A 144,179-nucleotide genomic window follows, 5' to 3' on the forward strand; every position below is an offset into this window, starting at 1 on the left:
CTTCCCATCTCCCTCATCATAAACACACTTTCCACAGCACCTCCCACCAAAACAGTGATCCCGCAATTCCCCTAGACTCATAAGGTATCGTACACCAAGAAGAGGGAAGAGGCTATAAACGTGACTCTTGTATAGTGTTATTTTTAATTCAATTCCAATTCTTTTTTTTTGTTAATTCCGTCTAAATTATGATAAAATGCGTAGCTCGATGACTTAAGGTGACCTAGGTTTCCATCACACGGTATCTCGCCAATCACTTCAGTACCGTGGAGAGCGATTGCACGGATGTCGGAGTGGGAAGTTCTCGCGAGGACTGAGCACGCTTGTCTGTTGGCCGTTGCAGCAGTGACAGTGGAGACGGGGAACGGGATAGGACGACTGGACAGCGGTTTTGATTTTTACACCCACGGTCTCAGGAAAAATACAATAAAAAAAAATCTATAAGGTTTCCCCAAATTGATTCAAATCCGACATTATTCAGTATAAGTTGGAGTTTCCGTATTTCATCCGAAAAAAATATAGAATGCAGTAAGAAACACTGCATTGTGTACTCTTGTTTGGACAGAGAAGAAGGTAAGGCGATTATTTTACGCATCCAATGGAAGCCTAAGTAAATCAAGGCCCTCGTTCTTCAGGTCATTCCGACACACTTGAGTCGCTGGTGAATTACAGAGAAACGTGTTCATTTACAGCGTAAATAAACGTCAGTTACATTCATGCATTTTATGGCATTTCGTCTGTCTTTTCCACCGTTGGATGTACTGTATACTATAATGTGTCAAGCATCATAGTAAGGAATTGATGTGTGTAATAGTGCAAGAAGATAACCTCTGTTGGCCGACTCATTTCGAACAAGACGAGTGATTCAACACTCCGATTTACAGTAGATTCTTCTAAATGGCTTGATGACAACATAGGATTTAAAAAAAAACATATAGGTACGGACGATTCTTATCTCCTGCTTAAAGACAGCTGATTTCAGTATATTGCCCTGAACTCTAGTCTATTTTTTCTAATCATTTATGTGTTGTTTTTGAAATATGTATATGCTTAATTAAGATCTCAGTTGCATTACGTGTCAAAACAATGCATTGCTTAATCTAGCACAATGTCAAAGTCGTATGATATAATATTAAAAATTACATTGTAAGAACGTAATGACATCCTACATTCAAGGCGTGTTATCAGATATAATATAATGCTGTAGTGAAGGGTGTTGCTGTAGTGTTACGTGGAGCTTTTATCTATATTCAGGAAAAAGGAAGTAAAATATGCAGAATTAATTCATGCTGACTATACATACTGTTCAGCAACTACAAACAGACAACGTTAGCAGATAGCAGTTCCATATTTTGCAACAGTGTTTGCCAGAACAGAGGTCACCAGTATATGAAAAGCTTTTATCTTGTATTTTGTATACTGTAACCTCCATTCCTGACAGTACTGTAAATCCAGTTACCATAGTGAAAACATGTCTTCTGTGGGTTGGTGCAATATTTGACAAAACATTTATTTTTTCTTGGAATTGTGATATGTTAGAAATAATACTATTACAGTTTTATAGCTGTGCTGTTAACCTCATCTTTTTTGTTAAAGTTATGACAGTAGACTCCAGTTGACCTTGAGCAATGAGCAAGATATCCAGATTTTAAAACACAGAACGTTTGTACACTCAATGTATCATAGATCCATATAAATTTCAGTAAGGGTAATTTAATTGATACAGCACATTACATTTCAAAGGATCCAAAACCATTTTACATACAGTATATTAAAGGATCCACTTCATCCACCACTTAAGTGTATCACTCACCTGGGTGATAGACAACAGCCAATATGTGAGATTAGTACATGCACAGCATTTGAAAACAAGTTTCTGCTGTGTACAAATGTCCTTGTACATTTACAGAAACTTTCAGTCACTTGGATTATGTTTAAAAGCAGTAGTTCAGTTGTAGTGTATGTAAGTGAAAAACGCAATACATTGGACTAAAAAAGTGAAAAAACAACATGTTAAGATTTATTGTGCAGCCTTCAAAATTTACTTTAGTCTTATCATTTGACAAGGGTATAAAATCTGCAGTAAACTATAGCCAACTTTATTTCTGTGGTTTGTACAAAGATCTTAATGAAAATAACCTGCCTTAGCTCTCTCACAGTTGTGATCAGTAATGGGGAAGACCCCAGTAGCATTGTTGTTCTTCAACAATATAGGTAATTGCTTATGGTTGTATCAGACAGGAATGGAAGCGCATGGAATTGTGAGCTCAGAGAGGGCTCCCTTGCTGCTGAATTTATCTATATAATAAAGCCTAACATTGTTGGACATGGAAGTATACACTATTAACTCCAACTTCAAAGTTAAGACATTGATTTAAGTTTCCGTTATCCAACAAATGTATTTAAATGTGAGTTTGCTGAGACCCATTTGTGAAACACGTATCTGGGATGTAGCCCAGTTGCTGATGATTGAGCCATAAACAAGCCTTGGTCATGTGAAAGTCTCAAAGTGTGCTTGTAAAATATGTAAGTACCCGGAGAAAGATGAGAGAATTGCTTAAACTGAGATATGAAATCCAAGGAAGCCTGAATCTCTGTGACTGTTAAACATAGCCCTAAGTGTTCTCTGAAATATTTTGAATAGCACCCTTTGCATATATGTGATTGCTTGTAGAAACCTGCCAGCTTTTAATGTTGCAAATAAACATAACTGCCTTAAGAAGATCTTTGACCTACTTTGGTGTTTGTGTAAATATCTAATGTTGTAGAATGTTTTTGTATAAACGGTTTATTGCAAAATATTTCAAATCCACATCCTAACAGTTTTTTAAGTGTTGTCCTCCAGAAGAGAGCTGAAAATGGAGCAGTGGATTATGAAAAAATAGCAATGTATCGTCTGAGTAGCAGAACGTGTTTTGACAAAAGTGTACACATGGAATATATATATCTGATGACATCAATATTATTCTAAGAAAAAATTAGTATAACTGTTTGCCCTTAACACAGAGAGGCATTAGAGAATTCCTGACAAACCTTCCTTTAAGAAGGCACTATATTTAGCAAACTTCATTTCTTCAAGCTATATGCGTCCTGCTGGTGACCTGGGTGACTTTGTTCCCATGGATTGGTATGACTACTGTGTAGATACTCTGCTCCTACTGTAGATATGTGTCTAAAGATATCTAACTGAATTTTTAACTCAGTTCAAGGTAGCAGAGTTATTACATGTCCCAGCTTTCAAGTAATTTTGTTACTTGCATTCTGTATTTGTTCTTCATGTGATCTGAATGCTGCCATAAATTACTTCTAGCATTTTATATTTTTGTAGTACTGTGCACATTTGAGCTGTAATAGGAGTTAAAGAGCTTTGCTAGTATAATATAGAGTGCTAGTGATTGTTATCCTCTGCTGGAGGATTTGTAGGATGTACTGTAGGAGTTTTTCAGATTTTGTAAATATTTTATGATAAGGAATGCATTTATATAGTTTTTCCATCACAAAGCACTCTAAATTGTGTTCTAGCAGTTCTCTTAGACCGATGCCTTCTATACTCCTAGTCTTTTACTGGAACATTGTCCCAGAATGTTTTTTTTCCAGTAAGGCAGTGTGTATCCAGAAGTAAATAAGTTCTACTTTTTGAAAATATGAGAAATGTGTACATGGATTACAGTAGGTCTCTGATTTTGTAATTTGTCAAGACTACTATTGTTTACTAAAGAGAATATTCATATTTTTATCTAACTTCAGAGAAAGAAGATTTTAGATTACCCTGATCAATAAACCAAGAAAACTCAATTTCCAGCATGGCAGGTAAGATGCCTCTTTTTCATTGAGATTTGAAAGCATTTCTTGAAAGTATTGAGCTGATCACTTTGGTTAACACTGCAAAATACATATGTTTGACTTCTGTTTTACATTGATGCACATGTATAGTTTGCTTAAGAAAATGTTGACAATCATAGACAGCGTATTTACTGGCTGGTGTTTTATGTTTTAATTTGCTAAAGCAGAACAGGTCAGAAAAATAAGACATAAAACTGAGGTCCTGACACTCCATGGTCATGGAAAATCCCAAGGTGCTCTTTAAAAAGAGTAGGGGTGTTAACCCCAGTGTCATGGCCAAATTTCCTTCCTGGTCCTTACCAATTGTCTTCATTACACTATTACCCTCTCCGCTGATAGCCGATGTGTGGTGAGCATACTGGTATACTTTGGCTGCTGTCACATCATCCAGGTGGGTGTAACACATTGGTGTTGGTGGAGGGGGTTCCTATTATCTGCAAAGCTCTTTGAGTGGAGTGTCCAGAAAAGAGCTACAGCATATCAGTGAAAGCAATTGTTATTATTTATTGGGGATATTCATTAAAGTTCTTTAATGAAGCTAAGTAGAAGTTTATGAAATAAACATCTTCAGGAAAGTGTAATGTGGAAAACAGTGCCAACATACAGTATGCACTGTATAACAGAACATTGGAGACCCAGTTTTCATTGTTGATGATCCATTATAACCTAGCAGATATTTTGGGCTCAATACTAAGCAGTTAACCATGGGTGCACCTTCCAGTGTTTGTAGTGTTTCCATTGTTTTCATCTTAACTGTTTTTGAATACTGTTTTTCTTTATATTTCGTCTAGAAAAAATCAACAATTTCCCCCCTTTACCTGGGTTTATTCCCTTGAAGCCTTGTTTCTACCAGGATTTCAATGAGATCCCAGAACTCCACCGCACAATGGCCAAGCGCCTGTATCACCTCTGGATGTGTAAGTGTTCCATCTGCAGAAACACACTTATAGCATTACTTAAAACCAAGGATTAAAAAAGTCCCTGGAAAATGAAAATATTCCCAAAAAATTTCATAGAAGTTACTTTCTGCTTATAAATAAATAGCAGGTTTCATAGTTTCTTCAAATTGTACCCTGTAGTCAATTCAGAAAACATTTAGGATATACATATATCATGGATTAAAATATCTGTATTAAAGGATTCTAAAGAAGCTAATTTTAATTGTAAGTTATCTTAAATTTATTTAGGAGAATTTATGTTCCTTTAGAAGTAGATATCATTTAAAATGTTTATTTTTATTAATATTATTTTTCTTCAAGAGATCTAGCAGTATCTTCTAGTATACACAGAAGCTTTGTAATATTCTTCAGTTCTTAATTATTAGTTATCAAATGTCTCTTTAATTTTCCTTAACCAAATCTGCATAGTAGATGTTCTTATAAGTATCTTGCCTCATGCCATTAAAAATAATTTTAATTACATTGACCTAAAATAATTAATACCAAAACAATAAAATTTGCCAGCAGCCATATCACCCTACAGCTCTCAACTGGCTATCCACTGAAGCTCAGCATGGTTGAGCCTGGTCAGTACCTGGATGGGAGACCTCCCGGGAAGCTATGGTTGCTGCTGGAAGTTGTGTTAATGGGACCTGCGGGAGGCACTCACCCTGCGGTCTGCGTGGGTCCTAATGCCCCGGTATAGAGGCAGGGACACTATACTGTAGTGGGCGCTCTCTTCCGGGTGAGACGTTAAACAGAGGTCCTGACTCTCAGTGGTCATTTAAGATCCCCAGGATAAGAGTTGGGAGTGATCCCGGTGTCCAGGCCAAATTTCCCCCCTCGGCCTTTACCGTGGCCTCCAAATTGTCCCCATGTATGACTGGCTTGCACTTGCCCTGCGATGGGCTTGCTCCCTGTCCAGGGTGAACCCTGCCTTGCGCTCATTGCTCGCCGGTTAGGCTCCGGCTTCCCGCCACACCATATGGTATAAAGCGGTTTGGTAAATGACATGACGTGATGACAATAAAATTTTAAACTGCTCTAAACAAGCAGAACATTTTCTTAACAATTGATTTAGCAGAAGATACCTGCAACTAAACCATAGACCATTCAAACAGTTAAGTGTTTTGTTTCTGACTAGAGACGTCTCATCCGGAAGACAGCACCCACTACAGTTCAGCAGCTCTTTTTAGTCAAAAGAGAGCTTGTGCTGTTCTTCATCTCTCATGCAAATGAAAGTAATTTTTTGAGGAGTAAGAGTTTTTCACATTTTTATTTTCTAGCATTTTAACATTCAAATTCAATTACAATGAACTATGGTAGTGGTATACACCAGATAAGTCTGCTATGATGTTTTTGTCAATATTCACAACTGTAGTTTCACACAAATTATTGCAACATTTTTTAAAACAAAGAGGGATCCTGGAAAAAAAAAACATTTGCAATTATACAATTTGACTTTTTAAGTAACTGCTTAAGCTGTTCCATGACATCTGTTGATAAGTAATTAGAAAAGTTTGACTTCTTGTCATATGTCTTCTAATAAGTGAATTCCATTCTTTTTGCAGATCCACTAAAATTAAAATGAAAGAAGGTATTATTTTTTGTTTGTGTTGAAACATCCAGGAACTGACTGGCAAACAGGATGTTTACACAGTAACATCACAGGTTATCAAGGACTTACTCTCCCTTTCATTCTTCACAACATTCAGGAAAAGCAGGTTTTTCTGGATAAAATACAACTATTTAAGCCACATTTTCCCTCTGGTCAAAGCTGATGTAATTTGTTGTGACTAACTGTACTAACCGACATTAGACCTGTGTTTCGGTGTGTGGCATCATTTTGCTTTACTTATTCAGGCAATTCCACCAGTCCAGAGAATACGGTAGATAGGTACGAGATCCATCAACACTTGAAAATAAGCTGTAAAATTCATTCAGGTCCAAAATGTTCCATTCTTTTTATAGTTCTATCTCTTTAGAATAGAGGAAATTAGCTTTGTTCCTCACATAAACCATGTGGAATTCAAGATTTTTTATGCTTTAAAAAAAGCATTAAAATATGCTTTAAAATTGTCCTCTAAAGATACAAGTTGGTTACACTTATGTAATGTTACAGGTCCAGAACTATATTCTTCCATGGGCGCACAAAGAAATCACTATTACCTGATTAATAAGTCATTGTTGAATTTTAGCTTAAAACTTTGAGTGTACTTTGAGGTTGACCTAAATAAGTAGTATGAAGTATTCTTCAGTTCAATAAATAATAATGAATTATTGCATTTTGTAGTACTATTCATCCCAAAGAATAAGAGTATTCACTTTAAATCCTCAGCTGAAGTGGAGTTCCCACCTTGGTTTTTGTTGGAAGTCTCCCATGCTAGTACTGACCAATATCAAACATTTTTCCCCTTAACCTTTTACTGAAAAAAAAACTTCACTTGTCAAAAAGATGATACCAGATTTCTGCTGTGGTTATGGCAGCTAGAATGCTTAACAAACACCACCTAAACAGTCTCGGGTTTTCTTCACTATTGACACTCAGTGCACTCACTACTCTTTGCTGAAAAGATTGCATCTTTGTGCTTGCTCTATGTGTGCAACTGTGTGTGATCTCTGTGTGTTTGCAGTGAACAGCATCACTCTAGCTGTAAATCTGATTGGTTGCCTAGCATGGTTGATTGGCGGAGGTGGAGCTGTTAACTTTGGACTGGCTTTTCTTTGGCTCATCCTCTTCACTCCCTGCTCCTATGTGTGTTGGTTCAGGCCAATATACAAAGCTTTCAAGTAAGTGGTTATTAATCCAGACAGGCATGTTGAAGAAAGAAGAAACAAATCTTACAATGTTTTACTTAAACAGTGTGATATTATTTTGCATCACATCATATAAAAAGGAGATGTATTGCAGCTCATGAAAATGATGAGGATGATAAGGTCATGAGCAAACAAAACTACCCCTGTAGCAAGTCACATGAAAGGATAACAGATTCATTAACATTGATTAATTTAATTAAAAAATGCTTTTTCATTTCCTGATGTCTAGTTCTTGAAAAATAATTTTAAAAAACCTTTTTGAAAAAAGCTACAATTTTTTATGTTGAAACCATGGTACTAGCCTAGTAAAGGAACAAGTAAAAGTTTATTCCATACTGAAAAGAGAAGAAAAGAAACACAATGTTTCGGCTATGGAACCCTCTTCACGTGTGAGAAAGACTTGGCAGTAAGCAAAGGTAATGTAGAGAATTTAGAAGAAAATTAGCCTGTCATTGAGAGAAGGGGTCTGTGTTCCCAAAGATGGTTTTCCTAACTCCTACATCAGATAGACTACAGAAACTTAAATTATCCTGCATCTAAGATCACGCCTTTCCCCTTCTCTCAATGACAGACTCATTTTCTTCTAAATTCTCTCTATTCATTGTAGGTTTCATTTCACACCTCTCTTCACCTATCCTGACTTCACACCTCCTGATTGGCCACTCTGTCTGTCCCCTGCTCCCGCCTCCTGCTCCTCCTCTCTCCCAGCTTTTGTTCTCCTGCTACATTACCTTTGCTTACTGCCCTGTCTTTCTCTCCCCTGAAGAATGCTCCAACGCCAAAACGTTGTGTTTTCTTTCTTCTCTTTTCAGCATGGAATACTCTTATTTTTATTTTAAATTCTTATTTTGAAAGAAAAGCTGTGAGGTGTTGTGCAGTTTGAGTTGGTTGACAGATACCGTCAATTGTTAAGCGATATATCAGCAAGTTAAATCTACACATTATTTCACTGTAAAATACATAACGTTTGACAAAATAACTAAACAATTTTACTAAAATAAAGTCATAGGTTTATTCCATGCTGAAAAAGAGAAGAAAGAAAACACAACGTTTCGGCCTTGGAAAACACGTGGAGCACCCAAAGAAGATTCCACGGACGAAACGTTGTGTTTTCTTTCTTCTTTTTTTCAGCATGGAATAAACCTATTGTTCCTTTGCAGCGTACACATGCTGACGCAGCTACCCACCTGAACTTTTAAAAAATATGAACATAAGAATGGTTATAAACAAGGGAAGGCCATCCAGCCCATCAAGCTCAATGAAAGATTGTTACTGATTGATCCAGGGATTTCATCCAGCTCTTTTTGGAAAGAAAATAATAAAACCTGATCTAGTTAAGTAGTAACCCACTAATATAAGTGCAACATTGACTTTTGTATTTACATGTATGCCTTAATGCTTAGTAAAGCATGGAGGGCTTCATTTACTAAATATATGGTCATGTGTTTTGCATGCAGCAAGCTCCCTTACCGCGAGCACAGCTCCACTACTCCCTGATAGCAGCACTGCTAGTTTGACACAGACAATTAGCATGATTGTCCATGTTTGACTCATTTAGCTATAATAAAAAATGGTATTGACCACTCATACAAGCAAATGACATCACCATACACCTCATGGGGAGTTGTGTAGGTTGCAAATCATATTATTGTCCACAGTGTGTTCTCACCAAAGTGATGTTTTGTAAAAAAAATAGAAAGATTTCTGTCTTTTAGACTTTAAAACTTCTGCTTAGGATCATTCACATCAGGGTGCGGCACATTAATTGTTTGGTCTTGCTTTTTTACAGCTCTTACTAGGTCCTACTCAATACATTTGGGAAGCCATCAAAATAAAAAAAGTCTTATCATTGAGAACAATATCTAATAAGATTTTTATACTGAAGACCTTCTAGCAAGGTTTCTAGTATTACAGACCTCATGTGGAAACCTTCTAAATCAGTGATTTGCTGTACTTTTAATTTAGGCCATTAAATTAAAAGTCACTTTCTAACCTTTTCTGCACTCATTCTTAATTTTGCCATATGACCATACTGTATGGTTAATTTCATTTAGGAGTTCTTTCTTGGTGTTTGTCTTTTAAAACAAAATATTTTTAACACCAATTGCACAGTTTTTTTCTGAGGCGTTTTCATGGGCAAATACAGGGATCCATTAAACACAGGGAAAAACACAAGCTGAAATATCCTCTGTCCTTATGGTAGGCCGGTATGGAATGCGTTAGCCAGTTCTTCCCCCTTCCAGGAAACAGCAGTGTACATTTCTTTTTTGTGGAGGAGACCCTAAACATTTCAATTTGTGCTTTACTTTGATCCATTTTTAAAACCACAAAGAAAGAAGAAAATAAATCTGAATATATCATGAATAAAATAACATAAAGGAAACTAAAAAAAAACAAGTGGGACATAGAGAAGGAAACAATGTATATATTTTTTTCTAACTTTAGGAATATGTGTGTTGACACAACTCACTATAATGTCTGTATAGCCCATCTATAAAACATGTTTCCTTAGTTAATGTGTCCTGATATTGTGATGAGTAATAGTATTTTGAATGTTTACCTTAGTGTTCCTAAGGTAAGGTTTATTGTTTCAGAAAAGCAAAATATACATAGTTATAGAATGTGTCTTTTTGGAGTGAAAAAATAATACTTCAATGCTCATAAATCAGTAAAAACGAACTTTACAACTTTTCTCCCTTTCTCTTTGGCAGGACAGACAGCTCCTTTAATTTCATGGCGTTTTTCTTCACATTCATGGCTCAGGTTGTGATCAGCATTATCCAGGCAGTGGGGATTCCAGGCTGGGGAGTGTGGTAAGATGACTCACCTGTTTAAACAAATAGCCACTCTTTTCAGGCAGGTACATTAGTATTTCTGTTTACACACATTGTGCACATTAAAAAATGTGATCAGAAACAGACACTATATTGTGCCTGACATTCTGCAAAGATGTAATTTCAGTTCACATTATAATATTTTGAGGATTATTACAGATTTCTGGAACAAAAGCATTTTATATTATTTTGAACACAAAACAATGAGATAATATGTGGTTATCCAGAGCAGTTTAATTCATATATATCATCTTATTTTGTGACAAATGTCAACCACCCAGTCTGAATGTTCTAATGTAATGAAAATATCTTGATTTTGTAACATGTTGTGCTGGTAAATATTGACTTGATTTTTATTTAGAATTAGTAATTATTATTCATGTAGCTGGGAAGGTTCAGCTTAATGTCCATCTGAACTGGTAGTGCAGCAATAACAACACATACTGTTATAAAAAAGACAGATGTCCAAGCATTTCTTCTGCCCCAACCCCTTCATCATGAGATGTTAAATGGGCCTTTAAAATGTATACAGTGCAGAGTAAACTAATTAAGATGCAGGAACTAAATAATAAATAGAAAAATAAAAGCTTTGTTGCAAAATGATGCTCTGCATTTTCTTAACCCTAACATTTGTTCTTGTGATGTGTTAGTTAATAGATCTAGCCCCATGGTGAGAACGTTGGAAGGTTTTATAATTTTCTTCCCATGTGTAACTTTGTTTTTTTATTCTACCAAACAGTGGTTGGATTGCTACAATTTCGTTCTTTGGCACTAACATTGGCTCTGCCGTGGTCATGCTGATCCCGACGATCATGTTCACAGGCATTGCAGTCCTCTCATTCATTGCTCTTACTAAGGTATGAATTCACAAGACTGTCAGTTTATAAAAAAAGGTTACCGTAAAACCAATAAGAACCTTAAAAGGGAACTGCAGTCCGAATTTCTCAGACCAGTTATTAAATATTGGCAAAAAAATAAATTAATTGATGTTGTAGAAAAATTAAACACATTTCAAATTAAGCAGAAAATGGTAAACTTTGTGAAAGCACTGTTGTTGCACACTTGCATTCGAGTTCCCATGAACTGTGACATGATGCTGCCCTTCCTTCTCACTAGTCACCATAATGACTAATGTAACGTGATGGACAAGCAAAAAAGTAGCAGATATTTCACTGCAGAAATGTTCCAACTCAATCTGCATGCAGAGTAAACAAGTAGTATTTGTCTGCAAAACCATCTCGAAATTGAATGCGATATTTGTATTGGATTAAAAGATATATTTACAACCCTGTTTCTTTGCAATGTAAAAAGGCCACAACAGGTCACCGGAACTTTTGTTGCCTTGTTCTGAATTGCAGAACAAGGTATGCTGCACATACCTGGAAATTTGGTCTATATTGTGATGTAGATTGTAGATTTTACATATTACTGTGTACATTTTACTTTTATTGCGGTTTGAAATGCACTCATCGATACTGATGCTTTCTAACTCCAAAATACAAAAACAGTGTTCCTGTTCCCATTTAAGTCTTTTCGAAAAAGTATCATAATTTTACAAAATATATATATATTATTTACTAGAAGCAGCATAACTACACAAAAAATCACAAAATGTAAATAAACAATCTGATTGAAACATAAATGATGTGGTTTAAAGTTTGTTTATTGCTGGATATGTCTAATAGCATTTTTAATTGAGTCTTTGGCTAAACAGTAAAGAATATTTAAAAAATACTTGTTTGCATCCTAAATTCAAAATACCTTAAGAATGGATGGTGAAAATTGCTAATTTAAATCTAGCATGTAGACCTGGCAAAATTTGATGAATGTGAAAATCACTGAACTGTTAGTCTCCTTTGCCTGTAATCTTTGAGTTTTTGTGGCCTTGTCTTACATCTGCTCCACCTTCTGAACTAGATGTCTCTCTGGGGGATGTCTTCACAGGTGCACAATTTCTACCGTGGCAGTGGAGGTAGCCTGAGCAAGGCCCAGGAGGAGTGGACCTCTGGAGCCTGGAAAAACCCCCACGTGCAGCAGGCAGCTCAAAATGCAGCCATGGGCGCTGCACAGGCAGCAGTTCACCAACAAGAGCCACAGTACTCGGCCACACCAAGCTACGCCTATGACAACCAGATGTAGACTCTAGTGATGAGAAGCAAACAGGTACAGCATGGGTGAACATGCAAACCACGAGTTGGCTTTGGTGTCCAAACCCTTCCAAGAACCTGGCTAAAACAGGCAAGCTTATATACCTGTTAGGCAGTTGGCTTTGTTTTGTTTTCCTTTTCAGCTACCAGACTTCTAAGTGGCAGTAGCTGGGAAGAGTGCTTTTTGAAGCACAATCTTTTTAATGAAGTTACTATCCCAGTGCTATGTTCCTATTGTGATACTCAGCACAGTGCTTTTTTTTCCTTGCTGCATACCAATAACACCTCATATCTTCCTTTGCTCTGCCTTGAGAGCTGCTTGTTGGGCTTGCGTTCTCCATTATTCAGCAGCAGTGGCCATCACTATTTTTATGGAAATCACCTTTTCACTTCGAGATAATTACGTATTACCCATATCAATGACAGTCCACATACATGTGCTTCAACTGAAACATTTTTTTTTCTTTATTTGGTGAAATCCCTACAGGGAGAGAAATTGGGTTAGGTGTAAAATGTTCTGTTTTTTATGGTTTGGAATGTCACAACATTATGTTCAAAGGGGTTTGTCTGCTGTATTAGATCTTTAAAAAGAAAGTTTTACTCGTCCCCTGCATAGAAACTGACTCCTAACTGTGCCGTTTTCTGCATACGGTACACGATATTTAATTCATCTGCTTTTTTATAGTATGCCCATTAAAGCCTGACCAGCAGCACAATACTTAATGTTCATATGAATGACAGAAACCATGGCACTTCTGATGTAACAAAAATATTTTTTGTCTGCCAGTTTCAAAGTATCTCCTATGTAAATCCATTGTTACCAGGTTTTTGGAAAGTTTTGTTATTGGGTCACTCTTCCGGCTCGTGGTTTGTCATAATGATTATTGTGTTTAATTTTTTTTCCTTTTTTTTAAAGTTTGTTACTTTTTTGTTACCTTTATAACCAAATCCTCTGCAGATTGTGATGTGCACGAGTGATTGCAAACATGTGCCGCTGTACTTGAGTGTTATTGTGTAAGGTGTTTGAAACAAGCAACAAAACATGAAAAACACAATTTCTTTTTCTAATCATGTAGCAGTGATGGAAATATCATATTACAGGAAAGAATATTATATGATATTAAATGAATACAAGTTTATTCCAGTCTTGGATGAGGGATTTTTTTTACCATAAAGCCAGTGTTTGTGTTTGTATTATGAATAGCACTATCTATAGTGCTTTTATAGTATCTATTCCGCCTAGGTTTGATAATTACCCACTCTATTTTTCACCCATTTTGAGCTTGGTAAAGAAGAAAAGCCCTTTTTTTCTGTGAAAGATACAATTTTAAATGTCGATGTACCTGTAGTGTTGTGTAACCTTAATCAATGGTGATGTCACAAACCTGTCAGGTTCACACTTTTTTGTAATGCATTTTAACTGCAGTGTCATGTTTAACAAGGGTTTGCTGAGCCCTTGCAGAAAGCAGGGTGTGTCCAACCTATGCCCTGATCACAGACAGAGCTTCGCAAAATTCTACATTGATTCTCATTTTTTATAGTCACGGCGTTTATTATTAAGTGACACTTATTGTTTTAGAAATGGTTTACCCGCTATTGCCTGTCAATGACCTGTATGCCTCTTTAATCCACAATGTTTTTTTCCCTCTATTTGGTTTTAGGTCATGGTGATGTCCTTGTCATTGTCACTTTCTTGATTTTTTGTTCAGTATTGTTTCCACTGTCAGCATTTTTTTTCAGAGCTGTAGAAGGTTCCTAAATTTAGGAAATTCTATGCTTTTTATGTTTAGAATCTCAAGACTAAGGAAAAGCAGAATACAGTATTTTTAAGTATTCTACTATTTTATATTATATAAAACAACAAGGAGTCATCCAATTAAATTAGAAGCACTATTATATAAAGTTTTGATTAAATTCCTACAAAATACTAATGAATATAATCAGCTCATATGGGGGAGTTTCTCAGAAAGCCTTATTTCTAGTCACGTAACTGTACTGTAGGTGGGCAGAGGTGTCGATCAAAGTGCTTGGAAAACTTTTGCTGAATAGAGTGCTAAAAATTGTTAATATATGGAATAGACTTGTATTCACTTTGGTAATGTCATGCAGAAATCTTTAGGTATCATTATGCTGAACATAACAGTCTCATGTTAAACTTATAAGAAATTAATAGTGTTTGATGTTTTGGGGTTTTGTAAATAACAGTGAACTAAATGTCAATGTAGATGTGAAAATAATGTCAAGGTTATTGCATTTGTTTTAAGCAGCTACTTAAGACTCCCAGACTCTGAAATATGCCTTTCAGAATCAAGAGAATCATGAACCTTACCTTTGGTTTTAGCAGGACATGGGATGAAACAGTTCAGGGCACCATGTGGTTTAGCAAACTCAAATTCTGCCCTCGTGTGGACAATGAAGAAACCACAGGCAGTTGTAATTCTAAACAGTAGCTCTTTGAAATATAAATTAAATCAGCAGTGTTGGGCTAGATAAGCGCTCAGTGTGCAACTATAAGTGACAAAAATCATTAGCATTTTTTAAATTGTTTGTGTATTTGCTAATGTAAACATCAGTGACAAACAAAAGCATCACTGTGATACTAAGAAAATAGCATTAAAACCTAATTATATGTATAACAAGTTGGAACAAAGTCTGCTTAATTAGGATGGACCATTTTCTTCTAAAAGTATCATACTTTGGTTTGTAAATATATATTATGCTAAGGAGAGGATCTAATCTTAATAATATGTTAATAATATGCATTAGCCATTTCTCTTCTTTCATTACCCTCTATAATGACAAGTGGACAACTTAATGCAGTAGAGTGAATGTGTTTTGCACTAATAAAATAATGCTCTCCTAAGGTGAATTGGCAGTTTGCAGAATCCTTATTTTAGCTATCGCAAGTACACAAGTTCATCATCATAAAATATATGCAGTCGAGCTCATGAAGAGAATTAAAGAGAACTGTAACAGCAGGGTCTTCATATGGTAAACACCCAAGTATGAACTGAATGTCTTGACTGATAGCTACTCTTGGAGTTGCTGAAAGCGATTTTTTGTTGGCTTTCTTCATAGACGCATTAGAAGCATTCCTTTATTGCACTAATCTACCAGTGTACCTCATTACAACATTCAAGAGACCTTTGATTACAGTGTTCAAAGTAGGTCAGTTTAATGACATATAATCTCTGATGTATCTGTTCATAGAATTTAAAATGTATGCAATAATAAAATTGTTTGTAATTTGTAACATGAGCTAAGACTGAATCCAGACATGCAAAGCCCAAATACTTAATACTGAATCTTTACCTAAAAGTAAATAAAAATGCCTAAAACTACACTAGATATGAAAACTTGCTAAAATATTAAACCCATATTTTTCCTTTAAAAAGTAATAAAAATTAGAACTTATGAGAGAGGCTTTAATATAACAAAGCACTATTATGTATTTATTAACTTTTGAATTGTCCACATGAAAATACTCTTTTACAAAAAATGCAATTACAAGAAAACTGTTTGGGGTTAGTGTCACTCAGTGAAATTCCCTGGAGTAATATATTTGGAAAAAAAACAGTATTTGGATTTCAATTCAATGTATTTGTATATAGCGCCTTTCACAACAAGGTTGCCCCAAGGCACTTAACAGAGCTGTGTGACACTACATGACGTTACAATACAGAAAGTGAAAAAGCCAGAAGACAACGGAGGAGAGGAACCAAAAACTCCTCAGTAAGGAGGAAAAAACCCTCTAGGGGTCCAAGGTCAACTGGCTGCCCAACCCCTCTGGGCATGCTAACATTATACAATTCAGAAAAAAGTACTTGTGGAATATTCAGCGGTCCATCATGTCTCTCTGTGTGCCAGTACTCCATGCAGATCTCTGTAGACCAGCAAATCCTCAGAAACGATAGCTGTATTCGGAATGTCCCTCTTGGACCCATTTAACAGTATGCTACACTGTACTAGTTGTAGTGAATTATATCAACTAGCTTTTGTGATTTATTGTATAGATAAATTAGATTACACTTTCAGCAGACATGAATTTTTGTTCCTATATATTTTTTGTAAATTAATACCAAACTCCTATTCAACTAAACTCAGTATTTTGTGTTATTTCAATGACTGTAAAATCAGCATTGTAGGCATAGCATAAGCCCTATAGTGGACAAAGTGTTTGACATTAATAATATTCTACACCCCAGTTTTCATTTATGTTTTTCATTCTTTCCTTTAAGCATAGTCATTTTAAAAATCATGGAAAATAAAAGGTTTGTCTTCTGAGCTGCTTAGACTATTGTCATTAACTTCTATAACAAGTGACTTATCAAACTGCTGCAGTGTCATGAGGTACTGTGATATTGTAAAGAAAGCCATATGCCATATAAGCATTAAAGGCGAACATAAGCTTAGCTGGTCATTCTTTTCTCCTTTTACAAACAATTCCATATCCAGTGCCCTCCAGCTTGAAAGACAATGGGATACTACAGTGTTATAGTCCATATTTTACAGAACAATATATTTCTATTGCTTTAAAATATGCAGTATAATTGCATTTCTAGTTAGCTGGATACTTTCTGTTTGGCTCAAAAGAAGTGCCACTGTTCCAAGACTGTTGCTTAATTAGCCATCATTCTTTAGTGATGTGCTCTGAATTACTTCTATCCAAGGTTTGCTTCCGAACTGTGATAAGTATTTTTGAAGTGAGGAGGAAGACGAAGGTGATTTATAGAAAGAACCAAAGAAAAACCTTGCAATATATACAGTACACAGAGCCATTTCCACAAAACATAAAATAAAGTTTATTTGGAACTTCTCTCACAGCAGTTGATGTTGAGAAACAGAAGAGTTTAAAGTGTAAATTGATAAGGACTTTATTAAATTTTAGCTGTCCTTCTTGATTGGATTTATAGGTACCAGAACACAGAATATGAGCAAACATTAAAGTAAGATTAAAATGCTTATTAAATGACAATAATGCTACATACAGTACAAGGTTTTAAATAAAACAAAGGCTAATAAAAATCTCTGCTTTAGTCTCCTTATTTCTTCTATCTTATGGATATATCATGCCTTCAAGAAAAAGGCAAAGGTAAAAGATTGCAATTAAAATTAAATTAATTGTACAGTAATTTAGCCCCATTTGGTCAGACTACAGAGTTAATAAAGAGAGAAATAAAGAAGAATCAAGGACTAAAAAGGAAACAGAAATCTGCATTGGCTACAAAGGACAAATAACACATTATTACAGTAGGTGCTGCATTTCTGTGTGACAGAAATAGCAGAGTGTTATTAGTCTATTACTCAGGGCACTGAAAAGTGAGCAACTAAATGGGGAAGGGTTGTCCTAGTCCATCTCTAAAGCATTTTTCTTTTCACTTCATTTGCCTAACTGTCCTAAATATTTGGTTAATAGGATAAATACAAGCTATTTCTAGGTCTGAAGGAGAGCTCCTGAAAGGTATGTGTATAACTTGTAGGTGTTAATTATTTGTGGATTGGATTTGGACTGGCCTGATCTAAGGACACAGAATATTCCTTCTATGTTCCGTGGGATTAGAAGAGACAGCTTTTAAACAGCTTGGGGTGTTCTCATCTTCTCAACCCCTTTAAAATGAAATCCTTATCTTCTAATGAGATACAAGAAAGATGACAGTCCTTTGTGTATACTGTAAGTTGTATGATGTCTAGATGGGCATGTAACACAGTGCCAGTAATTTCAATTTTGGAGTGAGTGATCTGTAGGTGCAATTGTATCTATGTATTTATTTTTTTTAATTAACATGTACATAGATGTGTGCTTTATTGTTTTTAATCAGTGTTACTGTTGTGTATGTAAAACAGTGCTTTGCTCTGCTTCTAGACATATGGTGACAATGCAATTTGGCAGCAATTTCTAATAAAATTCCCATGGCATCTAATAACAGCAAGAATGTTCATTGATCCCTATTGTAATAGATGTGAGATGAGTTTCCACTTTTCTAGCTTCTGATCCACAGACGTGCACATTATTGTTTCAATCTTACATCCCCTTTAAAACACGTTTTGGAACCCATGCCAGAATGAGAAGCTGAAGCCTGTTTCACACAGGAGATGCAAGTCATTCCACACGTTCCTGAAGTTGACCTTTGTTCATGTCACGGATATGAGTAGAATTTGCCATCTTCTTGGTCTGCCAAAAACAACCTGAACATCCTCGCAATGTTTCCCCATTTCCAAAACAGCTGCCAAATACTACAGAACAACAGTACCAAATAGGTGGAAGGTTATTAGGACAGTGCCCTTGTGCTACTTCTGCAAGACTTCCTGTGCTAATGGAAGACTTTTCTAGCAATCCTGCAGGGGATCCTAAAAGCCACCTGTCCTGCCTCTTCTTTGCCAGCAACAGAGCACAGCACTGTGACGTGTTCAAAGATTAAATGCAGAAGTTAAGCGCACATTTGTTAGAACTTAATAGATTCTACTCTGTGTAAAATACTTGATCTAAAAAGTGATGTTTCTGTAAAACCTGTGAATATACAGTATCTTCTTTCATGACAAAATACATGTATTCTCCAGCACATGCTGCACATATGGTATGTGTATATTCCATAGGGGTTTTGATCATGGCTGTTTCTTGTACTCCACTGTAGTTAATCAGTATATGTAAAGTGATCTGTGAATTTTAATATTATACAGGTATGTCACCACATTTGGAAAAGTACAGATGATTCATATTCATCAAGAAATCCATACAAAATGAGTTTGTATTAAAGCAATTTCATTGCCGGTTGTTTTGTTAAAAAATCTCAGTATTTACCAATTTAGTTGAAATCAGTAATTTACATGAAAATAATTAGCTTCTTTTTTTGCTTGGTTATGAAAGGTACTTAACAGAACTGTCAAGTTGTGTTAACCCACAATGGTAATAATAAGTGGTAATAGATCTCCATCTGATTAAAACCCCTTATTGTATACTTGCAAAATACAGTAATTCAAGAAATCACAAAAAAATGATTGCTCCTTTAAAAGTAAATTTCAGTTAATGTAGAAGCTGTGATGCAGTTTTATAAGGATCTTTTGTTTTTATTTTCCCATATTAAATAATTAAATATTAAACTGAACTTGTTGCATCTTCTGTCACTGTTTATTTATTTTACCATCCGATACTGCAATTATGTATGATATGGAAGGCAATTAAAGCATTTACTACTCCATGGTTCAATGACTGCAGGACAAACCACCTAAAACCTCTTAGTCTCTTTTACTTGGATTTGATTCCTTCTCTAAACGCCTTGAGGCAATGAAACTTCCCAATTGCACATTACTAAACACAAAGAGATCTGGGATTTAGTTTTTAGGCATATGAGGCATCAACGCCTTCTATAGAACTGGGCTCTGAGCTTGTTTGACATGGATTTCCATATGAGTCGTGAAGTAAATATCTCACATGCTTCTCATTCCACTAGGAGTATTTTGCAGATTATCAAAGAGTGGAGCCTCAGTCTATAGGGTGTTGGTGTTGTCAGGGTTGATGATACAGATATAGGGCATTCTAATCTTTGAATTCAGCAAAACAGTGTGTGCTACAGTATATCTGGTTTTCCTCTGGAGACGTTCAGAATCTTTTTACCCTCTGCATTGGAAGACTAAGTTTGTGATGGCCATGAAACACACATTTTTCATTTTGTTGTGCTTAAGGTGACAGCTACAACAATTTCATTATAACATTTTTAACTTTAATTACAGAGGTCTGTTAATGGAGATACATTGTTCTGTTAACAGTCTGTCGTGTCCTGTAATGATCTGTTCTTGTTTCACCCTTTGTAAGTAAGATCTGCTGCTATCCTTACTATAAACAAATCTGCTTCAACAATACTGTTAAAAGCACATACAACAGTTTTCAACAAGTGTTCTTTCCAGTTTTCTAAGTCTTTTATGAACAAATACATGTAGTGTTGTTTTTTCACGTTAATAGGATTGCACTTCATTGGCATTTGTTCAGTTATCCCAGCTGCAATCTGTAACTTTAGGGTTTGTGGCAGTAGAACAGAACTAGTTGAAAGGAAACATAGTGTTAATAGGCCCGAAAATAGCATGAATAAGTTGGCTTACCAACACACCAACACACCAACACACCAACAGGATATCATTAGTTGGACTGGAAAGTGTACAGTATGTATCACAGATCTTTGTATGCCTGTTAGGGTTAAAGGCTTGATACTTGATAGAGCTTGGTTATCAATGCAATTACAGTTGAAAGTAGGGTATTTGGTTCATATGGCTACAAGCTTTCTTGATAGGCAAATGGTTCAGTTTAACAAATATGAAATGAATGCTATGGAAACTTTATGGCAAGAAATGAGCTCATCTGTTCTTTTAACATACTGTATAACAGCTATCCAAATTATCTCTACTGTACCCAGAAAAATACTTAATTATGCATGATTGTTATTTATTGGCTTTTGTACCACTCATAAGAAGAATTATCAGCATTTTTTGTAGTCATTTGTATTAAACAAAAAAATATTTTATTTTCATTCTTATATTTGAAAAATATTAAATATGTTTAATTCCTTATTTTTTTCTTATAGGGGGGATAATTGGATTAACCTCCTTCACAAAATATTAATCTCATACAAAAATAATATATTTCCAGCAGGTGGCAGCACTGTCCTAATGTTATTTTTTTTTAAGGTTTGCCTTTACAGGTCATTTCTGTATCCATTGAGAGCATTTGCTTCCCACATGGCTGTTCACAAACAACAACTGAAGAAAAGAAGGACATAGAAGAGATATTGCTCATCTGTATTCAGTCGTTTCCCTTGTTGACTAACACCCTGATATCCCCAAAGAAGGGTTCTCATTCTCCGAAAATAGTTTGTGTACATTAAGCAGGCAACTGCTTAGTAATAACTTTCCGAGCACATTTAGTCATGTCTCATACCTTCTTCAGTAGGGAGATGTAGTAATCTGTAATTATTACTATATCTTATTTTAACAATCACCTGGTTACTTTTTAAGGCATACAACATACACTACAAATAAACCAGGGACTGAAGATGAATTACAGCTGAATGCATAAATATTATATGTAACTCTCTGCCTCACATGAAGATATTCTTTATTTTTGGTGTCTTCAAAATAAATATTATACCTTTAAACTAATTTGGAAATATTTATCAGTAATGATTCACAAATGCATTATGCCAAAACTTCAAATATAGCTTTCTAAATGATGTATAGTTTTCCTTAAAATGAGTTAAAGTGGTTACATGCAGTATATACTGTATATCTTTTAACACCATTGTGAGTTTAAGCTTTGGGTTTTACCAGCCTTATGAATCAATTAATTCATCTAAACAGCATGGTATTTGGGAATGAGAAAATATCACTTCCTGAATTTTTTATCTGCATCCTAATGTAAATAGTCATCTCTCACACGTATTAACATGAACTTTTGACCTGGCTGAGTTTCCCGTTGTGTTTTTTCTGTGGTTGTTACAGAAAACTTAGAAGCACTTGTAAACACATCTTTCCTCCATAAGCAAATCCTTCTGAAAGACTCTTTTAAAGGAAAACTGCTTTATAGAGGCATACTGTATATAGCATAGAAAAAAGCAAAACAGATGTGCATTTTTCTTTTTATGTCTTTGTACTGGAAGCCAGCAAGCAGCACTGAGCTTTGTTATGAACTACTAAATTAATACATAGATCTTAGCAGTTTATTCAGCTGCCTGTGACTTTCCCGACTAACTTTTTTGTTTTTGCTTAATAGGCTAGAACTCAAGATATCTTTTGTTAATCTTTAAAATGTCACTAAAATGTTGTGGCCTCATTTAGTGTGACTTCAACCATTAAGACTGAAAGTCTTTAAATATCCTCCTCATTTGCCTAAAAACATACTTATTGAAGTTTTGTGTGTCAGAATCATATTAGTCACACCCACACATGTATCTCTTATTTTCTATTTTTATTAATTTAGTAACTTGAAAGTCAAATGCTTCCAACTGGAACACTGGAAGTCAAAGCTAGTAAAGCCTGCTCACACTGTTGAAAACAGAGAGGGGCACTGAGTATTTTAACTATTCATTAACCTTTACACATCATCCCAGCCATATCTGCAAAGTCATTGTGGAATAATTATTTTTGTAAATTATACAATGCCATATAATTCTAAGATAAACATACAAAATATAACCAGAATATCTGTCTGCTTCCTTGTTCAGATCTTTCACAGGAGTTGATTGATCATGCAGGTGGGATGCTTTCTGTTTTCTTCTGCTCTTGCCCTTTCTTGTTGTATGTGGTTGTTAAAAGAAAGCAGCATGTAGCCATAATCCATATGCATCCATAACTATGATAAATACAAATGATAATTGAACCCTTTAAGTCTTCAATAGAGAAGATTGTGAGGGTATCTGATACAAATATTCACAATCCTCAAAGCCATCGATAATGTGAGTACAGTGCACTTCCTTACAAGAAATGGTGAACGATGATTCGGAGATTATGTGGAAATGATATTGAAGTGAATTATAAACATGAACAGGAGCCACTTCCTGTTTTAACAAGTTTTGTTGGGTACCTAGCTGTTGTTGAAGCTGATAGATACCCTGCTTTCTTTCAAGAAACTTTTAGATCAGATCCTTGACTCAATAGGTACTAATTACCAAAAAGTCTATATAATTCCTAATCCAGGGCTCAAGATGTGTGAGGCAACAATGCTAATCACTATTCAACTGAATTGTCCGAAAGTTACTTCTGTTCCTTTAAAGATTTTCAACAGACTATAACATATGCCTAAAACATATGTGATCAAGTATAACAGGGATAGTTAAGGCAACTTATTTATAGACAGTGATACAGACATACTGTATGGAATAATTCTGCTGTTCATTAAAATGAGGCTGAATATGATCTTTTCACTTCATTTCATTTTTTTTCAAAGGAAAAGAAGTCTAAATTAGAATTTAGTCCCACAAACAGAGATATGGAAGGCAATTTCTGGCTGGTATAAATAATAGTAATTTTAATACTAATATGATCAATGACTGTTACATACTGTATATAGTGTATTTTGTCTCAGACTTAAGCACAGTGAAATTGTCTTCTTCTTTGATGCTCAATCCATTTTAGAATGACTTACTTTATTATCTTTATATCTTTAAACATTATATGTTATGTTAAATATTTCTTGTCATTTTTGATAATGCAGTCTTGTAAATAAGTCCAGCTACATGGAATGTCAAAAATACTTATTAGATCTCCGGCAAAGGATTTCTATTTTATATTTCATGACTTGTTTTTTTCCCCCTGCAAATAACACTTGTGTCTTTATTAATCAATTTAATCAACTTGCGAGACTTGCCAGATGATTAATTATGTGTAGCCAATGTCCTGTACTGCAATATCTCATTATGTGAGACAGAACAGGGGATTGTAAAGTTTCTTTGGTAAAAGTAAATTAAATACAAATCCTTGACTGGACATTTTGGTTGTGTAATCTAACAGGACTATGTCAATTTAGACATCTATTTTTTTATATACAGTAAATTAATTTATAGAAGCTTCTTCCAGCATTAATAGCTAGTATTGAGGATTTCAGACTCCTTCCTTTCTGAGGTACGAGACCACGAAATTAAATGGACTTTTAAGGTCTGCATGATGTGAAAACTGGAGCTCATGTTGGTATACTTTAAGTTTAAAAATGATAATTCTACCCCATTGGATTTTACAATTTGCTGCTCTAAACTGTTCTATGCCCAAGAGCTAACAACCTTGAAGATTAGGCGAATATTAAGCTTTATCACTCAGCAAAGAAGTCAAACACAGTTCCTGGAGGGAAGTGTGATCTCCTGGCTTTTGTTCTGCCCCAAGCTTTCTTTTTAAATAATTCTTCTATGGTAATAATTTAAGCTATTGCATTAATTTAAACTTTTCTTCGGGCCTCAAAATGTTTTAGAGATATATGCAACAAGTGCTATTTGTTAAACTGCTATAAAAGACCTTCAAAAAAGTTTAAAGCATGAACACAGAGTTTAATGTTTGCTCATCTCATAAGTGGTTTGCAATTTGATGACCGCAAAATGAAACATTTTAGGACTAAATCTGATTTTTTTCTCTAAACAGTATATGCCATTAAAATAGCAAATATTCACAATTTTCTGTATTGAAACCTTAATTACTGATCCTGGCAATTTACTGAGGTTTAGGTCCCTCTGAAGACTCAGGATGCAGAGGCCTTTGCTTTAGTCCAGACCTGTCCCAGGGAAACAAGTCAATCCTGAAAGCTTGCAAACCAACAAACTGCTGTTAAGGTCAAATCAAAATCAAGTTTATTTATCAAATGCACAACAATACGGCGTGCAGCAGTAGTTGTTGGCAATGAAATGTCTTTTTCTGCGAGCTCACAAAATGCATTGACCTTGAAATGCATTGCTGTGAACTTGTTTTTTGTTTTAATCAAGCTCACTCTAGACCAGCACCCACCCTCCAAGCCAAACCAAACTGTATGTACTGTATGAAGCTATTAATGCTGGGTTTTCGTGTGTACTGTATGTTAAACACCCTCTTCATGTTGGCGCTGATGAAAGGTGGTTCAGGAACTGTCTCTATCCTGCCAAAGGAAAAAGAGAAAAAAAAAAGAGAAGAAGGAGGAAAGGGGAGGGGGTCTGGCTAGGGCATCGAGCAGGAGGAATGTTGGAAATGTGGCACCATTTCAGCAGGGGCCAGAGAAAGAATGCATCCTGGCTGTACCTAAGAGTAGTGTGAGCAAAGTGAGTGATTTATGAATCTATGAACATGCTGTAATGTATACTATTCTATAGTGTCATGAGGCATGTACTGTTTTCTTAAAGTCCCAAGGGCCAGGTGTGGCCCAAAGCTATCAAATCTGTTTTGAGAGTGAACAGACCTTCATTTATTGACTTCAGCCACACCTAAGAAGGGGGTTTCAGAAAAAAATTAAACCATAGCTCTCTGCTTCCCATTAAAATTTTAATGCCCTATCTCCACCCACAGAATGTGATCTAAAACCATTGGAATTTATTTAAAATCATCTTATATTTCAAATTTTCTATAGAGATGCCTACAGTTCACCTTGTAAATCTCTATTTCTGTATTCTAGGTCTAATAGATCTATCATTTTGCATGTTTCTTGGTTACATTTATTCATCTAAAGAGAATGCCTCAAACAAACATATATGATTATATTATAAAAGTGTGGGAAAATGTATAAATGTTCACACACTTACACATACTGTATAATACTCTATCTTTCAACGAAAGGAAGATTTTACTTACTCAAAAACGTTTGTTCATTATTTCACTATTATTCTCTGTTTGTTACATTAATATTGAACCAATTGAGAACAAGGATCCTAAAATGCAGAAAATCCTTTAAAATGTAGCTGCTGGTAACAAACTTACATTAACAGTTAAAAAGAAAGATTTCAAAGGTGAATTACAAGATCCAATTTCCTTGGTTTTCCTTTTAATAACCTTTGCGATGAGAAGAAATTCTACGGTAATGGGCCCATAGAAACCAAGATTTTATATTGAGATGTTCTTCAGCAATGTAATTGCCAAGAACCCCGAATGAAGTGAACAATTTCATAAAATATGTAGCACCAATTGGCTACACCAAAAGACAATTTTTCATTAAGTAATTAAAATATATATACTTATTCTAAAATATTGTTACATAGCCTGAGTCTGTTTTAATTATAATACAAAACAAGGAAAAACAAAATGCCTGAAATTAATATATGACAACACAGATTATCCTTTTTTGGAATCTATTCTCAACAAAGTCATTAGCTTAATTACTGATGAACTGTACACATTTCTAGTGTATTAATAAAGCATCCTGCAACTCAGAATGTAGGACTTAAAGGTTCTCTAATGTTATTTCTTATTCATTTTTGTTAGAAAGAAAGAAATATATTTTTTTATTTGGAGAACGGTCAAGTGACCTTGTCTATGAGTGTTTCTTATTTTGGTTATCCATCTTTTCACACAAGGAAGAAATTGCATTGTGTAGTGTTTTCTTTTAACTTGTAACACTAATCCTGCTATTTAAGGTCTAGACTTGCTAGCAGTCAGGAATTTCAATAAATGGAGCTTTACGTTTTCAGCCATCAGTGATCCTCCACACATGGACCTGCAGCAAACAGGCTTCCTAAAGGAAACACACAGCCATACTCTTTCAAGAACATTAAGAACAGCATGTTCATGTAGTACATCCAAAATTCTCAAGAACAATATAAGAATACTACAGCTGTACCCTATCAAAACGGCAATATCAAAGAATGAGACAGATGTGTGCGGAATTATTTATTCCCCCTGATTACCAAGATCTGCACATTACTTTGGATATATCTGTAATCTAAATTCAATTCTCATTCCAATAGATTCTCTAATTACCCCTTTTTTTCTGTAATTACTGTATAATTAGGAGCCCTGGCAGGGTTCCCAGACTTGAATCAGAGCAGTACTCACTTTGGAATTGGGCGGTGTTAGTGGGGGGGGTATCTTTATCTGAGTATAACTTCATAACTTTATTTCTACTACTCTTTTTGCATTAATACCTCCATCTCTCTACTGTGACAGTGATTATGATTTACCACTCACAGGAACAAACACTAATGATTATCTGATTGGATAACCACGACACCAAAGCTCTAAAGACCTTAATAGAAGAGGGTATATTTTACAGGAGAACTCTTATTATTTAAGAGGTTATCCTTTTCTTAGAAGCTTATTAAGAAAAAAAAAACGCTTTTGTGAGAAGCCAGTCTCTTTTTGTAGCTTTTTGGTAGCAGTCGGGCTCAGTCACTGTTTATAAACACTGCTTGCCTGACAACAAGAACAGCATTGCTATGCAAACAAAAGCACAGCATCCACAGCAACCAAAGCTATTGGTTGTTTTTTTTAGGTAACATACAGGTACATTTAAAAAAAAAAGAAAATTATTTTCTCTTAGGCTCAACTAATCTGTGATTGTCAGTTATGTGGTTTTCACATCTCGGGTCACAGCTACTGTACAAGCCTGCATCTGCACACAGGAAAGAATGAGCAAGTTTAGGCATACATCTCAGATCTGCTCTTATTTGAGTTAGTAGTCTTTAACTTTTCACAGAAAACACATTAATAGCATTTGTTATGTTTTTAAACATCTCGGTATATATGGTCGATTCCCTCTTTCTTAATTTCCTAACCTACTGTACACTGTACACAAAAAGCTCCATGTGTACCATCAAGCTTCTGTCTATTTCTGAAACTCAGAAAACCAATTCCAGCATGTTTTTGAAGTTATAATTCAAATGCTATTGCTGAGCACATTTTTGGTAAACATGATAAAATCATGCAATTTAAAACATCCTCAGAAGTAAAAATTACATTACTTTTGAATCTACAGTATTTCATAATTGCTGGACAACATCCTAAGCTGATAGAAAGGTTCAAACCTCTCTCATAACCATGGCTTTTGATAAGCTCAAACCCCAATGAGTAGCTACAGTAGCTGTTTGGCAGCTTAAAACATTATATAATAAACAACTACTGTACAAGACTGACCATTTATTTATTTTTTTTGTGGATAGAGGATAATTTAGAAGTTATTTTTAATGCTGAGAAACACCACCACCAATTATCTTATTTCTGATCTTATCACACCCCTGAAGAATGAAGAGAAACCTTGTGCAGTAGCCATTTCATCAGCCAGAAAATAAATTCAGTTTGGCACAAGGGTATTTAGAAAAAGACCCACAGATACAATGTCACAGATTCATTCCTTGCTTTATTTCACAGATGCTATAGTGATCCTGGATTTTCAGGCAGGCTCGTAATAATGACTGAAGAACAAACAGAAAACCTGGTAAACAAAAGCAGTCTGCTTTCAATAGCCTCCTAATTATTGAGACATGAATGTGAACCACATGAGAGTAAACACATCAGCAGGAGCCACAGATTTTTCCAAAAATAATTAAAATAATGTATTGATTGAGATGGGCGACAATAAGTTAACAGTTAAAATTTTCATTTTGTTTAACAGAATTCTTGGGTATATATTACTAAAATCTTTCATTTCCAGTATTTCTTTTATTTCAAACGGAGCACCGATGAGGGAGGTTATGTCCAAATAAATGCAAATCACAATGTTCAAAGTGTTTTCGAATTTAAATTATGATCTTTATTTTTGTATAATTGCCTCTACTCAGATAACTTATTTTGTGACTCACTTGCATTATTGATTTGGCAGCTTTTCTATCCTAGTACAGTATATGAAACAATCAAACCTTTAGTTGTTTATGTACAATACTGTTTCATAATTTTTTTTCTAAAAATAGAAACATTTAATTGCTCTGCTTCAACATTCTAAAGAAATCAATGGATTATGTATGGTATAGAATTGTGTTGGTAGTCATGAAAATATAATTTGACTTGGGATTTAAATTTTAATCTGTCACATTTTGTTTGAAATAATAGCTCCCTTTTATAGAGGTAGGTAGAGACAGTGTTATGATTCTCTGCATTTTAAGCCACAGCTACTGATTTATAAACATTACATGTTCTAGCAGCAGCTCAATTTATTGTCTGTCGTTCTTTGCCAAATTAATGGATATAGAGAAAATCCAAATTTCTGTAAAAATATTAATGTATAGATATACGTATACTTAAAAAAAATCTCAGGTAGGATACATTACTGAAACCTCTTCTTTAAAAAATACATACAAAGGAAAAACATACATGAAAAACATGCATCAGTGGGTTTATTACTATTTACATTCTTAAATGAATTTTCATTAACACTTTGATTGTTACTAGTGTTAAGAACTTTGTAGACACTAAGAAAATACAAAGATAAAGAGATAAGCACATTTATCAGCAGCCCTGTATAATATAGAATCAGAAAGGTAGACTGAAAGGAGATCCACAGATATTCAAACTTTACATTGACACCAAGAGGATAGTTTTCAAACGTTTTGACACTAGCGTGTTCATTACAGAGGTAATCAAACACATAATACAGTAACAAAATCAACAAAATAAAAAAAATACATCCTCTGAATGTAATAATTTTTCAGTGTCAGTGTTGCATTTAATAAAAATACAGTTAAGAAGGTTTTATAGAAAACTAAGATGACTCTTAACATTCCTGGGGCCCCTGTTTGATAACCAATAGATATCTGATGTTATTTATTAAAATGGATACGATTAAGGGTTACCAGACAGGAAATCTGGTGGTTTTAAAAATGTCCAAGATCTTTAGCTTTCACTCTCTTATGTTTCTTCCATAAGAAGATAGAGAAAGCAGAGACAGCCACAGAATTGATTTCAGATCCATTACGTATCTTGCTTGTGTATTTGAATGCTTTTGTACCACTGTCTGTGCCTCCTGGGTCCAAATATTTCTTTTAAAAAGAGGTTTCCTTTCACATTTCAGTGGAACCGCAATTCCCTGGAAACTCATCCCTCTTTAACAGAACTAGATGAATGATCAGGACCTTTGAGGGGGGAAATTAAAAGTTTTGATGATAAAAAATACATTTTTCATTTAAATTGAAATGAGACTGTTAGTTTCAAGGCTGGAGACAATAATCCCAGTCAAAATCCTCATTAGCACAAGTAAATTGAAGCAGGTACAGGAAAATGCTACAGTGCAAACGTAAATACAATACACAAGACAAGGAATGAAACTGAAACAAAATTACTGTAGTTACCAAACATTGGAAATAGGTTAGTAAATACATTTTCCTGCTAGACTACTTACATATTCATAAACCAGAGATGTTTATAGGCATTTTTGCCTAAGATTTTTGAAAAGATATTTACTGAAAAGAGATCCAGTTCTTAAGTTGGGTGCTCTTGTGAGCAGCAACCGGATCAGTCTTTGAGGTGGTAATAGGTAAATGTGGTAAAAACAACTTCTTTTTGTCTTCTCTTTGATTCCCATATTTCAGACAAGCAGCAATACTTACTGGGAAATTTTGCAGTTTGTTGTTGAGACAAAACGTCCAGTGTAATGGATATTGCATCTCACCACGTTGTTTGTGAAATCTGACTCCAGTATGGAATACTTGGGGTTCACCTGTAGCTGTGGGACAAACAGCACTGTTTAAATAAATAAGTATACTTTATGTATTTTGAAGCATATACCCAAGGAAAAGTTTAATATTTTTCTGTGTATCCTTCTCTTCAAGGTAAATAACAAAACAACCCCTGAATTTAATATCCTCCAAAAAGAATTTGAGTTTTCTCATTTTCTCTGTTACATATTTTATACATACATTGTATAAACACACTCAGAACACAATCAGAAATTACAATATTTATGTTCTGAATTTCAACAATTTAAAGTCTTCGTTAGTGTTTTCAACTACTGTAACAACTTTTTATTAATACAGCTGAGTATGAATAAGCTGAGATGGACAAGCTGAAACAAATCTTGTAATGTAGTAATCTAAAATCCTCATAATATCAGAATATTGTATAAACTATGCATGAGCTGGCAAAATAAGAACGTAGAAAAAATTTACAAACAAGAGGAGCCCATTTGACCCAATTAGTCTGTTTGGTAATTAGTATTAAATTGATCCAAGGACTATTTATCTATCTATGAAATTAATTTATCTATATGAAATATCAGTTCAAGTAGGTAGCTGTGTCAGCATGCGTAGGCTGCAAAGGAACAAGTAAAGGTTTATTCCATGCTGAAAATAGAAGAAAAGAAACACATTTAGGCTGTGGAGCCTTAGATAATCCAAACTAATTGAATTACGTTTAGCTGTTCCTTGTCATTAATGTAATTTGATTATCTTGACACATTCATAAATCTAAAAGGTTATTATTTGTACAGTAGATCTGTCAGGATTAACTCTCATAAAACTATTATTATATAAACAAAACCCCCCAAAAAAGGTAAACATTTCAATAGACAATAACCACAGAATTCTGTCTGTATAAATGACAAAAGGGGTTTTATTCTTACCTTGAGAATATAGTTTCCTGGTTGAACATCTGTGATGTCAATCCATTGGCAATCAATGTCAGCATTATATGTATCATAGCAACCAGGACTTAGACCCTACACAAGAGCAAGAGACAGCCTCTAATGTAGAAAACAATTTATATCTCAATAAATGAATACTTAATAATTATTAAGTATAATTTATGAATGCAGTCTTAATAAATTCTCTGCTTGTTTAAAAATATTTGCTTAGTATTCCAATAGGATGAGTTAGAATTTGTTTATTGAAATTCTTGATCACAGCAGGAGAAGAAAAATAAGATGAGAGTTTCATCTGTAAATGATACAGATACAATGATGCAATGACACCATGATTAAATTCTATACCATGATCATTTTTTATTTTACAAATGATTGCACAATTTTCTAAAATGTTCTAAAGTTTCTTATTTTACAATGTTATACAGCACCATTTATCTTAATCTTAAGGCAAGTGGAATTCTGAAAAATCAAACTGATTGATTTGCTTCAGATTGTATCTATTAATTGTGTAAAAGTACAGTATATAGATAAGAACTTAAATACTATTCTTTTTTATATTACACATTATATTTTCTGTAAACCACATCCTTATAATGTTTTAACCATCTTTTAACTTTCTTATTAAGCATTTTCACACAGATAAATTCATGGCAACAATGCACTTGTTTTACCTTCTCAATATTTTCAAATATATACATGGTACAATAGCTAAATGGGTGTAGTATTGAAATGGCTTCAGCTGAGCAACAGCCAAGAAGGATTATCTGTTCTAAAAATCCATAATTCAATAATAAAATCCATATTTTTTATATAAAAGTTTTGAATACAATTCAAAAGTCCATAATCAGTGATATACAAAAACAAGCTAATGTAGTTTTTATTGATTTTTTTTTCAAAACTCTACCACAATGATACTGTACCTGGGTGTGAGATGTACAGGCATAGCGTTTCAAGTGACCAAAGTCACATGTGGTGTCTTCGAGGCAGAAACTAGCCTTGTGGCCCTCTGCCACCTTGCGTCCAGTTGAGACATCCAATAGGTCGTAATGGCTAAACTCACCCATACTGTGGTAGTGCCTGTTGAAAGAACATAGCTCACAGGTCTCCAAAAAAACAAGAACTTTTGACCCATATTAGAATAACCTAAGAAGTGGCTGATTAAATTCTGTTATACCAAAACAAAAATGATTGAGTTGGGACAAGTGGAGGTGCACATCAGGCAGCAATTACAACTGGAACTCTTTTTAGGTAAGTCTCTACCAGATTTGCTCACTGGCCCTGTGCAAGTTTTACCCATTATTCTCGGTACATTTACTTATGCTCTCCCAATTTGCTCGGGAATTGCCAATTGGACGGAAGCTTTCAAGTCTTTCTACAATTTCTCAACAGGATTCAAGTCAGGACTCAATGTGCCACTGAAGGACAGTGGTTTTCTGAATTTTAAAACCACTCCATTGTAGTTTTTTGCTTTGTGAATTGAATCATTATGCTGCTGAAGGGCAAAATTTTGTCCCCGTTTTAAGTCTTTAGATTTGCTTGTATTTTGTTCCATCGGTTTCCAAAAGTTTCACAGTCCCGGCAGATTTAAATCAGAATGATAACATACTCTTTACAACAGGGTGAGTGTTGACTGAGTAATGCGCTATGTTGGGTTTGTGACAGGTGTAACACTTTGCACTTAGATCAAAATGTTTTAATTTTATTGCGTCAGACCACGTCCGTTTTGTGGAGTGACCAGGATATTGTTGATCAATGGACATTTTCTCCCATCCGAGCCACTGAACTTTGCAGTTCTTTCAAAATGTGAATGACTGTTGGTCATGTAGTGGCATCCTTAACCAGTTTCCTCTCTCCCTGACTGCTCAGTGTGGAGGGGCAGCCTGATGTAGGCAGTGTCTGACTTTTTACTATTTAGATGGTCGAATTCAAATAGATATTAAGGATCTTTGAAATGTTTTTATACCATTCTCCTGATCTGTGTCTTTATAAAATTCTATCCCTGAGTTGTTTTGAAAGTTCCTTGATCTGCATAGCTGAATACTTGCTTGAAATTAACTATCTGAGTGAAGGACCATACACAGGTAGGAGTATTTATTCTGTAGTCATGTGAACTACTGTAATTACACACAGACAGAGGCCACTCAACTGATTGTTTTGCTCATTAAGGTAATTTTGTAATCTAAATTAATTAGGTTTGACAGAGCAAAGTGTTTGAATACTTGTGCAATCATGACTTTTTAATTTTTCTTTCAAATTAATTATCTGTTTACCTCTTTTTGTTTTTTGCTTTGAATATGTGGAGAAGGCCATGTACATATTTTTTAATTGCTACAATAAAATGACAAGACTGCAATCTTAAAGCAACTAATGTGACACATTGCAAGGATCTGAAGACATTTTTAAAGGCACTGTATGCAAAACACGTGGATCCTTTAGAAGAAAAGCATTATTCAAATTTAAGCAATTATTTATTATAATGTTAAAGACGCACACACCTTATCATACAGTATGCAAGTAATATGTGACCATGGAGACTCACATTATTATTATTTTTTTATTATTATGACTAGAGGGGTTATGTACACAAATTACTTCTATATCCAGCAGGATCTCAATACCTGCAAAATTAACATTCACAAATTTCCTTATTCTCTATGTGGTCTGGCTGAGGAGGTCTTGCATGGAAGCAAAGCAGAGTGGGATGAAACTGAGCCAAAGGGTAAGCACAAAATATCTGCACAACAGACTTGGATCATGGAATGAATCCAGCTACTGAGTTAGCTTCTCCCTGCCCCCTACCTAGTTAGCCACTACCCAGCATCCTCATCTCAACGTGGTCATGTTTTTGTATTGTAGCGAACACTTCCGGTTGTGTCTGCAGTGTGGGGAATGATAATAATAATAATAAAAATAATAATTGCTTACACTTATATAGCGCTTTTCTGGACACTCCACTCAAAGTGCTTTACAGGTAATGGGGACCCACCAATGTGCAGCATCCACCTGGATGATGCAATGGCAGCCATAGTGCGCCAGAACGCTCACCACACATCAGCTGTCAGTGGGGAGGAGAGCAGAGTAATGTAGCCAATTCATAGATGGGGATTATTAGGAGGCCATGATTGGTAAGGGCCAATTGGAAATTTGGCCAGGACACCGGGGTTACACCCCTACTCTTTTCGAGAAGCACCCTGGGATTTTTAATGACCACAGAGAGTCAGGACCTCGGTTTTATGTCTCATCCGAAGGACGGCGCCTGTTTACAGTATAGTGTCCCCATCACTATACTGGGGCATTATGACCCACATGGACTGCAGGGTGAGCGCCCCCTGTTGGCCCCACTAACACCTCTTCCAGCAGCAACCTTAGTTTTTCCCAGGAGGTCTCCCATCCAGGTACTGACCAGGCTCACACCTGCTTAGCTTCAGTGGGTTGCCAGTTGGGAAAGAGTAGGGGTGTAACTCCGACGTCCTGGCCAAATGTCCCGTTGGCCCTTTCCAATCAAGGCCTCCTTATAATCCCTGTCTATCAATTGGCTTCATTACTATGTTCTCCTCAACACTGATAGCTGGTGTGTGGTGAGTGTTGTTGTGTACTATGGCTGCCGTCGCATCATCCAGGTGGGGCTGCATACTGGTAGTGGTGGAGGGGAATCCCCATTACCCTTAACGCGCTTTGAGTGGAGTGTCCAGAAAAGAGCTATAAAAGTCTAAGCAATTATTAATTATTATCATTATTACAGCGATTACTCTAAAATTGTGATTAGTGTTGTTTGTTTTAGTTGATCAGCAATATTTTAAATTAACTTAAAGCCAATGCATTAGTACTTTAATGATCATATAAGGAAGGATGACTTATGTTACCATACATACTGTAATACGTTATGCAGAAGAATAGGTGGATCATGTTGTGATATTTTGAAATATAAAAGTCAATTGATTGTCCATTATATCGCTATTCTATTTTTTCGAAGAAATGTTTGTTAAAAGAAAAGTCCAGCACCAGCTGGATTTGAACACACAACTCATGAGTTGGTAGTCAGGCACGTAGACCAGTAGGCTACAGGGGAAGTCACATGAAGAAGGAGGCGAAACAGCCCTACACAGCCCTGTCGCAGTCCACGAATATAATCATATCGTTATTAAATTCTTTAGATACGCGATTCCATATTATATTCCCTATTAATCAAATTCTAAAAGTATGCTTGTTGACTCCGGTATCTCTTTAGTTAAAGACTTTGATGCTTAAAATGTTTAGGGAGAAATGGAATACTGGTGTGTATTTTTTACTTAAAGTACCAAGACCAGCCATATACAGTACTGTATGTTTATGTTACAAAATTAATATCGTTTATGGCCTTCACACGCGTTACAGTATGCTCCTATTCTTTTTATGCTCAGCTACTAAGATTTCTCTTCAGTTGTAAAATTCAGGATCTACATTGGGCACAGTAAAGACGTTTACTGTACTGTAAATCTTTCTACGACAGACCAACGGACCACGAGTGCCCCTGTCGGTCAACCAATCACGTACTGGGGTACCCCGCGTCATCTTGCGTCATGATTCGCGACGCCGTCTGTACCGCTCACTTTGAATGGCTGCATCTGTATGTGACATTTGACTTCTAATGTTTCCTTTATTTTATATTCCATTATGAATTCATTATTAAAAGATTTTAATGCATTTGGCAGATCCCATTTGGGCATGATTAATTTATTGAAAAGGTATATTTTTTAAATCCTGATCTTATTGATGTGTGTCAATTAACGTCAGAGTAATTACCATTTGTTCGACAAATCTAAACCTTCAACATATTTTTATGAATTGATTCACACTGTGGGGCTCACTCTATCCTTGTTAATTCTAATATTGTTCCACTTAAACAATAGCTAAAGACAAGATGAATCGTGGAAAATTAGCAAATTAAATTGTTATGACCCATTTCACAATGTTAGAAAAATAATTGTGTTAAGAGACTTTTAAATCTGCTTCACTCTCAATGATAATTTTCACAAAGACATGACTGTGAACACATTACTAACACAAAACCACAGGCATTAAATAAAAAAGCAAACAACACTAAGAAAACAATTTGATATCAAAATCAATTTGATACTTTTGTTAAAGAGATGGTTTATTTGCTCAGCTAAATGATCACTAAACCAACTAAGCTATGACCTGTGAAACGACGTTGTTAACCTTGTCAATTTAAAGCAGACTGCATGAATAACTCTAAAGATGAAACTTAGAGTTTGTTTTTGACACATAAACAAACAAAATTAAACAAAATCAAACAAAAATGTAAAAACTATCAGTGCTTTATTGCTAATTACTCTAAATATTACAGATGCAAATCTGTTTTTAGTACAATGATTGTTCAGGTGACTTCTCAAAATACCTGTTGTATTGTTTTTGAACAAAATATAGATGCATATAGTATACTGTAGATTATATATTTTTACTGATCACCATCTCTTTCTTTCCTCCAGCAAACTAAACATGCAAACCACTAGTGAAGAGTACTTCTTAATTTATAGCAATAATAATAATAATACAAGGATGAAGCACCCATTGGTTTTTAATCCAAAATCAATGTTTAGAGAGGATGCCACACATTTCCCTCCATAAGTATATCTCAGCAGCACTTGAGTCCGTGCACGGAGCCAAAATTTTCACCAAATTGAATCTACTGAGGGCCTAAATTTTATCCGTATTCATGAAGGGGACAAGTGGAAAAGCACATTCATGACAACCCATGGACATTATGAGTACTTGGTCATGCCTTTTGTTTTAGTAAATGCCCCAGCGATTTTTCAAACCTTTATTAATGATATTTTTCGAGATTTAATACAAACATTTTTCTTGGTATACTTGGATGACATTTTAATTTTTTCCAATAATTTCCATGATCATGTACTCCATGTTAGAGAAGTACTCTCTCGGCTCATACAGAATAAACTATATGTCAAACTGGAAAAGTGTACGTACATTCCAAGCTTCCAAGATACATTTTTTAGGTTACATAATCTCTCCCGAAGGGATAGAAATGGACTCAAGTAAAGTCACTGCAATTACAGATTGGCCCACACCTAAGAACCTTAAGCACATACAACGGTTTCTTGGTTTTGCTCATTTACACAGGAGGTTTATGGTTTATTTGAAACTTCAGCTTTGTGGTTGCTCCTATAACACTTTTAACTCGCAAAGGACCAAGACAAGGTAAATGGACCCCTCAAGCGGATCATCTTGATCCCTCTTTCTCTTTTATTGTCGAGGTCAATGCATCCGGTCACGGTGTTGGTGCTGTTCTCTCACAACGCCATGGGGAAAGACAGCTTCTTCACCCCTGTGCCTTCTTTTCTAAAAGGTTATCTCGTGCAGAGATGAACTTTGATGTAGGTAACCGCCAACTTCCGGCAATCAAGTTGGCTTTTGAGGAATGGAGGCACTGGCTGGAGGGAGGTCATCATCAGTTCCTGATATACATGGATCACAAAAACCTGGCGTATTTGCAATCTGCCAAACGTCTATGTCCCCACCAAGCTAGATGGTCCCTATTCTTCACCATATTCCACTTCCTTATCAACTACACTCTAGGCTTCAAGAACGTCAAAGCTGATGCTCTTTCTCGCATCCACGACCCTCCTGAGACTGAACTGGTTCCCGAGCCCATCATTCCACCTGGTAAGTTCCTGGCAGCCTTAAGATGGGACATTGAAGGAATAGTTGGAAGCGTCTTGGTTGGTCAGATGGTACCTCCTCAGTGCCCCTGGATAAATTATTAGTTTCAACCCCGGTTAGATCTTTGGTTCTTCAATGGGGACATGACTCCCATTTTACCGCACACCCTGGAGTCCGCCGTAGATTGGATTTTATCTCCAGAGACTTCTGGTGGCCAACAATTGCTAAGGATGTAAGGGAGTATGTCCAGGCCTGTTCTATCTTTTCCCGAATTAAGTCTTCAGAGGTGTGGGGAAGAATTTTTTTAGGGACTGGTACAATACATAATATTTTCCAAAGCCTTGGAACATTGTGAAGTGTTAGTAATAGATTGAACTAGGACTGCAGAATAGAACACAGTTCGTTTGAAATAGGTTTTTAGTACTTATATAAGTTGATTTTCGTTCTTTTTTCTTCTTTAACTGGTTTAAAATAAAAAGATGTTATGTGATATTTTTACCTGCCAAGCCAAGTGTGACACCATCTAAACAAAAACCATTCCTTCTGCCCTTATATGACACAAAGCAACCGTTTGTTCTGTAATTGGTTTCTGTAATTGGTAATAATGTCTGTGATGACTGTATTTTTTGTTACTATAATCCAGATTTTCTGTGGAAAAAAATATTTAAACTTAATTCAATTTTGTACAATAGAGGCAGAATAAATTGCCCATGGAACATTTAAATGTTGTAGAGCAATAATCTAAAGCACACAGCCATTCATGGCCATTTGGTTGGCAGACATTTTATTTAATAAGAATAATTAGTAAAATGTCCAGAAAAGATTTATTGAAAGGCATCAGTAACATTAAAGAACTAAAACATGGACAGCTAAAATGACTTGTTCCAGATAACATTTATGTTGCAACATTTACTACAAAAATGTTTTCTTCTGTTTGTTGTTAAATTATTATAAATGACAGGAATTTAATCATGCTAGGAATTAGATAATATCATTTTGTAGTTCAGGTGGGTATATAATAATAATATATTATATATATAATTTTGTATTTTTTCAATTTTTCTTCTTGTATTTAAACAATTTCAGATTGTATGTATCTTTATTATTATATTGCATCTTTATTATATGTAAATGAAGATTATTATATAGAAAGCTACAGTAACAAATATACAGAATGTACAGTATGCCAATGAGCCCCATTTTTCCAGGTATCCTGAAACAGGAATCTCCAGGTTGAGTTTGTTAATATCAAGTTTATATTATGGACCAGGTAGGTCCTGAGTAAAAAAAGGAATAAATTGAACAACAGTATCATAGTGTCTGAATCAAAAATATGTATTTGACCTGGACATTTGACTGACCTGGAGTAGGTTCTTTTGGAGTCTGTGCTTTCCCTTAGTGACTGAGTGAACACACTGTGTAAAGCTGAGGTGAACTGGATTGCACAGACAGAGCAATTACAGAAGAGGCTAATTTAATGTCCTCAGGTGGCCAGTATAGCATCAACTACTAGCTTGGTAAGTTTATATTAAAAACTATGAATGTCTTGACATTTTTATTTGTCCTATAAAGTACAATGCAAGGTATGCATCTTACAGAGAGAAATGTCCATCTGAACCTGTACATTCAAGGCTGGAATGCACTGGTCCACTAATTCCAGGAAATCGGTTTTCTCATACCCAGGTGGCTCCAATTGAATTGCTGGAGCAAAAATCCACTGTGCAGCTGTTTCATAGACCAGTACATATAACATGAAGGGTAATTTAGCCTATGGGTTTTTGAACACTATTATCTTACTTATTTTAGAAAAGTACATATTCTCAATTCATAGAGAATGTACGGATCTGGTTTAAACGGCTAAGGAACTGTAGATTTTTTTCTTGAAGAGAACATTTGCTTAGAGACTGGATGCATGACTAGTTCTGTCTTGAGTACTATTCAGAAGTGCTTTATGCTCAGCCTTGGCTGGATACCACCCACGTTTCAGTAGGCGAGACTGGAAGTCTGAATGAGAGTTAAAAAATGGCTTCTTAGCCGGACATAGAAAGCATTCCAATGCCTCTATCTAATTTTTATGACTAATTTCTGCCAGTTAAAATTTGTTCTGAGCACGAGAGTTAGCTAATGGCATATTTACTGGGAATGTAACATCAGAGAATGCGGTCTTGACAAAAAAAATATTTAGCATGGCCCTGACATTTGCACTCCATAAACTGCCACCCAGTCATCAGGAAACTAAAAAACCCCACAAAGCACCTGCACAAATGGTGGCCTCTGACTTCTTAGGTCAAATGCCATTAAGTAGTTGGTGTACAAAACATTGGATTGTAATTGAATAACCAACATTACAAAGTAGAGGCATTTGTTCTGAAGATCTGTTTTTTTCCCGGGCAAAAAATCCTTAAATTGTGCTTAAAATACATTTTCATCTAAAAGATGAGAAAATGTGGTGAAAAGTACTTATCTTAGAAATAATCAAATACCTTTCGATTCCAGACATTCATGTACAGTGCATTGCAACGCTAAATTAAACCATAAACATGATTTATTTACACAAATACTTAAGTTTATTCTGTCATCCAGTAAGATGTAAGGAATGTCAGATTAATAATAAGATAAAATCTCTATTAATTCACTCTTCTGTGTCACTTATTGGAGTATATTTTGTGTATTTATTAACAAGGTAGTATTAATCATGATTTTAAGAATAAAAACATAAATTGTCTAAATATTTATACCCTAATCAAATTACAAACCAATTTATGGTGTTGTCAGTGAAAGCTGGACAATCAATGTTAATGCCCCTGTAGGTACCTTGAGATGTGCAGTGTGAAAAATTGCAGATGTTTTTTATGGAATGTGCTCTGTAGGAAAGTGTGCATGTTTTCTATCACTCCCATGCTGGTATCAAGGAACACAGCAATCAGCTGAATAGAATAACAGTTGCCACTTTCAAATTAAAACTGGGGCTAAAGATAACTAAAAGGTTATTCTAAATTTGAATGAAAATCAGAAATGGCTCTTCTGATTTGGTGGTTGTAAATTACAAATTGAAGCATGGCTCTCAGGAGTTTTCTACCTTTAGTCACAAGGTGTAGAAAATGTACATTGGCAAATGTCCATTGTACTTAGTCCTGCTTATACAGTGTGTTAGATATACATGCATTACGCATCTACTTTAGTAGTCTCATGAGTGTGCTTTCTGCTTAGATTACTGAAACATATGTCTGTTCCCCATTTCCACCACATTTCTGTTAAACATAATGTGTAATTTCCTGATAATATCTCTTATTATGTAATATAATGCAGCTACTTAGTTATTACTTTCACTAAATACATTGAGTTTTGGCTAACTTCTTATGTTAATTAGCACATCAGGATAGTCTGTATTCACAAAATGATGACACAATTGAATGTCTGTTATTCTTCACTAGTCAGTTAATCCAAATCTCTTTTATTCTCAAGTAATGCTAAGAGTTAGCATTAGGTAATTAAAAATGTATTATGCTGATCTTTTTTGTTTTATTCATTCATGGTCTTAAAACAAAACTTAGTACTGCTACTGGTATAAACACTGAATATACACTGATACAAATCTATGAGTACAGGCATAATTCAATGTGATGTAATGTGATGTACACATGTGCAAAGATGAGATTCTTATAAATGGCCAGTGGTCAGATTTACTGTGAGGCTACTAGAAGGTTTTTATTGAAGCTATCTTTTATAAGCATATAACATATGTATATAAAGACAAACTTAATAAAGTATGTGGAAGAAACACTGAAGATAATTTATGTAGTTTCACTCTTGATCAATTCCAGTCCTCATGCAAGCTAGCAAACTCCTAAGAGACCAAATGAAGCAATTCCTATTGACGTCATTCTGAAATTTTTCTAATCTGTTAATGGTCAGTTAACATACCACAGTGATTAGGAAAGCAAAATCCTCTGAGCTGCACTAGAAATCCAAGGCATTATATCCTAAACCTAATGATGCCATTGGGGATGCAAGTCCAGTCCAAATATAAAGAATTGAGTGAGGTTCACAAATGATATTACATCCCTAACAATACACAAGTTTGATGCAATATATGAGGTCCAAAGATTTTTAACTGGAAACTCATAAACATTCTCTAAAGTTTCCAACTTGATTGAATAGTATATACATGCTAAAATAAAGAAAATGTGTTAGGCTTTCATAATTGGACTAGAATCTCATAATAGAACAAGATTAAACTGCGTACCGAGTTTCCCTTTAAAAAATTACTTAATTTTCTCAGCCTTGAAATAATTTTCAGGAGAAAATAGTAATCTTTTCAGGTTAAGTGGTACTTAATGTTCCTTTTCTTTTGATCGCAGCTTGCAAATAGTAAGGAAGACAGAGCCCATTACACATAGTAATTTGAAGAATTAAGATGTTTGTAACAAGTCCCATTGTCAAGACAGTGGTAATCTGAGACTGATTTAAATGTGACCTGCCTGGGAAGTGAAATTGAATGAGTTTTAACTGGAATAATAATATGCTCCAATTTGTTTTCTTATAATTCCTTTTACAACACATGGCATAAAAAAGTGTGAAAATGACTTTTTAACATACAGATACTAAATTGTAGTCATTTCAGAATCAAATGATGTTTGTTTCAAATACTTTCAAGCACTACATTATTAAAATAGAGATTTTGAGTAAGTAAAGGAACAAGTAATAGGCTTATTCCAAGCTGAAAAAAAAACGTTTCGGCCATGGAGCTTTCTTCAGGTGTGAGCTCACCATCCAAAAAAGCGCAATAATGCTGATGTACTGAACAATACTCACTGGTGACAGCTGTGCCACTCCCAAGTGTGGCGTGGCCTGTTGGGCAGGAAGTCTGCCGTTCCCTGGTTTTTAACCCTTTGTGGGAATCGCAGAAGAACCCTGATGTCGTAGTCTGATGCGTCAGAACCATAGGCAGAGCTGCAAGGGGAGAGAACAGATAAACATCTGTATGGCAAAAATGAGTTGAATGAAAGGATTCTGTAAAATGCCTTTTAAAAAACCTTTTCTAGTTTGTTAGAAAGACAATTAAGGTGACAATGGAAATGTTTTAGGTGATAAAATGATGAGTTGATGAGTTACACATCAGGTGCACATAGGAAACAGTGGTATTTCTTGTTCAGTGTTATTGTTATCAGAGATCTTTAATATAACTCTGTAGTCACCTGCTTATAGGCATTTGTTCGCACAAAACAAGAGTGAAACAAAACCCATGTTACAAAAGACAGTTTTGGACATAGAAATCCTTGGTAAAAGAGGTTTGAAGCTGGATCAACAGGCTTACAACACAGTTTGCCAAGCTGTGTCTAGGACATTTCACCAGAGCAAAGCTTCCCATCCGGCTTAATCCGAATGGCTGTTGAAGTAAATTTTCTCAAATAACACTGTTTACTGATGTTTTTCCTTTTGGGCTGTAACTGTGTTGAGACTTTTTTAGTGACTCAGCCACAGTGATTCACACTCTTTATTTGTGGGATATTATTGTGGTGTGTTTACGATTTTTAAAATGTAATGTCAAATTCTAAAAACGAAAACAAATAATACATTTTTACATGTGAGTTAAAAAATTAATGGTTTCACAGTGCATGTTGTTAACAGGGCTGACTTTTATTTTACAATTAATGATGCATTTAACACCAACAGTAAAACCTCATGTGTACAGAGGCCAACTTGTTTAGTGAATTTTGAAATGTTGCCAACAGCAGCAAACACATTGTACTGGAAAAGAAAGAATAATATCACTTGTTATTGCTAATATAAAACAAAACAATTAGCACACACCAGAGGGGCACCTCGTGACTAGAACAACACTCATTTATCTTGTAACAGTTGTTGACTTTGCATAGAATTATAAATTATATCAAGCCATCTGTCCATGATTACCATGAAATACATCTGTCCATGATTATTATTTATAACAATTATGAAAAAAGCTGTATTAAGTTGTATCCACTGGTCAGCTGGCTGCAACAATAACATTTCAAATATGAATGACACTATACCTGACTGACCAAAAGAGAAGATACACTGTAGCACTCTTGTTAAATAGCTTGTGTTGACAAAGCAGAATAAGAACTGTACTGCTATGAAAGCACTCTTTACAGGGGCATAATGAAACTAAGGTAACCAATGGTGAAAATTAATATTGAAAATACAGAGCAATGTAAAGGTGCCCCTTGTGTCTCACTTTACTAAAATAGTACATATTTTGATAAGGAGGAAAATTTCCAAACCAGCCATGACTACATCAATGTCTTCCTATTAGCAAATGGAAAATATGTTGGAACTAACTTTGTTCATTGTACCACCATGACAGCTGTAAAACAGCACAGCATAGACAGTTAGATGAAGAAATCTTAAACTTAATCTCTTATTATGTCACACACAGTGTCAAGAGAATGAACCCAGTTATTAGGTTCATCAGAGTAAAATATCATTTCCTGCAGAGGAAATAACGATCTGTGGGCTACAGCAAGAAAGTGCTATTTGAATTATTATGTATTTATTTTTATTATTATGTAGGTATTATGAAATTTTATGAAATTGGGAGTTAAACAGAGATAAAAAGATGTTATGTTTTTACCTGGCAAGGCACTTTTCCTCAGCCGCACAGCGCAGGGAGTAGAGGTGGGCCCGCTGGATGTAAGTGGAAGCCTGCACATAGTTTGGGTCAGGAATCAGATCTGGTAACCCTAGAAAAAGATCATGGAAGAATATCAGTGAATACATTGCCATCTCTAACCTTTAATTATCTGATGAAAACAGAATTTAGACAGTTGCATACTCCTCAAGATGATCATATATGGAGCTAAACTAAGAAAATAAGGATTTAATCATTTTTGTTTCACATATTTCAGAGCCCACTAACTGCAAACACCACACCATACAGAGAATGAGAAATGTTATCTTTCTTGGTTTATATTTTAGTTTATTTTTTAACTGACGTATGCCAATACATCATATATACAGTACAGTTTATACAGAAACTACTGAAAACACTTAAATCTTGATATATTATAATACTAAGGTATACATTTATTTCCCTCTGAAAATGGAAAAATTGAATGCTGTTATTGAAACACTGCAATTCAAATATTATCCTTATAAAGCACACATCCATTTTAAGTTGGAAATTTCTTGGTGAATATCTGATGAACACACACCATCTGAATCATTCACAAAGCCTGAAAGTGAAAACAATCTCTTCTTTAATCAGTAGTGACTAATTGCATTGAATTCCAGATTGTCATCAACTGATTGTGACCCAAGATCACTGTGAAACGGAAGAAGCATTTCAATGTTAAGGTCTTCCTTGAAGCCTGAATTTAGGTGTTCAGATGTTTTCAGTTGAAGAAAATAGCACAGCTATCTTTGTCCTATCTTTGTCTCTCTTTCATAATAAAGCTGTCTTTTAGCATCTATGTTGGAATACCTAATTAGGTGAATTGTAATTTGAAACCTACAAAAAAAACAACAAGAAATGCCTTGATTTAGAAAAAAATATAATTAACAATAAGATTTAAGTCCAGAATACCAAACAATATTTGCAATAGTGTTTTAAAGTCTGGATGAAGTATTCCATGTTATTTTGAAAGTGTATCAATACGAATAAGAATTAACAATAGCAATAAACAAATCCTCTTTGAAGGCTTATGTTGATTCTATTTGTGTTTTAAATGGTTTCAATAAAAAATTAGCTTTTACAGTAGACAAATTAGCTTCAACCTCATTTTACAGAATCTTACAGAATTCAGATAAATTGTTCTAATTACTGGCCTTTAATTAAAGGAACGTCCAGTACTGTTATGTTTATTTAGTCAGCTAATGAAGGGATGATGTCATACAAGAGTATATTATTTCTACAGAAAGTCTGTTTTATAGAAAAAAGGGTAGGTGGAGGGATATTGTAATAACACAACAGAGAATTAACATTTATAACTGTTTCCTATCACTTTGGTAGCTTTATATTTTTATTCACAAAACTTCCAAATCCTGTATTGCAAAATATTGTCTTGTTTTTCCATTTTACAAACGATGCTCTGTTATTCTTAGGTGAAAAAAATAGTAAATAAATGTATATTATTGCAGTGTTTGAGTTTAATCCAATAATTAGGCAGCTAATGCAAATACAGACACTGTAATCAATCTGAAAGTTGTATACCCAAACCTTTATTTTGTAGTATTACATTCTGAATAAAAGGCCTCTTTGAAAATGAGTTTTTATATTTTAACATAAGCAGATTAAATCAAGTACCAAATGTTTCAGAGCACATTCATTTCAGCAAACACACTGAACACTGTTAACCATTAAAATAACTGCATTAAATCCTATAAATATAAATATAATACTATAGTTTCCACTACATTCATACCATTTTCAAATACTTGTGCTATTCAGCATCAAGTATGGCTTTACTATAGCAAGGAGAGGAAAAAGAAATAAGCTCAGGGGCACAATTAAAACTTAAAATGACCTCACTTCCTTTCTTATAAAGACTGGGCTGCAGACCAACATTCTTGAAAACAGCAGAAAGTGCAGTATGTTCTGATGAACTGCCCTTATGGAATCTTTAGGCTTAAAGTCTTGGACTTAATGATGAACACAAGATGAGGCAGTAACAGTAATGTAAATTGTTGGTCAAACAGCTTACGCTGAAGCAAGTAATATTCCGTTAAGAATAGAAAAAACATTAATAATTGCAACCAACTGGCAGGCAGACAGTAAAGCAGTGTAGCAGAAATGATGCATAATTTTTGAATTGCTCAAATTCTGTGATGTAGTTACGCTGAAACAGGATGGAGCTAGTGCAAGAATGAAATGGATCATTCTAATAGCAGAATAGCTATCCTATTTACAGTCACTGACCAACTACCCTTAGTCAAAGGCTAACAACAATCAGATGTTCCTTAATCTACAGGTTTCATTATATTAAAAATGGTAATTAATATCATGTTGTAATAAGTGGTTTTCTTTGTTTTCGATTCTACTATGGTACATATTCTAGGCTGGAATTACCTGTAGAATAAATTTACTTTGAATTAATAAAATATTTCACAGTAGGCCTACAGTATATAATTCCTATTATGTATATAACAGCTTTCTATGTGTTTGTAATATTTCTTCTTTTTAATCTTTTGATTTTATTTTTTAAGGTTTGAGCAGACATTTACAGTATTTACAGCTGTAATTAAAGTTTGTTGCCATTTGGTAAACTGTCCACTTATCCATTCATCAATTTTCTACCTACATTATCCAAAACAAGGTCACAGGTTAGCCAGAGCCTATCTTGGCAAGCAACAGGCGCAAGGCAGGATTCACTCTGGATGGGATGACAGTTCAATTTTCCTGGATGTCAATTAACCTACCAGTATGTCTTTTGACTGTGAGAGGTAACTGGAGCACCACATGAATATGGGGATACCATACTGTACATACTCCATACAGAGAGAACCCCAGGAATTAAACCCAAGGCTCCAGTGTTGTGAGACAGTAATGCTAACCACTGCACCACTGTCACACCATTTGGTAAACAGTGTGTAAATAAAATAGTTTTGTCAAGATGTATATAACCTTTTATCACCAGAACCACATTTTATGTTCTATTTTAAGAAGCTCAAACTATTAATTTAATGGTTTTATTTAAACCGATTTAGGTATTTAAAGCCTTGACTATAACACCAATTACTACATTTAAAATTTGGAAGAGGCTTTTTAAAAATAAATCTTTGCACATGTGCACAAATTTCTGCAGGATACTGCTTTTGAAAAAAAAACCTCCCAGTGAATCTCAAGATAAGCATAATATAAAACCCATTGCGTCTGACTAAGTTTCTGTTGACACTTTCTGGTTCCAAAAACCCTTTCCAATTTAAATTTCTTAACTGCTTTAAAACAACTTTTTTTTTTCATTTAACTTATCCCAGACTGCTTGAGAAAATTTATCAGGAGCTAAAAAAGGAATGGACCTCACATTGTACCAAAAACATATAGGGGAATTTAACCACAACAAAGTCTGCCTTTCTAGCTAGTGCAATCCTTGTGTATCTACAGCTAAGATCACCACCTCTAGTCTTTCAACATAGCAGAACAGCCTCACTTTGATCATATGACTCACCATAAGCACTGACAATGGAACAAGTTATGAAGACTTTTCTTAGTATTTTGTTGTGAGGGACGGAAGGGGTTGTCTTTCCTTATGGTGTATGATGTCTGTAAATGGCACATCCCTGGTACCATGTTTTAAGGTTCTTTAGCATGAAAACCCACTGGATGCAGAGGAATAAGAGAATTTCATGTCTTAATTCCATTACTTTTTTCTAAATTGTGCAATACAAATAGAAATTGTAAAAAGTATTAGACACTTTAAAATCTGTAATCTACTCTACATAGAAAGTACACTTTCTAGGAATTAAACTACTGCTTGTTAAGCACAGAGGGCAAAGCTGTGTTTATGTTCAAGTATAATGAAATAATTCTATGTAGTCATCTTGGTTCAGAAGGACAGCACGTCTAATACATTGTCCATTTCTCTTCCTGGAAAATAAGCTGAACTTTTCAGGATCTCTTGACTAAGTCATTATCTTTTCTGTCACCTTCTTTCAGGAGTGGTGAGCCAAGCAACATTTCATGTAAGCATTCGACATGACTGTAGGAAATGCTGTGGTTTTCTTGGCAACTTGTTTTTCCCATCCTGGTGAAACTTTGTTTTCTGCCCTCTTAATCTGGAGGAACTACAGACTTCCGTTTTAAGTGGTTGGGTAACACAAACAGAACAAAGAGCTATTTATCACATACAGAGGTTGCTCTTTTGCTTTCAACTTCCCATTTTCTGATTTATTTGATTTTTAACATGTCATAATTCTATTTTGCACATACATATTGGTAAGTGCACACAACTAAAAGGGAAAAAAATAATTTTTATTATTGTAATTAATTGTATTATTTGTTGTTGAAAATAACATAAAGATATAGGTGCAAGATAAGGCAGATTTAACTTATGGCAAAAATCATTGACCTGAGGCTACATAATTACAGTTGTGGTGGAAACTGTAAAATGACAGAAGTTACGACACTTGGTGGGGGCCTGCATTTGCATTGTACATAAAGTAGGCTTTTCTATGTAATGTTACTGGATCCTAAAATATTTGGTGTTTCTACAGGAAACATGAATATTACACAGTTTATCAATTATACAGGGATTTAAAAAAAATGTTTGTTCACATTAAATTGAAAGTTTCTATTTGTGACATGAATTCTAAACCTACATTTTCTCATGGATTGCACTTGTTCTCAAGTTAAAATATATTGATTTTATTCAAAAAGTCATTCAACTTGAGTCATTCAAGTCACAGAGACTATCCACTACAACATCCCTACTCATTGAAATCCACCCAGGTTTCATATACAAAAATGTGGTCACAATATATAGCAAATTGAAATTGTTAGGACTAATAAACTGTGTAAGGAAAACATATACAATACCTGATTTAATTTTTTTGCATAATCACGATTCTGGTTCTTTAAACTGTTGATTGTTTTACTTTTGTTACTTCAAAAAAAAAGAAATGCAACTATCCTATCTATTAAGACATGGTGGTGGGTACATGGGTAGCTCATTGTATCCCAGAGATGCTGTGGTATACTATGAGCTAAAATAACCTAACAGTTGCCATCAAAAGCATCCATTCCATGAGCCAATAAATGTATCATGTCAGTGCATGCATTGATAGTGATTTAAATGTCATTCATGGGATTTCTTCTTCTATTTCACTTAGTTGGTAAATTCTAAATTTGCATGTTCATTTCAGTTAAGTACTTAAAACAATGCTTTAACAAAGAGTTATTAGTGAAGAGCTATCCATAGCAGATTGCCAACTATATTTAACTGATTTTTGTGACATACTGTACTTCCTTTCAGGCACTGCCTGACCTTGTGTTGTACTGTATTGTACACAGGTGTACTGTTTCTACTGTTATTTTCTACTGCATTTCCCCACAGCTGCAAAATGCCTAAAGTTACAAAGATACTTCCACTGGTAACAATAATTCTAACATAGATGTGTAATCTAAAGAAAAGCTTGTGAGACAAACCTCAGAAGGGATTTTATATAAATCAGTATAAAATGTTAAATCAAAGCAAATTATTACACTTTTTAGTAACTTTTTAATTATTAAATGGGGGTAAATTTAAGGAGAAGAGAGCTTGCATCAGCCAAAATATTTTTTTTCTTCTCAGTTTGGAATTTATATATTAAAGAAACATGAATCAGTTGTTCCTTTAATAAAAAATGCAACCATATGAATAAATTAACTTATTTTTCTCCTCAAATGAACATGGTGATATTCATTTACAAACTTATTGTAGCAGTCAAGGCTTTGGTTGAAATTTTATTTATTGTGAGACTCACATGTATAATAAAATGAGTATGAAACTATTTAAAACAATGGCTATTGCAGTAAAAAAATCATCTTTCATTGTAAAGAAGCTTCCCTTTCCAGGAAATTGAATCTGACTGCAGTAACATAAATATTTTTTCCGCCCCTTTTTCTTCCTTTGGCTAACATGAGGTTAGATGTGACAAGACACATGCATTCACTTTACACAGCTTCCATTTACAACATGAATTAAATCAGCCACATTTACAGCACATGTGTGTTAATATATCTGAAAAAGAGACAATGAGATCAAACAATGGTCCCTTACTGCTTGCTGCTGTCTAGACCGAGTCACACAAATGACCATAGAAAATGAATAATTGTGCTTGCAATATGTCTATTGTCCACAATTTCCAAATGAAACTTTGTTTTATATTACAAAAAAAAACCTTTAGTTGTCCCATGTGTACATCTTTGTTTTTGGTAAGTTTGTTTTAAGGTGACATTTTCTCTGTGCTCTTACCTCTTTGCTCTGGTCGGTAAACACTCCCCAGACTCAAATTGGGGATCTGAGGGTTTTCCAGTCCTGTGTTTGGAGAATTTGGGCTTCTTACAGGAGGAATGGGATGGACGAGAGGCGGCTGTGGATTCACACTCCGGAAAGGTGGGAATTGTTCATACTGTGGACTGTGGACAGGAGAGTTAGCAGCTGGATTGGTTCTTTCTTGAGAAGGAGAAGAGTTGCTTGTACCCTGGCCTGTTTCTTGGGCTGCAGTATCTTCGTTGTAAAGGCTGTGTGTATAGCGACGGTCCAAACCATCAGAGATTGACTGCTGGGGCTGTTGTGGAGAGGCAGAGTTGGGCACATAGGGCCTCCCTTGAGATGGGTAATTTCCTTGAGATTGGAAACGTGTTTCCTCACCATAATCTTCATAGCGTGGACGTGGTGGAAAAGGATGTAATCCTCCACCTGTAAAACCACCTGTGCCACCATTGGTGTATCCATTTTCTCTGTAATATGAGGAGTCATAGCCTCGACCAGGGACAGGAATGTTCACAGGGTTTGGGTCATAAGGTACAGGGTAAGATGGCTGTTGTGCAAAAGGAAACTGAGGGTAAGATGGTATGTTGAAAGAAGAAGAAGATGATGATGATGATGAAGATCCAGTTTGCCTGAACCTACTACTAGAAGAATGGAATCGAGTGGAACTGCTGCTATCAGCCCCAGCTGCTGCCTGTCGCCAATTCTCAGGCACTTGCCCAAAACCAAAAGGATGCCTGGTTTGCCCTCGGACAGTTTCAGATGCGCCCCTGGAAGGTGCTTGTCTGCGCAAATTACCCTGTGTCCTCCGTGAACTGCGTGCTGAGTCTGCCAATAGGACTGTGGGGTTCCTGTCCTGTTCCTGGCCAGCTGGGAGGTATTCTGAGCCACTGTTTAGGAGGCTGAACACTCGTCCGTTATTCTCCCACTGAATCACCTGTCTCCAGGGATTGTTGTCCTCCTGACCCTGGACCCCTAACATCCAGCTTAGACCAAGCAGGGTTCTCAGAACCCAAAATGGGACAGCACTGATCATATTCTATGCTTTGCACAAACACCTCGAATAAGTAAGAAAAAAAACCTTATATTTATAAAAGACAAGCGTTTGAGTGAATTCAATGAAAAATATTAATTACAGTTCCTGTCCATTTGTAGTTCTAGAATTCTTTTGCGTAGCTCACTCCTGGATCCAAAGTACCCCTTCTAGGCATTTCTGTGCCGCAAAAAATATGTTTTGAAGAAGGGAGCTGGTTGAAGCTTTGGTTTTAAGAGAAAATCCCTTTGCTTCCTTGCTGCCTTGAAGTTCTGTTCGTTGTTCAAGCATTGCTCTGAGCCCTCTTCGTAGGAGTGCCTGCTCTTCTTGGCTGTGGGGTTCTATTTGCTTCTCTGATTGCTTGCAACAGGCTGTGAAAAAAACCCACACAGAAGTTTTTAGTTATACCACATGGCCCTAGTGCTAGAGTTGTTGCTGGGCAGAAACACAAGAGTCATTGTGAAAAGTAACATAACACTGGAGAATTAATACTGTTGCACAGGTTATTACATTTTGATCTTTCTTTTTATTATTCTGAATTCACCCCACATTAAAGGAGGAGTATAATGCCTGGATCAAATTCTTTATCTTCTCAGTGTGATGAAAAAGCCCTTTTTATTCAGAAAATACAGCACCACTTGTATGACATGTGATTAAATCCTCTCCAGAGAAAAAATGTGATGATGAGATTTCTAAAAATAATTATAACATCCCATTTTCGGGAGCAGAAATAATAAAGGTCTTCTCAAATAGTTCACAGGAAAGCCAGATCCAGTGTCATGCAATCAAGTACAGAAACAACTTGAATCATGAGAAATTCATTTCATACTATGCATCTGCACACATTTTCAGTCATTAAATTATGACAGAGAAACATAAACTGGTGCATTATTTCATAGGCGAACCTGCTTCATTCCATGCTCATTTGATAATTAATGGTGTTAGTTTCAACAAGAGAAACACTATGATAATACCAGAAGCTTCATCCACAGAGATAAAATATACATGAACCAAGTTCTAAATGTATTTAGAACCAAGCTAAAAATATATTTAAAAGTTTTAGATTGTAGTTCTTGTTCATACCAGACTTCAAATAAACCAATTCAACCCATCGCTCATACACAGAATACACCAGAAAAACAGGACTTTAGTGTAGTAAACAAAAATCTCCAGCACAAATGTTTTAAAATAAACAGATACGGAATCAATAAGTCTTTACCATTCTAGCACACAACCAAGACACATACTGTAAATAGTCAAAACTATTACAAAACTAAGTTGTTTCTCAGTTCTATCTAACAGCATTTCCTTAACTTGGCAGATGAAGTGAAATAGAGTGGCGGTGAAGAGGTAGTTCTGTATTCCAAGAATGGAATACAGAGGTTAGCTAATGCTGAAACTGGGTCAGAGGCTTTCTGAATGCCCACTGCAGAGAATAGATGTGGCACAATACAGTACATGAGTAATAAAAAAATACTAGGAGACGAATATTTGGACGAATATCTGTGCCAAGTAAAACAATCCATTGGACTAATGATGTTATGGTGCACAGAAAGCTTAGTGCACCATAACATCAAGCTCAAAACTTTCTACATTTTGGTAGAAAGTTTCTTATAAGAATTCTTATAAGAAGTCATGACAATTGTTTTAAAATTTTATATAGTGCTTTTTACAATGCTAAAACAAATGTCATGACCTCTTATGCACATTGTCATTTGCGCATGTCCCTATGAGGCATTTTGTGTGTGATTGTAATGTCTTGTGTAGAAGTCATGAAGGCATTATGAAGCCCTTATGTAGAAATTTTCAAATAAATTGGTACAAAATTCAAAGCCTCAGTGAAAAATACTATGGGCATAAAGGTGCAAAATAAAAAATATCCAATCAAATGGTCATTCTGTTTCAGATGCAATCAACTGATAATACAGTTGCCATGTATTACACACTTTGCATGTAAAAAGTGTCAAAGATAAAAGAAGAAAACGTATCTCTTCTCATACCCGTGTGCAACTATGGGGCCAAAATGAAAAATCAAGATGACTCACTTATGGTACTTACAAACTATATCTATTATAAGCTGAAGACGATGGAGATTGAAGGCTAGTGGGCCTATCTTCTTCTTTTATAAACAGTAAACTTGCATGAAATGTGGAATGTATTATATATGATCATCTGCAATAAAAGCCGACATTGTGCAAAGAACAACTATTTGAAGTTGTTTTTCTGTTGTATTGTTGTTTTCTATTCATTAAAAAAGTAATTAAGTGTACAAAAGGATTAAAAAAACCCTTTTTGTCTTTTTCTTAGCTGTTAATGTTTTGATGTTTTTCTGAATATTTCTACATGGTCTACCTCCTGTGAAATCTTAATTAAATATAATTAAACTGTCTGTCTATAAATTAGACCATAACTAATAAGGAAACAGGCTTCAGTGATTTCAATTATTAGCTCCCAAGCTGAATATAAGCACTCAATGGTAAGTAATTGCGGACTAACACTTCATAATGAAAATGTTAGTGATTTCAGTGCATCTGCTTGCTTCTTTATTAACCTTTGCATACACCTTGCCAGACAGATTTCTTGCATTTTGCAAGCAAATCAATATGACAGCTTGGTAGTTATTTGTAATTACATTTCCTTCAGCTTTCATGTGTTGGTGGCCTCCAAGGTTTCTAAAGAAAACATGGGGCACTGTCAACAAACAAAGCAGGAAGTAAGCAGTGAGAAAACAAACAGACATAAATAGAAAGCATGTAGATTACCTAACAATTACAATGTATAAAAAATGGGTTTCATGCCACCATGTTAACTTACAAAGAAGTAACTGCAATACTGCAATACTTATTATCTAATTGAAATATTTTATTTCAATATCTACATAATCCGAGTTGGCACATCTGTCACGCCAATGCAAAACGAGGAGTGGTCAGCAGTAATGAGAAGTAGAAACTGCAAGTTTTAACAATGCTCTTATACACCACAGCAAGTTTATTTATTTTTTGTAAAATAAAACTTTTACAAAAGCTCCTTTAGTAAAACAAACCCAATATACCTTTTAACTCTCAACAGTTATTAAGACATTCTGCACAGAGGTTGTTATTTGTGCAGGAGGCTTGTCAAATCTGCTGCATGAATCAATATGCTTTGGACCTGAGAACAATCTTACACTTTGTGTGCTATTTTTATGCAGTTGTGTCTGGAGCTGGCTGCTCTGGTGGACTTATGTCATATCCTTTCACTGCTAGAGGCTGTAATCTGCAATCAAGTTGAGCTCCCTTGTGAAACTGGAAAGTTCCCACAGACATCCTCCAATAGACTTGAAGTAATGCAAAATACAATTTTAGGATATATAACACCCTAGGATTAGATGTGTTTAAGAATGTTTAAAGTATTAAGGCATAATGAGATTTATCTTAACCCATTTAGCTGGGTCCCCTGGCCAAAGGATAAGGAGGTTGGGACCTCCATGCAGAACAAGAAGTTAACCAATGGAGATCTACACAGGTGCAGATGGGGAGGAGGAGGAATGCATCAAATGAAATGTGAAAAGAGAGAGATTTGCTCTTGTTACATACAGTATAAATCAGAGAAATTATGTCAGGAATGATTATGATTTAGATCAGCACGTATGAAAGATGCTTGGTTGTCATCATTCCTTATGAGCTTCAGTTAAGAACGTCCATTTAAAAATCATGCAAAACGAAGCAGTGAAGCATCGAAGGCATCTCTGTATGGGAAATTGGTTTTCTCAAAAGGTGCATTTCACAGAGTCATTATAATGTGACAGTTGAGAAAAGAGCATAATATTGTGAGCACATGATGTTTACTAATATTTGTACTGTATAAATGTATACTGTTTAGAATCACTTTTTATGAGAACTCTTAAGTGATATTATATAAAGTGTCCAATATTTTATTGGACTTTTGTTTATGACAGCAATGCCAGTCGTTAGGATTCAAAGAATGTCCAAGATTTTCCAGATATTTCTGTTCACATTTTTGTGTCTTAAAACAAAATATGTTTTGGTATTTCCTCAGTAACTTTATAGTGGAATGTTTGAAAAAGTCTTTATCTCTTGTAACTTATTATTGTCTGAGATGATAATTCTGTTTTTCTTCTGAAAAACTGCATTTCATTGTGCACAGCCAAATGTTCTGTTAGGCTTGGCTACAACCTCAGTTTTCTCCTTTGTCTTGTCTATCAAATTGGAAAACATGAAATATTACATAAAAAAATAAAGGGGAAAAAAATCCAAACCTACATGGCCCTGTGTGAAAAAGTGATTGCCCCCCCCCCCCTGTTTCACACCACTGTATTTATTTTGTATAATTTTTCATCTATTCTGATGTCTGTTTTTGCTTGTCTTGGGCTGGACTGCTGTAACACATCAATTTCCCTTCGGGATCTATCTATCTAATTCTTTGGAGAAAAAGAAAAAAGAGAGAAAGGCATGGGATTCCAAAGTATCTCCTGAATCTAACTGAACCTTCTTAAATGAAGACCTATTTATGCAGAGAAATCTGAGATAAAGTCTTGTTCACATATGAAGTATGCGGGGGTGATTTTGTCATTCCAGCCTTTTAATTCTTTCTGCTAAGGATTGTCATTAGCATTTGTCTTTGGAAGAGCCATCTTTCCTCCCTTGTTCCCCAGTGTCTTACTTCAATCTCTTACCCTTTATCTCCAAAGAACACAGAGATGAGAAAGGAGAACAAATTGTTATGCAAACGATACACTAAAGATAAATCAAAAACATCAAAGAATAAAGGGTAAATCACTGAAACATCACCAAACAGGGGAATGAGTTAATGGTGGCCTCTTGCATAACATTTCAAGAGCCTGCTATATTGTGTATTTTTTTCAATTTTAGAAGTTAGAAGTCTTCACTGAAAAACTTGTTGAGCTGCAGAAGGAAGAAGATTGCAATAATTTAGTCAAACAATATAATCAATTGTCACGGCAGATGTGTGGCTTGTATATTTCATGGATCTTTTATCGCAGACCATCATATTTAGTCAGGGAGGCACATACTTTTCAAATATCTGTCACGGATGTCGGAAGGGACGAACCGTGGAATGGCAGGAGAGCAGAAAAAGACCCTATGCGTAGCGGCGGGACAGGGGCTAGCCCAGGCTCAGCAGTCCAGGAGTCATATAGAAACCTATGCCCTCAGGCAGCGGATGTGGGGCAACCTGGTGCTAGACGGGCCTCAGGACATCCAAATGTCAATGCTGAGCGTAGAGGAATGAGTGACCCGGAAATATATAGCCCCAGACAGAAACTAGGGACATGACAGAATAGGAGAGCCCTCTGGCTGCAGAGGGAGTGACAATATCAATTACTTTTCAAGCAAAAAAGGAACTTATTAAAGGTTTTTGGCGTGTCCTTTATAACCTTATGTCCTTCAATGTCCTTTGACCTTTAATAAGAATCTAACAACAAACCATAAGACCTTTGTTGTAGATTCTTCATTGCTAATGTATTTAATACGTTTATAAAACAGTTCACTTTTTCATATTAAACTTACAATTCCGTAGTTTATAAGAACTTGTTTTGTGAGATCTTTTTCTCCTTCTGAATTCTCCAGGTTCATGCTGAATACATCTGGCATGTTGTTTTATCCAGTAACATTTCTCTTGTATGACATATGGTGCTATTTTTTAATGCTTAAGGTAATAAATGATTTTCTGCCATTCTAAGACTTTTTATTGGAATATCAAAGAAATCAAAATGAAAACTAACCTGTAAAACAATTTTCGAAATACTAAAATATTTGGAAGGTTTCTTACATATGCTGTAATGTATGTTCCACATGTATCTTTTAAAAATTAAAGGTTATGAATCATTTACGTATACTGAAAGGTATTAGAAATGCAGCAAGTACTAGAACCAAGAGCATTTGACATCTTTTTAAAGGGTGTCAGTTAATTTTTAAAATCAATTGGTCAAGTCTAATTCTTCTCAATGAAATTAATCATGGCAAAGGCCTCCCAAAACATTATCCCGTCCTTTTCAATTAACATTTTTAGAGAAAAAGAATACAACACACATTTTGTTATTGAGGATGCAGGGGGGGCTTTGGAAATAACACTCCAAAGATATTTCCTGGTTACCAATGAAGGAAGCCATTGATCTGAAAGACCAGTTGTTTTGCAGTAACTAGTTTCCCTGTTTACACTCTACTCACTGATTGAGTAAATGAATGTGATATGAAGGTGTATGCAGTATCCCTGTAAAGGCTGCTGTTACACCATCTGGGTTCAATTTCCACCTCCTTGTAAAATATGGCTTCTCCCTGGTACAGCAAAGCCATGCAGAGTTTGCTTTCCAGACGTAGACACAGAACATTTTTTAGACACACTCTCAATTATGTAAATCCTGTTCAGTATACATTTTCTGATAGCCAAAGATGACAATTTTTTCATTTATTCATTAATGTGGTGGAAGGAGAAAATATCCTTGTGATAACAGGATGTCAGGATTTTATTATACAAATTCCACATTTGTACTAGCGACGTGGAATTGTTTTGGACAAATTTTAAAGTAACATTCATAAGAAACACTGTCAGTTGGAGTGTCTGTACAGATCCCTTTATTAGTTATTGAGAATGAAATCCTTGGCCACAGCTACAATGTGAAACAACTTAAGTGGAACCTGGATATATGTATACATATCACTGAGCCATTTGAGACTCACAAGTCTCAAATAGAATTTGTTAATTTGGGGGTTTTGTGTAAAAATCTGACTGTATCTTGTAGTCATTACCTCTGACGTATATTTTAAACAGACAACTGCTGTATGTGACACGTCAGAAATAACGGACAGGTTGGGATAACAATTTCAGAAATAGCTATAGTGCTGAAACTGGAAGCATTTTCTATGGTTCCAATATATAGGAAATGGTCATTCATAAACACTTATTCATGGTAATAACATGTTGTACCCATTACTGTACTCTGACTATAAAACTCTCTGTAACACTGCTGGAACTCAGAACACTGTGGGGGATACACCTTTCGTGTCTTTGGTATTTTTTGGAAATGGCCTTTTTCATCACAAATTAAAATAAATATCCAATGTTCACTGAACTGCACTGTGACTTTTCACATCCTACAATGTCATTGTATTAAATTCCTTGGATGTCTTCTGTGAGATTACTCTGTTCTTTGGAATAATTAATTGCATTTGCACAGCGTTTTTCATCTCATTGCATCTAAATGCATTTTTCAGATATTTTTTCATGTTCCACTGAAGTGTAGCTCCATCCTGGGTGAATAGCCTCGCTACCAAAGATTAACACTCCTACTCCTATGAACAGTACCATAAGACATTTAAATGACCACAAGTTATTAGGGCCTCAGTTAAATCTCCTAATATCATAAAGAACAACACCCCCTACAGTGCAGTATTCCTGAACATCATACACAGGCATAGGTTTTGGAAGAGTGCCCTCTATGGGTCCACCTACAGTACACCACTTACAGTACAACATCAATCTGATTTTTCCTTGTGGTCTGCCATCCTGGTGATGGCCAAGCCCAGACTTGCTTAAGCTCTGAGTTTGAGGAGATCAGGCTGGGTGATTAGCCTGCTGTCTCATAAATGTTAAAGACAGTTACTTCTCTCAGTACTGATTTCAGGTTTTACCATCTATGTCAGTCTATTTTGTGGTACTCATGAAAAAGAACCAAAGCTTGTTCAGATAATTTTTAGTAAATCATTCTTGACTGTCAGAAGAAGGATCAAACAACATGAAATCTCCTGTTTTATTTATTGCTTTTGTTCATTAATATGTTTGTTCCCATACATCTTGTGATTTGGATCTAAGTGGAGAGGAGGAGAGGTAGTTGTACTGTATACGGTTGTTTCTTCAAAGTGGTGAAGTTTCAGATTTTTGTGATTATTACAAAAAAGTACAACACAGCTGTGTTATTGTAAACGCGTGCCAATAATGATTGAGTCTTAATATGTTATTTCCGTCAGCTTAGGACATTTTTAATTAGGAATAATAATAAATTCAGGAATGTGAGCATCTGTAAAAGAATCTGCCCTGCTGAACTGTGTGCTTTGATGTGTCATCCATCTAATGTTAATTTAATTTGATCTCATTTGTGTTGATGTGCTTTTTACTTCACAGACCTGACCTTTGCTGAGCTCCACTTAGTTTCCAAAACCAAGGTTTAAAAAACATTAAATGAAACAAAGAGTCTTACACCATAACATATTAATGAATCCATCTTGTTAAAGTATTAAGGCACTGCCACTTTTAAGACTATGTGGGTCACAAACACTGAAACAATCTAATTCTAGCTACAAGAAAACGTAAGTTATTAACATGTGTACAGCAGAAAATCTTATTATTTTGTATACTATCTGAAGTGTTTTCAAAGTGATCAAATACTTTTTTCAGTTCAAGTTAAGTTCAAACAGTGTTAAAGATGATTTTTCCATCCTTTTTTTGTTTTGGAGCAGTCAAGTACATATGGCACTAATTTATTGTCTGCATGCAAAAGATCTGTCAAATAACAATAATACTTAACTGCATTTATACGGTGCTTTTCATCTGAAAGGAATGCAAAGCTCTTTGCATATAGCAGGGGCCCCACTTCACTCAACACTGAAGTGCTGAAGAAAGTAAGCAAATAAATAAGTAAAGTGAGCAAGTAAAGCAAGTGAACAAGTAATAGGTTTATTCCATGCTGAAAAGAGAAGAAAGAAAACAACGTTTCGGTTGTGGAACGTTCTTCGGGTGTAAGCGAAGAAGGCTCCACAGCCAAAACGTTATGTTTTCATTCTTCTCTTTTCAGCATGGAATAAACCTATTACTTTTTTCTTTGCAGCCTACGCAAGCTTACGCAACCACCCACCTGAACTAAGTCAAGTAAGTAACTTGTTAAGTTAAATAAGATAAGTAATTAAAGTAAGTAAACTAAGTAAGAAAGCAAAGTAAGCAACAATGTAAAGGAAGTAAGTAAGCAAGTTAAGTAAGTAAAGTAAGTAGGTGTCACAGGTTGGAAAGTTTGGGTGTTGGACACCAGCTGTTGAAGGCTGTATGAACATGGATTGCCTTGATGGGCCAGTGACAGCTTGGTGTTCATTCAGTCTGGTGCCCTATTTTTGGAGTTCCTGTACTAATTAAAGTTCCTCTTGACATAGACACTAGGTTGCCAAACTGCTTTGACTGAACCTGTGATTGAGAGGAAGGCCTGTGAACAGGAACAGATCGAACAATGCACTTCCTGGGGGAAACACCAAAGCATCCTCCCCCTGGGGGAACAGTAAGGAGTCAAAAAGCCCCAGTCAGTACAGAAAGGGATTCTTTTTAGAAGAAGAGTTTTGTGGGACAGATTGTGCAGTTGGACTCAGGAGAGGATGCAGACACCATGGATTCCACAAGGAGCAGCTGAGAAAGACTTAGATAAATCTGGGTGCAGGGTGAGCAGAAAAGCACGCTTCCTGCTTCCTGTTCAGGAAGGCTAAGACTGGAGAAGTTCCTAAGAGCCACTGAAGGACTGCACAGAGTTTCATTCCTGAAGGTTGCTTGGTTCTGGACACCAGGTCGCAGACTGGGACTGATTTCAGAGAAAACTGCAGCTGGACTTTTTTGGGGGGCATATTTTGGTAACTGAGCTCCATGAGGTTTCTTTTTACTGTTCTGTTAGTAAGTGACTCTGGTGAAAGGATTGTATTATGTTTAATGGGTGGAAGACTGAAATGAATGGGATCTTATATATGATAATTATCTGGTCTATGGATGCACTGGTGAGTCTGGGAGATGAAAAGAGCCTGTGGCAAGTTAATAAGGGGCCTAGTTCCCATTATAATTGTTAGGTGGTGTAGCCATGCACAAAACTAGAATAAGTATGATTTTTAGGGGCCACCTATTTGTGACAAAAGCAAGTAAGTAAAGTAAAGTAAAATAAGAAAAGTAAGTATGTAAGTTACATAAGTAAAGTAAATAAGCAAAGTAAGATAGTAAGCAAGGAAGTAAATAAGTAAAGAAAATATGGCACGTAAGTAAATAAAGTAAGGAAGTAAGTAAGCAAGGAAAGTAAAATGAATGCTAAGAGTAAAATAAGTAATCAAGAAAGCAAGTAAGATAAGCAAATAAAGAAAGTAGAATAAGTAAGTGTAAAAGCGTTAGCAGAGGTTTTGTTGAAGCCTTTTCATTCTCTTCAGTAAATTGGACACACCTGTCTTGATTGACTGATTGGACTTCCATTCCACTGGCACAAAAAGGATAATCTGAGTGGCCCTATGCTTACAGTAATTGGGAAATTCCTCAGGAGTATCAGCAGTCATTACAACAGCAGTCAAGTGCGGAGGGCAAGGAGCTGTGTCTAAGCTCCTGCAGCTCATGGAGGGGAAGTATTAGTGGCCTGAATTGTACAGAGTTTATAGCACAGGAGTGTTTAACTGTGCTTTAACAAAAATAACAATATCAACGTTGTTGTTGCTGCTGCTGACACCATCCAGCCAGCAATGCCAACCAGTATTAGAAACAGACAATGAAGACTTGTGTTTTTGCTATGGATTGGCTTTAGAAAAGACAGATACTGTAGCTTCAAAGAGAATTTTGTCTCTAATGTACTTGTTTCCTGGATTAGTTTGTATTCTCTGTAGTGGGTGTCAGGAGGTCCCAGAGTAGGAATAGGACAGGAAGAGAAATGAAGAATTTGGGAGTTGGTCACGAATTTGTCTGTTCTGTTCCTCAGTGGAATAGAGGACTGAAGAGCTCTTCTGTGTTAGAAGAGGAACTGAAAATGCGACTAATCTCTTTGAAGGACTGCTTTTTGGTAATATAAAGTAAGTGGATAAAGAAAGTAAACAAAATAACTTAAGAAGTGTAGCTACAGTAAGTATGTTAGTTAAAGTAAACCAAGTAACACAAGAAAGGTAAGGAAAGAGAATGTATGCACGATTAGTGAGAAAGCAATTAAGTAAGGTAAGATGGTAAGTTACAAAAGTAACCAACCAAATAGGTAAATTAGTAAGGTAAGCAAAAAAGATAAAGAAGTAAATTAAGTAGAGCAAGTTAGTAAGGAAGTTACCAAGTAAGGTAAGTAAAGTGAGCAATTAAGTAAAGTATAATAAGTAAGGTAAGATGGTTACTTGTTAAAGTGGTAACTTCTTTACCTACTTAGCAAGTTGGATTGCTAAAGTATGTAAGTTAAGTAAGAAACATACATACAATAAGTAAATAAGTATAAGGGTAAGTTAGTGAAGTAATAACTAAGAAATTAAGGCAAGCAAATCAGAAATTAACCAATTAAGTAAAAACACGTGTATTCACAAAATAAGTAAGGTAATTAAGTATATGATGCAAGTTAAGTAAAGAAATTAAGGTAGTAATAGTAAGTAAAATACCTGTTGAAACTGGGAGAAATTACAACACCAGCCCAACTACAGGGTTGATAATTTTAGCCCAAATTGTTTGCCTTTAAGGTGGAATTCAGCTATTTGTATTAGAAGTATTTCTACTATTCAAATTGCTACTCTTAACTTTCACTTCTACTTCCATTACTGTCCATTACTTGCATACTAATAAATGTACAGCAACTCAGTTTTCTTAAAGTGGAACATGGAGTTTTTGTGATCAAAACTGCTTTTTGAAATTCTAATCAACCTATGATATCAGTTGTGATTTCCAGATGCTTTGAGTTGGCTTAGTCTACTCTACAACATAGTCCATTTAACCATCCATTTTCTAATCATTTTATCTAATACAGGTTTGCAGGGAAGCTGAAACCAAACTGGGCAAATGACAAAAGCAAGGCAGCTTTATAAATGCAGTATATCTAATTTCTGTCAATATTAATGTGATTTAAAATTGTTTGCACAGAAAAAATAGTAGTATAAAGTTGAGTTCAAATGTCACTGTCAGTATTGTCTGTCACTGTCACTGTCTGTCACTGTCAGTATTGATTATAAGATAGTTTAGGTGGGTAGCATATGTAGACTGCAAAGGAACAAGTAAAGGTTTATTCCATGCTGTAAAGAGAAGAAAGGAAACACAACGTGGGAGAAGATCTCACACCTGAAATGTTGTTTCCTTCTCTTTTCAGCATGGAATAAACCCATTACTTCCTTTAATTATAAGATGTATAGGTATCCAACTGTCAATCTGACGTTTTAAAACAATGTTTGCACCAGGTTCTCTCAAGTGCTATGAGACACTAGTCCCTAATTGACTTAAAACTTAAACAAACCCAGTTCTTGGCAGAGACTGCTTTCTCCTGTCTCATATAAAATCCATTCGCTACTGGATATGAAATTCACACTTGCAAGTGGATGAAACTTTGTTTAAATATGAGCATAGGTTAGAATATTTAAAATTAAATGATCTTGAAAATTATATATAATGACATACTATAGAGTTGTAATAGTACTATACAATGTGACCGGATGAACATAAATGTACACTGCCTCACACTGTCTACATGAATGTGGTACACTGAATCAAGGTGCTACTTTTAAGACTAAGAAGATAAATGATTCTTCACTTTTTTCCATTTTATTTTGCTATTACAATGAATGTTTAATTGCTGAATCCAGATCTCACACACTTAACTGAGAAATATATTTTGTTTACAATATAGATGGGTCTAAAACAATGTTGTATTCCCAAAGTACCTCACAATTACCTCTAAGCAAATGGTCTTGTCTTGGAGTGGAATAATAAAAGGCCCCATCTGCTTCACAAATGTTGTAGCTCCTTTGAGTATTAGACAGACAAAGCATAAAATTGCAAGCCTTCATTGTTCAGAGCAAATATTGTACATGTAAAACTTTCACATTTAAAAAAGGTGGGTGCACTGGATTTTATTACTTATCGATCAGGAGTTTTTTCAAATTGTAGCAGGTAGTTTTAACAATCTGCCACATAATACAGGAAATTGTGGGCAAATACAAAAGGACCTATAAGCACATTGGTATTTTAATTTGTAACATTAGCCTTTGTTTGACTAATATCTTCAATTTCAATTGCATTTCTTAACATCCATTTGTATTTTGAGCTTAAGGAAAAAGAAATCAGGAAGAATTTTAAGGAGCACTTCTCTTAAAAATTAAATCTGGTATACTTTCCGCCAAGGCATTGCAAGAAATCTACTGTGAAAACAACCCATCCTAAATGAACCAGCTACATTCATGCGGTGTGGATGCACGTGAGAGGAAAGAAGGCAGCTTAAAGCTGGAAGACTGAGTGACCTAATGTTGTTCAAGTGCCAGCTTCACAGCAGGGGAGAGCAGAGTTCGGAGGTGGACAAAGAAATGCCTCATACAAAGGGAGTTGCTTATAGACAAGGACACTCTTTCAGATATTAACGACGCACACAAAGCAATATTCGATTTTTCCCTTTGTCTGATTTTTAGGTAACGCTTTTCTTTAGGTGGCAGAAATCCTGCCTACTAATTAGTTTCAGATCCGAGCTGTGTGCCGCACTCACTTTCACCCCCTCCTTGGATTTGGATGGAAAAACTGAATCAGACTCATTTGCCGTACTGTGCAAAACAGAAACTGCTGAGTACGTGTTGGGTTATTTCAAGCAGGGATGTACTGTATGTCCATTTCCCTGGACTCAGCAGCCTCAATTGACTCTGTAATTGGCATTTTCTTGTAAAATAAGCGTGCCTTGTAAGATGTTGAGCTGCAGGGGACTTTTTTATTGGAAATAATGGTGGAATAACTATTTTCCAACCTTAAAAAAAAACTAATACTGTATTTAGTATTCATTAGTGTTTTTCAAGAGATTGAGTTCTTTGAACCTAATGAAATCACAAGGGCACAGCTGTTCCTCACTGATGTTACGTACACATATTCCGAATGGCATTCTGATCAAATTTTTTGGAATCCCAAAGGAAACGCTTTCACACACAAACAAACACTACCATGGAAACAGCAGACAAAGCAACACAATTTCTGAAGTCAGGTGGAAACAAACTTATGTATACACACAATAAATTCACAGTTGCGTCTAGCATAATGACAAAAATCACATAGCAATTCTTATGTTGGCAAATTTACATGGTTTGTTCTTTTTAAGAACACCTTTCTGATTTGCTTAAGGAAAAAAGGCAAAGTGATAATTCACAGTCTAGATCTAGACACCTGCTGGCTAATACTGAAATCACATACTGTATGAGGAAGCTAAAAACCCCTTTGTTTGCTTTTGTTGTCAAACAAAGTATATTTGACATAAAAAATATATTTGTGTACCACAGAGATGACAGCTTTTTTTAGTTTTTATTATCAATTCTACGTTTTTATAAAATGGTTTGTAAAGTCTAATAATAGTCAGTTGCTGTTGGAAAAGGAAGCTTTAACACCCTACATTCAATACTACTAAGTTGAAAAAGTTCCACTCTATATTTTCAAGTACATACATTGTACATCCTGGAGAAGTTATTGCAGTAATGGGATACTTTTAGGCTTTCAGAATATAGGTCCATATAGGAAGAGTCCTGCATTAGAAGCGAGACAATTTCAGGCTAAATAAAGAAAAAGGTTAAAAGCAAAAATGTGAAAATTTGAAGAAAACATTGATAATGAACAGTGAATCCTAAAAGGAATGTAATTACATGGATTGTAAACTAAAACCTAACACATTGATAATACAGTAGATAACCTATTTCATTCTTTATTTTTGATGTTTTCTTTGTGCTTACATTGTGCTCTACTGTGTTAAAAGTTATAAGGGTTTATAAGCTCTTGAGGACCGAGGTCTGCTGACTTGTGCATTGATTGATGTGCTTATGTCCTGGAGACAATCCTTCATTTTCAGAGTTAGCTCAGATGAAAGAGCACCCAAATATGCTTGGGGATTTTCCGCCTTGGAAAAGAACACTTTGTTCTGAAAAAAAGTTGTGAGCCCATTCTAAACACATGGCTTTCAACTTTTTGAACAAAGCATGCTTTAACCCCATACAGTGTCATGTGTCAGAAACACTAAGTGTATCTTTGTAAACTGCTAAGCAGATAGTCATGCATACTGTAAGTCAATGGGGACCAAAGGAATAACAAGCTTTTTTAATTTTAATTTTGAACAAGACAACAGATTACTTACAGAACAAACCTAATATTTTCCAAAGTGGAACATGTCGTGCAAGGACGCACATGTGTCTTTGGACAATGGCATAGACATGGAAATCACTCTAGAAGAAACATTATCTACAGGGCATTAATGATAATACATTTACTGTAGCTGAAATCATGCCTCACACCAAAGAATAAGGCATCCAGCTACATCACTACTTGGTCACTTGGAAATGGACCTCAGTGGGCTTGTGTGGGCTAACCATCAAATGTGTTATATATGGTACAGTAATGTGTCAATAAAACCAGCTTCAAGGGATCAACCATTCATATTGTGATGGGATTCAGCTGCAATCCTGCAGACCAAAACGTATGATCCCATGCATGCCAATGTATAACTGTGTTATTCTGCTTTATTGATACAAAGTACGAATACAATTTATATAGTTATTGTTCCTTCCAAAACATAATATTTACAGTATATATAAAAAGTTTTTAATCACCTAGGTCTGAGTTATTCTGATGTTGCTGATGCCAGTAGCGGTGTGCGTGTGCGGACACAAGCGATGGTTGAGTACCATGACAAACAAAATAACAAAGCGAATATTTTAGTACTTTTGCACAAATAAGACTTTTGTGTGTGTTCATATGCATGGCAGGTTGTGGCATTTACAAAGGCCCAGTACAATAAAGCAAGACATTATTCTGCAGAATTAGATAGTTTTATATAATGTACTTTTCTTCAATTTATAATGTACATCAAACTTTTAAAATAGCAGAACATTCCCCTAATAAAATTGGAATAAAAGTATCAGGGATGCCATACAGTTCAGGACAATTTCTACTATAAACACATATAGTATATTATATTATAGTAAAATTAGCCTATGTTTTAATACAGTTGCTGCGTCTTTAATTCTGCAATGAGGGACACAATAAAACATTATCATGATATTTTATTTTTTACTTGCAAAGCAAAATCCTTCCTTTGCCAAAATCATACAGGATGTTTTCTGAAGGAATGTTTTGAATTATGGTTGGATATGCTTAAGTTTTACTACAGGGTATCTGTAATAACAGGATTTTGTTTTGATTGTGCTTTTTAATGTAGTAAACCTCTAAAGGTTTCACCACCTAGAATACAGACTGTGGGTTAAATGCGATCATTTGAGGTTAAATGCATTTTAGGCATTCTAGGTCTACAGTATGTTGAATTTAGAATGTGGTTCTGAAATCCACACAAATGCTTTTAAAGGTCAGATGTCAAGAGTCTAAGCAAAGATCATTGAGCCTTGAAAAACCCTACTCTATGGGCCTTCAATAAATGGGAATTTAAACTAAAACAAAACAAAAGATACAGCAACTCAGAAGTGAATGAGAAAATGAAAAAAAAAGTTTTCTCTGCTTTAGCATTTGAACAGCTTCCATAAATTATGTCAATATATAATATATAAGCTCTGTTTAAATATATACAGTATAAGATTTAATATATATTAATATATAACCTCTTTTATTAACATTCTATATTAATATAGTTGATGAAGGAGAGTATGTTGATTTGTCCTCTTGTACAATAAACAGGAAAGAAAGATTTTTGTTTAAACTAATGACAAAGCCAAAAATGTGTTTGATATTTGTTATCTGATGTTTTATGTGGTTCCTTTGCTTGTTTGGTTAAGGCAGACAGGTTAAAAAAGTACCCAGGGATTTTGTATTGGTATGGAATCATTTTTTAAATGCTGTGCACAGATATCTTGGCTATATATCAATTTGTGTAGTATGTATCTTATATTTCTTCCATTCCACAGTCTAAGTATTCCTGTTTCTCCCATACAGTAATTTGCAAAAATCATATCTTCCAGATACAGCATTTATATAATTTTACTGCAATCTGCACAGTTTATCAGAGAGCACAATTTGAATTCAGAATATAAAATCCAATTACACTTCTAGTTTCAATATATTCTGTAAAACTCTCTTAAAATGTCATAAATCAATCAGCATTGTAATTAACTATCTTCCACTGTATACCCAGTTTCAATCAAAATAATTCCTTTAAGGACACACAACTTGCAATTCACACCCCTTCTGTTTTAAAAGCAAATTGTAAAAGGACTAATAAAACAGGAAAATAGCTTTAGCGCAAGACAATAAAACTGAATTTAAGTTGTAACGTAATGTTGAACTGATGTAAGTTCTAAATCCCGAGTTGTTATTTTGTTGAAAGCTGAACCACTATTTATCAAAACTAAGAAATTCTACACAGCTCTGCATTTCTCTGAAATGATGATACATAAATGTATATTTCTTACACTGCAGCAGAACATAAATCTTGTAAAATGTAGTTTTTCATGAAAGAATAAAACTGTGGTTAACGGTATTATACCTAGACTACAATATGGGGACTGATAGAGTAATGTCAGAGATATGTTACCCAGTCTGTGTTTACTAGTTATGTTGCATTTATATACAGAGATCAATTTTAAAAAATATCAGTGTAGGAGTTATTAAAAAACAATCTAGTGTTGGTGTCTAGCAGCTGTGAAGCTTTTACAAGAACCCTGTGAGTTCCGAGTGTAGAAGAATCACAAAGCTTCAAGTGCAATTCTTTTTTGCCTTTTATTTTGAAAAGTAGCCACAAAAGAGGGTATTTCCTGGGTGAATGCGTCAAAGGTGTAAGAGAGAAGTCAACTAGCATATAGCATGGAGTACATCTCACCTCTGAGAAAATCATGAAATTTCCCTCACCGTATTTTGCTTTCTTGCAGGTGTAGGATCTATATTTTGCATACTTTTATCTGTATACTTTCAGGTTCCTCTTCCACACTGTGTCTTCTGTGTGTACAGACACTGTGTGTCTGTGAGTTCTTTGTGCCTACTGTGTAATTAAGGCCACTAAGCCACCTGTGAATTCTGCGACTCTGTGCAAGAAGCAATTACCATTGCATGAAAGTCCCTTTTCACTTTTGATGGCAAACACATGGTCACTGTTCATCACTAGTAGCACTGGTGCCAGTTGGGTCTGTGATATGGTGCTGTGTGCGTACATTTTAAGCACCCCTTAACAACTGAAGAACCACTAGGCTGAATCAAACTTCATGCTGGAAAAGAAAATTGACCTAATGAGAAACCCATGCAAATATTTTCTAAATAAAAGCCAACAACAACAAAATATCATGTTATTGCTAAGCCTCCAGGCACATACCTTTTTAACTTTCTTAAAATCTGAAACATTAAAAAAACAAAAAAGGTCATTTTGTCTCTCATATCTAAAACAAAACAGGCTTTAGGTCACTGACATGCAAATAATGACTCACCTATCACTGGTTCATAAATACTGACAAGTCTTCATCATAACATCTGCTAGTAGATTAAAAAGTAAGCGGCTCACTGCATATTTATACAGATAACTCGCGTGCAGCACATGTTTTTTGATATTAATAAAAACAATACTGTAACAATATGTGACTGTTGAGCTACATCTGCACATAATTAGACTTCAGACCTTCTTGTTTGACTTGATTGAGTGATTAAACGCATAAGAGTGTGACTGCTTGCAATATTCTCATTGCTTGAAACACCATTCAATCAACTGACTGGGTCTTCAATCATCATCCCTGGCCTTTTTAGAAGGCAAAGTAAAATGTGTTTAGCTAAAATATTTTATAATGTGGAGCTTGAAGACAGGGGCTGTAATGCCTATGAAATACCACTAGAGGCCGGTCTCAGGGGCTTTTCTTATAAACACATTACAATTCTAATTATATAGAATGTCGTGGTCTTCACATGTGGCTTTATTTGTCTGTAAAATGTGTCACTGGTCCACATTATTTTTTACCATTACTCCAGGTCACTATTGCACAAAACAGTAAATTGTGTGTTAATGGCTAGTGTTTTTCTCTCAAGAAGAATGTACACTTTGTTTTCTAGGATTTCCAAATATTGCTTTCATGCTCTTGACATACAGTATGCACCACTTCGTACTTCCCTTTTCAAATAGGACTTCTCATTGAGTGATTGAGGCTTGATATGTTTTTTTATTTCACTATTAGTGAGAATTTCCAGTCTCCAGTCTCTCGGGGGTGTCTCGGGGGTGTCATCAATTTCCCTAGGGGATTTATAAAGTATTATCTATCTATATAATTTATCCCAAATGCTAATACATGTTAATACCATACTGAAATGTATAATATTTCTGTGTACATTAAACCATGTAAAAGACTGTCTTCATAGCACATATCAGAAATCTTTACATGATCTCACCATATAACCAATTAAAAATAAATGCTGCCAATGCCACACTAGCTTATGCTCTGTGGCTTAATTCTTTTCTTACACGTCTTATCTGTATATTAAAAAACTGTATATTACCAGTTTCCATCCTACATCCAGACATGATGTGAATTAATGTAATCAGCCCTTACAGCAACTGGCATAAAGAGTATCAATAAAACCCAGGTAGCATTTGTATGGAACAATAGATATACATGTGTGTGGTTATTTGTATTCTATAGTTAGTGACTTTTCATTCACTTCTTCAATGTGCCCATCAAGGAAACAAAATCAATAGCAAGAAGGACATATTGTTCTTCTAATGCAGATTTATCAAGTCTTTATCAGACCCCATTAACTATTACTACCCATTCTCACCCCTAAAGGCAGAGCTGTTGGTAGTTTTTCAAGCAGAAAGATAAGAGACCTGATCTTTAGTGACCTTTATTTATTAGTAGATCCAGAATATAAAAATGCTGCATGCATTCTTGTCATTAGAAACAAGATCATGTCTAAAAGATGTCATCTGAGCTTCACAATAAATCACACACCAGTTTTATCTTGTTATTAGAGCAGATCTCAGTGCTGTCATTTCTGTTCCACGCTACAGTGACGTTTTAAAGCAGTGGGAATGTGGATACAAGGGAATTTTCTTTTCTAAGTTAAAATAAAAATGTATGAAAATGTTTTAAAAGTACAAGGTCTTTGTGTGTTTTAGTTATGCTTATCTACTTTATATATTATAGGAGTCAGTCTCATAAAAAATGATACAATAACAAAAACACTCCCGTGCAGAAATACAGTGAGCAATTTACTCTTTTTATCACAGGAAAGGTAAATAATTATCATATCATCCATCCGTTTTATCCAATATAGGGTTGTGGGGGAGTCGCAGCCTGTTGTGGCAAGCAAAGGGCGCAAGGCAGGATACATCCTGGCTGGGATGCCAGTCCATGGCTGGGCACACACAGACAAAGATGAACTACAGGATCTGGGACAAAAAAACAGCATTGAAATGGATATTAAACAGCATTATTTTCTAAACTTTCTTAATTAATTGAAACAAAACCAAAAAAAAAACCTAACTATTACGGGACCAAAAGATCAGAGCAATAGGATTGGATCTGGCATCCAAACGGTCTGAGCTACAGCCACAAAGCAGTCTCTATAATGTCACCAACCCAGCTCTTTTATTGACACAGAAAACCTTTCTGAGATTGTTAATTTTCAACTAATTTGCACGGTGTATTAAAGTTTTAAAGAAACTGTGCTTGAAACCAGATGTTTTCCATAAACACAATTAATGAACTTTCTGGTTTCCAAGAAAACGCAGTGCAGTGTATACTGACCTTCAAGTCAGAGCAAATCTAATTGGAAATCATCACCACCCCCTTAAATAATAATGGCACATCTGTCATTGTAATTGTCCTTCATTACAGGCATACAATGTGCTTTTTCCCCATGGTTATTTAAACAAGAAATTATTATCAATGGAGGAATTCATCTTTATCTTAAAATATTCCTGAATGATTATTGGTAGCATAGAGGAATATATATATATATATCCTACTAAAAAACGTCGTGTAATTCTGAAATGTAATAGTCTTTACTGATCACATTGGGTGTGTTTTGGAGTAAATATTTACATTACAATGAATGAATGGAATGTCCAGAGTTATCTTTTCAAGATTGGGAGCATTCTTCTGTGCCAATGCCAGCCATGCGACTAATTCAAGTTATTTACACTGTCGGAATTTCATTGACAAAAGAATACCGCAACTCACCTTTCTACTTTTTGTTAACATTTTTGGTACAAGTAGTTTGGGATTCTATTAATTCAAAATACAAAATAACAAAAATAGATATACATGAAAATTAATTAATGTATAAAAATACAAACCTGTTTTTTTTTCTTCTATTTGCATAAGGTTTTCTCAAAACTGTGCCATAGTGTGATTAAAAATGAAAGGTGCGCAAGTCTTCAAAAAAGGTTGGTTGTTTTTCATGTTATGTTGCCAGTGGGACTTCACTTTACAAGTTAATAATCTCTTTGTTTATACATTGGCGATATGCCCACAATCTCTGAGCTAAATGATCTGCAGGTGTTCTTGGAAGCATATTACAAAGACTGATGTTACTCATACAAAAGGCTTCATTTGTTCAGGAGTACAGACATGCTTCATTAACTTTCGAAATTCACTGGCACACTTCAAATAAATTAGTTTTGGTGCTAACCATTTCATAGTGTAAAGAACAGAGCAAGTTACAGCTTAAATATACTGTATATTTAATATATTTGGAAATGGAAAGACTGTGCTCACCAAAATGTTACGCAAGAGTTCCTAGCTCCTCTTTATTTTAACATAAAATGTATGGAGTAGTGGCAGAAAGGGGACAGTGAATGACAGTGACAGGTGTTTGAGCCGTGGCAAGTCTAGGGTGACTGTGCCCACTTCCAGAGAAAAGACAGCTGCACTAAGGGAAGGACCCCTTCCTCTTTAAACAACAGAGCTATTATTTAATGCCAGCCTTCTCTGAGCTGGTCTTCAGATTTCCAGTGTCTTTTGATTTTCTTCCAGCAGAGATCTCAATTACTGCATTAAGCATAGTTTTAGTTCAGCTAAGGACCAGTTATTTTTGTAACTATATGCATCTAAAACTATTGGAGATTTGAAGTTACTTATCAAAATAACATATCAAAAGGAATTTTTGTTATAAGCTAAACAATTGTATAATTTAATAAACTATATTAATAATTATTTCAGTACAGGACATTACATTAATCATGTAAGAAATAGCTTGAAAAGAAGAGTTAGTGTATAATATTATTATTAATTAGGAAGCCAAAATCAGACTTTTGCAGATTTATGTAAAACATGAAGAATCATTCCATAAAATAATTTTCTATACTGTCTAAAAGTTTATAATTTTGACAATTTTATAATTGTGTGGTCACTACTATTATACAATATATCTATTTTGCATAGATTCATAGTTGCACAATGGCTTATAATGTACATTGTTTCTTAAGACTCTTGGTAGGGATGCCACTGACCTCAAACAAGATTAATATAATGTTATTTATAAAATATTAAAGGAGTACAGTGTTACTTAAGGTAATATGCAACTGTACTTTTTTGTAAATAAATTAATATAAGTTAAGATGTATATAAAGTCTTAATAGATATCCAAAACATTTATTTGCCTGGAACACCACAGCAGATACATTACTAGAAAGCAAATTCATAACAGAATAACTCAGCAGGCCACAAACTAATAAAAACAATATGTGCAGAGCACACCATATCTGTTTGTTAACTTTTGTTTCTGGAGTTATTCAAATGTTTTAAAAATGACTGTGAATAACATTCATATGTACTCCTGATTGTTATTATAGTGGCATGCCACTGTTCCAGTATCTGTTCAATCTGTTCTTTACTTTTGACATTACTTCGTCTTACTTTTGTGGAGCATTTTAAACGATTATCCCTATAACCGCTACAACAATGGGAAATTACATCCCAAAATATTTGATTGCTCCCCATGTTTAAACAATTCACTACTCCAATAGCAGTCTAATCATGTCTTAAATTTCTCCATCAACAGTTCTGTAGGTCATATTTTTTCACATTGCAGCTGACTCATTTAGGTAGCTACATTTTTGGTTTATTCAGCAAGATGTACCAATGTTTGTACCATTATTTCTTTGGAACAAGAAATGGTAGCTGTCATGGGAGCCGGTCCTAACTCCCGTGTAGTGCGTATTAAGGACCCTATGCAGACGGTATGATCGGGAAGTGACTGGAGAAGGGCTACAGGGACAGCACAATGAGGAGAAGGATGGGATGACAGACAGGGGGGCGTGACAACGGTGAACAGGTGCAAGGGGGGAGCACAGGCAAACAAGTCCAAAACAGTCCAAGGGGAAATCCGGGCGCAGTCCAAAATCCAAAGCTGGGTGATCCCCAATCCCCAACCAATTAAAATATGGAACCGAATCCGGAACAGGAACAGGGAGCTAAAAACAGAATGACGAAGCCAGGCTCTGATCGGAAGTCTATGCCTTCAAGCCGCGGACGTAGGACAACTTGATGCTTAGCGGGCCTCCGGGCGTCCGTCTTTCAATGCAGAGCCCCGAGCTTCCGGAGCACCAGGTTTAAATCATAATGGTGAATCCAGGGAAAGGTGTACATGATAATGAAACTAAAACACAAAAGGGTTGGAGCGCCCTCTAGAGGAAGGATGACGATCATGACAGGTAGCATTGTATCCATGAATCATTTTTGGTTCAGCAGTGAAGTTTCCATGAACTATTCAGATATTAGTAAATGTTTTTTTTTTACAAAGATACAGTACAGTACCTATAGAGTCTTTTTTCCATATAAAAAACAATCACATTTTAAATATTTTAAGCAGCGGTGGACTGTGAGTTTGTAAGACACGTTGAAATGACCTGTCCTTTATATTCCATGGTTTTTCCATGAGACCTTTTAAGGACAATTTCAATCTGGTCTCATTATACACAAAACATACACAATGTTGTCACAAATGGTTGTGCTCCAGAGAGATCAAACAATTTTCAAGCTACTGAAAGACCATTGTAGCACATTCAGATGTTTGTTTCCTCAATGTCAGGCATGACCCCATCATAACCACTAATGCTAATAAATTTACACACTGCATTCCCAATCATATCAAATGAGAGATAAAATTATAGTCTCAAGAGTCTATAGTATGACTGACCTCACGAATACTCCTAAAATGTTCTTGAAAATTGATATTAGTATATCTATGAATAATTGAAAGTGTATACTTTCAGATTTCACATTACTTTGACAAGAACTAATGTAATGAACAAAATTCATTATTTGAATTGCATTAATTCATACTTATGGAGGTAAGACATCCAAGATCATGTTTTCTGATCCTGTTATTAGCACTTGGTTGTGCTAATTTCTAAAATAAACACATTAAATATTCTAGATGATCTGAACTGATACTTTAGTCACTTGTCTGCCTTTAGAAAACCTTGTCATGATATACTATCAACACAACATGAACTATTTGGAATCCTGGTGTTCTGTACCACAGGCAGGGTATTTCAGGTAGTGCACCATTACTCTTACCTTGGGAACATTCTGAGAAAAACAAAAGGGCTTGCCAAATATTTATTGATGGCTGGAAGCCAACACTGCACATTGGTACAGTGTGAAACCATTGATTTAATTGCTCCATTTGTCAAAACAACAAAGGGAGATGCATCGTCCACCTGTTCCAAAAGATAATTATCAAATATATTCCGGTCGTGGGCATTAAAAAAATCAAACTTACAGAAGATGCAGGGACAACATAGTTGGTTATAATTAAAGTCAGACTTAAGTAATCCCTTGCCAACTGCGAGGTTTACATTCCTGAAATGTAAATGTGTGGTAGCTTATAAGAGGAAATATATAGTAAGTGGGTCCATTAATGTTACCGGGTACCAAATTCAACACAGATGGTCAACCTTTTCTGGAGCACTAATATTGTAGATGGGGTATAACTTACAGGGCCATTCCAATAATATGTTTTCTTCACATGAATCATAATGTTAGAAATTAAATTAACTACTGTATATACAGTATAATGTAACCAATTTTACAATGCTCAACACTTTATGCACCAGGCTTCATTTCAAAGTTTAGGACATACAAAAAAAACTCAGCAACTAATACTTTTGATTTATATGGCAAAGAATGCTGGAATAGCCTAAAATGTACACCACATTGAGCGGGTGATTGGTGGGAGCAGTGGGCAGTCTTTCTCTCAAACATGCATTATGAACCACATTAGCATTTTATTGTGAGTGTCTCAGATTCATTATTATTTTCATTTATCAACCTATTGTTGATGGATATCCTCCCCATGTTTTTAATTTTAAAGGTAATTTTTTGCAGTATTTTTCTAAAAAATTAAAAACACGTAATTTCTTTGCTTCTATTAAGGCTGTACGTGAGTGATAGGTTTCCAACATGTGTTAGAACTTTTCAGTTACTTTCTTTTTGTACATTTTTGTACTCATTGCATTTGACATGCTGCTGTTGCATCAGTTAAGGTACTGTATAATGGGAAGTGTTAATGTACTATTCCAGTACACATTTTTAAAAAGGAAAAATGTCATTACAACTAAGAATAGTACTCCATCTTGTAAATTTATCTGAGGGTGTACAATACTTACTTTATTACAGGGACAAAACAGAGACTGTCAGTCTGAATACTTTATGATTGAAACAGGAATTCTATAAAGAACAATAATTCAACAATTTAATAATAAATAAATACTGGTGAGTAAATTAAGACTTTTACAAAGCCTTTTAAAAATACAAAATGTCTTTATATTGTCCAGTAGATGGCATGGGTGTTGCACCTGTAGTGTGACTAAAGGCTACAAGTAACTGTTGCTATTGCAAGACATTTTTTAATTCATGGAGCTTGTTAAATATTTTTAGTGGCTTAGTAGATTTGCAAAATATTTGACGACGCTGCATTTCATATTCTTCACAGAATAATAAAATTACTGCTGAATGATTAATTAACAATGGTAACACTTCACAATAGGTTTAAAGGGATGCATTAGTAATGTATTACTGAAACATAACTTGATGAAAGCTATCAAATATCTGAGCTTTGCCTTTTTAACGATATATACAGTACTAGAATGCATTTTTCTAGATGTATTGTTTACTTAAAAACATATTTCTAAGATGGAAAGCAGAGTATTTCAATATTTCTTTTTTATGGGGTCTTCCTGAGCTCTCTCATGACAATCACTGGGAATCCAAAAAGTCTGGTGTTATTGGAGGATGTTTGGGTGTTGTAACAAATATTTACTCCCCCATAGAGTGATGCTAGTACTTTCTAAAATTCTATTATTTTCTATACTCACGTACCACACTTATACCTGGAAAAATATTTCTGCATTATCTGCACTAGAGGGAACATAGATTAAGCTGTTGCCCTCTGTAATGAAGCCAAGCTGGTTATAAACTCATTGGTGGCGCTAGATACAGACCTAGTGAGAGTGGGCACAGCAAAGCACAAAAATAATCCTGAAATGTGCAAACATTAAAAAATAGAAGAGTATTTGTCATCCAAATGGCAGAAGAGACAGATCTCAATTTTGCTTATTTTTCATATCATAAATTCAATAATTTTAGCATGTGTAGTTTAAATAACAAACGATTATGCAAAAACATAAAAAACATGGTACCATGCGAAAACACAATGGAATGAAAGTTAAAACAAAAGATTGTGGACACACCTTAACATAAATAGTGTTTTAATAATGTAGTAAATTGATATTTTTGGGAAACTACATTGTACAAATTGTCATAAAATAAAGGACTGCAAGATTATATTTGGCCAGAAATACAAATGAATGAAAGCCACGGCTTAGATAAGGCTATTGAATACTTTGTAGCACACCAACTTAATAATTAAAATATTTCCTGCTCTCAGTTTGGAAATTTAGCTACAACAGAATGCTGTTTGGTATCTGTTCCAGTTTTTCTTTACCTTGAATTATGACAATAGAATTGTTCTGGATTTTTATTGCGTCCACAGGCAGCATACAGTAAAATCTGTAAAATAGCAAAGAAAATACTATTTCTGTTTAATGAGTCCCCAAATATTCATTTTTTCTCTTTCTTAATCTGAAGCCAGCAAGTATTTGGCTGTCAAGCTGAAATAGTATTTGTGGGTTTCTAATGCATTTGGCTGTAGCTTATAATGACATTTTCTCCCAGATTTGCATTGCTAAGTGACAGCACTTCAGTTTAATAAATCTGCTCCAGAAGTCTGTTCTGGAGAGAAAGGCCACTGTGGAAGGCTAACGTCCGTCAATGGCAAACATAAGTATCTCTGAAAAATAGAAACCCCCCTGATTAAAAGCCTTTTAACTGTATCATCATTTATATGTATTTTGGATAATTCTTGAGGGAAGGGTTTCAGAAGCAATATATTCCTAAATAAACAACAAGGTTTTTCTTATTGCAAGGCAGATTAAACAAAATCTGTAGGAGTAAATGATAATTTATTACAGACCCTAATAATTTTATTGTATCAAGAGATTAACATTGAACTGCTACTAGCATTTAGGTAACAGTAACTTACACTAAAAAAACTGCCTAGTCATGTTGAGTTATAACATTCAAGAACTGTTTTGATGGGGATCTTCGAGCTACTGATAACAGTATAAAAATGAGGGAACAAATGGCATCCTAGCTCATAACCTTTCTTTTTTATCATAAACCCTCCCAATCAGGAATTACCAACTGTTCTTTAATATGTACTGTATCTCTCCAGCAAAGATTTCTGACTGGGGAGAGAATTAGAAACGGGACACATGACAATGACATGCATGCTCCTCCAACGTTCCTGCCTGCAACGTCATTCATCATTTGACATTTCAAGTTCCACAACTCTTGACAAGAGAGTTAGCTTTGATTGGAAAGCAATTAATGTCTTACCGATGTCACTATAGGCCGCTATAAAGGCACATGAGTAGATGCTTTCTGGAACTCCAAAAGAACTCTGGCTGATCAATAATAGTCCTACCTAGATGGCATTGTGTCAGTCACGTGCTGCCATTTGTGTAACCTCAGCCACAGTATGGCGATATGACTCACATTTGGGCTAGCACAATATTCTAATCACAGAGCTAAACTCATTATAGCAAACATACACATCTGTAGTCTTTTATATGTTCTTATGTAGGTGTAATAACAACATACTTATGTTTTTTACCTAGCCTCTGTCTTTGCTAGCTATTTTATGAAAGTCCTAACCAGCTCCACTACTTAACTCAATGGGCTATGTATACTGCTAAGCACTGTGAGCACTGTAAGTGGGATAAGCATAACTGATGGGACAGTCCGAATGTGCCTTAAATGTGCCATGCATGTAACCGGAACAATTCAAGTACTATATTTCAAATGTACAGTATAGAGTAACTAGCTTTGGATAATAACATCACCTACGTAAATAATGATGATGCAAAGCTGTAGCCTCCTTCATTACCTAACCTAGCATAACTGTCACGATTATAGTTCCCCCTCCTTAAGGGCGCTCCAGCCCTTTCACTTTAGACTTTATTCTGTGCACCTGATCCCTATTCCCAGCCCACCTTAAGAGCCAGGCGCTGACGCTCATCCGGGCTCTGCATCTGGTTTCCACACCGGGACCTGGAAGCGCCTGGTCCCGTTTAGGTTTTAACCTCTGTTCCTGTTCCTAGTCTGCCGGTTCCGACCCGGTTTGTGTTTTTAATTCCTTGTCTTGATGGATCTCCTGGCTTTGGACTTACTCGTGTGTTTTTGGATACCCTCTAAGGATTACTCTTTTGGATTGTTTGCCTTGGCCACACCTCCCCCGTGCACCAGCGCACTTTGGACACGCCCCCCTGTTTTCATCCCCGTATTCCTGCATGACGTTTTCCCAGTGTTTCCCCACTTCTTTGGATTGTGTTGTCCGCATAGGGTCCAGAAAGAACTGTTCGTTAAAATAACATATGAAACCAGTGGTATGGAGAAGCCTCTGTATAGTCTCTCTAGAAAAATAAAGACCAATCCAAGGGAAATCACAGTATAGACCAATAAAGCTTGGTCCTGAATTGTTGGAAAAAGTAAAGTAGTTTTGTAATTTCCTCTCAATCACATAATTGACTTTTACACACATTTAAAGGGATATAATTCAAGGGAAACTCTTCAATTAAAAAGCAAGAGTACACACACAATATACAAAAGGGTTTGGTAGACCCACCATTTCCTGTGTGCGCCAATGGAAAGCACTACAAATACTATATAACATTCTTTTCATCTTTCAAGTATAATTCCCTTCCAACTGGCGACTGTACCTAGAACTGGCAGGGTGAGATGCATTTGGAGCGGTCTACTTTATATGCACCAACACAGAAGATGCCTGCTTTATGATAGAACCTACTATACAAATTAATAAATTCAATCTTCTCTGCTGAGTACAGCAGATAGCATTTATGCTATTTTCAAGGAAAGCAGAGCATAGTGAACCAAGATCAATGCTGTTGAAATGAGAGACATGCTCCATCAGCATGTGACTATTCTGAACAATTTCCAAGTTATAAATTAATTTTTATTCTCTGTTTTCTTTATCATGATCAAGTAAGGCTCATTTGATAGACTGGCTATGGTGACGGGGTTGCTGATAACACAGAATGAGTTCATTTGCACAGATCAGTAACCCGTTCAGGCTGTATCAATTGTACTCACATTCAATGCCAGGAGATTGTTATCCCTTGTGTTCACAACAGGCTTAAAATCCAATTAAAGAACACTGAAACTCCATTTTCTGCTTTTGTTTTCCATTTCTCTGTTTATTTAGATGCTAAGTATAGCTGCTGAAGCCATTTTTTATTTGATTTTGCAGTGCTTGACTGCCAGCCAGCTTCCTGCTTGATTTTTGGATTTCACCCTGTTTATCTCCCTTCTCTTTTCTTCTGTCCCTGCTGATGACCAGCTACCATCCTCTGCTGCAGAACAAGCAGCCAAAAATCCACTTCAGTGCTTCCCACAGGGTTTGTGGTCCTGCTTGCTTTGGAAAGACACATTTTTGTACGAGCCTGGAAAACTTCCAAGCAAACTTTTACGTAATCTATTTTTTCTATTGTGGAAAATCTGTCCTATTTACAAGTAACAGCAGTACTACCTGTATCTTTGCATCCATATCATATTCATATTGTGTTTAGCACATATATCCAGCCACAGTACAAATCTTATTTTATGCCAGTATAAATTATTTGGAAAATGAAAAATTTGTAAATACACTTTTATAGAAATATCTAAAAATGTTTTAATAAATGCAGCATATCGGATACGTTGGAGAAAAACAGTTATCTCTCCACGGAAAGTGGTCTGAGCTTGAATTCCATTTGTCACCGTCTTACTTTCTCACATACAAAAAAGAACAATAATAACAGTTTTAATAAAACACTGAAAAAAACGAATTTAGATAAATTAGCAAAACAGACTGGCACAGGCTGGCACCTTTATCAACAATAATTCAGAATATAAACTGTTCTGCTGAACAGAGACATTGAACAAATGCAAGAGGAATGTCACATCAATTAAATTTCTGAAATCTCATAAATCTGCCAAAAGACACAAATATCCTGAACCAATTTCTAGATCCAGACCAGCCCTGTCAGACTACCGTGGATCCTGACCATCATGTCAAGAACACTATCTCATACTCTGGACAACCTCCATTGTAGTTAAATCTAAGAACTGATATTTTAATGCTGTTTTTGTCAAAAAGGGTGTGTTGAATTATTTATTTACATTTTCATTTACAAATGTAATTTATAAATTATGTTAGTGCTCACCATTGCACAATCTTTTGACTTTTTCTTAATGGTATTACACTTTGAGTCCTTCTTGATGGTATTACAGAGGCCGAACACTGAAGCAAAAGTACTCAATACTACACCATCATGAGAAAGTGAGATATTACCCAAAGATCTGAGGTGAAAGATTATCTTTCTCAACAACTCTAATGATGACTCTAGAAATCCATAAGACATTCCACAGTTTCAACTGTGACATCCATCATTTGTTGATGGTTGCTACTCCATTAAGGAGGGATGAAGAAAAAATTAGCTTGGAAGGGTAACTCACCAATTTGGAACTTTAAAAAAACTCAGGTATCAAAGATGGCCTCATGAATGTGGTGTCTGTGGCAAAGATCCTTGACAATACAAATATTTATTACAATTTTCCTAATAAATACTAACTGATTCTTAAATCAGATAGGACAGTGGCACACTGGTTCAATTCTGGACCTGGGGTGCCATCTATGTGGAGTTTGGTTTCCCTTTGTACTAGTGTGTGTTTCGTCTGGGTGCTATGGTTTCTTCCCTCATATGAAAGACATAGTATTAAGTTAATTGGTTTTCAGGAAAACTGGCCCTACTGTGAGCATTCTCTGAATCTGTGGTTGTACTGCACTGGACTGGTTTCCCTTCCAGAGAGTACCATTCCTTGCACCTTGTTGTTTCCTTGAGATCCATTTTCTGCTCCCCTATTACCCTGAACTGGATGAAGCACTTATAAAATGGACAGAGAAGACTTCGCCAAGGGGTATGATTAGACAAGAAAGGTGAAACTTCTGTTGATAAAGTCCTTCATCTCATAAGTGGATCTCTTATGATTCAAGGTTCTTTTGAATCCTTTGGTTCTTGTTAGATCTGATGGACAAATGGATTACAAACTTTAACCGGTTATTTTAGACAAACAGTGGTGGTGGTGTTTTTGTTAACTTCAAAATTACATTTGAAATTGGGCAAATACACATTGTAAAACATATGTGCGTTTATTTTACACAATTGTTTTCAGTTTTTCATTTCTTAAACACATACTGAATGTACATTTGCATTTTTTTCTTGAAGTCCACTTTCAGTTACATATCAGTAAAGATAGAGATTAATTTGGAGGCAACTGGTCTACTAGAATGTGTGCTACTGGTATATTAGAAAATCTAATGCAAAGCGCATCCAGAGAAAGATTTCTCTAAAGAATGCTTCACAGCAAAAACCTAGATAGAAAAATTACTGGAAAAAAGAAAAACAAAAGTGCAATCTAGATGATTTGTTTCTTACCATGCAGCTACCCCCCACTCAACTGTACACTACACATTTCAATGTTACTGTCAACAACACTTTTTTAAATACTGAACACAATTCAGTGGAGAAATGTTGTTCTCCCCTTTGCCTACCGGATCAAAGTTACAGTACAGAAGTTATCTCTTTCAAAAAAGTACTTACAGCTGTTCAAATTGGGGAAATTCACAGCCAGCAGGTTACGATGGGAAGATAGATCCTGGACCAAAGTTTGAATCTCAGGTGATAGAAATCTTTTACGAAAGGCACTAGTGACCTGATTGGGTATAATTCCCCTCACAAGCGACTCAAAAGGACCATGGAGAATCACTCATTAGTTTATCCTTTAGCTAAGAAAAAGACAGAAACCATTACTGACGAAGGAACATATTGAATTTGTTGTTTCAGCAACACAAACAAGCCTTGGTCTACCTTTCTATCAAGACCTCATCATTGTAAGGCAATTAAATGTCAAGAAAATTAAATCAGATTGTGATGTGAGTCCCATAAGATAACTCTGGCATGAAGGGAGTTCTCCTCTTCAGTCACGTATTAGGGCAGAAAAAGACAGAAAATAAACAGCTTTTGGCTTTTCACTTACATAGTTGAAGTGGGACATACAAATATAGCACATATCCAGCTCTTCGATATTACTACTTAACAACACTTGGAAGGTATTACTGTATAGTAGCAGCTGAAGCAAGTAATTTACTTCCCAGGAATAACACTCACATACCATAAAACAGGACAAACAAATCAACTCGTTTTGCATATCAAAGGACAGGGCAAACACCCACCTACATATCAGAAAACAGTGAAGCCATACCAAGCATTCCTTCTTTCGCTGCTACCTAGCAGGCCATATTTATCATATAGTAATACTGTATACTCATATCATCATGATGACCTGTTAGCCAATTGTTTTATTTTTACAGTAATGATCTTCCTATAATGGAATATTAAAAAAACAAGTAACATAATGCACTCATAATGACTTTTTCTATCTGGACTGGATTTACAGGAACTCTGCTGTAGTTACAAGAACTTGGAATAGTCAAAGATTCTAATATAATGAGTATACTGTTCTGGGTGGTACCAGGTGTGTTTAACAAGCCATGTTTAATTGTGGGAAACCAATGGACTACTGCTTTTCTCATGTTAACCAAGAGCATTAATTATGTGTTGTCAATATCAAGGTGATTATTTAATAGAAACATGAATAGTGAAAACCAAACATGAACCTTCCCATCAGTAAATACATTCTTTATGTTATAATATGTTTGTAAAAACATATCTTAGATTTGCTTATGATGCATATGTATTTCTAGAAAATTGCACCCAACATCTGGGGTAGATTAATGATTCTGTGCCTTAAACCAATCAGTGAAGAATGGTCCTGAAATGCATAGTTTCAAAAAGCAATGAAATGTAAATTAAGCCCACATCTTAAAAACAATTCCAGAAAAAAACATGTAATCCTGAAAGCATTCATCTTTTTTTCCCCAAATCACAAATGAGAATGCTTATTTATTGCATAATGTCTATTTCTATAGGCACACTGGGTATCAAATCATAAAGCAAATGATCTAATTGGTCAGCCATTAAATTAGACTTCTCTTTAAAAATATCACCCTAAATCTTCCAAAAAGGCATAAAAAAGAGCAGTCTAAAATGGATGAGTCTGTTACATTTAAATGTAATTTTTTTCATTTTCCCAATCCTGACAGTTTTAAAACTATTTTTTACTTAATCCTCCGTCTATGAGGACTGGTTTTGGTCCAAAACAAATGATATACAACTGCAGATGGAAGTACTAGTTTTCTTCAACAGAAAAAAAATATTTGTTCAATACATAGCTTATTAAAGTATACTGTACATATGTACCAATTATACCTTTTTAAGTTTATTCGTTGACGTTTACAATGATTCATCCAAGTTGATTAAGTAGTTAAAGATTCTGGTCTTTGCCATATGGATTAGCTGAGTAACTCCATAATATTCTATGCCTGTAGCTCCATATTATTTCTTGAAATTGCTAAGCAGTTTATATGTTTGTTTTTTTATACTTCAGGCTGCTCTGAGGCTGGATTATGTTTCAATGGTTTTGGTTAACAGCTTCTATAGCTCAACACACATGACTGGAAACACTTTTCTGGTTGCCACACATTTGAGGCTGGGGAGTTCAAAGGACTGAGTTTTAAGACAATTAAATCCTTTAGGAGCTTAATTAAAACTTCAACAGCTGGTCTGAAACAATTATATATTAAAGGTATTAAGTTAACTGTCTTTAAATTTTCTTTTGCAATATAGATTTTTAACAGATGATTTGCTAACAGCTGTTAGATTAAAATTGAACAAGTGTTTTTTAATTGTTGTACTGTAGGTTGAAGTGCAATACCTCTCTGCTCTTATTTTATCACCTATTTGAAGTTCACCCTATTAAACAATTACATTGTAGTAAACCAAGTTTAATTGACAATTTTAAAATTTAAGTTTGTTAAGTCGAATTACAGGTGATGAGAATTTTAAATAAAGATACATGCTAGTGAGGGCAGCACAGTGGTGCTGTTGTTAGAATTGTGGTCTCGCAGCACATGGGTTCAATTCCAATTGGAGTGCTATCTGCATGAAGTTTGTATGTTCTCACTATGTTCATGTGGGATTCCTCTGGGTGCTCCAGTTTCCTCCCACAGTCCAAAACCATACAGTTAGGTTAACTGGCTTCTGGGAAAATGGGACAATTGATGTCTGTGTCTGTACTTATGCCCGTTTGTCCTGCAATAGACTGGCGTCCCATCCAGGGCGTACCCTGCTTTGCAAACATTGCTTGCTGGGATAGGTGCTGGCTTCCCCATAAACCTGAAATTGGAAGAAGCAGTTAGAAAATGGATGGATGTATATGTTCTAGTTGTTATTTTTCATTTTTGGATTTTCTAATATATGATAGGCCAGGTAAGGCACTCCAAATTTATGTTTATTTCATTTTATTGAGAGGGGCAATGATATTATAATACAGAACAACAGCATAAAGAAAGCACATTCCATTTTCTTCCCTCCAACCATACCATCCAATACCCTCCCCAGGGACTGGACCTGAAGTTATAGGAGATCAGGACAAGGATGTTGAAAGGCACTCTCAGTGCAAGTCAGAAGGACTTGCTGCTGTGGCAGTTGCTGGGGAGACTACCTGTATAATGAATCAGCAGTGGTAACCACATCCATTCCTGCCAGCACAAGGCCACCAACAGAAACTCAGGCCTTCTCAGGCCAAATTTTTACCTAGCAATGCCAGGAGGGGAAATGTATATTGCACCCATATTGTCCATTCCAGGTCTAAAAATGCACTTTTCCTTTGCTCATGTTTGGGAGATTAGCATATAATTGGACATTCAATGTTATTTAACTGTTATGTCTTGTTCAAGACTCCATAGTCAATTTACAATATGTGTCTGCAGTTTAGGATTCAGTTGACTGTTTATTTTAACTATTAGTGGATCATACTGTACATACTACAACTGACATTTGACCTATAAAACAAAACACAACAAAAATCCACAAGCCAAGAACCTGCACTCTATTTAACTTCAGATTTTAACAGAAAGTGATCTTCTAATAAGCTTAATGATGGTGAGCTAGCCATCAGAAGCACCTGAGCAAAATTTAAGAAAAACCTGAGATTTCAAGGAAATGCTTTGCTAATGCGAATACTTTTTAAGATGAGCCCACACAAAGATTTTGAAGAGGTCATAGCTATGCAGACTGACACTAGACACTTTTCACATGGGCAGGTGAAGTCTTCTGGTGGTTCTGGTATTAAGTAGATCACTATGCTGCTGTCCATCTTAATCAAAATATGGTCCACCAAGAGAACTGAAATGCTCTCTTGTAAGGAGTTTCAGCATATTGATGCGATGAGATGGTTTGTGTCAAAGCTCAAGACTTTGCATCGAATCTGAAACCTCACGTCAGCCCTTGCTTCAGCCTGAGAGACACATTGATCAGCATCATGTGTTGAAACTTAAATCAACTTTTGTATCTATGCCTGAGGCTCTGAGTTGTATCTTGCGATCCTACTTTAAAGATCAAGACTCACTGTATCAATGATCAGGCTCATGCCAAAGATCAAAAACATTTGACAGTCAGCAGCCTGGGAATCCAAAAAATCTTATAAAAGAAGGCATGCAGCAAGTTCTACAGAGACACATGAAGACAAAAGCAGTTGGATCCTAAACTGTGTATGAAACTGTTTCAAAGACACAATGACCAGGAAATGGGAATCTATACAGCTGCTGGAGAGGAAAAGCCACATAGAAAAAGCAGTTGCAGGTATTGAAAGTCCCACAGAGAATCAAGAAAGAAGAAGTATGTTGGTCAAAATGCTCCTAGAAAATGACAACTGGGTCTTGGAAGAGGGATCTGTAAAGCCCTAGAGAGAAACCATAGAGAAAAAAAAACAGATACACATTCCACAAATCCAATAGAGAAGGCAGGATACTACAGAATTTTAAACCATCAAATGCTCTGATTTTGTCCTAAATAGTTAAATGAAACTGAATCTTAGAAGAAGAACCTGGCTTGAATCAAACTCAGCAGAATGAAGACATTTTATCAGAAGAATGTAAGTCTAAAAATGTGGCGATAAGCTACCTTTTCAAACCAGCCTATTAGGAGAAGTACAGGAAAGGTTGTGTATCAGGGACTATTTAGACATCTTTGATATGCATTCTCAGTTGGGCGGCACTGACATTGCAAGTGAGATGACATTATTCCACTTAAATACTATATTTTTACAGAATGAATGAGTTGAGATGAATGTTATATAAATGTGAAAGAAGAATCTGAATTATTATAGTGGACATTTGTCATGTAAGAGAACCAATAGGTTAATTTCATGTCTATCACATAATATTTATATTTAGTGATCAACACTTACATCACCCAAACCAGTATTCAGTATTTTCAGAAACAGAAGGTTTCAGAAGTACTGGTGAAACTTAAAAACAGTGTGTTGGAGGTGCAATATTAAAAAATGCTGCCTTACTCTGGTTTATTCTTTTTGTTTTTCTACCTGCACTGACGCACGTCATATTGTGCGAAATTCCCCTGATATCTGGGAGGAGGGGGGTGGGGTTGTGGGTTGACTGATTTCCATTAATTCTTCCTGTCAGCTTCACTCGTGAGATCAGTAGTGAAGCAGAACAGAAGAGAAAGGCACAACAGTTCCCTTAGTAACAAGCAAGCTGTCTGTCCGAATATTCTTGCAGTAGTCTTACTTCAGTGCCCTTGACTGGTTCTGTGAAACACATTTAACATGGAACATTGAAAATTACCATACCAACAAATTTACCAACAATCAAAATCACAATCATGTTAAATAAACTTTTCCTTTCCTAATATACTGTATAAATACCATATACATTATGTAAATATTTTTGTCTTAGTTTTATTTCTTTATAAAAGGGAAACTAATGCTGATACATTTTTTGTATCTTCTTATTCTTTTTAATATATGACTTTCTGCTATCATAAACACCATTGTACACTTCATAAGTGTCTCAGGTACAACATTCCTTTAATATACACACTTAACTTACTATTAACTTACTATTAGTTTCAAAATAAGTTTAGGAATTGTGAATTGTTCTGTAGACCCAAATCAAGTGCACCCACCACTTAATTTTTAAAACTTATTATCTTCGGTTAGCGATATAGTTGTTTGATTAGTATGTTTGACTAAGTTGACTATTTGGTATACTATAAAAAAACATTCCAATACATCGGTTAGTTGTTTGTAATCTGCCACTATGAATTTTAAAATTGTTGCTAATTGATAATAAGAGAAAGATTTTTCAATTTTCAGCAAGTATCCTGAAGAAATGCCAAGCTTCAGCTGTGTATTTGCACTGCAGAAATATCTTCATTTGTATAAAGGATTCATCATCTTAATATCACCATTAACAATGCAGACATCAATAAAACATTTCAAGTATTAATAAGAACAAAGGAAAAAGTGTATGGTATGAATACATGTTGCAATTTATGACTGCAGCAAGCACTGAAGCACAATTAAACTTCAATTGGCTGAGAAAATAAATCACACAAAGTCTGAGGAACTATAGCAATGTGTAGATTGATCATAACACTGGATTGGTAAACCCATGGCATGATGTTATTGCTAATTCCTGAATAACAACCTGAGTCTAAGAGATCCTGCCAATTGAAGCACTATCTTTGCTAAATGTGAACAGTATCAAACAGAAATTATTCACAAGAGAAGAACAACAAACACATTGCTTTAATAGGAAAAAGATAAGAGCGAGTCTGCCCATGATACAATAATATGGAGCAGGAGACATAAAATCAAGAGGAAAACACACCTAATGATTATAAATGACTAAAAACGTTAGTGAGCTATATGTGAGTATAAATCACATTGACATTAAGGGAAAGATTTAACAAAGGCAGTTAACTGTTAATCTCTTCTGTACTTCACTACATTGCTACAACCTCCCTCAAGTGAGAGGTTTTCAAAGAAGCAATCAATAGGTTTGTCTTACTTCATGAAGCTCGCCAAACAAACACAACTGTAATTAACCTCAGAGACTGGGCCCGAACAGTATCCAGCTTTTACTGGGAGATTTAATCGCAGACGAAACTGCTCCAGAAATTAACTGTCACCTTAATGGTGATCTCCTGTCATCATGCTAGTATGCTGACACTTTTGGAGAGCAAGGCAACTGCATATCAGTGGTAGTAAAGGAGAGCAGCTCCCTTACTGTTCAGCTAAAAGAAATTTGCAAATATCCACTCTTTCAAAATGCATTTTAAACAGTAAAATGGCACAGAGTAGAACCTGCCACCTAATGTGTTTATTGCCTGATATAATTACTTACTGTACCTCTATACTTAATCATTTATTGGTTTAAATTGGGTCATTTAAAAAATGTGATTAGGTTATATTACTCAGTTACATTTCAAACTTAAGTGGCAAGAAAGTACTTTATATACAGTATATTGATTTTTCCTGCATACCTCACTGTGTCAAAAGCATACTTACATTCAGCTGAGCTAATTTGACAGAGCCTGCGCTAATTCACTCTTCATTCTTTTCTCATCCCAGTGTAATTTCCATATTGTCAAATAGTGAGAATGTCAACTTTTACCATTGTGAGTTTTATTGAAATCTTTCTCCAGCCACAAGCATCCAACACCTATAGTAGAAACAAGATGACATCATCTTGCTTTACAAAAATGTGTTGCCAGGAAAAATTAAAGAGCCAAACATTTGTCAGATTCTACTGAAAAAATAGAAATTAAAAAGCAGTACTTCACATTTGAGCCTCTAAACTAAAAACTGATAACTTCCTTTTTAATCCAATTTGCTGCCTCTTCTCTGGACTCCAACATACTGTACATCTCCTGGCCCCAACATACATCTCTGAACTCATTTGCTCAATGTACCTCAGACAACATCTCAGACTTTAGGTAACCACACTTCTTCTGTCACTGTTCCATTGTTATGGAGTACCCTTCTTCTGACACTTCAGGAGACAAATTCTTTAACTCTTTTCAAATCTGAACATAAAACTTACCTCTTTAATAGGACTTACAGTATGTTTGATTGCCTAATGGCTTATTCTGTTTATTTTCTTACTTTTTGTTATATTTTTCACTTTTTAATTTTTTATCACTATGAACTATGGGCTTAAGACTGAGGAGGACCATTAAATATCAGAGATGTGAGCACCGTATGTTTGCATAATCCAGTGAATTCTTGTCACCTAGTCACTTCATCTTGAAAACCTCTCTCCCCCCTGTGGTTATCCCAGCATTGATCATGGCTGACTCATTATATCATTTGCCTGCTCTTTCCAGGGACCAAAAAAATGTTGTAAGGGAGGGAGCAGAGGAGATGACTTCTTTTGACTCATCTCACGTCTCCTGCTGGAGCTCTCTGCAATTAATTGAAAAGTAAAGCGTGATTTCTACAGTATTCTGCCAGGCTGGAAAGGGAAGGTCACATAGGAATAGCTTATCAATCCAACAAACCATGAAACAAACAACACTGACATAGCTAATAGAGTAAAAAGACAGATGAATACAGATCAGGTTAAGAGCAACTATAGAGTAAAATATTTCCAAATATTAAAAATATCTGTAATCCTCCAAGGTCCCTCCTATTTACAAAATCCATTATTCCTTGCAAACACACCAACCCCACAGGTAAATATGCAGTGCCATCCAGAAATAAGAACACGTATCCATCTTTTGTCAATACAATGAACATTTGGCTTCAGCAGCATTGATTTAATGCAAACAGATTGGCAATGTTTTACAAATTAAACCAAAACAAGCCACAGTTAAAATGCTTCCTAGCTCTTAATCAAATACCGTAGATTATTTGCAGTCTTTAGAGCACATTGCATAAAACAAATTTACAGTAAGAAATAGCTTAATATGACTGTATGTATGTCAGGAATTCAAAAAAACAATGATTAAAAACACAATCTCAAAATGTGTCTCATATTCTATGGTATAAATCTGTTATAATATAATATTTTGTCATTCGCGATAGAGGAAAAGTACGAACTTTGCTAGAAGGAAACCATCGATAACAAACAAGAGCAATCTGTTACAAACACCCAAGGTTAAGAACTTTATGCTGTAAGGCGCTTGAATTACTGTGTATTGAAGTCTATCAGAAAAATAACATATTAAAACACTGTATTAAATAATTGCATTTATTGAAAGTTCAAAAATTATTCCAGAATCAAGAATATGTAAAACAACATTAACATGAATTCATACATTCTCCTTTTAAGTTATTAAGTTTAATTAACTCTTCCAAATTAACTTGATTTGGCCTATTATTGTGATTCCCAAAACAGAATGAGGTGCAGGAAAATTAGATGTCTGATGATTATTTTGAATTGTGATGTTCTGAAAGTTTTCATGGTGTTCAACTTTGGCATTTAAGAATCCGTTCAATGCTGTCTAGGTTTCTAAACTAAATTCATAAACTTTACAGGGATCATATAAAATTAAAAAGGTAAGCAAAAAAATGAAGACCACAATTATGGAAGGTTACTTTACTTACATTGTCTCAGAGGACAGTCTATCTTTTGTTAGAATGTGCATTAATGAAAATTGGCCCTGGTGTTAGTGTGAGGTTTTCAACAGTACTCCTGACACTGGTATAATTGCTATTCTATCCAGCTCAGCTTCTGCAAACAAAATAAAATGTGAAGTCCCACAGGAAACATATTCACAGGATGGCACACAAACATTTTGTCTGTTTTTTATGCGTCTGAAAAATGTGCTTTAATAGTAATGGAACAATTAAATTTATAAAAACATAAAAGAGTCAAATAAGATTATTTTCATTGTACTATATAAATACAGACTAAATTAATAATTATGAGGAGGAAATAAGATGCAAAACTTTTTAAGATGTATATCCTGTGACACTGGTGTCATTCTGCTGTTTTAGAGCACTTGGTGCCTATTTGTGTAGGGCATCTAATGATACGGAGAACCTCTTTATGCTGGACGTTGGCGTTCTAAGAAAAACTTGCCTCAAAAGTTCTGTCCTACCTCGTTATTATACATCACCAAAACCACAAAACCTTTACAGAAAATCTTTTATCAATCGAAAAGTGTTCAACTAGGGCTTCACAAAACCGTTTTTAGAAATTATAGAAAAACGGTCATATGGTCACACATGTGCTATCCTTAGCGTGGTCGTAAACATCCACGGTGTAAATAAATATCTACCTTTGATTCCTTCGTAATTTTAATCGTTAAACAAAACCACAAAACCACGGTATCAATCGAAAAATACAACCGGAGCTTTAAAATAAATGTTGTTTTTTTAAAAAAAAACCAAGACGATCGATCAAAAAGTCACTTTTTATCTGATGATGCACTTCCAAACTTCCAAAATGCACCAATTAGGTAATTGAAAAGCAAAAACCAGCAAAAAATATATACATCCCATGTTTTTACCTTATTCTGAAGCACGATATATATCCACAGTAACCCAGACTAGCTAATCTCCAAACCTGGAGGCTACTGAACGTTATTGACTTTGTTGTAAATGTTTGAAGCAGGACCGCCAGAAATAAGGCGATCTGATTGGTAAAAAGCGCTTTCATTCATTGTATTTTCAGCCATTCAGAGCCCTTAGGGGGTAAGAGCTAATAGTGGACTTTCGGAGACACAGGCCACACACTCACAGCCAACTCAGTATTGATGGAATGGAAGTGGAAACAGTCACCAACTTTAGGTTTTTAGGAATTCACATCTCTAAAGATCTAACCTGGACTGTGAACACTGACTCTATCATGAAGAAGGCTCAGCAGCGCCTTTATTTCTTGAGGTGCCTCAAGCGATGGGGGATGCCAATACATGTGTTGGTGAACTTCTACCGCTGCACCATCGAGAGCGTCCTCACCAACGGGATCACCGTGTGGTATGGCAATACCTTTTCGCGAGAAAGAAAGGCACTGCAAAGAATGGTCAATATGGCCCAGAAGATCATCGGCTGCGGTCTCACTGAGATTAAACAGCTCCATGAGGACCGCTGCCGTGGTAGAATTCTGGCCATCACAGAGGACAGTCACCACCCCGGGCATGAGCTCTTCACCCCACTGCCCTCAGGCAAGAGATATAAGAGCATATGGACACTTACCACTAGATTCTTCAATAGCTTCTATCCACAAGCAGTGAGACTGGCGAACACATTTAGCCATCCCCCTCGGACCACACCTACACCATCACCATCTACCTCATTATGATTTCTTATCTATTGCACATCTCCAGTCATTGTTTACACGTCTGTATTGTTTACATTCAAACTGTCTACATGTTTACTTGCACATTGTCTATTGTTTGTTTGTACATTGTCTTGATGCACTGTTTGCACTTTGTCTTGTTTTTTACACTTGTTTTACAATCGACTTTCTGTAAGTATGAATTCCATTGTACCAGTACCGGTTACATATGGCAATAAAGTTCAAGTTCAAGTTCAAGACTTCCTCTATAAGCCTTAGGCTGCATTCCGCCTGCCTTTTAGCTGCCAATCATTTACTCAGAAGGGGTAATCCGTTTTTTTTTATCAGTTTCTTATCAGTGCTCCTTTTTTTCACAGCAGAAGGCAACTCTGAGGTTTTTTTCATTGCATAACAGCAGATAAAGACTCTCGCAATGGTTTTTAGTGTTATTATTTTCAATATTTTTATGATTTGTTATTATATACGTGAAATTTCATTCCAGGTCCAGTCTTCACAAAACATTCTAATTGATCAGTTTGTCCCAGATTTTTATCTAACCTAGTAGTCACCTAGAACAAGAATGTCATTCCCAGGACATTCACAGGCCTAGAATTGAAAATTCTGACCTCTGAAGACCAAAACAACATTTTCACCTGCTGTTTTTTTTTTAATTTGTTTGTCTCCTGAGTGGACACATTAAGAAATATAAGAAATTTGAGGTTAGCTTCATTTTAAGACCTGAACCAGGCTTCTGCTATGTTCTGCTGCAGAGATATAACAAAATGTTTAAGGGGTGAAAATTCCAGGCGGACATTGGCTAAATGGGTCTCTGCCACTAAGAGGTATGATATGTATTTGCATTCGAAACTGCCTTTTTGTTAAATAGAGACAAACAGAACAAAGAAAATGCAAAACACGCAAACTTCACAAGGTCTCACGCTTTCTAAAAACACTGAAAGAACAGATTTTAAACAAGTGATTTATAGATTTTTGAAAATCACCTTTGTATTATGTGATGCCGTGAAACAATGTTTTTCAGCCTATTTATTTTTGGAATGTTTAAAGTTGGTCATGTACGATGCTATTACCGTAGTATTGCATAATCAACAAGCATTTTTTTTCAAATGTAAGGCATTCTCAAAGTAAAAATGTCTTGGGTGTTCAGCCTGGTTCCCTTTTAACAGTGTCCAAGAAGGACCTCAGAACAGCCAGCAGAGATAAGTTTAAGAATCCTCCAGAATCATAAGCTCAGCTCTGTTTTTCATTAAAGAAAAGCTCCCTATTAAAATATAAATATTGTACATTGTTAAACTTCTGCATTCAAAATGAGTTTGTCTTTTTGTTGTCTACTGATGCACTGTGCATCAGCGGTAAATGCTGAGCAATTACAAGCTAGAGAGTTTTCAGGGAAATGGTCTGGATACACTTTCATGTCTGTGAAAATTCAGCAGAAATGAATTCTTGCACCAAAAAAACTATTTCTGAATTTTTGCATAGTTTCTGGGGTGCTACCTGTGTTGCTATTTCAAAGATAGATTGATTCAGAGTATAATATAGTATAATATAATTCAATATAATTTAATGTAATCATAAGTCAGGGTCAGGGCATATAGTAAAATAAATAAGACTGCCTATCTAGTAGCTTTAACAATGATCATTTCAAAGACACCCTATGATTGATTTGATTTTCTCCACAATTTTATAATTTATATGTATCTGTTTTTAAAAAAGTCACAGAAGACATTTTTATTTATAAAAATATCCTAGAGGTTTAACATTATAGAGAAGGACTTTTGGTCATAATAGAGTTTGTTCTAGACCTAAAAATGCTAAATGTTCTTCAAATGCTGCCTACTATAAAAACAACATTTATGTCAATTTTGCTTGTGCTGAAAGAAATTATGTGCTTTGTTATAGACATGTTTCTGCTTTTCTATTACTTTTGTGTATACCAATGAGCATCTCAAGCACTGTACATAATTCTAATGTATCATTTTGTACTTTTAGGAATTTCCCGTTTTAATCTACCAAAATATTTCAGTGCATTCAGTTTCCAAGTGTGCTGTGTTATGCCTTTAATATTCATGCAGTGCCTCATTTTTGAGTTCATCAACTTCAGTGTTAACCAAGATACAGATGGTGGAGATAACAGTCATATTTCTGTTGTTTTACTCATGATCACATGCCAGCTAGCTGGACAATACCATAAATCTTCCTTATCAGCACCTTAGTGATGCTATGTACCAAACATTATATACTTTGATTCACACTCTTGTCATTTGTACAGAGCTAGACCTAACCACTGTATTGTGAAGCAGTGATTTTTCTTAAAATTGAATATAGAATACCTGACATACATTTCTTAGAGTGGTATCACCAATGCATTTGTTTTTGTTTCTAGAGGAGATTTTTTTCCACATTATTTCCTATAAACTCCTACCATGTTCTTAAGCCTAAGGCTTGGTAAATCAGTTCTGTTTTACTGCATAATTTGCCGAAACCCTAATTAATTCATGGAAAAATCTGTTGTGTTTTATCTGCCTTCATTTCACTAATTGAAGGATGTCCTTAAAAAACAGGATCAGATGCAGTGCAAAAGGAAGAGTATGTGTTACGAAATGCCTGCTCTTTCATATTAAATAATGTATTCAGATCAAATAAAATCAAAGGTGATGAAAATGATCAGTTGTATAAAAAATGCATGTACTGTACATGTACTAGCTAGAACTCCAAACATGGAGACATTATGAAAAAAAAAACATGACTGGCTTTGAAAGGGATGAAGTAAATGAAAAAATAAAATGTCAGAGGAAAATTTGTTGAATTTGTCTATGTAACCTCAGATTACATAGAGGTCTTCAAATCTCCAAAATTGGATGAGCAACAGAGATCAGTGCACTTTTGTTCTTTCCAAGGGGTAGTGGGTTGGGGTTTCTGGAGAAGTTGAGTAATATGATGTATCCTACTGCAGTGTAGTACCAGTGTGCATACCAATAACAGAAAACCATGTGTGTCCTTCCTGAGCAGGAGGTTCACTGAAGTGTTGTCAAATTTAGATTTAAGAGATTGTTTGGGGCTTCTTATGCATTTACACATATCTTGCTTTAACAAACCAGTGCCTTCTGAAAAGTAATGACATTGCAGTGCCGATATTCCATCATGCACTGGTCTCTTCAAACAGGGAAGACGTCGGTTTAAGCTTTTAAATAGCCTTCATTGAGAATGTTTTGGGATTCAAACTGGAGTAACAAAATCTAATGGGCATGTATACCTCTTCTGCAAATAGTAAGCCTTCCTCTTCAACTGCTCCTTGTACAATAAGTAACAGGTTTACAGTAGGTTAATTCCACACTGAAAGACAAATAAAAGAAACACAACATTTTGTCTGTGGAGCCAAATCTGAAGAAGGCTTCACAGCTGAAACATTGTTTCTTTTCTTTGCCTTTCAGCATGGAATGAACCTATAGTTGTTCCTTCGCAGCCCACACATGCTGATGCAGCTACTCACTCGACCTTACTAAATGCATATATAAGCTGGATAAAGTATCCTTCTATTACAAAGAAGTAAAAGTGTACTTGAAAGTTAAATAACAATACCAAACTTTTGGCTTGCCCATTCACATACTGTAACTTCATCCAAAGAGATAAAGCTTGCCATTTGAAAAGTATAATTTTGTAGGAGCTGAACAGACTTTCTATATTGCGTTTGCCTACCGCTGCAATCATTTGAATACTGTGGCTTCATGAGCTAATTTACTGTTAAATGACCCAAGCATTATATCCCCTTAATTACTACTGTCGTATAAATAAAACAATCTCTGTCAGAAGCTAACATAAACCATTATTCAAACAGTAACATATTAGGTCAAAACACCAACACAAGCAGCATAAAAGCCTTGGGGTTACTAAAATGTGCCACTTCAAGAGCCAATATATTTTAAAAGTACTGTAGTTACTCTGAAAAGACAAAAGTCATTCCGCTGCAATTAGATTTATTTAACAAGATACACAGGGGCCTTCAAAAGATCTTCTGTTGAGGTGGGTTTTCAGATTTATTATTGTTAAAGCACAGTTTCAGAAGTATTGGAGATTATCAGGCCAAGTTTAATATAGCTTTCAGTATTTCTGCAGATAATAGCTTGAGACCAAACACTTAATCCAGCACTACTTGGTATTCAGAGAGTGGAATGAAGGCTTTGAATCTTTGCTTCACTATTCAGTGCCATGGACATGTTCTGACAGGATCCACCAACTGAACTCAGTGTAATTGCTTCACAAACTAATTACTTGTGCAGAGCTGGGCCTTTTTATCACAGGAAGGAGAGAGGGCTGAATTTTCTTTAGCAGCACTGCAGCCATGACAAATGGAGTGAAGGAAAATTGGTGTATGGGGCCACTGACCTAGTGTGACTAATGCTAAATAATAATTTATCTCCTGAAAATTGTGCATACGAAAATAAATCAGCTACAGTAGGTCCAAAGGTAAATGTAAACATAGATAAAGCTGTACTCATATGATAACTCAAAACAAATATATGAATACAAAATATATGTAATTACGGAGTTTGATTACTATTACATTAAATATTTTCTTGCAATGTAATTATATTTTTCTCATCTACACAATTTTAATAATATCAAAATACAATTTTTAATAATAATAAATCAGAAGAAGTCATTTATTTGGTCCTACCAAATTTCATGGCAACTATTATCTACTTTTACAGTAATCTAATCAATTTGACAAGAAATCTATATACAATGAATATAGTACGAATTCCATTAAATTACTAAATATATATTACTTTTGCGTATTCAATTACATATTTAGAGATTTCATAAAATATCTTCATAAAATAGTTTGGGACTGAAATCTAAGTTAAACTATAAATTTACAATAATGTTGTAGCAGTCTCAGGTTCACGTGAGTATGTGCCCTCACCGCTGACGCCTCAGGTCAGCCCCCCACTGCTGGGGACTCGAACCCGGGCCTCCGGCATCACTCAACAGGGACCCAGCCAGTTGAGCTAAAGGGAAATCTCCCTTTAACCCAACGGCTGCAGTCTCTGCTGGTCACTGTGCTGGTAAGCCGGCTCACACAACCTGCAATGGTGGCCGTATCTGCTACAATATTATTGTTAGTTAGTAAAAGGCAGAATATGAATATGAGACATTTCACAATTCTTTCCTTTATTGAATAAGTAGAAGGTGCATGAATGTCAAAGACTTGCTTTTGCAAATTGAGAACAATGATTAACTCTACCATACCAGTTACCTACCAATGAACAAAAATGAAGCTCCTGAGTTTAATGAACAACCTTTTTCCATATACGTATTGTATATCATTTCCATGAAAAGAGTTTCATACCTTTCAATAAAAAATACTTACTGTATGTATTTTGCTGTTTTAATAATGCAGGATGTTCAGTGTACAGTGAACTCTGAGTTCATATACTGTATACTTTGCTTTTTAAACCAGCTGATAATTCAAAATGAAAGGGAAATGTGTGTTATCTACCAATATTGCAAAAGGAAGAAATATAGTTAGGCATACGACTGTCACCTGGAATGTGTGTGGGTGTGATGACAGACTTTAATTTAATACCACTTGGGCTTCATCAATCTGCTGCTCAACCAATTTTATAAAAGAGTCCAAAGAACATTTGGCCACCACTACCAGTGGCCTAGACATTGCGATTAACAGTTAATCACAGTCTTGTTGGGCATCTTGACAGTACCTCTTTCTCAGCAAGGCTTATCTTTTCATTTTGTAGCACCGCAACATTGATAGGGACCTGACATTTTATAAATGGTAGTTTATCCTTGTCCCACACCGCATTATTACGACCTCAGTTTCTGTAAAGGATAGATAATTCCAGTAATATAAGTACCACAAATTATAGTTTTCGAATAGCAGGGGAATGCTAATAACAATGTATTACTACATCACTGCCAAGGACAACGCCTCCACAAGGAATGGCTAATCATAATGCATTGTAACTTCTTAGTCAAGGGCTCAGGCCAGGCTCTGTTAAGGGGCAAGTCTTTCCCATAGTCTACCTACATCATTGAGCCAGAGTCCATGTACTATATTGAGCAGTTAACTTTGGCATGTTATATTATAATGTTTGAGTAGACTGATTAGCGTAATATACAGAATAACCCTCACAGTACACATCATTTGGCAGATTACAAAATCTGTCAATCACCTCCAATCAATCACAAAAATGACTGTAATAATTTTCATTGCAATGAATAAAAGACAGTTTTTAAAATTGATGTTGAAGGCTCTGTTAAAATAATGCCGTACGAACTAGCTATATTAAAAAAAACAATATATGTGAATCCATGCCAGAGTCTCCAGTGACTCCTGCTGACTAGGAATTAACAAATATTTTTTAGAAAGTGTTTTGTGTTTGGAATATTTGCTGATGAACCGGGGACAGTGATGAAGACAAAAATAACATTTTCTTCAGTGAAATTGAAATTAGTTTGCAGTCCAAATATTAGATTATCTCAGTGCTACAGATTGCCAACTGAAACACTGTAGAATAAAAATACATAAATTAAGACACAATATGCCTTTCCTTTCTACATACACCACCTACCCCTGCTGCAATATAGTGGCAGAAAATAAGAGTTCATTATTAAAGGCCGCTATTGATTGAAATGTACTTCTGTACCAAATTCTATTGATAATTGGAAGCCGATGAGACATGATGAGACTCTAATTTCCCAGCTATAGATTTGCCACCACAACACATCTGCAGCACTTCCCTTGGTTCAGTCTGTAATCTTCCTTCTTGCCCCCTGAGGCTAATATCAATAGCCTTAACCCAAATTAACACCTAATCTTTTAAATATATATTATAAACGTACTTTAAGTGCAAACACACATCACATGACGGTCCTTTTTCAGCACTCTAAACAAAATTAGTAATTGGGATTTCAAAATAAAAGAGTACCGTTTGGAAGTATTGCACTTTGCCCCTGATTTTGATGGTATACTCACTTTATCACGATCTATAGTGGTTTATACATTTTGTATACCACTGTTGTGTGTTTTGCTGGGGGACAATCCTGATCCTGGAGGGCCTATGTCTCTACAACTTTTCATTCCGACTCAGAATTCCAATTTTAACAAGCTCCATCAGTTCATTATTAGCATAATGGGACCAATTGATCAACTTCTTCCAACTCATCTGGTGTTGGTACTGTACATTGCAGAGACACTTGCCTTTCAGGGCTAGACACCCCTGGTTTACAACAATGATTAGATAACAGTTTACAAGATAACTATTCACTGATGGTGTAATTAAAAATGGTAAACATGGATAAAGAAAATGGTACAAAGCCGAAAACACGGGGTACAGTACTAAAGAGATATACAGTAGGACAAGACAAATAATTTCAATAACTCCATTACCGAACCAAAGTGCCAAAGTGCCAACTGTGAAATAAACTACTGCTGATGAGTCACTTATACTGATAGAATAAGCGCTTAAAATGATTCAATATATGTGTGGTTCAGTTAAAACCCCGTATAAACATTCAAGCAGAACATGATTTAAAACACAATTATAACCAAACTGGGTTGTATTACATTACTTCCAATAGGTTTTTCAAAATGTTTCATTTACTTTGCTTGACAGAAAGGGACTCCAAAAGTCGCATAACATTATGTCACTAAATATGCATTGTTATAGACTCTTTTACACAAATTCCACTCATTCTAAAGCATTCTGCGCTTCATGCCTTTGCTTTGGTACAAGGTTCTGCTTAGCCTAAAATGCGCTACTGTTTAATCAGTATTTAATGCAAGCTCCTCCTTGAGAAATACTTTTTTCCCTAAAACTGCTGACTCATGGAATTTCTGCTTCAGAGAGTTTTGTTAATCTAATGCTGATATAAATTAATCATAAAACAATATAATGTGAAATTAAAAAGCTGGTTAATTTATATATTAAATACATACGCATCAAGCAAGATTAATAGTTGTACTCAATGCCTAATTTAATTTTACACATGGAGCAAATAATTTGACTAAGCAGTACCATAATTTATTATCACTGCTTTACCCTTATTTAAAAAATAACAAAAACATTTTTTCCCCTTTACCAACAGGAAAGCACTTTTGGTCAAGTCAAGCTACCTCAACTTGAAACTCAAAGCAACCTGGAATTACAAACTGGGAAAAATTTATTTAGTTTTCTCCATTTCTGTCGTATGGTGGCAGTACACTTTGGGTAGTCTTAATTTTCTTTCTGTGTTACGGAATGAGCTAAACTACAGTATGAGCTAAACATAAGTTAAACTTATGTTAAATTTGAATTTATGTCTTATTATATGATTTTTTAATTTTATCTCTTTCATCACATCCAAAAATAAATGGTGTCTACTAGCAGAAAATGTGTATGCCTACATAAACGGACTAATAAATACAATGCAAAACATTGAAACATATCTTGATTTACTGTCTAGCTGCTGCCTTATTTTTTTCCAGAGTTAGACAATGAGAAAAATAGGTATATTAAAAGATAAAGGAATCAGAACAAGAATTGAATACAAAGACAAACTGAATGCTGTTCCACAGATATGAACTATAATTCTTGGTGCCGCAAATGCTGACCTGAAATAATCTTTCCATTTGGCACTCAAAAAGGCTATGCAAGGCCTTTTTTTTCTTGACCGTTTTGGTTTTTGAAAATGTCTAAATATTAAAAAAGTTCAATTTTTAACCCATTGCAATTTTTCCACTTAAAATGTATTTTTGATCTTTTTGAAGGAAAATGTGGAAAGGCACTTTCCCGACAGAAAGATTATAGTTTTTTTTTTAATTTTTAACGTTAGGTTAAAATAAAGTTAGATTTAAATCCAAATTTAAATCTACAGAATAATTGTGATGGTATTCAAGGCCAAGAGCCAAGAGTAATCAATCAAATAACCCCCTCCAGCAAAGATAGCTTCCAATTGTACAGCAGAGTAGACTGACACAATTGGAACAAGAGACCTTGCTTTTATTGAACAAGGGGTTCTTGAAATTTCAAGTGCCCCATATGGCATCTTGAAACAACAACCTTTCAGTTATAGGCATAGATTATTGACCACTACCTTATGCTTCACCTCAGTATCCATCCATCCATCCATCCATTTTCTAACTGGTTCATCCAACTCAGGGTTGTGAGGAAGCTGGGGATCTATCTTGGCAAGCACTGGGCACAAGGTGGAGCACACCCTGGACAGGACACAAGTCTTTTGCAGGGCTCACACAGACCCACACACACTCACATCGTTGCCAGTTTTCCCAGAAGAGTTCATCTATCTAATCTGTCTTTGGACAGTGGGAGGAAACTGAAGTGTCAGGAGGAAAACCCTCATGAACACAGTGAGAACATACAAACTTAATACAGATTATACAGCACCCTAGGTCTGGAACTGAACCCAGGTCAAGGCAGAAATGCTAACAACATGCCTCTGTTTGCTATATTGAAAATATTGTAACGCTTACGGACACCAGTGAGTGTGTAAGAGCCGGCTTACCAGAGCGGTGACGTCACTGCCCTTCCCTGTGATAGCAGGGGCTACAGCCGCTGGGCTGAAGGGAGATCTCTCTTTAGGTCAACAGGCTTGGTCCCTGTTCAGTGATGCCAAAGGCCTTGGTTCGAGTCCCTGACAGTGGGGGGCCGACCTGATGCGGCAGCGGCAAGGGTGCCCACGTTAACCCCGAAGTGTTACAATATATTAAAGTTACAAAATAACAATAATTGTGTTTTCTGCAGTCTTGAGTTGTGGTAGTACTAGCGTTTGAAGCTTCAGTGCTATTTGCAGGTAGAAATAGTTTCAATAGCTCAGAGGTTTCAGTCAGCAGAGAAATTATATGAAATTTCTCTTCCACTTATCTGCCTATACAGTGCACATAAAATATGGTAATTGACTTTTGATTGCATGACTAAATGATTATTTATTTGGAAAAGTTTAGTTTTGTTGTTAAATAAAACAAAATGAAACTGAATAATAAAAGACATTTAATGAAAGCAAAGAGGAAAAATTTAGAAAATAGAAAATATTGATTTCGTTTGATTGAATCAATACGAAAACACAATTCTATTAGGAGAAAAACGCACTGTATACATTAGAAGTTCCATCTGACAACTTTCTTCCATAGAGCATACACCTACTTCTATTATGACCTTTCCAGTGACTAAAAAAATAATTAAGCCAAATAAATTAAAAATATGTGCAAAATAAACATATATTTACCACAATTATTCTTAGACCATTTTCACATTTTATAACGCATTTACTTAGCAAATCTGCAGCTCTGGTTCTCAAGTACAGTATTGAGATTTTAATACCAGGAATTAGCTCCAATATTAATTTTGCTTTCACCTTGAAATATACAGTAAGATGAAAATAATCATAAACATCACAGCCAATTTTTTTATACATTGATGATGCACACATTTTGTGCGTGTTCTACTTTTTTGTTGCATGCTTTTCATTTTTGGCAGCAACCTAAATTTAGAAATTCTCTAATCCAACACAGGCTTCAAGATGAGAGCTAAATTGGGGTGCACGTAGTTCTAAATGAAGCCAATTAAAATAATGCAACAACAGCATATGTGCACTGAAATATTAAGGGTTTTTGGTTCCCTGGTGTATTTCAAAATCTGTGTCTTCTGATTACAGAAGCACACCCCTTCCAATTTGGATTGTAAACCTTCTGTAGATGTACAATGTACATCAGCAATGACCTCCATTGGAAATAAATGCTCCAATGGAGCTAAATTAATAAATGAATGAAATTAATTAAAAAAAATGCAAGAGAATTTAGCTTAATTATAAATTAATTTTATTGTATCCAATTGTGATGTACACTGTGTTCTATTTGTGAATCACCTGAATCACTAGAAATAAATACAAGAAAAAAAAAATTCATCTTCTAGTCTCTGGTCATTGACGTATTTGAATTTGTACTATAGCCGCACTTTTGAAAAAGGTTTTTATATAAGGATGGATTTGCTTGAAACTGAGGTAAATAAAATTAGATAGACCACAGATGGGTACATTCCACACAACAATACGGTATAGACAAGCATTACAATACAGTACTGTAAATTATTATCTAACTAACTGCTACTAAATTAACCTCACCTGTCCATCCAGGGTGACTTGACTGACCCACATTTTGCTGTCAGTTTCAGAGTTTTAGAAAGCAGTATTATGTGTGCAGTAAATATCAATAACTAAATTTTATTTTAGACTTATCTCATCTCTCCTAAGTATTAACATTTACAGTTGCCACATATTACCACTAGCAGTTAAGAAAACAACAGGTAGAATTGATTGTGAGCTGTAAAAACAACAGTGATAACAATCTAGATTTTACAGCCTTCAGAATCAGATTCTCGATATTTAATTTCCACATCACCAATGAGTGCAAAAATAACAAACAGTAACATAATACCACTGCAAAAATCATAGTTGTTTCTTACACACACCATTAACCTTATACCACACAGTATATCGTGCAACTCTTCCATAGCTGAAGTTGTTTTCTGCTGTGTTTGCTTTGGTGCTGGAAAACTGATATTTACTGAGCAGTTCAAAGTTGCAGCATTCATTTGAGAGAGGTAAACAGTATAGATACATTTAACATGTTGGCTACAGGGCAGCTTTCTGTTTGTCAGAGATTTCCTGCACCCACCCAAAAGAAAGGCAATGGGATCTGAATTGCTAATTGGCAGACAGGTCGAAGTTCTGTGCCCAGGCCTTACCAGGATAGTTACTTTAACCACTGTGACAGGTGTAATTACTGCCCCACTGATTTCTTAATTGGTGAAGTAGTGTTTTCTTGGGCCTGCTAAATGGATTATTGACCTCCTTGGAAGTGTGTCTGCCTTCTTTGGGCAAGTACCATCACTACTGTATATATAAAGGCAACATTTTTTGTTCTTGGAATGCTAGTTAGAACAAAGAAACTAAGAACAAGAGTGAAGACAGACCAGACTGTGTAGACTATTATAGTTTTTTATGTTTGTATCTGTTGCACTGACCACTGAGTATAGTCTGATATGTACTTATAACTGCCCTTCCAAAGTTCCAGAGTTCAACAACCAGTGTGCTCCAAATTTAATCCCACCTGTTTCCACATTTCATATTTCCTTTAGAAGGTATTCTGCTTCTTGTTTAGAATAATATTGTTTTTTAAAAATTAAATATTATGATGTGAGACATAAGATTTACTTCATAAAACTGATTGTAGTCTAACATGGGTTCCTAATTGTTTCAACACTGTCTTAAATATAATATACTGTAAACAACCAAACACAATCTTGTGCTAGAAAGTTTTACTTTTTTATCTTTAATATTGCTTTTTTTATTTCTTTCAACTGGGGTGAACAACAATGTACAGAATTAATACTTCTGGCTAAAATAGGAATGTACAAAGTTTTTAAGATTGATACTTAGCTGATAGTGGGTCTCGAGATACCTAATTAAAAGATCTCTGTCCAGTTCTGTTAGTTTAGGGATATATCCATCCCCTGAAATCATGAGACTTGACTTGAAGTTGTATAGAAATTAATTACTTTTGGCTTTGATGACTACTTTTAATTACTCATTTGTATGGTCTGGGGATTAGTTTACTGACAATTACTTTTAGACTTTCATGTGTTTCATCATTTACTGTATATGAAGAAGCAGTGGATCATTCATTTCAAAGACACAGCCTGATCTTAGAATACCATTGTCTCATTTTGTTCTACTGCTTTTTCAAACACATTATACAGTGTGTGATCTACTTTGGCTCAGTTTATCACAAAGACCTAGGTTTCACCATGAATGAAGTTCACTTTCTCGGTTAAATAATCAGACATCAAAACATTAATTATTAATATATCTAAATTATTTAATCTAATTTATTTTAAATTACTATGTCAGGTTAGAATTAACAATCCTTGCTTCTCAGATCTCTGTAGCCAACATGTCAACTTACAGGCAAGCAGAAAAGATCTTTTAAGTGCATTAATTATTGGCCTAAAGGGGTAAGACAATCTATTGCCAGGAAGAAATTTTTGAGTAGAGCTCAGAATTAGGATTTGGAAATAGAGAGAAGAAGCAGAAGTAGCTATTGCGTTCTGAGCACTATAAAGAATACAGTGTATACTGTGATCAGCATTTAATTAAATCTGAATGTGTTTTCCACCACCATTTAATGTTTTTTAGAGAGTAAAGCTTGCTGCAAGTGCATTCAGCCAGAGAAAAAAATAAGTTGCTGTGATAAAGCAGATAGAAGAGTGTGCCACATCACATTGCGACCCTAAAAAGCTTCTCAATCTAATGCTATTCATGCTATGTACAGTATGCACAATGTTTGATATATGGATGGTAAAAGAGAAATGTGAATACATAATGCAAAATATACTAAGCAAATATGCACATACAAAATATTCTCAGTTCTCAGAAGCTAAGTAAAGATGGGACTAGCAAATACTGGGGCGGAAGACCTTTAAGAAAACCATGATTCTGCTTGAAGTCGACAAGTAGATGGCATTCTTGACCACTGTCATACTACCAATCACACTGTGCCATTGAGTGTGGTACTGTATAACATAGTGGTGAAGCTTTTGGTCTCAGGGTTCACAGGAGCAGTTTTAATCAAAGTCAAGAGGATCTAGGCCAGCTAATGCTCTCTCTATACAAACACCACTCTGTCTATTGTGGAGTCACAGTGAAAGTTGGCTGCGGACATGTTACACCTTTAACTAGCAATGTCTGAATAATAGAGCTCAGTCTGTACTTTGAGCGAATACCTCTAATGGTTGAACACTGCAAGTTTCTCCTTAATTAACGTTCTTCTACTGTACTAATACTCTATACATCTTTAAGAGTTAATGTCCAGATTGCAAAAGCCTGCATATTTCAACAACACAAGATATTTTAAGTGCTGAAACTGCAAAATTATTTGCATTTTGAGTCAAAGTTCTTGCTATCTAATATTCTGTTGCATATTTATTACCTCCACCATAAGAGTAGCTAATTCCATTCTCACTTTCATTAATATATACATTATGGCTGATGGACTGCATTTGCGGAACAAATGTACATTACATGGTTCCCAAGATACAATTAAAGCTTGCTAGACCATAGATAGTGCCCCAGTCAGCTATGTGACTGTGAAGCAGTATAATAGATTTCTCAGTCACTTATGAATTGCTGCTGGGGTTACACAAGGCACATTGATGATAAGCTTATGCATGCTCTGAGCTGATTCTTAAAGCTCAATGAGGCCTTAAACACACAAGCATGGGAAGTAACAAGAACAGTATTCTAAAAATTAAAAAAAGAAAACTATCCTGTGTGTTGATAATTAAGCAAAATGTAAGCATGTGAACAGTTTGTTCTAAATACCATCAAATAGGGCTGGTTTTATTTTATCATTTACATTTTGGTAGCATGTTTTTGTTGATTGAAACACACTACACACACATAGAAGGTAAGGTACTTGAATATGGAATCAGTATAATGTGCTGTTTTCCATTTTTCAGATGAAGACAGATTTCCATCAAGATTCGTATAAAGATTACAAGATAGACTGACAGCAACCATATTATAAGTACATCATCAGTATTCACGTTTTATTGCATATTGTAACGCAAATGGCCGACATTACAGGTTGTGCGAGCCGGCCTACCAGCGCGATGATGTCACCGCCCTTCCCTGTGACTGATGGGAGATTTCTCTTTATCTTAACTGGCTGGGTCCCTGTTGAGTGACGCCGGAGGCCCGGGTTCGAGTCCCCAGTGGTGGGGGCCAACGTGAGGCGGCACTGGCGAGAGCGCTACAATATTATTAAATGTAAGTTTCCATTTTTAGGGAAACATCTTACACCAAGTAGGCACAGACTCTTTTCCAGAGTTTTTATTCCATGTCTGCACAAGAACTAATGAGATGCATCTGATCAATATAGGTTTAGGGAACACAGCACAAAAATATATCCTCAGACTCAATGAATTTGATATATATTTTAAATATAAAGATCACTTTTCTCACACTGATCTCACAAATATAAATTTGCGTCTTCTGTTTCACTGACACTTGGCTGAAACCCAGCATTCCCGAAATGCTGGTCAACCCGTGGGATTCATGCTTTCTAGAATGGACCGCACAGCTGATTACACCGGCAAGGAGGAAGGAGGTGGAGCGTGTTTCATGATTAATAACCTTTGTTTCACTGACGCAGACATTTTCTACAGATCTTGCTCATCTAATCTGGAATACCTGAATACCTCACTATAAAATGTCCCCCTTTTTTACCTACTGAGGGAATTTACGACTGTTACTATGATCACTGTGTACATTCACCCGCATGCTAATGCTGAAGCAGGACTCAGCAAACATGAAAACACGCATCTGGAAGCTGTCTTTATCGTGGCGGGGGATTGTAACCACTGCAGCCTTAAAAAAGTATTACCAAAGTACTTTCAACACGTCTTTGTTTCCACTAGAGGCAATAACACACTGGATCACTCTTACACCAAAGAATTGGCAACAATATCTCCTCTACCGTGATCCTAAACACTGGAGCTCCACAAAACTACTGTCTCAGGCCTAGGCTGTACTCCTTGTTCACCTATGACTGTACAGCCACTTACAGCAGCAACCACATTATTAAGATTGCAAATGACACCACAGTTATCGGGCTGATCAGCAACAATGATGAGTTCCCATACAGGTGTGAGGTGGAGTTTCTTACAAGATGGTGCTTTGACAGCAATCTGGCCCTAAATGTCAACAAGGAGACCCAGAGTGAGTCAAGCCAAATTCAGCATTAATGACACAGCAGTGGAAACTGTCAATTGCTTTAGGTTTCTCAGTCTAACATGGCTTGGTCTTTCAATACTGTAGCCGGTCTGAAAAAGGCTCAACAGTGCCTGCACTTTCTATGGTGCTTAAAGAAATGCAGTATGGGGAAGCAGCTACTCATCAACTTTTACTGCAGCACCATAGAAAGTGTCCTCACTAGTAGTATCTCTGTGTGGTACAGCAATACCAGAGTGCAAGACAACGGCACTCTACTAAGGGTCTTTGTCAGTGGGACAGAGGATTATAGGATGTGATTTACCATCAATCGGTGAGGTTCACACCACCTGCTGTCACAATAAAACATAATCCATAATTCAGAGTTCCAAGCTGGTCACAAACTGTTCTCTCTCCTGTACTCTGGCAGACAGTACCGCACTATCAAAGCATGGAACACTAGACTTAAGAACATCTTCTATCCCACTGCAGTGCTCATCTTTAACATCTAACTGCAATGTTTCAGACTCAATGCATGTCTCACTATGCACTTTTTGCATGGTCTACCATGTTTTTTTTTCTTTCACCACTACATATTTAGTGCTCTGGTTGTATTATTATAATGTCATAACGTACTGTCTACATTGTGTGGTGTTGCCTGTTGTATTGTGTCATCTGCTGTACTGTGTATGTCCAGAGAGATCAGTGCAAATAAGTATTCCAATGTTCATTTACATATGGCAATAAACTCCTCTACTCTACTCTCTACTATACAAATAGAGAAGATACTGCTACATTTGAATATATCTTCCAACAAACTCTCATCACTTATTTAAATATACCATTCTGGTAGTTACTTCATAAGGACAAAGGCTTCAGAACATGACCTAGTTTTGCCAAGAAACAAATAGAATAGTTAATGTGTGATGTGATTAATCAAGTTAAGGAAATTTGCAAAGTTAAATGTTATAATATAAATAATTCCACTTTATAACCAAATGTATGACAATAGGAACTGTCTAGGGAAGGTATGCATTGCAAAAGAAAGAACAGATATTTTAAGCATTTTTGGAGCTCAAAATCGTGAGACAAAATACTGCACCACCTTTGCTTGGACAAAATCATTAATCTTTACACTTCCATTAGTGCTAGGATGTGTTTTCCAGATAGTGACATAGTCGTCTACATGTCTAAAACACAGATATTTATTAAATATAAGGCATTCAGGTCTCAGAGGGTAACTTGAAGGTGTAAATCTAAGATAATGTGAAAAGTTTTCAATGAAATACATTGCATCACAAAAACATTTGAGAAGTCACTAAAAAAATCCCAAATAAAAAAAAATGTTACTGTTCCAAACTTGAATGCTGAAATTTTCAACCTTGCCAAAAACGTTGTCACAAGAGAATTTTTTTTTTTCAGTTTTAGCATGGCTGTATGTGCTGCAGCAAGCTTTAAACTATTCTTAAAGTGAACCATCTGTTGTGGAATGAAAGTATTCTGTTTATTGTATCATGTTCGCTCGGATTTCTCTGTAGTTTATGTAGCATGAGGGTCTACTCAGGTCAATGCAATTAAAACAGAGATCCACTCTAAATTCTCCTCACAACTACAAAATCCTGGATAGATCTGAACTAACACCACCAGTATTCAAAACATTTTTACTGCCCCAAGCCAATGTGCTAGCAATGGTTTTACACTGTAAAGTGTCCTAAAATCTATGCATGTGTGCAGGTTGTTAGTTAGATAATTACAGTATTCGCTGCAGTGTCAGTCCATGGCTACTAAAAGTAGCTAGTAAATAATAAATGACTGAGTTTTAAGGTTGCAGTTAACATACCTTCAACAAGCCAATGGTGCTCCATTTCAGCATTTTTTTTTGCAGACAGTGCATATTTTGACAATTATTGACAACCCCAAAACCTTCCCTTGATTACACTATGCTGTCGATCATTTATTAAAATTAGTTGACCCCATAGTCCTTTCGTGTCAACATCACATACGGTTTCTTTAAACATAAAAAGTCTATAAATACAAAACCACTCTTACAAATTAGTGTAATAATAGAAACCTAAACAAATATGCTGGATATTTTGTTATGTTCAAAGGAAATTGTAGCTTCAATAAAGAAATTATATGAGAAATACTATATATACCCATATGTTATTATCTTTTTTTAGACAGTGAAAGGCTATATTCTTTTGGAAAAAAAATAAAAAATCAAGTGTTATTGAAAGTAAAGAAGCAAAAAGAAAAAATCACAATTTGTCATTCATTTATGATCCCTATTTATTTAAATTACAGTGCATTCATTTAGATGATTTTACAATCTTATTGTTATATTTATATTAGTTACCATTACCTTTAAATCTTCAAATGCATCATGTGTGTATTATCAATTAGATTAATAACTGGTAGAAGTAAAAATTTTTTTTTCAATGTGCTGAGCTGATGTTTTGCTAAGAGAAGCTTTTGAACTTTTACGATTAATGTTTAATACAGAGCTCATGAAAATTTAAACACTAAAGGACGACTTGAAATCTTCTATATTGCACGTGAAACAAAATACATGCATGCAATGAAAGGCCAGTGTGCACAAGATTCACTTTGGTGGATAAAGAGGAACTCCAGTTTTTGACTCAGAACCTACTCTATCTTACGAAGTCATAACTCATGGAAATCCAGTTAAGGATTCTAGCTGTCAGGTGAAAATGAAGAAAGATATTTTGAGGCATTGACATCACTGACGTCCCTCACTTACAGTTCTGCCTGAATCAAAAAGGTTTTAACACTTAGGCGAAGAGCAGGCATTTTTAGAACTTTCATCCCATAGCATTGCAATGCTTTATTCTATCTCTTAATTATCAAAGTCATCTTCAGCACCAGAGTTAAAAATCAATTAAATAATTTGCTATTGGAAGGGTCCTGTAATGGAATTGAATTATACAGGATCCTGCAAACATTATTACTGCTACTATTATTACTAGTAGCATTATTAATAGCATTATTACTGCTATTATTTATTTCCTTATTTAGAGCTGTTGCAGGTCAAGTTCATGGTGCATTAAACATTATTACTATGTCTCTTAAAAACTCTGAATTGGTGGATAATTCATATATACATAAGTACAGAAGCTGTACAGCTAGTGCCTTTATCTAAATTAATGTATATGTTTAAATCTTTTAAGTTCAGTAGATGTAAAAGCCTAGTTTGGAAAATTAATGTGAAAGAACACATTATATACAGTATGCCTTTACTTTAATAACTCAGATTAGAATGTACACTATGTATTCAGCCTACAATACATAACATTTAACTTCTGCCACAGCAGTCTTCATATATTTATATATTACACTAATGGTTTAGCATTAACAGAGTTAATGTTTCTCAATGTCATAAGGCTGACAAAGAGACAGAACTAGCTTTATGAACAGCTATATTTGAGCCATCTTTTTTCTAATTACAACACTTCCTTTTAGATATGATATTTCCTTATATTTTAAATGTCTCTGTACAAAGGATAACAGGGTAAGAATTCTTTGTCCGACCTCCATTTCAAGGAAAAAAGGTTAATGGATGTAAAAAGTAGCTCTTTCAAATGGCGAAATGAGAAATGCTAGGTAGGAAAAATGAAGAGTGGCTTGCAAAGTTTCACGCAGTATGTATTTCATTTGATGTTCTTAGATGACCTTTTAATACACTGCAAGTGCTTTTTCAGCATTTTTAATTAATTCATAATAACTGAGAGTACCTATTAACATAGAATCTTTAACACATTAAAGATTCATTGCTGGTTATAAATGTTGATTATCTGTATGGGTTTTTTTTCACTCTAGCTATGCATTTGTTTTTAAATTAGCCATATAGGATATGTCAATCTAGGCTTTATGGTAAGCAAAGCACTCAGTAATCATAAATTAATCATTGCTTTACTTAATTTTTACAACTTGGAGAAAAGATTATCTAATTATTACACGTTGAAAGGAGTAGAACATTTTTGAAGACTGCAATTTATTTGACCCTTGTATCCCCTGTATTGTAACACCCTGAGGGGAAGAGTTACCGTATAGAACAGGCACATTCTCAATATAAAATTAAAGGAGGTTCAGATTCAGAAGGCTATGAAACTACAAATTCCAGAAGCCCCTGTGAGGCTTGGAAAGATTTAACAATTAAGGGGATCTGATACACCTAGAAGAAAACTCAGGTTCAGGTTTTTAAGGAGGAGGTTTAAGGTACACCAGAATTTGACTTTGGACAAAGATGGATAAGGACAGTGACAGAAAGCATTTGGAAATGGCTTAAATTTTCACTGGCTGAGGAACATGGTTTTGTTGAAGAGAAAACCTTGATTAGACGTAGGACATGGGAACAGAATTATTATTGGGAATTGAGAACATGGGAATATAATCATATCTCTATGGACATACTTGTGCTTTGTTGGTGAAAAACACCTTTATAAATACAGTATGTCCAAAAAATCCAAGCCCCTAGTTTATTGCAATATAATTAATCTCAAATGATGTATAGATTTAGAGATCTTTGTTCACTATTTATACTGTATACTGAGCATCAAAAGAAGATCAACACTTAAAACCACATCAAATCTGCAAGATTAACAGGAAAATTACAAAAACCATTGTAATAGATGCAATTACATTTTATTGAACAGACATGACAAATGTAAATTCTGTAAATGTGTTATACTGATTAACATTTGTCATCATCAAGGTTGATTAACAGGAAATCTGATGAAAGTCACAGGCTAGTGGCATGTGTGTGGGGGGGCACCATTGGAAGCTGTACAAGCTGTACTGTACATCTGTGAGGCATGCTCACACCAGATTGGAGATGCAGAATGTGTACACGTGTTGTCCTTCTAGAATGCTGTCATGTCACGTTGACTGGACAACCATGACTGGATCATAGTAGCACAGTGCAGTCAGATTGCCGTCAAACACACATTTGTATCCTGTAACAACAAAACAAATATGCCAGCCCATTACACTTGTTTCTCCCAATCAATTGATCTTTTGTACTCAACAATCAGTATATTGTTCTATACTGTACATCAGCCTCAGACTCACCGACATGAGTGTCAGGATACTCTACACAAAACCTTGATTTCAGTAGCTCAGTTAGATCCTAATAAATGCGAGAGAGAGACAACATGTCTGTGTGCAGAGTATATTTGATGTAGCTTGCCTGGATGACGAAGTTGGCAGCCACACTGTAAGGATGAATTTGACAACTCCTGGACACAATGCAGAAGAACATCCGTGAAAGCATTGCTATTGCAACTCTCGCTGTGAAACTGAAAAGGACATACACAAATGAGCACACACTTACACCAGGGCCAGTTAACCTACCAACATGTCTTTGGACTGTGAGACGAACTTGGGGGTCTCAGAGGAAACTCACATGAACACGAGGAGAACACACAAAATCCACATAGATAGCACCACAGGAAATTAACCCAGGGTCCAGCACTGAAAGGCAGCAATGTTAACCATTACTCCACCATGCTGCTACTCTGAAAAAATAACTAAGTTTTTTTTTCTCAATGTATGCTAGTAGATACTGAATCTGCTACTGACATGAGATATTTTTTAACATTCTGAAGTCTCTCCTTTTATAGCAAAGTACTTCCATTTCATGTAATTTGTTCAAGAAATTGCTTGTAATTTGCTGTAAGGGATGCAGGAATTTCTGGAATGTAGTTTAACCTTTGGGCGATGTAGTTTTTCCTAGGAGAAGCTAAGTGCCAAATAAATGCCTGTAACATTGGAATTAACTATAGTCCAGATAAGAGTGGGAAACTATGTCAGTATATGAGTTGCAAAGGAACAAGTAAAGGCTAATTTCAACAGCTACTTAAAACTAAAAAGAAAAGATGACTCACTACAGGAAGGCTGCAGAAAATGTTTTTTTTTATTTCTTTTTAATTTTAAAGTAGAAATTGGAATGAACCTCTACCTGTTCCTTCATTCCAGCTATATTGGCTGTAGCTTTTTATGTGAGTGGTCCAAATATAAATAGTTGTACCAAATTAATTATTCCTATCAGTGTGCAAAACAGCAGATGGGTACTGCTGTGTGCAATCTGTGAAGTAAAGTGCTGTAGTTTTGTAGGTTCATCCACTTCTTAAAACAGTAAGTTTTCAGTTACACTTATCCTTTATAAGAATCAGTTGTATAACCACTGTAACTGTTCTTCATTGTGGAACACATTTTTGATTAGTCAGTGGTTGATGTGTTCATTATGTTGTTATTTCTTATGTAAATTTAGTTGGAAGGGTTAAACAAATATCTCTTTACAGAACTTCAGGCTAGTCGGATCAGTTAGTAACTAATTCATTAGTTATACTTACCAGGGCTCATTATTTCAATGTTTTATAAGACAGATTTAAAATAATAAAACAAATTCTAATAAATGTGTTGGAACCATAGAAAAGCAGATTTTGGTCATACCTTTTTTTAATGTGATCTTATGTACCCAGCATAACACCTTAAGTTACAGTACCATAGGTTACATATGATATTTATGCATTTAGTTTAAAAAAAATAGATACTATATAATTAATAATTAAAATATATAGTTATAATACATTAATAAAATATTATTATAATGTTATTATATAATCTTATATAGCCTCTGTGAAGGATGTATGCTTACTACGTAAGACCACACTTAAAAATGTTATAAACAGTTTGAATTAATACTTTTGTTTTAGCTTTGCTCTCCCTTCATTTTAGTATACTGGTGAATATTTGGATCACTTCACAAGAAATCACAAAAAATGCTATGTAATAAATGAATAAGTAATAATAATGTGTTATTCCTTCAATTATCCCAACACCAGAAAGAAAATAAGCAAGAGTACATGAAACAGATGAGTAGATGAAAGGCAAAGGGAAATATATTGCCTCTTCAAGACTCCTTCTTTGATTTTCATTCACTTAGAAAAAAGCTAATCCCAGACAGAATAAAGCTAAGTTTCAGCACGTTATAGCACCAGTAATGTCTAATTGTCATCTTTCTATGACCCCTGAAAGGGCAAGATTTTGCTTGAGCAGCTAAATTGCTCTCACAAACAAGCCCTAAGGGGCTTGCCTCTGCACTCTTTCCCTTGCATTTTACATAATTTAAAAACCTGGACGACTCATTATAAGAGCTGGGTATTTATTTCCTCTCGCTGTTGTCTTTTGCGTCTGATGATGATTCAGTGTCTCTGGCTAGAGATTCAGTGCCTTAATCTTAGTGAACACCATCCTGAGGGGAAGCAGTAGTTTAATCTTCCCTCTGACGTACAGGACCTGGCAGCTGATTGTACAAAAGCCCTTGGATATGAAGGGTGCTGGGTTCTGAATTTTTGTAAAAAGCACTTTTTTCCTCTTGTTCTAAGCATGACAAACTGTTTGGAAAGCAAGGTATTTTTTATTCATGTTTATTTGATATTGATTTAGGATAGATCTCACAGAGTGTCCCCACACTAAGCATTAAATTCATTTAGAAAGCTTCATCCGCATTTTGATCTACATTGGTTGAGTTATGTAAAGCTATGAAATCTAGTCTATGTTTATTTATTTGTTTATGCATACATTTTTATAACGAAAGTAGCTGCTATTTATAAAGCTGTGCAATAATGTATATATTTAAAACAAATACATGATTCTCATGTGTTGTGCTTCCTAATATTCTGTGACTTCAGAGACTGGTGGTGGTTTTGTTGTAAGAAGTATTGTATGATACTTGTCTAGACACTTTTGTCTCTTGTCTATGTATCATGACTTTGAAAAAGGAGAATAGTCATGACTCCTCCTGCAGACTCAAAAGCCTCCAGCATGGATTTTATCTGCACCAGGTATTGCTATAGCACAGTGAGATGATGATTCTAAATGTAGCCTTCCAGCCCATCTCTGACAACATATCATTTGAACATAACCAAAGAATTGTAGCCATAATGAATGTACCAAATACATTAGTCTGGCTTCAGATTTGCAACAACCAAGCGTACCTAAAAAGTGTACCTCTCTCATTGGAATTCAAAGTCTTGTGTTACATCTTTGTAAGTGATCAATGAAGTAACTCACCAAACATCGGATGTACACAACTGCATTTAATACAAGAGTGAAATAATAGTGCAGTATGTGAAGGATGCCATTGATGATGAAGCAATTGGATTAATAGGGTTAAATTGCAATTCCACTTCCCTTTGTATAAAAGTTCACTACGCTGATCACATCTTTCTATCATCCCTCCCTCCACCCCAGCAGAATTTTCTCCCTTTCTCATTTCTCAGAAGCGAGAAGGGATGTGACAGCACTGATTTCCGAACTGCATTGTCATTTGTTAAGCCAGGCAAGTTAAAGATGGATAACCTTCAACTTGTTTCATTACGAGAATTTGACCAAACAAAAATATGCATTAAATTCATTGTGGTATGTATGGAAACTTATTAGTGCCACAGAGAAAAAAAAAATTAGCTGTGTCATAGAAACAACGAAAACAATACGTGTTTAACCGGGGAATGCTTGCTGTCACGTGTTGTACTTAATGTATACAAAAACAGAAAATATTTTCAATTAGATTTGTTATTTTTCACAAAAGGGGAGTGTGACGATATTCTACTGTTGTTAAAGTCAATGTTACTTTGCATGGGACAATATTATTGCATATACAGTACAATGCAAAATACAGTTTTAATATAATAGGCAACACTGTTCACAAATTAACCATTGTGTTTAAACTGAATAATTTTATTATATAAATGAACTACTTTTCTTGTATTAACGAGCTACTTTTCTCGTGCAAACAAGATGCTATCTTGTATAAAAGAGTTATTTATTTATTCTCCATGGCGTTAATAGGCGTCTGTAGGTATGATCACAGGGGATGGAGGGAGGAAACAAAAAATAACAAGCAGAGTTATACATTTTCATTTTCATAAAAATGTATGGACATAAAGCCCTCAGAGATATATCTATATTTCATTTTTTTCTGTTAGGGAACTTCGAGGTAGAATGAATGCCTATGTTTGATGTAGTATGCATTGTATTATAATGACTTCATTACCCGTCTGCTTTGAACTTGCAGGGTATGTCTAAGGAGTTTAAAATTGCCTCATTGGAAATATTTTTGTCTTATGATTGAGAATAAAGTAATAATTAAGTAATAATTCCTCAGAAGTAGGTCAATTCTTGCTACTGCAGTTAATGACCACATTGTCCGCTAATGCCATGAGACAAAGTCATATGACATTAATGTCAAACCAAAAGGTCATTAACTGCCAGGAATGGATGTATTTTGAATGGGTTATTGCTGCTGTAAATCATGTTATCATTAGAATATTGTGCTGCCATTGTATTAAAGTTTTAAAACAGATGCTGTTTAACAGTTGAAAACTATGGATTAAGGTAACATTGCCCATTCAAATCTTTTGAAGCACAAGTACAGCTTTCAGTTAAAGATTTTAACATTTGAAAAGTAGAAATGTGTTAATACCAATCCCCAGAGCAAGATGAACTGCTGATTTTCTGATTAACCCCGAAGATGAAGTAGAGAAATAACATGCTCTGAAGAATTATAAGAAAGATTATATCAGAGAGGAGGCCATTCATCTCATCTAGCTTGTTTGACTGCTCGCCATTAAATGATCAAAGGATTTCATTCTGCTGTTTCTTGAAAGAAGCCAGAGCATCAGCTTTGACAACATAAATGCGTAGTGTATTTCAGCTTGATATTTACTCTTACAACCCCTTGAGTAAAAAAGTGTCATATGTTCTATGTTATAAATGTATTTTTCATAGTTTCTACTTGTCCCCTGTGCTTCTTATTTCACTGTTGATTTTGAATTTGTCAATAGGGTTGATTTTGACAATGTCTTAGAGGTTTTCAAATATTAGAATCTAGTCACCTCAGTGTTCTCTGATGAAGATTATTCTAAAGATTCAGTTTCGAATCAGTCTAGGAAGATCTTTTAATCCTAGGGATGTACCCATCTGATCTCTTGAATTATTTCCAGAGAGCAATATCTTTTTATATTTGGTGATTACAATTGAACATAATATTGCAAATATTTTAACATCCTTGTTTCTAAAAGCCATTAAATCCTAGATGTAATAAGCATGCATGATGTAATATACTGTACACATTGAATCATAGAAAAGAATGAGTTCTGCTGACTCATTAATAAACACACCTAAGCAGTACAGGGAGTGGATAAAAAAAAACATTGTTTATCAAAAGGGAGATGATCACATCTTATGTACCATTTTGGTAACTAAAATAACCTTAATATATAAATCTAACCTTACATAACAATAACAAACACAGATTTTACTTTGTTATTACTTATTAAACGACTGGGAGGAGTAGTGACCCGCTCCTCCTTACAAAACAGCTTCAGCGCTGTAATGTTCAAAGGCATTCCTCCTTTATGCACAGCTCTCTTTAAGTCCTGCCATAGCATCTCAATGGGGTTGGGGTCTAGACTTGGCCATTACAAAATCCTGATTCTTTTCTATTCAGCCATTCAGTTCTAGATTTGTTGGTGTATTTTGGATCATTGTGCTGTTGTTTTATGTACTTTCGCATTGCTTTAGCTGTTAGACAGTTGGTCAAACATTTTCCTCTAGAATGTGCTGGTATTGAAAGGAATTTATGGTGAGGTGTCCAGGTCCTGTGACTGCAAAGCAGGCTTAAATCATCACCACTCCAACACCATGCTTGATGGCTGGAATGAGGTTCTTGTGGTGATGTGCAGCATTTGGTTTTCGCCAAACATGTTGTTTTTCATTACGGCCAAAAACAACTCTTTGGTCTCATCTGTCCAGTGGTCATAGTTCCAGAAGTCTTGTGGCTCATTCTGGTGATATTTTGTAAACCTACTGTAAGCTGTGCAGCAATGTTCTTTTTGGATAGTAGGGGTTTTGTCTTAATGTCTTAATTTATAAAACAAAATAATAAGAGGGGCTACTTTCTTTTTCACATCACTGCACATAATGCAATAAATGAAATAAACAAAAGAACGCCCAACAATATAAATGTTTACCAGATTTGAAAGCTATTCCATGTACAGACATATTACAAGAATTGGCCCTCCCTACCTGGAACAAAGGAGACACTGGGGCAGGGTAAATCAAGGTGTTCACAATTCTTAAAAGGGTCAGCAGTGTCAGCTCAGACCTTTGTTTTAAAATCAGTGAATAGCCCTGGAAACAATTTATCTGGAATTAATTTAACTGTTACTGACATGAAATGCAAAACATAAAAAAGTTTAGTACTATAGTAACAAATACTCTTAGAACATTTTACCAGGAACCTTTATAAGATCTGTTTTAGTCATCATCATTAACAGACAATGTAGTTCCTTATATGATTTTGTATTTAAATATGCCACAAGGGTGTAAAGGATACCTATAGGGATTATTGTATTGTATCTTCTGAACATTCTTTCCAACAATCACATCTACTGTATACAGATGAGTTTTAGTCAGGCTTAGACAAAGGAGAACTGGAGGCGAAGGTACAGCTAGCTGTATAAACTCAACCCCCCTTTGAAGGGTAGAATAAAAAGGTGGAGACCTGTGAGAAAGATCTTTGCTGTATCTTTACACTGATGATTCTACCATCAGGAAAAGACTGAACAAGAATGGTTTTCACTGCCACTGCAAGTGCGAAAGACATCCAGCTCATTTCTCCCCAAAAGAGAGAAAGTTCCTGTATTTAAGATCTGAAATTTATATTTAGAACTATTTGAACCATTTTCTTATAGCTGTGGAAATATGTATTTCCTTTTTGTGGTGTCCACCATGTAAGAGAAAACTTTCTGTGTTGTATCTTTATACATTATTTGATATAGAGAGAAATGTTCCTTCTGAGTTTTGTCCTCAGTAGGGCCTCTCATGTCATAAGCATGGTTTCACATTTCTGTTACTTAATTTGTGTGCTGACTCTGTTACCGAGAGACTCAGATGAATACGTTTTGGTTTTGTAAAAGTCTGGATCCAGGTACTCATGCTTTTGTAAATAATTTGATTATTTAGACTTCTCGGTTAATGCCTGTTCATTTATGCTGAAACCATGCTGTGCCAAGGAACTAAGAAACCATGTGACAATGCTATTTCCTGACTGTAGGGAAAAGTGTTATTATCTTTCATAAATTTGCTTTCTAGACAAGCAGGTGTTGGAATGGACCTTCTCCTTTAAACAATTCCTTATATATTTACATAAAACATAATCTTTCCTCATTTATTACAATATTTTGAAAATGTTTAAATGATGCATTGATGCATTGAAGTAATAATACATCTGTACAGTTTTCATTTTCTTTTTTATTAAAAACATAAGCTTACAGCATTTGCATTTTGCTTCTTTTACACCTGGTGACTAATCGTCAAAGCATTAGAATAGATACTAAGTGGCATTAAAAGGCCAAAGACTAAAGTATTTGTTATTTTTATGTTTTGATACATCTCTGCACTAAGTATTCCAGAAATGGTCCAATTCATAGTCAGGTTCCAAATGTCCTAAGTTAGTGTTGGCCCATGACAAAAGCTTCTGCTTGTGCTCCTATGATGTCTGTTTTATCCAGCAGCTCAATGAGCTAAAACTGATGCATTTGGTTAATTTATGCCTCTGAATTTCTTTTTAAGTGTCTGTCTAAACTGGCATATTTTATTCATCAGTTCTTTTGTCTATTACTCTCTCTACATTTGCAGCAGTTACCCATTTGTAGCATGCCCTGAAGCCTTTCTTTCATCTAAAGTTCAAAATCTCTCTACAGGATTTTGTTGCCTGTGGAAGTAGAGACTACTGCCATCTGTACCATCACAAATTGAACCATAACCATTTGAAGAGGTTAGATGAGGTGCTGGGTCTACTCTAATGTCAGCAGAGACAACATCTGAAAGATATTGTGTTTTCTTGGTTCATCACCGTAATCTGTGGTTTACCTACAAAACTAAATAACTAAGTGTTCCAGTACCTGTTAATCAATTACATGTTTGCCAAACCAAAAAGATTTTAAAAAATAAGCAGAAGTTCTCTGAGGTAGTCATTGATTTTATTTTTCATTTTCAGTGACCTTCACAGATCTTTATTAAAACTAAACAGTATGCTATTGTTTTAGTTATTCAGTATGTTACCGTCATGGACAAAATGTGGACACTGCCAATCAGACTTAAACAATAATATTTAAAGTAATCTTTAAAGTAAAATAATCTTATTTACAACAGGATATAAATGAAGAACCTACTGATATAAGCCTCCTGCATTTTTTCCCATACGCCAACAGAAAACAGCAATATAGTACAGGTAAAAATGTTCTGTCAGTCGCTTGTTGACCATCAAGAATTTTCCTTTTACTTAATATGATGATAATGAATACAAATACTAATTTTATCTAATCAAGCGAAGTTGCAAGATATATTCCAGCATTGCTTTATGCTTGTACTGCATCTTCAACATCTCACTTCCAAGCTATAATGTGTCCATAGGCTTTTAAAAAAAGTCAAGATATCAATACATTATGTAGTATAGAGACACTATGAGCCAATCAAAACCCTAAACTTTCTTTAAAAAGACCTAATCTTGAAAACTACATATAAATTAAAGTTATTTACACCAGACTGTCAGTAAATTACATGTATTTTCAGATACAAAAGGACAAATTACATTTTATTCAATCAATCTGATGATCTAAAAAGCAACTCAAACATATGTTTGAGTAGGTAAATATGCAAAACATAATGGATCAGAATTTTATTCATTTATTTGAATTTGAATTTGTAATGCTCATCATCATCACTAAATATTTTCAATCCACTGATGGATGAAGGCTGGCCCAGAGTCCCTCTACAGATCTCAATGTTGGAATCCTTGCAGTTATGTTACTCCAGCAAATGTCTTATTTTAATCCTCCCATCTTTGCCAAAGCCTTCCTGTTAGTCTTCTCTGGTCTCTTGGGATCCTGCACAGAATTTCTTTGGCATCAGCACTGATCTCTTCTTCTCGCCATTTGCCCAGACAAAAGCTATTTTACCTTCATGGCTGTTATAATAAAACCACTCATTCTTGTTTGCTATCTTATGCATTCCAAGTTATGTACATATGACTTGGACTTCAGTTATATTAAAATAACTGTTGGCTTCTTTTTATGGAAGGAGCAAGCTTTTTTCATTTTATATACAGTATTTACATTTTAAGAGGACAGTTTCTCCAGTAATGAACTCTATAATTATGGTTTAAATTTAACTGATAAGCTGTGAGTGAACTACAAATCGCTATTATTTACTAATTCCATTGTCAATACTGGCCATTTTGTTGAGACTTAATGTATTCTATACACAGTTTTATTGTATTCAATGTATTTAAGGTTCATACCTTCCAAACACTACATCATCAGTTATAGTGTATTATGTCACCCTGAAGTAGTAGTGTGGCATTCTGGGTAATGAACAGTTATTATTTTTAAACCTTTCAAATATTATTTAAAATAAAGTGATTTAAATAATATAAGTCACCTGAAATACCTTATATAAATGTAAATATACAAGCAGACTACATGTACTATATGAAGAAATTAAACAAGTGTGTGCAAGTGAATTACTTGAAGTGAAAATAATGGAAATAGATGTCTTCCTTGAATAATTTGATAATTTAACAGAAAGGGCTGATTAGAAGGAAGATTAGAAGCAGTACTATTGTCTTTAAAGTTTTAAAGTTAACCTGTTCTCCAGGTAAATACCTGGTAAATTAACTTTGGTCTTTGTTCAAGATGCCCTGTAAGGACTTTGCACTCATTGATGGAATTACATACAGATTAAATACATTGCATAGAGAAACAGAAGAAAGGGAATGCACTATTAGGAAAGTAGAGATTAAATACATTTTTAGGCTGAGGGTGAGGCTCCATAAAATGTTAACAAGTTAACAGAAACACTATGCCTGCCCCTCTGAAATAAAACAGAAATGCACAGCATGGTCTTTGCAGGTCTGTTATATCCGGAAACAAATTTAAAAGTCAAGGTTGAAGTTGAAGTTCCTGTCGTAGTAACTGATGGATCAGAAAAGGATGCAGCTCTGGATCACTGTTCTGATATAAATTACAGGGAATACATAACTACTTAATTAACCAGGTTCAATCAATTATACCGCATCATCAATGTTGGAAAACTGGTGTACAGATAGATACAGAAACTTCTAGACAGAATTGTAATTACTGCACAGTTACACATCTGACTACATACACCTACTGTATGGCTTAACTGGAACTATGTAATTGCTTAAAAATGTCAGAGAATCCCATCTGTTATTTAATGAAGGACTGGTTATTTACCGAGTGTAAGGGGTTCAGTTTAATAAGCAAATTACAGCCTAATGGATGTATTAGACAGGATGTAGGATGTATTCAAAATACATTGCCTACATTACATAAGAGTGTGTTTTAAAGTATGCTGTGTTCAAGTAATAAAGCATTAATCTATATTTTAATTTCCCATGTTAGATTGGTACAGTCATTGTTAATACAGTTTGTCACACTATCATGATTAAAATAACATTTCTTAGAATGTAAGAGTATTAATAAAAATAATAAACTTTAAATTCTGTTTTAAATTTTAAAACTATGGACTAAATTTTATTTCTGTGCAATACGACAATTATCTACCTATTTTATGCAGTTATGAATTGGTATAATGTTTCTTTTATTCATACATACAAAATTCAAATGTAAGCATTTGTATATCCATGTCAAAGACATCATTTCAGCCAACAGAAAATTTTCAAGAGTCAAATTTATTGCTACTGTATCTCTATGTCTTTATCTCTGGCCACTGTGTGGAGTAGTTGAATGAATACACAAATTGAATAAAGACAAATGGACTGAAAAACAACATGATGAAAACAGACAAGTAACACTAGATAGAAAAATAAATCAACAGACAAGCTGGCTAGCTGAAATGAAGGTACCAATGCACGCTAATGTATCTATGTTATTTTTTATTTGATAAAGAGTGGCTCCAAGGGAGCATCTAAGTGCTGTGTAACATCATTCAAAGTCATTGCACAGACTTATCTGATGCACATCTACTATAGTTCCCAGTTTAGGGGAATAATGTTGGGAACTTCACCTTATCTGTCTCACCAATAAAAACTTTTCCATATTATATGACAGATATGGACATTCCATTTAAACAAGGAAAAATTAAATGTGTCTAATAGTGTTTAACTGTGTGCTTAAATACAAATATAAAAAACCTTCTAATATGGCTTTGTCAATAATGAGTTTTCATAGGGTTTTCATAAATCTGACATCTTTTTTATTGCACAATATATTTCAACAGTTACCAGGAAAATCACTTTATAAATAAAATTAGAAACGTAAATGTTATGACAGAGAACATGACAGTTGCATGTTAGAAAGTAGAACCAGACATTTCATACAAAACACCATAACCGTAATAATGAGAACCCCAAATTCATATTTAAACCTATTTCACTGGACAAAGTTGGGCTATACCGTGCTGATAAGGGTGAAACAGTTTTTGGTCAGTTTTCTTTGCAAATGTTGCAGTCCTACAAATCAGAATTAGAAGTTTCTTCAGGTGGTTGGGAAACAGAGCTTGTTATGTTAACTTATCACATAATAGATAGAGTGATGTGCATGGTGGCACTGAGATTGCTGCCTCATGGCCCTGGGGCCCTGCATTCAATTCCTGTGTTTGCGTGGGTTTTCTCGAGGTGCTCTGGTTTCCTCTACAGTCCAAAGACATACTGGTGGGTTAAATGGCTTCTGGGAAAAATTGCCCCTGGTGTGAGTGTTTGCATCCTCGCGTCTGTGTGTGCAATCCAAGGTATATCCTGCCTTGTGCCTGCTGTTGGATAAAGTGATTAGAATATGGATGGATGGATTTGCTAGAAATGACCTAATTTTCAAAGAGAAGCACCGAAATATTCTATTTATTGCACCATTCTTGCAAGGAAAAAGTGAGCCGCATATACAAGAAGTCAAGCACATTTACAGTATACTCTCTTTTTCATTTCCATACTTTTCAGTGAGTAGATTAAAAATGGATTTGTGAAGCCTATCAGGGTTGGTGTAATACACACAGGAGTAACTGCAGTGTTGAGGGGGAGGGATAACAATGGTCTGTAAAGGAACAGAAACTGATTTGAAATGAAATCACGAATCTGCTGACTGTGTATACAGGCCCCAGGTGGATTTTCAAACAAACTGGGCTAATTACTTTAAAACATGTTTTCTATCTTATTCTGCACATTACAGAGATCAAACCCTAGGGACATCAGAGAGAAGTCCGTTTTTGACAAGATTTTCATTGCACTGCATATGTTTTTCTTTCAGTGTTTCACAAACAATAGCAAGATGTTTCCAAAATGGATATAGGGGGATTTTTTTACAAGGTGAGACAATGCAGTGCTTTCCCTCTGCAGACACTGAGATTGAAGGGGCTGAAAGAAATGTGGAGGAATATTTCATTGTCTTGGCATTGAATTAAACACGCCGAAGGTTGGGCAGGAACAGATTCACAAAATAACGGTTCTTGAACAGTGTTCCTCAGCTGTGCAAAAATGTATATAACATTTAGGTACTGATTTAGTTCTTAAAAGTGATAGATCTGATAAAACGGGCAGAAATGTAGGCTTTTAGCTATGAGTTAGGAAGCAAAAAGACAATACGTTTTTTAAGAAAAGTAATTTCCACCACCTTGAATGCAGAACCAAAGCTCAGGGGAGAAAACTGACTTTATTGAACGGAACGTTGAATAAAAGAGAAATACAGCTTGCTTCCCAGAAAAATAACCAGCACAAACATGAATGCAGACACACAGGGGGGGACCGAGGGGCTGCTGTATTGACAAACTCAAACACACAGCAAACTAAGTAACAGGGGTGAGACACACAACACAATTATTTGCATACCAAAGTTCCACATCCCTTGGACAGAGAGGTCTATCCAATATGTGTAAAGGTCAGTTATTCAATATTTTACAGGATTCTTCCACTTTTAAGGGGCATGTTCCGAGGCAAATGCTCATTAATTTGGTTGTAAGAAAATAATCTAGGTTAGAAGACCTAGTGATTCTGCAAAAAACTAGCAAACCGATGGTATTTTGTTCTCAAAAAATACATTTGGTTTGATTTGTTATTTTATTCCCTTTTTCAAAAGTCATGTACTCAGCTGTCTTCATTGTTAAATGTCCCAATCCTTTAGCTTCTCAAGTTAGCCAACCTGTAAAAGTGTCCTCTCCAAACATTCCAACACTTGTGCAGCCCTATAGCTGGGGCATTGCTGTTTTTTGTATCAGCTGTCTAATAAGCTGAATATCACCCAGATACCTCTTGGGTTCGCTTGAGTTAGTTCAGTCATGGCATCAATGGCATCAATAGGACTTTCTAGGCACCCTGTAACAAAACAGTTCTTTCCGGACCCTATGCACACGACACAATCGGAAATTTTAGTGTTTCCAAAATAGTGAGGAAACACTGGGGAAACAGTCATCCAGGAAAACAGGGATGAAAACAGGGGGTGTGTCCAAAGTGCGCTGGTGCACGGGGGAGGTGTGGCCGAGACAAACAATCCAAAAATAATCCAGACGGGGAATCCAAAAACAAGCTAGAGTCCATAGCCAGGCGATCCATCCGAAACAGGAGATTAAAATCAAGAACCGGATCGTAACCGGCAAGGGAAACAGGAATAGGCATAGAAACTTAAAAACATAACGGAGCCAGGCGCAACAAGGTCCCGGGCTCGCACGATATGGAAATCAGATGCAGAGCCCGGATTAACGTCAGCGCCTGGTTTTAAAAGGAAGCTGGAAGGAAGCTAGAACAAGGAACAGGTGAGGGGAATAAGGCAAACAAGGAAGAGCCGGATCACCCTTAAGGAGGAGGGACTACAATCATGACGCACCCATGATCTTACAGCTTGTCATTCACTTTCACTTTTCTAATGACCTGTGAAAGGACCTTGCCCATACACTTTAAGTTCCTATCCAGCCATGCAGTTATTAAAATTCCTTTGAAAGGAAAACTAATTCAGTCTAACGTTCACAATGTATTTAAGAGATTGATACAACTACAGAGCCTCATCTGTCTGATATTATCTTAAAACAGCAATGCCCAGTGATGACTCACTTGCCCTAATAATCTGAACTGCATAACACCAAATATATAAAGAACACTAAAATATACTGTAATTTTAACAAATGCATGTGGTAAGTAAAAGAAATGCATGTGGCAAAGACATAAAGAGGGAATTCTCAGCTACATGAATTTTTAACTTATGACTGCCTTTAACCTTTTCTTGCAGACACAGGATTTTTATGGTTAATGTATTTTATGGGAAAAAATCCCACTGCTAATGTAAACTCAAACTATGGAAAAAACAACATGCGTTTGTAATGCAAACTGGGACTTTGGGGTTAAATTCAGAAATAATGAATAATACAGCATTCCAACATATAATTTATAGGCAGATGGAAATGTACAGTAGTTCTAAATGGGGGAGGGGAACATTTGGAATAGTTTGATTCTATTCAAAGGAATATCTTGATAACAGGGTTAAAAGTGGGTTCACTGTACCAGTGAAAAATTACAAATTGATTCAGAATTGTTTTAATCATTTGCATTTAACATGCTCTCAAAATGTAAATGTACAGTCACATACAAAGTAGGACCGTAATTTTTTTTTCTCAATTTAAAAATAATGTAGAATTACAACAGTCGCAAAAAATAAAAGCAAACCAAATTAGTACCAATAGAGAAAAGACCCTTTGAAAGACTGGGACTGAATAATAGCTACGTAACCTCTTACAGACTTGTGTATCTATGTAATCAGTTGTGCATGAAACTCTCATTTTCCTCATTAATTCAAAACTAATGTACAGTTCACATTTATAGATGTTATCATGTCATTTCTAGATAATATAATAAATATTTGTGATATTTATGTTGAAATGATACTATAATTTAATTTAGTCTAATTCTTTTAAGCATATGTATTTTTGGCTTGAGCCTACCACATTTTAAGGACCTTTTTTCTAACCTTTACATTATTAGATTAGATACAGTACATACAGTACATTTAACAATTAAAATTTTAAAAACAATCACAGCTGATTACCTTAATGTTTTAGTTAATCGTTTAAGGTACAGTTATTCTCTTCAATCTATAAATATGATTGGACATAGCAAATGTCCAATTTGATCTGGCTAGCCATTTTATCTCAAACTTCGTTTAGAAATTCTGTTATGTGCCAGTAGACCACATAATACTGAAGCACTAGTGTCTATTTTAGATGTTATTTGTGTAAGATCGCTATCATGACCAAATGTTGCAGATGGAATCATTAATCAATATGAAGCAGCAGTATGTAACTGAAACTGACCTTGTCAAATCATATTAGAGATCCTCCTAAACAGGTAAGCAATTAAACCTGAAGATCACAACTTCACTCTTGCATGTTATTTGAAAAACATCTGAAGCTGAAAAAGATGCAATGAAAAAAAAATAAACTGCACAAATATACCACAAATATCTTCAAAAAGGCAATTCAGGACAATGCAATTTCACCTGAAAATGATTGAAGATTACTTTATCTATGCAAACACGTGAAGGCAGATGCAGGTACATAAACCTAAAGAGGAATAGAAAAGGTACTGATGTCTGATATGGTTAATATTGTATTCTAAAGAAAATGCTATTTATGCATAAAAAGAGATAGACAGGTATTATTGAGTGAATTATTCTTACTTCGGATCACCACAGACTATCCCATCACATATAATTTGAATATGAATAGGGTTTTTCTTTGAGCACTATACAGTAGCACATTGTGCTGTGAGGAAATGCAAATGCTCAGAAAGCTATGTTACCTGAGGCATTGCACTCAGATCTATTTTGATCACCATCAAAATGGAAATAAAAAAAATATTCCCAAGCTGCAAGTGCCAATGAACTGGCAGGTCAAGAAGGCGGTACTTTAGAGGCATTGAAAACACGAAATAGTGTACTTCAAGATGAAATATCTGAGTGTTCTAAATGCAATCATTCATCTAATTAATAACATTATGCACCAAAAACATTATTTGTGTAGTATTAAGTTCACACCTGAAAAGATTTAAAACATTTTTTTTAAATAAAAAGAACTCTACTAAAATTTACTACAAATAGTAAATGCTAGTCCTCGGGAATATTATGACTTGGTATTTTTCATTTTCAATAACTATTCTCTTTTGTGTATCTGAACTCATCACTTTATTTATGCATGTGGCCACCTTTGGGAGCTATACAAACTGTACATGATACATGCTTTTCACTAGGTTGAATATACTGCCTTGGGGGATGACATTATTTCTGTAGAGTCTAGATGAAACTGTCCTTATTCACTGATCTCTGTACCTTAGATGCCACATCTCATTCCAGTTTATCCCAAAAATGTTCAATGGGACTCAGATCTAGTGAACTTGACATTCAAAGCATAACAGTCGCATTTTCCTGATGCAACAAAGCTGATGTTACACAGACAGCATAATGATGGTCTGCTAGAATGTTATTACATCAAGATGAGTCAACAGGAACGTCACTAAATAAATCACAGTCATAAATTAAACAATTAATCATAATTGAACAAAAAAAATTAAATTAATATCTAAAATCTTTATACTTTACTATTATAAAAACATATCTGCAAAACTGAAGTGATGAGTCTCTTTTGATGATTAAATTAAACCAGTGTTTACCATTTGACAAAAAGCAGGTACAGTAGCTGAAAATCTCAGGCCATTTTGCTCTAAAATCCTTAAACTGTATATAGCCATCCAATAAAGAGTGTATAATACAATACAAAAACAGAAAGTACAAGACATCAAAAAGCGAAAGATGGGCAGTTTTTTTGTGTGCTTTGCTGCTGCTAATAGGAGCCTTTAACATGTCAGAAAATGGAAGTGCCTAACCATCTGAGAAATTGGGATTCTAGCAGCAAATGATAGCTCAGCTAAGTATAACCAACTTTACAATGGTAGTAAAAAACCTAAAACATTATTTCTGATTCACAGAAAGCAAGAACGTGCTACATAAGTGATGTCCAGTCCTGGTTCTAGAGTGGTTGTAATTTTTCAATTCAATCTTAATCAGCAGCACCTGCTGGTTACTGGCTTAACTGTGCCAACTTAACAGGGCCTCCAAAAGCCTTGGTTGCTGCAGCTTTATAGATCTTAAGAACCTGCAAAAATGCTCGCCTTCCATGACCTGGCTCTGTGTTCCTTTTATATGTGAGAACAATTGTTTGGCAAAATGTGCAAAATCACAAACATTAATTTTATACCACATATGAAATGTTGTGCTTTGTTTGTTAATTTGATATTGAGGAGCCTAAAGAGGAAACACTAGTGCTTAAATTTTCTACAGGTATATAACAAAAATACACAATATCATACTTTGTGTAGTTGATAATTGGTGGCAAAGTCATATGTTGCAATTCTATAATGTTTCATAACTAATTTATTTTCATAATAGAATTTCTAAACATATTTTTGATATTTTCAAGCCTGAGCTTCCAATCAACCCTTATAGTGAGCTCTGTTAAAGCTTCCTGCATTCGCAATTTGCAATAAAAATGAACAGATTCAATTTCATGAACACCTGCTTCACAGCCGAATCCATTTATAGTAACTCATATCCGATGCAGTACATACAGATGATACATACCTCAAGTATTGAATTGTGAGTACCTGGGGAGACATCCCAAAGTTAAGTGCGGCTGCCAAGAATATTATGGCTTGATGTTAAATTTTTACTCAGTATTGACATTGCAAATTAATGATAGACACACAGGAGAATCTCGCAAAATAAAGGCTATTAAAATTGACAAGGAATTTAGTTATTTAGATGATTCTCAGAAATAATGAATAATACGGCATCTTCTTTTTCTTCTTCTTCTTCTTTTTTCACAGCCTTAGTCCCAGACTGTCCTGGGATCAGCTGCTTTGGTTGCTCTTCTCCACTTGTCTCTGTCGAGCAGATCTTCCTCACTCACTTCACATACCTCCATATCTTTTCTCACACAATCTATCCTTCTCTTTCTAGGCCTGCCTCTTCCTCTGTTACCTTCCACCTCAAATTCCATTACCCTCTTTGTTACTTCCTCAACGTCCCTCCTCATGATATGTCCATTACCACCGTAACCTCGCCTCTCGCATCTTCTCAACCACATCCACCACCCTACATCGTCTACGGATTTCTTCATTTCTGATCTTATCCTTCATTGAAATCTGCAGAATCCATCTCAACATCCTCATTTCAGTTCTTCTCATCAAGTTCTCTTTCCTCTTTCCAACTACCAAGCATTCAGCTCCATATAGTAGTACAGGTCTAAGCACAGTCTTGTGCATTTTGCACTTTAACTTTCTAGGAATTTTCCTGTCACAGATTATTCCAGTTATTTCTCTCCACTTGTTCCATCCAACTTTCACTCTTTGTTTTACTGCCTCCAGTGTTTCTCCTCCCTTTACCTTTTTGTTTCAGTTTTCCTCCATTTGTCTCCTCAAAATTGGTCATAGTATCTCCTCTTCTCTCCATTACCATTATTTCAGATTTTTCTGCATTCATTTTCAGTCCACCCTTTTCCAGACTCCTCTGCCATTTGAACACTTTCTCCTGTAGTTCTACTTCTGAATCTGCCATCAGTGTCACATCATCAGCAAAGATGAATTCCCAAGGCACTTCTGTTCTTACCTCCTCTGTCAGTGTGTCAATAATGTTTCTGAAAAGGAAAGGACTTAGTGCTGATCCTTGTTGTACTCCAACTGTGATTTCAAACTCTTTTGTCTCTCCCCATTGTGTTATCATCTTCGTAGTTGCATCTCTATAGGTTGCTTGAACTAACTTCACCATGCTTTCTTGTACTCTTTTCTTCCTCAAGCACCAATACACCACCTCTCTGGGCACACGGTCATATGCCTTCTCCAAGTCCAGAAAGGCCACATACAGCTTTTTCCCTTTCTCTAGTGTCTTCTCCTGTAACTGTCTCATCACAAAAATTGCATCTTTTGTGCTTTTCCCCGCTGAGAATCCAAATTGTGAGTTGTGGATCCTGACTATCTTCCTGAGTCTCTTGTCCAGAATTTTTTCCAGGATTTTCAATCCATGTTCCAGAAGTTTTATTCCTCTATAGTTTTTACACTCCATTGGGTCTCCTTTCTCCTTGTAGATGGTAACCATACTGCTTTTTGTCCATTCTTCTGGAATTCTCTCTTCCTTTGCAATATTGTTTAGCAATCTCGTCAGCCACTGAATCCCCTCTTCATCGAGGTTCTTAAAGTGTTCTGCTGCTATTCCTGATGGTCCAGTTGCTTTGCCCACTTTCATCTCTTTGATAGCCTCTGTCACTTCCTTTACTGGAATTTCTTGGATTGGTCCACACACTACGTCTGCCTCCACTAGGTTCTCCCTCTCATTTTCTACATTTAACAGATTTTTGAAGTACTCCAGCCATCTTTGCTTGATCTGTTCTTCTTTAATCAAGACTCTGACTTCTCCATCCTTGAGTACTGCTACCCGGATAATATATTTTTTCTGTCTCGCTCTATGTTTAGCAATCTTGTAGATTTGATCCTCTCCTTCCTTTGTTTCAAGTTTCTCATACCATTCTTTCCAGGCTCTTTCCTTTGTTCTTGCTACACTTCTTTTTGCTACCTTCTTTAGTCTCTTATATTCTTGTAATCCTCCAGTGCCATCTTTCAGTGCCTTGTATGCTTTTTTCTTTCAATGTGCATTGAAGTCTCCTCCAATTACCACCATTTCATTTCCTGGGATTCTGCTAACCACTTCTTCCAGATCTTCCAAAAAGCTATCCTTTTCCTCCTGTGGTCTTCCTACCTCTGGCGCATATACAGAGATGATATTCCATAACCCACTCTCAAAAGCCACCTGTACATTGATAATCCTGTCTGAGTGTCTAACCACCCTCACTATCTTGTCTGCTAGGTCTTTGCACACTATCACACCCACTCCATTCATTTTTGTACTCTTTCCAGCGTATAGAATCTTGTATCCCTCTCCTAGGTGTCTTGAGCTGTTTCCTTTCTACTTGGTTTCTTGCACACACAAGATCTCCACTTTTCTCCTTGCCATAGTTTCAACCAATTCTCTCCCTTTCCCTGTCATGGTACCAACATTCCAACTCCCCACTCTCATTGACTTAACATTCCTTCCAGGCCCCTTCACCTTGTTTCTTTTCTGTAGCCCCCACTCTACAGTTTTCCCCACAGTAGCATAATTTCCATAAGTACCCTGTTGGGACACAACACACAATGGCGGACGTTGTTAACCCGGGCCCCGACCAATCTGGTATGTGCTTTGTGTTCTTTGCAACCATGGTTTTGGCAAGATGGTTTTACTTTGGATGCCCTTCCTGACACAACCCTTTTAGTCGCCTCTTACGACAGGCAGGGATACCCAGGAGGTATTCTGATCCCCCTCCCGAGGGACAGCATGCAACACTAAAATGCTTTGGTAGGACAATTGAGTATTTTTGTCTTATTTTGCACATTTGTGGATTAGGCTGTCATAAGGAAACTCTTGGAATACAATTTTCCTAGTTCTTGGAAAACAAATCTGAAAATTATGTCAATCAGAGAGACCCTAAGATACCCTGTTTGATAACAGTTCAGTGTGTGTGATGCACTCAATGTGTGTGAAAAATTATATACAGGGTGTCATCCAATATAGAAATAATAGGTAATTTCTTTAGAAACCTACAGTATACAGTATGTCATCTATACTTATGTTTTTTTCATAAAAAACAAATCAATTTAGATTGAGTCACAGATTATCCTAAAATTTTCAATAATATACATAGAAATATATGAGATATACATTAACTTTAAAATAAGCATAAATTATTTACAGAAGTGTGCATACTATATAGGTAATTTATAACATATTTCTGCTCAGTCAGAAGGGTAGGTTTACAGTTTTCCAGTTCCAAAGATTTCCAAAACTTGATTTGCTTTTGAAAGCTAGATATTATATACAGTATATTTGCTTCCTGTACTAACACAATATTTCTTACAAATCACAAATAGGGCTAATAAATAAATTAAATAAAAATAATAATCTTGTTTTCTACAAGTTAAAGGTGAAAGCATAGAATAGCTGAAACTTGCTATAAACTTAAATATATAGTAGCTAGAATGATGCTAACAGCAAATTATTTTTTGCATTTCTTGTTTCTTTATCATGTAAGGCAGTTGTCTACATCATAATCTTGAAGTTAATTGTAAAATGTGTTAAACGTTAGCTCTATCCTTCACATCTTTACTGCAACTCTTATTTAGCAATTCAGTATCACATACAGTATACAATTCAAAGTGACACACATAGTTTTGTGTTTTTGATAGTTAGATGAGCACAGGATTCAACTGCAATTAATTGTTTCTTTAGCTATTATAAACCTCATGTGGAATTCTCCAGAAATGTTCAAGAAAGATTCTTCCTGTATCAGTTTATTACAGAAGTGCATTGCTGCCACCAAGGGAAAAAAAATCTCACCCTTATCTCGTAATTATGACAAACGTATCTCATAATTACAAGAAAATGATCTCGTAATTACGATTTAGTGATTCTCTTGTACTTTATGTGGTCACGTGAAAGCACAATTGTCGTATAATACCTATATAAAGTAGGTAGCTACATCAGCATAAGCTGCAAAGGAACACATTAAAGGTTTATTCAATGCTGAAAAGAGAAGAAAAGAAACAGCTTTTTGGCTGTGTGGGCTTTACAGCCAAAACGTGTTTCTTTTCTTCTCTTTTCGTGCATGGAACAAACCTTTAATTTATTCCTTTGATACTATAGCGCTTTCAGGTTCTCGCAGGCTCGCGCCCTCGCGGCTCGAACCTCAGGTCGGCCCTCCACTGCTGGGTCTCCGGCATCACTCAACAGAGAGCCAGTCGGCTGAGATCTCCCCTCAGCCCGGCTGCTGAGGTCCCTTCACAGGGAAGGGCGTTTACGTCACTGCACTGGCAACAGGCTCGCATAACCTGTAATGTCGGTTGTGTCCGTTACAATACCTATATCGCCACGTGCGGACTTACAGTTTTAAGCAGTGGATTTAAGCAATTGAATGTGTAACTGTTCATAACAAAACCATCATTGCTTTGATCTCTAAATCCCCAAAACCTGGTCCTCATGCTTGTAATGATTCAGTTCATATTTGCTAAAAATTGCAAGATTTCATTATGACTAAACCCCAGTCGAAATCTGTACAAATTCTGCAGCGCTGGACACAATCATTAAACCAAAAGTGCCAGCCAAGTTCACCCTAGCTTCTACATGCATTCAGTACATACACTGACGTAAGCATTGCTATCTCATAATTCCGAGATAATTCGTTTTCCCTTAGTGGCAGCAATGTGCTTCCGTAGTTTATCACCTTTCACTTTAACATGAGATTTACACATTCTGAGGACGTCATTCCAAGGGAAAAACACTCTTTTCCTTATTGGGACAGAGCTTTGTTATGATAAAGTTCAAGTTCAAGGTTCTGAAGCTGCAAAGTTTATATAAAAAAGTTAATTGGGCATTGTCAAACATTTTTCCACTAAAACACTACATAAACAGGTAATAATTTCAAGTGAGAATGTGAAGAACTAATGTGTTTGAATACATACAGTATTTAATTCCATGGACTGTTAAACTGTTCTACTGTTTATTAATAAATTACAACAAAGCACATATTCATAACTTTATTGCTGCTGCTTTAGTTTATCTGACATCCCTGCTGAATAATATAATCTTAAAATTAATTCAAATATAAATTTATTGTGTTTGCCAATCAAGTCCTAAAAAAATTATGAACAACACAAAAAACATACATTTACACAGTGGGTTTACTGATTTATAAAACGGTAGATAATCTTTTTCTTGTTTTCTGACCAAATTAGCATGTAAATTAGCAGGTAGAGTTGTTTTTGTACAGTAGAGCTGTTAAAAACTGTACACCAGAAAAAAAGACTTCTGGCTTTGCTGGCATTTGTTACACTGCCTGCACCTTTATTTTCTCATTTGAATTTCTCTCTGTGTATCTTTAAGTCCCAAGTAAACGCTGTGTGATTTGTTCTGTAACATGTTTTAAGCACTTGATCCAAGAGGGAATTATCTGTGGGAAATGGTGCATTAGCATGAGAATGAAGGAAATTTACTTTCCAATCAGAAAAAAAACTGATGAGTTAGAATGCAGATGGGACAAGGAAAAGCACAGTCGCAGGAAAAAAATTATATATAGAACAATAACTACTGTACTTTTTCTCCAAAGAAGCGAAAGAAAATGAGCCAGTACTTGATATATTTTATGCAGTCACTTATTTTAAAGGATCCTTGCAAATCTCTGAATAAAACATTTTCAGAACATTGATGCCATACCCCTGTATAGGAGATAGAAATCAAAGGGCAGTTCATAAGGTTCTTTCTCCACACATCACCAATAAGTCTCTCCAATGTGATGCAGAGTGGTAATCTGGTTCATCATACAGATTAAATACACTGTAGATGATAGCATGTGCCCTGCAAATTAGAACATATTCATACTGAAATAAAAGATACAGGAAGGCACTGTGACCTTTAATTCCCAAATAATGATTACTGTATTTACCAGTGTTTAGTTACCATTAAATCTACAGCAGTAGTATCATTAGCTGAAATTGGCATTACAGTTACTGTACAATGAGATTTTCTTCAAAAACAATTACTGTTACAATCATGCAGCAGTCTGAATTATACTAAAAGGTAACGTAACCATTACATTTTAACTGTAATTTAATAAAAATAGGTAACACTTTAGTGTCTGCAACTGACACTTTATAAACTCATAAACCTATTAACACTGCAGTGTCTATTAATAAATCAGTTTATATTATAAGAACAGTGTGAATTTGATAGTTTCTACCAATCCTGCTAGGTTAATAACACTCTACTAACCCTTGTAATCACAAGAATTAACATTTCTTTAGCAGTGTTCTGCCACTCCCGTCAATCACATAAGGTTATTGCTTAAAGACACATAACACTTGTAGTATTATTTTGTTTGAGACATTGATATTCAATATAGTTTTAAATTGAGTCACATGAATTTGATTGGCATTAAATTGTAACACAAGACAAATACAATATGTTTAGCACAAAGATGACTTTATTTTACTGGATTAAATACTATTTTTATTACTCAATTAAGTAATGACTCATATTACTAAAATCCTTTCAGCTTTCTTATATTTTTTGTAATCCACCATGTGTTGCAATTCCACCTCCTAGCTGCCAGAGGGCGCCTTACGCAGAGGTACACAGATGGCTGCATTAACTATTGGCCAATCACAGACTGACCAGTGTATCAAGGACTCCACGGCTCCTTCCCCGCCTTTATGTATTCAGTGCTCTCATTCACTTCAGGGCTAAAAGTCATAACCAATGGTTTGAGCTTGGACTATCAATTAATTGTTTTTTTCCTGATTTTTGTATTCCCTTTTTTTTTGCTTTGCTCCTTACTCTTGTCCTGTTCAAGTTCTTTATCCAATTTTGTTCTTCTTTCTTCCATTGTTTTCTTCTGGTTCCTCTGTGTTTCTGTTCCTTCACTTTTTGTGTTATTTTTCCTTGGATTGACTCCCTTGTTTGTTCTGATTTTGGCCTGTTCTTGGACTTTGTCTGTGGATTGTTTTCTGATTGTTACTTTAGTTCCTGGTCTGTTGGTTTCCGCACAGGGTCCACTTCCCTCGTTATTTGGCTGTTTAGACAGACCCTACACCCCTGAGATTATGAGGACTTTTTACAGAATTACTTTTACACTTTTTCCAACAATTCATTCATCATGGTTAATACAGTTGGGGTGTCTCTGAGGCTAATCTACAGCATTTACAAATGTATGGCTCCTAAGTATTACCAAAACTGCCTTTCTGTAGTAAATGATTTGATGTCCTGTAATTACAATAATTCAGGTGTGACAATGTTAAACTACAGTAATACTGCAATCCACTACAACAATTAAATCACAGTGCCAGGAATGTTTGCTTATTAATCAAAGAAAACAAAACTATGACTACAGTTTCATGGACTGAAGGTATAGAATAACAAGGATGAAAAAGAAACTAGCATTTAGCTTGTGGAGCACTGTGTTCAATAAAGTAAAGCTTTTGAAAACAGCTCTTGTTGCCCCTTGAGCACCCACAAAGTACACAAAGTCAGGACAGCTGTGGTGATGTATTGATTTGTAGTGTTTAGAAAAGTTGAGGGATAACAGCAGTTAGACTTTCAGTCCTCTGGCAATGCCAAGCAACAGCGCGACTTGAGGCTGCAAAGGATTAAAGGTCTACCAGAAAGGTTTTCTTGTATTTCAAAAAGAACAAAAAATACTACAAATACTACAAAGAACAATTATTTAAAAAATCCATATTTATAATATGAATAAATCAAAGATGATGAAAAAAGTCACAATATATTTAAAAGGAATGGAAAATAAAATTAATTAAATTAAAATATTAAATTAAAGGAATGGTGATAAGCTTGTATGGTTAGTAAGCACTAAAACAGTCTTCCACAGACTTCAGAATAAAACACACAAGCTCCAGTATACTAAGAAACACAACCAATATCACAAAAACACAAAATATCAGCTTTTCTCTTAAATCTTCTATAATGCTCTTAAATGTTTCCCTTAGAAAATACAGTAAAATGGTGATGACATTGTAACAGTATCTGGACTGAGTATTTTTGGATACAATTACTATAGGAACTAGACTTTTGTTGAATGAAGGCCCATTTGTTAAAAATAATGAAGAAAAAATATACTTTATTTTTATAAGACAGTGTTGATTGAAGAACATGTATAATAACTCAAAAGAGTAAGGTCTACAAGGTTCAATTAATATAAACTATATAATATGTATTTATATATTTTTTATTTATAAAATAATATATATATATTTATTTTATATTTAAAATAAAAATGTATTCTCATAGCAACCTTACAGAATAAATTAAATACTTTGAAAAATCCATTCTCCCAAAAAAGAATAATTTGAAAGAACATTTGGCAATTTAGAAGAGTTGGCCAAGTCTACAAAAAATAAAAAAGGCCCAGCAGATTTTCTAAACTGATGGATAACTTCCAAATTTCCCAGATTGGACAGTTTCTATATCCATCAATTTGTGAACCAGCTGCTCAGAAATTTTGTATGGCGTGACAGTAGTTACGTGACAAAAACTGCCATAAATGTTCTTGTATATGAACAGATGTGATAATGTGTGTAAAAGATCCATTTATTTGATCTAAGTTAGTGCAGATTTCATCTACTTTAGAAAAGCCAGGAAAAGTTTAAATCGGGACCTGTCACTCCTGAACAAACAGTGCTCGTTTTAATTTAGGAAATGGTGTCAAGAATACCTATTTTAACTTCCCTGACTGAATTCACCAGTGACAAGGTCATGGTAACTGTCACGCCCGACATCCCTCCCTAGAGGGCGCTCCACTGCTCTCATTATTGTTCGTGTCATTTAGCTCTCCAGGTGTACCCTTTTAGTGTTATTATTTAAAGAGCAGCTCCTCCAGTCCTCGGGGCTCATCATTAGGGAAAGATGTCGCGAGTCCCGCCTAGCACCAGGAAACCCTACGTCCGTCTCCTGAGGGCATAGGCCTCATCCCCGACACCTCCCGTTTCCTGAGCCCGGGGTCTGGAGGATCTCGCCCCGTCACCCTTGGACCTCCATGTTTCGTTTGTCTGTGTGCTCCCCCCTTCCGGGGATTTTAACTTTGTCGCGTCCCAGGATGGATTTCCAGTTGGACTTTCGGACCGTGCTTTGACCTGCCCTTGGACCCGTTTGGATTTGGATGCCGTTTTGTCTTCCCCGTTCACTGTCTCACGGACTGTCACTATTATTTTGTGCACTAATAAACCCCTGTGTGTTCCTTTTTACCACGCCTCCTGTTTTCTCCAGCTCTTACCGCATCGCACAGGGTCTTCTACAAGATCCGACACGGATTCCAGTCCGTGTCCGTTACAGTAACCTCCTAAGCAGTAAACCTGGGTTCAACACTAGGTGGTAATTCTTTGCAGGAATACTGCGTGTACTAAAAGTCTTTGTCGGTGGCAAGCCCAATTTATTTCAATGTGAATCACAATGTATTGCGCTAAAAAGAATAACAGAAAAGAATGCACAGCCGCACAACAGTGAAGTGGTACAACAAATCACTGAGGAGATAACTAGTCATGGAGAAAGAGGGAGACCAATTAATGTTAAAGAGAACACTTTAACAAAAATGCACATACTGCAATACAAGGACCAATACTTTATTTATCTAATTAATAAATAATAATAAATAATAATAATAATGTTATGTAAATTGAATTTTTTATTGTGGGGGGTTTATGCAGCTGTTTGCTTACAATGCTGGAAACTATTACAATTGGTTTGGTTGTTTAACTTTAGGTTATACTTATGTTTAACAAAATTTACATTTTTGATTGCATGTTTTACATTTTGATACAATTCTAAAATTGTACTCTATTTCTTTAGCTCTCTGAGCCACTGGTAGAAACGCAATGACTTCTGAAGAATATTAAATGAACATAAATTGTTTGCTTTTGCTTCCCCAAAGGCTTGTGCAAAACTCATGGTTCCATCATTTATATTCTTAGAAAGATACAACTGTTAAAGAATGAAAAGAATGGGTGTTTGAGAATCTGATGTCGAGGGCTGTATTGATGTTAAGTCACACTGGTGAGCCAGTGACGCCCTAGTGTTGATGTAGTTTTGTGCTTTAGGGTTTCCTCCTTACTTTTTCCTGCCCTGATCAAAGGGCCTCTTAACATGAGCAGTTACCACTCCATTCTTGGGTAATGTGTAGGGTTGCAAACAGCTTTGAATGGACCTGTGATTGAGAGAGGGTACTAAGAACAGGATGTGATGGAACAATGCATTGTTGTTAAGAGTGTCCTTGTCAAACAATCATGGTTGGCAGAACTCAAATAATTTGGATTACTAGTTTTGTGCAATCATTTTATGATATTGGAAAGATTGCATACGAAGCAGATGAAGCAGAATCACTGTATATTGAAACCATTTAACAATACATGGTGGAAAATAAAGACATGTTGTTTTATGTTGTTAATGCAGGTAGTAAAATTAGAAGTAACGGATCTTAGATTTTGTCAATAACTATGTTCATATAAGTAAAAGCCTTGTTTCAAATCTAAGCTTATGTTTAATATAACGAATGTTGCAATGTGTAATAATAAATCTGTTAACACATGAATTTGTTCTGTGGTTATGTTGTGCTGCAGTATCCTAATATACAGTAATTGTAAACTAAACCAAACGTTACT

At 35.4% G+C, this 144,179-nt stretch overlaps 2 protein-coding genes across 2 annotated transcripts; one reads left to right on the top strand and one right to left on the bottom strand.

The window, feature by feature from the left end:
• Window positions 1–321: 321 nt before the first annotated feature.
• On the top strand, window positions 322–19,691 carry LOC102684595 (secretory carrier-associated membrane protein 5B). The gene is made up of 7 exons (XM_015343702.2): window positions 322–573; window positions 3,748–3,810; window positions 4,635–4,760; window positions 7,415–7,571; window positions 10,310–10,411; window positions 11,172–11,289; window positions 12,377–19,691. Exons 2-7 carry the CDS (start codon window positions 3,804–3,806, stop codon window positions 12,569–12,571), a joined length of 705 nt encoding a protein of 234 aa, XP_015199188.1. The 5' UTR covers window positions 322–573; window positions 3,748–3,803; the 3' UTR covers window positions 12,572–19,691.
• Window positions 19,692–28,343: 8,652 nt separating this feature from the next.
• On the bottom strand, window positions 28,344–82,048 carry loxl1 (lysyl oxidase-like 1). Its single transcript, XM_006628968.3, has 8 exons — window positions 81,826–82,048; window positions 51,187–52,608; window positions 44,871–44,979; window positions 43,070–43,207; window positions 32,494–32,650; window positions 31,553–31,648; window positions 30,543–30,658; window positions 28,344–30,068 (listed from the first exon to the last, which is right to left on the bottom strand). Exons 2-8 carry the CDS (start codon window positions 52,238–52,240, stop codon window positions 30,062–30,064), a joined length of 1,677 nt encoding a protein of 558 aa, XP_006629031.3. The 5' UTR covers window positions 52,241–52,608; window positions 81,826–82,048; the 3' UTR covers window positions 28,344–30,061.
• Between the last annotated feature and the right edge of the window lie 62,131 nt (window positions 82,049–144,179).

Source organism: Lepisosteus oculatus, chromosome 5 (assembly GCF_040954835.1).
Source record: "Lepisosteus oculatus isolate fLepOcu1 chromosome 5, fLepOcu1.hap2, whole genome shotgun sequence".
NCBI classification, from domain to species: Eukaryota; Metazoa; Chordata; class Actinopteri; order Semionotiformes; family Lepisosteidae; genus Lepisosteus; species Lepisosteus oculatus.

What these genes read in the sequence shown, in the direction of transcription:
- LOC102684595 (XM_015343702.2), top strand. An exon ending in CCTGTATCACCTCTGGATGT is followed by an intron (nt 4,761 to 7,414) that starts GTAAGTGTTCCA and finishes GTGTGTTTGCAG; the next exon opens with TGAACAGCATCACTCTAGCT. An exon ending in CCAATATACAAAGCTTTCAA is followed by an intron (nt 7,572 to 10,309) that starts GTAAGTGGTTAT and finishes TCTCTTTGGCAG; the next exon opens with GACAGACAGCTCCTTTAATT.
- loxl1 (XM_006628968.3), bottom strand. Translation starts at nt 52,240, where the DNA reads ATGATCAGTGCTGTCCCATTTTGGGTTCTGAGAACCCTGCTTGGTCTA. An exon ending in GAGTGGCACAGCTGTCACCA is followed by an intron (nt 32,651 to 43,069) that starts GTGAGTATTGTT and finishes TTCTTTCAACAG; the next exon opens with GCACTACCACAGTATGGGTG. An exon ending in CCTGTACATCTCACACCCAG is followed by an intron (nt 31,649 to 32,493) that starts GTACAGTATCAT and finishes GCTCTTGTGTAG; the next exon opens with GGTCTAAGTCCTGGTTGCTA.